Source organism: Lynx rufus, unplaced genomic scaffold (genome assembly GCF_022079265.1).
Source record: "Lynx rufus isolate CCGP_SWC_20201006 ecotype Redwood Valley unplaced genomic scaffold, mLynRuf1.p SCAF_4, whole genome shotgun sequence".
Classification (NCBI taxonomy): Eukaryota; Metazoa; Chordata; class Mammalia; order Carnivora; family Felidae; genus Lynx; species Lynx rufus.
The window spans coordinates 8007504-8150572 of NW_025814856.1; the positions used below are offsets into that span (position 1 = coordinate 8007504).

A 143069-nucleotide genomic window follows, 5' to 3' on the forward strand; every position below is an offset into this window, starting at 1 on the left:
TGGGGTGCCTGGTTGAACGTCCAACTTTGGCTCAGGTCATGATCTCACAGTCCGTGAGTTCGAGCCCCGCGTCGGGCTCTGTGCTGACAGCTCAGAGCCAGGAGCCTGCTTCGGATTCTGTGTCTTCCTCTCTCTCTGCCCCTCCCCGACTTATGCTCTGTCTCTCTCTCAAAAAATAAATACACATTAAAAAAAAAAAAAAAAGAATGACACCCACGTGGCACACAGGCACACACACAAACACACCCCGAGAGAGTAGGGGAAAGCTCAGGACTCACATGACAGGCATCCCTGGGGGAGGAAGGGCCTGCCTCGCAAGCAGCTTCAGAAAGCCAGGAAAGGAGCTGCCTGGTTCGGGCTTTCCCTGGGGGTGGGGTGGGGCGGGAGCAAAGATTCTGCACAGGCAGGCAGGGGGTTGTGCGATTTTGAGTCTGAAGTCAGCGCCAGAGAAGGGGGCTTCCAGACGTTCTCATCAGCTTTCCCGGTGGGGGGTGGGGGGAGCGGGGGCGGGGGGCACAGTTCAGAGGCCGGGGGCCGGTGTAAGCTGCCCGCAAACAACAAAAAAATGTCCAACTTCTCATTACCAGGCCAAATGTAGATAAGAAAAATATGCATTTGCAACGGCTGGGTTTGTTTTTTTTTTTTAAGTTTGTTCATTTATTTTGAGAGAGAGTGAGCATGAGTGCATGCAGGTGGGGGAAAGGGGGGAGGGAGAGATTGAGAGAGAGAGAGAGAGAGAGAGAGAGAGAGAGAGAATATCCTAAGCAGGCTCCACACTACCAGCACAGAGCCGGACGCAGGACTCGAACCCACGAACTGCGAGATCATAACCTGAGCCGACGTCAGACCCTTAACCCACGGAGGCACCCAGGCGCCCCCTGTGATGGCTGTTTTTATATAAGGAAACGCTAACCAAAAGTTCAAGAAATGATAAACACCGTGTGTTTGGGTGGGGCTGGTGTAACCGTGCTGGAGGGATCCAGGATCTATGGGCAGCAAGTTTTCTTAGGTTAGACTTTGCTATCTACAGATTTATTTAAAATAAACAGAGACATGTGGGGCTGCCTGGGCGGCTCGGTGGGTTAAGCATCTGACTCGGCTTCAGCTCAGGCCATGGTCTCACTGTTCATGATCTGTGCCGGAGGCGTGGAGCCTGCCTGGGATTCTCTTTCTCCCTCTGCCCCTCCCCCACGCTCGCTCGCTCTCCCTGTCTCTCAAAATAAATAAACTTTAAAAATTAAACAAAAACAATTTATAATGTTAAACTCTCTGCCCGAGAAGGAGCGCAAACCTCATTAACAACACACTGTATGTATAATCACGTGTCCAGATGCATGTGCAACCTTGTGCCCACCTCTACATACGAGGAAAAAATTCCCCTTTCTGGATATTCATCCTAACCCTAAATATTTAAAAAAAATTTTTTTTTAGTGTTTATTTATTTTTGAGAGAGAGAGAGAGAGAGAGACAGAGCGTGAGCTGGGGAGGGGCAGAGAGAGAGGGAGACGCAGAATCGGAAGCAGGCTCCTGGCTCTGAGCTGTCAGCACAGAGCCCGACGCGGGGCTCGAATTCACCAAACCATAACCTGAGCCGAGGTCAGCCGCTTAACCGACTGAGCCACCCATCCTAACTCTAAATAAAAGGAACCCACTCTCACCCTTGCTGGGGAGTCCAGGCTTTGGAAGTTATTCCCTGTGATCTTATTCGCTCCAAATAGTTTCCATTGTGTGACAGCTCCCCCCCCGAATGAGCCTCTACCCCTATGACCCACCAAAGAGCAAACTCACATTCGTTGGGTTACAGCATTACCGAGGAGAGGGCTAAAAACAAGCTGAGGGCAAGACATGAGCTGACACCCCTTAACCACCACCCCCTTAACACACACACACGCACACTCTCTCTCTCTCTCTCTATACACACACACACACACACACACATATATAGTTTGCAACTGTCTGAATGGTTTACAAGAAAAACACAGTCCTAATAATAGACCTCCAGGAACTCCAGGAACCTATAGACCCAATCTCCTGAAGCCCTAACGTCACCTTAACCTGCATAGGATAGAAAGCCTCATATAAGGTGCACATGCACCCCAATGTTTATAGCAACGCTTCCAACAATAGCCAGACGATGGAAAGAGCCTAAATGTCCATCAACTGATGAATGGATAAAGAAGATGTGGTTTATATATACAACGGAATACGACCTGGCAATGAGAAAGAATGAAATCTGGCCATTTGCAGCAACGTGGATGGAACTGGAAGGTACTATGCTGAGTGAAATAAGTCAGAGAAAGACGGGTATCGTATGTTTTCACTCATATGTGGATCTTGAGAAACTTAACAGAAGACCAGGGAGGACGGGAAGGGGGAAAAAATAGTTACAAACAGAGAGGGAGGCAAACCATAAGACACTCTTAAATGCAGAACACAAACTGAGGGTGGGGGCGGGGGAATGGGTGATGGGCACTTGAGGAGGGCACCTGTTGGCATGAGCACTGGGTGTTGTACGTAAGCCAATTTGACAATAAATTATATTTTTAAAAAACCTATGTAATCCGTCCCCGCTCACAACCCCAGTGTGGCTCTTTCTGCCCACAGGTCCTGTCCCCGCGCTATAATAAAACCACCTTTTTGCACCACAGAATGTCTCAAGAATTCTTTCTGGGCCATTGTGCTCAAAGATCCCACATCATCAACAATCTGCCCTGCCCCTATGTCACCCTCAGGATATCTCTGGGAATGGGTAGCAGATTCTGATGCGTTAGGGGTTTGAGTTTAGCTCCTTAAATGCATCGGCTTTTCAAAGTTTTATGTAAGCTTTGGCTGGTTTTCCTCGCATCGATTAAAGTAAGAATTCAGTTGCTTTGGCCTGTTGGTGTCAGTGTTCTCCAGGAACGCATACAAACAAAAACTGACCCAAGAATGAAAAATGACCCAAGAACTTAAACACATTCATCTCACACCGTGAGGTTGCCTTGAGTAAAACGGAACACAAATCCTACTTGGGTTTCCCGCAGTTTCCACCTTGCCTCACACCGTCTCTCTCCACCAGCTTACAGTTCAGGGGCCCAAGTGCCGGGGAGAAACCGGGGCCCAAGGGCTGCGCTGTTCCATCAATAAAGCAATCCAGGAAAGAAACTGGACTCAGCACGGACGAGCAGCCCGCGTCCCACAGGACACGAGGAAAGCCACCTTCAGAAGGTTCCCCGGTCTAGACTGTCCCGGTGGAGACAGAAGCCCTGGAGTGGGTCAGTCCCCGCGGAGGGAAGGGAGGGACACCCGAGCAGCCACAGGAATGCGCTCAGGGAGCCCTGCACACCCTCCCCTCCCCTCCCCTCCCGTCCCCTCCCCGGGGCAAAGGGAACCTCTCCCTGCCTCAGGGTTCCAGGCTCCCAAGTGAGGACACTCAGCAGGGTTCAGTTTAAGGTTCTGACCCAGATGACCTCCCCATTCACTGACTCGGTTCCAGGACACAGAACTGGACTTTCACAGACTTTCTCAATGTAAACAATTTGCACTCTGAGTACACCTACTCTGTGCACATGCAAAACTCCAGTGAATGCTTAGAAAAGGCCCCGGGGCGGGGGGGCGGGGCGCCTGGGTGGCTCAGTCGGTTGAGTGGCCGACTTTGGCTCAGATCGTGATCTCACAGTCCGTGAGTTCGAGCCCCGCATCGGGCTCTGTGCTGACAGCTCGGAGCCTGGAGCCTGCTTCAGATTCTGTGTCTCCCTCTCTCTCTGCCCCTCCCCTGCTTGTGCTCTGTCTCTCAAAAATGAATAAATAGAAAGAAAAAGAAAGAAAGAAAGAAAAGGCCCCAGGAGGAAAGAAAGAAAGAAAGAAAGAAAGAAAGAAAGAAAGAAAGAAAGAAAGAAAGAGGAAGAAAAAGAAAGAAAGAAAGAAAAGGCCCCAGGGAACAACAGTTATAACTTCAGAAAGAGTGTCACCTCCCCACCTGGTGTACTTCTATCCCCAGCTTTCCAGGGCTCTGTGCTTTCTCTCAGTAGAAAGGGGTACTTCTCAGGTGTGTGTGAGTAGGTAGGACACCTGCAGGAGAGGCCCCCCAGAAAGATCCGAGCCCCGAGGTGCTTTGCAGGTTCCAGGAGGGGATCTTACCTTAAAGACACTGACTGCATGCCTGTGACCCCAGTAGGGTGGCTCTAGACCACCACTGATATTTTTTTTCATGTTTATTTATTTTTGAGAGAGAGAGAGACAGAGAGAGAGAGAGAGAGAGAGACAGAGAGCACAAATGGGGTAGGAGCAGAGAGAGAGGGAGACACAGAATCCGAAAACAGGCTCCAGGCTCTGAGCTCTCAGCACAGAGCCTGACGCGGGGCTCGAACCCGTGAACCGTGAGATCATGACCTGAGCTGAAGTGGGATGCCCAACCAAGTGAGCCACCCAGGCGTGCCCCCCCCCACAGTGATATTTTAAGGGACACAAACCCAGTGTCCGAACACTCCAACAAAATCCCTCAAACCCAGTGATTACGTAAAAGGAGACAAGAAAATTGTAAGGTATTTTTCTAACAAGAAAACCCACAAGTGTCTCCCGTGTTCAGAAACTAATGATATTAATTCATTATTATTTGCACGGCAAGAAACTGTTCAACAGTCATTCTTGAACGCTCTGGTGTTGCCAGTCTAAACTCCCCGCCTAGGGGAAGGAAAAGAGAAAACCAGAAATTCTATTTTTATTTATTTATTATTTTTTTTAGAAAACAAGAAATTTTAACACATGCAATGTAATATACTACTTTCGGAAACTCTCCTCTTTCTTGCCTCCTTGGACCTATTTTATACTGTTTTGCAAGACCCGTTGATTAAATACATCGTACATGTATTGTCAAACAGAGACTTTAAAAGAGTGAATGTAATGTTTTCAATGGGACAGACCCAGGAAGGTGCGGGGCTGTGAAGACAGATGGCCCAGGAAAGTTTCAAAGGGTGTTCAAGGTTCCAAAAGATAGCTCAGCTCTGGAAAGATCCGGCCCGGAGGGGCACAAGGATTTCATACAGCTGTAATTCCAGGTGGATAGACTCTGCTTCCCCTCATGTAAAATATCCATAAACAATAAATAAACCTTTTTCTTTTAAATTTTTTTTTAATGTTTACTTATTTTTGAGACAGAGAGAGAGAGCATGAACAGGGAAGGGGCAGAGAGAGAGGGAGACAGAATCCGAAGCAGGCTCCAGGCTCTGAGCTGTCAGCACAGAGCCCCACGTAGGGCTTGAACCTGTCAACCGCGAGATCATGACCTGAGCCAAAGTCAGACGCTCAACCGACTAAGCCACCCAGGTGCCCCCCCTTAAAAAAAAAAAAAAGCTTATTTATTTATTTTTAGAGAAAGAGTGCGAGTGAGCACGGAGGGGCAGAGAGAGGAAGAGAGAAAATCCCAAGCAGGCTCCGCGCTGTCAGCGCAAAGCCCAACATGGGATTCGAACCTACAAACCATAAGATCATGACCTAAGCTGAAATCAAGAGCCAGTTAACCGACTGAGCCACCCAGGCGCCCCCCAAAATAAACCTTTTAAAAGAAGCCATCCACTCTGTGTGAAAACGATAAGCAATTAAAATACTGTTGTCTGTTTGAAATACACCACGGAGGACACATAGTTGATACTGAGGCTGTGAACTGGAGGGGGGAAGGCGGAGCCGGATTTGGGAAATTAAGCATTTGTTGCCAGTTCAAGGAAAGGACAGGCTGGGGCACAGGGTCGTGGATTTGAGACTCTGTTTCCCCAACATCTGGAACACTCCGGAGAAAACGGGTGCCCCTGGGGAGACAGGAAGGGCTGGGACCCCACAGACCACAGCACCTCCCGCGTACGAATCCCGGAGACGGAGTCACGACTGTCCCCTGACGACTCCCCCCCTCCCCCCGTGGTCACCGCACGGATCGGGAGAGACGCGGCCGCGCGCAGCGACGGGACAGGACGCCGCGGGGTCCCGGCTGCCCGCACAGCCCGCAGGCCGCGCGCGGAGGGGGACTGAGGTCGGAGCGGCGCCACCGGGGACTCGGGGGACTCGGGGGACTCGGGGACTCCGCCCCGTCCTGGCACACCCGGCCCCGCACACTCACCATCTCCCGGCCTCTCGGGTCGCCCGGCGTCGTCGTGCCCGCTGCTCCCGCGGCAGGTGCAGGTCACTGCGCGATTAACGCTGCAGCAGAGCCACCTGGGACCTTTTAAGCGCAGGTGAGAAGCGAGCCGGAGCCAGGCCTCGAGCTTCCAGGGGGCTGCGGGGCGTCGCCACACCCACCTGCCCCTGCCGCGGCCCTGATTGGACCGCTCGCAAGGACCCGCCCCTCCGCTCCTGAGTGACAACAGGGCAGCAGGTCCGCTTGCTTGCGAAAACCAGTCTTTTAGGTGGTCGGGAAGCTGTCCCCTCCTGGGACGTTTGCTTTTAAACAAAACTTGGTCCTGGCCCTAGGGGGACCGTGGCGTCTTCCTGCAGCTCCTTGTAAACGTGGGGACACAGGCGTCCAGAGTCCGTTCCGGTGGAGCGACTCCCTTGTTCAGAGGAAGAGGGGCCAGGCCAGGCGGGGTTTACACACAGGGTCTGAGGTCCTCCCTGGGTCGGGGCATTGGCATGAGGCTGCGAACCTATTCATGGACCTGTGACCCTTTCTTTACAAACATACTTTATTATTTTTATTTTATTTTATTTTTTGTTTATTTTTGAGAGAGCGGAAGTGGTGGAAGTGGGGAGAGAGAGAGAGACAGACAAACTCAGAATCCGAAGCAGGCTCCAAGCGCTGAGCTGTCAGCACAGAGCCCAACGTGGGGCTCGAACCCACCAGCGGTGAGATCACGACCTGAGCCTAATTAACCGACTGAGCCACCCAGGCGCCCCCAGAAGATTGCCATAGGCTCTATGGGTAAAGGGCTCTAGGGAGAGAGACACGAATGAAATAACTATTATTTGATGAATTCTGGAGCCATTTCTTTCCTCGTTTAAAACTAGTCAATTTGTAAGTGTTGTGTGAATAAGCAAGCCAGCAAATCTCATAAATATGCAACAGAGGAGATGGCTGTGGCTGAGGGGACTCGACCCATGACATCCGTTCTCCCACTGCTCCTGTCACCCTCACAGCTCCCAGCCCCCTGCCTGGTGTTGCCACGGAGAAATTAGCATGAAAATACAAGTCCACATGACACCATACTTGCCATACGCAAAACTTTATTTCGGCTGTTACCATGGAAAATGAAAAAAAGGCTCCTATATCCATCACCTAAAAAAAGAGCTTTCTCAGCAAGAAAAGTACAGTACACATGTATATGTACACATGTATAATGTATACATTATACATGTATAATGGAGTAAGGATATTCAGGAACTGCTGCACCCGACCAGTAGAAAATACCAACAAATACCAAATTATTTTTCAATGGTCCTTTCACACACAAACAAAACATTACAAAAAAATTAAACCGAATTACTCATGACCAATAGACTTCAATTCCCCTGTGGATCCAACAGGCTTCTACAGGGAAAGAAAAAATATGAGTGACTGATAAAAGGGGGGAAAAAAACTACCTATAATCTCAGGGGCTGTGGTGGAAAGACAACTCAGAATTCCCTCCTCTCCACATTCATTTCTGAGAGTAATTAGGAGAAAGGCACCCTGCGATGGTGTGCTTTAAGGAAGAGGCTCAGTAAACACAATGCACATGCAACTTTAATAACAAGTCTTCCGTGTGGAAAGTTTTCTGGAACTCTACAAAGGGATTCCTTCGCATCAAGCTTTGTCATGTTACTTACATGTCTATTTCTTTTCCGGAAGAATTTTCACATCTAAGGGCATGCGCCCGCTGAAGTCTTTCCTACACCGTTTGCAGGAGAGGTTTTTACCCGGTGAGTCCTTTCATGCCTTTGGTAGGACTAGGATGACAGAAGGCTCTCCTACATCCTGCACAGTCACGTGGTGTCGCTCCCGTGCTCACCCTCACAGGCGCTTTCAAGTTGGCACGAGAAATGATGGCTTTCCCACGTTCCGAAGGTTTGTCTCCAGTGTGAGTTCTTTCGTGTGCTTGTCACAAACTGTAATCCCTGTGTAGGCTTTGCCACGCTGCTCAGATTCGTAGGGTTTTCTCTCCAGTGTGAGTCCATGTATGCCTTGGACAGGAAACGTGAAGATGAAATGCTAACCCACTTGCCTGACACTGACATGATCCATTTCCAGTATGTATTCTCCAGTGTGTCTGAAAAACCGATGGATAGATGGGACTTCCCACATTCTTTTTTTTTTTTTTTTTCATTTTAAATGTTTATTTTTTTATTTTTTGAGAGGCGGGGAAGGGCCGAGAGCGGGGGGGACAGAGGGTCCGAAGCGGGCTCTGTTGCTCATAGCAGAGAGCCCAGTGTGGGGCTCAAACGTAGGAACCATGAAATCTTAACCTGAGCCAAAGTTGGATGTTGAAGCAACTGAGCCACCCAGGCGCCCCTGGGGAGAGAGAGTCTTAAGCAGGTTCTGTACTACCAGTGAAGAGCCTGACATGGGGCTCGACCTCACAACCATGAGATCATGACTTGATCCAAAATCAAGAGTCAGACACTTGACCAACCGGGCCACCCAGCCGCACCATTTCCTTCTTCTAAACTATCATCACATGAGACACTGCTTTCTCTTGTGAGTTAACTCACCTTAGTTTCTCCCCTGGCTTTTATACTGATCTTCAAAGTCACGATCTTCCCTTTTTTCCTCCGAAACGCAGAGCCAAACAACTCCAAAAGATTACAAATTCGAGAAAAATTATTAGATTCTCTCTCATCTGTTCGCTGTGACCATGCCTTGTTTAAAAAAACTTTTTAAGTTTATTTCTTTTGAGAAAGAGAGAGAGAGCGCGAGTGAGCACAGGTTGGGGAGTGGCAGAGAGAAGGAGAGACAGGATCCCAAGCAGGATGGGAGCCATCAGCAGAGCCTGAAGTGGGACTCAAACTCACGTGCTGTGAGATCATGACCCGAGCCGAGATCAAGAGTTAGACGCTTAACCAACTGAGCCACCCAGGCGCTGTCCCCCCGCCCGCTCCATGCCTCATTTAGTTACCAGCGTCCTCCCTTCCCGCATTCCACATCTTAGAGCAATGTGAAGGGAGAAACACCTGTCCGCGGATTGACAAGGTAAAGTTAAGTCGTCGCCTTTACCTACTCTGACCACCTTCCCGAAGGTTCCCCGCATCACATCTCTGTAGAGTTTCTTCTGTGAAGGATCCAGTAAAGCCCATTCCTCCAGGGTGAAGTTCACAGCCACATCTATACCGGCCAGTGGGACCTAACACATCCCACGTATGTGTTCAGTGGATGGGGGAGACCGACAGCACTGGGGAACTACCCTCCTCTTATAGGAAGGTTACATATGATTCTGTCTTCTCCAAACATTTATTTTAGGACTCGGTCATCAGAAACTTACTCTCTCTGCACACTTCCTCGAAACTGTGGCAGCATGACAAACACGTGGAAGTTGTGGGCCCACTTTCACTGTGATCACATTGCACCTTATGGAAGGTGGCAGAAGGCCAAGTCTGCAGGAGTTTTTCATAATAAAAACAGCGAAGAACTAACTTTTTTCTTCGAAGCCAACCACCAAACATGAGAGGCCGGGAGGCCTGTGGAAATCAAACTTTTAACAAAGCCCAGTTGGTCATATGATTCTAAAGTATTCCATGCCATTATAAGTCATCGGATTCAGCTGTCTGGATAGGAATATTCTTGAACTTGGGTGGCTCAGCCAGTGAAGCGTCCAACGTGGGCTCGGGTCATGATCTCACGGTTCACGGGTTGGAGCCCCGCATCGGGCTCTGTGCTGACAGCTCGGAGCCTGGAGCCTGCTTCGGATTCTGTGTCTCCCTCTTTCTCTGCCCCTCCCCTGCTCACACTCTGTCTCTCTCTCTGTCTCAAAAATAAATAAACATTTAAAAAAAAAAGAAAAAATAAAGAAAAATGACCTGAGAACTTAAACACATTCATCTCACACCGTGAGGTTGCCTTGAGTAAAACGGAACACAAATCCTACTTGGGTTTCCCGCAGTTTCCACCTTGCCTCACACCGTCTCTCTCCACCAGCTTACAGTTCAGGGGCCCAAGTGCAGGGGGAAACCGGGGCCCAAGGGCTGCGCTGTTCCATCAATAAAGGAATCCAGGAAAGAAACCGGACTCAGCACGGACGAGCAGCCCGCGTCCCACAGGACACGAGGAAAGCCACCTTCAGAAGGTTCCCCGGTCTAGACTGTCCCGGTGGAGACAGAAGCCCTGGAGTGGGTCAGTCCCCGCGGAGAGAAGGGAGGGACACCCGAGCAGCCACAGGAATGCGCTCCGGGAGCCCTGCACACCCTCCCCTCCCCTCCCCTCCCCAGGGCAAAGGGAACCTCTCCCTGCCTCAGGGTTCCAGGCTCCCGAGTGAGGACACTCAGCAGGGTTCAGTTTAAGGTTCTGACCCAGATGACCTCCCCATTCACTGACACGGTTCCAGGACACAGAACTGGACTTTCACAGACTTCTCGACGGACGTGATTTATACTGAGCGCACCTCCGCCAGGCGCGCAAGACCAGGCCTACGAACAGGCCCAAGGCAATGAGAGCTACAACTCCAGAAAGGCCTCGACTGCCTTGTCACCCCACCCACCCCGAGTGCCATCCCAGATTTCCACCAGCCTGCAGCTTCTCTCAGAATAAAGGGCTCTCTCTCTTTCTCAAAATAAATAAACGTTTAAAAAAAATCATTAAAAAAAAAAAAACACAAAAGAATGTTACTACCAATGCTGAGAGGAAAAAGGGGGAACGAGAATTTTTAACACAAGCAGGCGCCTCGGTCAGCTCACTGCGTAGAGCATACAACTTTTCATCTTGGGGGCCGTGAGTTCAAGCCCCACGTTGGGTGTAGAGCTTACATAAAAGAAATAAAATAAAGAAAGCCTTTTTTTTTTCCAACTAAAAAATAAATAATTAAATAAAATAATATTTTAAAAGAATTTATTTTATTTCTTTAAAGAATTTCTTTTTTTTTTTTAATTTTTTTTTTAACGTTTATTTATTTTTGAGACAGAGAGAGACAGAGCATGAACGGGGGAGGGGCAGAGAGAGAGGGAGACACAGAATCAGAAGCAGGCTCCAGGCTCTGAGCTGTCAGCACAGAGCCCGACGCGGGGCTCGAACTCACAGACCGTGAGATCATGACCTGAGCCGAAGTCGGACGCTTAACCGACCAAGCCACCCAGGCGCCCCTAAAGAATTTCTAATACAAGCAATGTAGTATTGGAATTTTTTTTTTCTGAAACACCCTTTCCTTACCTCCTCGTTAATATTCTATATTGTTTCAAGTTGTATTGATGAAATAAATTTTCATTCATTAAAAAACCGATACTAAAAATGAGTAAATTTTTTAAATTATTTTTTAATGTTTATCTACTTTTAAGAGAGGGAGAGAGAGAGTGTGTGTGTGCCCAAGTGGGGGAGGAACAGAGAGAGAGGGAGACACAGAATCCAAAGCAGGCTCCAGGCTCTGAGCTGTCAGTACAGAGCCTGACGCAGGGCTCAAACTCAGGAACCCCGAGATCATGACCTGAGCCGAAGTCGGACACTTAACCGACTGAGCCACCCAGGCGCCCAAAAATGAGTAAAATTTAAAGGTGACTAACTTAGTTTGGGGCACTCCCACTGTGGAACCCTGCTGACAAGGCAGATCATTCGGGAAAATTCTCCCAAGAAGGACCGCCACCCAAAGGACTTCCCACAGGATGTCCGTGCCCAGGAAAGATCCTGGGAGAAGTGCAAGAATTTTCCAAATGTAGTTCCAAGCAGTTATTCTCTGCTTTCTTCGGATGTAAATATCTACGGACAAAAATAAACCATTTAAAATGAGCCATCCATTCACTGTGGGAAAACGATGGACAATTAAAACTTTGGGACCGTTTGAATTGCACCACCGAGAACAAATAGTTGGTAATGATGGGAATCTGGCGTTTGGGCAGGCCGGGAGGTAACTGAAAGAGGCATTTACTGCCAGGCGTCGGAGAGCTTGGCTGGCGAAACAGGCTGGTGGATTTCAGACCCTGCTTCCCAAACATCTGGAACACTCAGGAGAAAATGGGCTCCCGGTGGGGACAAAGGAGGGACCGGGGACCCCACAGACCACAGCCCCTCCCACACACGAACGCAAAGGAGTCACGCTTGTCCCCTGGAGACTCTCCCCGTGAGACGAAGCGGGCGCAGAGCTGATCAAATGCTTCAGGGCCGAAATCGTGGCACGCAGGGACCGAGTGCGGCCCCCACGCCCCTCGCCGGAGGCGACCGAGGTCCCAGCGGCGCCATGGGGGACTCGGGTCCGCAGACTCCGGAGGTGACCACGGGGAGGATTCCGACCACGGCGGGTTGGCGCCTGTTTCGAGCGACACTTTCTACCCGGTCATCAGACTCCGCGGGCGCAACCACCATTTCTACGTTTCCTGGATCACCCAATGGCCTTCCTTCAACTCCCGCGGACACACGAATCACAGCGGAACACAAACAAGGCCACGGCAATGCGTCCCCTGAAAGAAGGGGACCTGGGCTACCCAGCGAGGCTGAAATAAGCAAGGACCTCTGCAGAGGCTACGGAGCGATGCCCCACCCACCGCACCGCCGCCGCCCCTGATTGGACAGTTCGTAAGGCCTCGCCCCTCCGCGCCTGGGTGACAGCCGGGCCGAGCGTTACGTGTCTGAGCCTAAGGCGGACTGGATCCCGCCGGGTCCAGAACAGTTGCCTTGTAACCAGTGCTGTCAGTCCACTCCTGGATCTCTGATCCTTCTTTACAAACACAGAACACTTAAAAGTCCCCTCTCCATACGCAATACTTAGTCGAGCTCTGAAACCGTGCCCCATAGCGTTCATGAGGTTGAAACTAGCGGGATGTTTAAGCTTGTTTTTCGGAGAACTCTGACCCCCCCCCCCACCCCCCAATCTCCTATTGTGTCTCCTCAGACCTTAGTAACAAATCCACTAGCTATCTCGGCAGAAGCCTGGATTCAAAGTCATCTGATATAGTTCCAGCCTGTGAATGTATCTTAGCCCAGCCTAAGACCCCGTCCAGTTGATACTGGCTCTCAGAGAATGCCCAAAGCCCTTTTCCTAGTCCTAAAATAACCTCTTCGCCTCAGGGGTGGAATTTTGTCTCCTTTTGGTGGTGTTTCCATCCTAACGTGAACAAGGGTTAAGTTCCGTATGTTTGCTCATCGCGCATGCTCCATCTTTCCTCAGGAGTAGTTAAGTTTTCCCCACCCTTTCCATCAAATTGTATGCAATCACAACCCTTCTGATTATAAAATACTTGTTCTCTCCTCCTTTGGGGAGATGAATTTGAGGCTAGTCTTCCGGAAGCATTTTTCCTTTGGCTGCCGATCAAATCTCTCCTTGCTGCAAACCTGATGTCTCTGTGATGGGTTTTGTTGTGCATCCGCATTCTTGGGTTTGTTTACAGCTCCATTTTGATCTTGATAATCTTGATTGTTGACCACTGGGGTCTGTCACGGTTTTGCCAAAAAGGTGCACAAACACAGATACCAGAGATGCATTTGGTGGGCATCCTTCCAGAACTTAGGTTCCGAAAAAGAGCGTTGGAACCAGAAGAAATCGGCACTTCATAAGAAAAATAACTTCTGGGTCATTAGAATGGTTAACTTCAGAAAATGTTTCCGACGTGAAAACTTTAGATCCCATGGAAAATATGTATGAGCAGGGACTCTTTCTCACCGGTGAGTCAATCATTCATTCCCTGTGGTCATGATCCATTTCTTTCTTGCGACTGCATGATTTAATCAATCCATGATGAGACTTGGGTATTTGTGCTAAATTGGCTATTTTTCAGTCCATACTGTCTGGCATAGGACGTATCTCGAAAAATTAGTTCTAAGACCATAGTCCCTGAGCATGACTTCATTGTCGAAGAGATCCTGACTTTGTCTCTTGCTTGGTTCGTGTTCTTTGGCAATTTACCTAAGCTTCTAAACCTCATCTGACTCATAAAAGAGATAACAAAGACCAGACAGTTTGCTAAGTAATGTGTGATTAGGAAAATATGCATTTTATGGGGTGCCTGGGTGGCTCAGTTGCTTGAGCATCCGGCTCTTGACTTGGGCTCAGGTCATGATCTCATGGTTGGTGGGTTCAAGCCCCGTGTCGGGCTCTGAGCTGGCAGTGCAGAGCCTGCTTGAGATTCTCTCCCCCTCTCTCTGCCCCTCCCCTGCTCACGTGCTTGCTCTCTCGAAATAAATAAACTTAAAAAAAAAAACCATACATTTTAAGTGAGGTACTTTCTGGAAAGCATCCAATAATACACTATACGAAATTATTTCAGTATCTAGGTAACAGGAAAAGCAAAATTGTTCCAGAGGATGGGAGCTGACCTCACACTGCCTCAAGGGCCTAGATAAACCCTGTGGAAGAGAAAAATGTCACACATGTCCATCACCAGACAAAGCTACTCTTTGACCAAGATAGATCAAGATAAACAGACATGCCTTCTGTAACTATGTGTCTATAAATGGTAACAGAGAACATTCCAAAGAATGAAAATGACCCAAATTCTCCTCTTCTAATGTAAACGGTGCTTCTCCCAAATTAGGTTTAGCATCAAAACCATTCTTTCTGCCTTATAGATAAAAACTATTATAATTGCCCATTATAGGATTAATCTCACTTCCTCAGGGCAACCCAATACAAAACCTTCCTTGAACAGCAATCATCGAACACAAAATCCAAGCAAGAAGTCCTTCTGAGTGTAGTTACTGATACACCCTACAGTGTTTTATGCTCTGGGTCACTCTTACAGCCAGAAATTATTTATATTACTAACTACAGATTTGATCATGGTGCTCTTTGGGAAGAGGGTGCTGGAAAAAAAAAATGACATCCGTTTTTGGTTTTATGAATGAATGAGAACCTAGTCTCATGACCAAAGTGACTATAAAAGAGAAAAAAATAAAATTTGCCTGAGGGGAAAAAATACCTGAACTTGGGCCCACAATACAGTTGAGTCAGAATGCATAATAAATGTAGAAAATGACAAAGTTTGATCTGAAAATCCTTAAATCAATGGGACCTTTTAATAAAATATTTCAAAGGAAAACTATAGAAGCATTCATTAGGGGGGAAAAATGCATGTACTTTTAATCACACAGAATTCAACTTAACTGAAAACCTACTGAGGGATTGATTACGCGAGCAGCGACACAAAACACCCGGAATCTGCCGGTAACGAGGAACGTGCCAGGTTTCAGAGGGAAGATCTGGGTCACAGCGGTCGCTGCACAGAGCAGAAGGATAAAGTCTCACGTAATTCTTTTGGACGGCACCCGTGTGGCCGTCATACTGCAATCAGGAACACGCAGACGGACACTCGCAGTAATAACACAACAGGTGTTTACTACACAAATTCGACCTTGTATGAACCGGATCTAGGGAAGAGGGGAGTAGAACACGCAACCCGTGATGGTAGAAATCTGTTTCCAGGTGGGCACATGACGGATCGCAGGAAATCTCGACTGTGCTGGCTCTTCAAAGTCGGACAGTGGAGACAACTGGAGAAGCCTACTGCTCGGGGTCAGATGGAAGTCTAGCAGTTGGTGGCGGGCTGGGAATACTGATGGGCATCACATAGAATGAGGAAAACAGGCTGGAAACAAGCGTCCGGAAAGCCCTATCCTTCTGTCTCCTACACAGATGACTCCAAAACCTGACTGAATCCTATTTCGCTTCTGCATTCCAAGTTTCGTGGATGTTAGTTAGGCTTTGGTAAGTTCTAACATGAAACCATAAAGGCCACAGATCCTAGAAAATACAGTTCGCGTTACTTACTCGGACACGGTCAAGGAGAGTCGTTCCCAGCTAGGTCTCTATTCGCAATGCATACTCTATAGTCCAAATTCCAAGAAGAAGGAGGGACAAAGATCAAAAGACAAAAGATGAAATTAGTACTTCACAGGAGACTGTACTCTATGAATAATTTTGCATACGTACAAATATATGGTGAATATTTATTAGCAAGGAGAACAGAGTAAGTCTCTTCAGGCCAACGAAAAGGTTTTTGATCAAAAAAGGTAAAGTGTAGGGGTGCCCGGCTGGCTCAGTCGGTAGAGCACGCGACTCGTGATCTCAGGGTTGTAAGTTCGAGTCCCACGCTGGATGTGGAGATTACTTACAAATAAAATCTTAGGGGCAGCCTGGCTGGCTCAGTTGGTGGGGCACGTGACTCTTGATCTCGTGGTCGTGAGTTTAAGCCCCACGTTGGGTGTGGAGCCCACTTTAAAAAAATTTTTTTTTTCAACGTTTATTTATTTTTGGGACAGAGAGAGACAGAGCATGAACGGGGGAGGGGCAGAGAGAGAGGGAGACAGAATCGGAAACAGGCTCCAGGCTCTGAGCCATCAGCCCAGAGCCTGACGCGGGGCTCGAACTCACAGACCGCGAGATCGTGACCTGGCTGAAGTCGGACGCTTAACCGACTGCGCCACCCAGGCGCCCCAAAAAATAAGAATAATAATTTAAAAATTTTTTTAATAAAAAATCTTTTTTTAAAAAAAAGGTAAAATATATACACAGAATGGGCAAGGCATATTTAGTAGGAAAGAACCAAGAAATACCAATGTGGAAATTAGAATGAGTCAGGAGGCCAGCAGGGGGAGCTCGAACAGTCTATCACTCACTGTCCCTTGCAGGCCCAACGGGAAGAGACACAACTGCCAAATACCTAGTACCTCAGCTACTACTTCTACTACCCCCAGAGGAAGATTTTCTACTCCCCTGGCAACAGCCCAGCCAACGGGACTCACAACTCAGCCAATAAAAGGCCACTATACTTCACCCTCCCAGCTTACTCCAATATCCTTTACAAGGGCACTTCCGGTTCCCCCATTTCCTCTGCGCTTTGTTCTCCAGACTTACCCATGGCTTTGCCGGAGCGTGCTTCTCCCGAGTTCTCTAGTCTCAGATAAATCCTTTCTTGCTGGTAAGATAGCTGGCCGTTTTATAGTCGAGGTTAATATTATCTGGTGTCAGAAGTCAGATCCTGAGACCGCCTCACCAATTCTGAGGCTGGTGAGCAAATATGCCAATACCCACAGAAACCACCGAGCCCACGGCTTTCTTGCTCCTCCTGGAGTTTGAAGCTATGCTTTCTCCTCGATTTCGAGCCCCAGCTTCCTGAGGTCTCCAGGCTTTCTTCAGGATGGGTTTAAAGGCTTTGTCCTTTCTGCAAGTGTCCCTTGGGCCTTCGGTTCCACTCGTGTTTGGAATTGGGACTGTTCCCATTAAGACTGTGTTAGCCTTTGGGCTGACTCACTTTCAGAACTAGACGGTCCCTCTTGAAACAGTGGCCTCAAGTCTAATTCTTTTGAAACTGGACTGTCCTATTGGAACTGTGCAGGCCTTTATACCGATTCCTCCTGGAAGTAGGCTTTTCCTGTTGAAACTATTTTTTTTTTTTTTCTTTCTGCTCTAAAGAAAAAAAACAACTCAGAAACGGGATCTCAGTCATCAAAGTGCCTTGAGGGTGCCCGGCCCTACTGGGGTCCCTCCTCATTTGCATTTCTAACAAAGTGGATGGACTCAATCTAAAGCAACTTAGGGGCGCCTGGGTGGCTCAGTCGGTCAGGCATCCGACTCAACTTTGGCTCAGGCATGATCTCAGTCAGGGTCATGAGATCGAGCCCCAAGTGGGGCTCCATGCTGGGCATGGTGCCTGCTTAAGATTCACTCCCTCTGTTCCTCCCCCCAACCGCACAAGGGCATTGTCAAAAACTAAAAAGGTAATTTAGAACTTCAATGGGCATTATGGGTAACCTTTGTTCTCCCCAAACTTGTTTCTCTCAAAATTAAATTGAAAAAACATAGCATATAGAAAACAAAACAAAACAAAACAACCCTATTTTAATCAGTACCTTTGGGCTTAGCCCTTTGTCAGGTTCCAAGCCAAGCACGGAGCCTCTCCCTCCCCCTCCACTCTCTCCCCTGCTCATGCTTTCACACACTCTCTCTCTCAAAAAAAAAAAAAAAAATTTCCAGTCTTTAAATGTTGACTCCACCAGGCTAGCACCGAACTCTATGTTTATCAACCAGGATCTTTCTCCTTTAGTTAAAAGGACCATGATGGAATGGGAAACTATGTCCCCTCCAGATTTATTTTATTTTTTATTTATTTCTTAATTTTTTTTAATGTTTATTTATTTTTGAGACAGAGAGAGACAAAGCATGAATGGGGGAGGGTCAGAGAGAGGGAGACACAGAATCTGAAACAGGCTCCAGGCTCTGAGCTGTCAGCAAGCACAGAGCCCGACGCGGGGCTCGAACTCACGGACCGCAAGATCATGACCTGAGCCGAAGTCGGCCGCTTAACCGACTAAGCCACCCAGGTGCCCCTGTCCCCTCCAGATTTAATCTGACAAATCAGCACACTTGCTACCTGCAAGGAAGACCATAACATTCTCAATGCTCAACTCCAACAACTGAAGGAACAAAACCAAAAACCTTCTAGTTTCTGCTATGGTTGCAAAGAGCCAGGTCACTGGAAAAAAGACTGTCACTAATCAAAGTGCTCCATGCACCCCTAGCCCGCCAGTCAGTCTTTCCAATGTCTTCCAAATTCCCAATGACCGGACTCTGAGAAGTTACCAAGGTTCTTTCCAATCACCTCTCCTAATCGCCTCGGAGGAACCACTCTCCCTACTGGGACCACGGAGCTACTCTTAGACTCTGCTGCTAGGAGGCAGCCCCGGCCTCAGAGCAAGAAAACAGCTTGAGTAGCATATCTAATAATGACCCCAACAGGTTCCCATCTCTGAACCTATTCCCTTTTCTCTAGGCCCTTTGAGAGATGCACACTCTTTTCTCCTGAGTTCCTTGTTCCCGTCTGTGCACTGTGCCAAGATTTCTCACAGAAGTATCGCCTGTAATTTCTTTCTCCCAAATGCAGAAATAATTCTAGAATTTGACTTCTAGTAATCGAAATAGCCAACCTGATGAGTTAGAAGATCTTTAAATGCCCATCAAAACCCCTCACTAGAATTAATCAATACCCTCTAAATAAAGAAGCCCTTTAAGAAGTGTCAAGCCCACAACAATCCCAAGGCCCACAACTTCATTGTCCCCTGTGTTAGTACTAACATCATTATCCTTCAGCCCTCCATGGTCCCTAACTCCCGTATATGTTCCTGACGGCCCTCCCCAACGAAAGCTAATTTTTCACTGGAATCCATCTGTGCAGGGTATTTTTAGTATTCCAGGTGATACAGAGAGCCAGTATCTTTTTTGCTCTTGAGAACTGAAATACATCCAGACAGTCATGCCTCAGGGTTTCACAGTCTCTCTTAACCTTTCATAAACCTTCTAGGCAGATTTGGAGGATATAAAGTTGTCTACAGGCTCTACTTTCTGACTAATGGAGACGGCTTAGCTTCTCTGCTCCCCTTTCACAGGACAAACAGCACTCCTTAAAACGTGTGGCCTTAAAGGGCTGCCTTGGTGCTCAGTTGGTTAAGTGCCCAACTCCTGATCCCAGCTTGTGAGTTCGAGCCCCGAATTGGGCTCCGTGCTGGGCATGAAGCCTACTTAAACAAAAACTTTTCGCCTTAAAGAAACATAAAGCCTCCCAGAAAACTTGCAGTTTGCTCATTCAAGTTTGATATTTAGGGATCTGATCTCAAAACGAGGACTACATTTGGACCCAGTCAAAAACCCTCATGACTGCCTAATGCTTGACAAATTACCTTTTGACTCCACATAGAAAAAGGTACAGGAAACTCCTCTAACGAATGCACATTTTTTGTGATTTACTGATGGTTCCTATTTAAAAGATGAAACAACTGTGCTGGGTATACTATTACAACACCTTTTGGGGGCACCTGGGTGGCTCAGTGGGTTAAGGGTCAGACTCTTGGTTTTGGCTCAGGTCATGATCTCAGAGTTTGTGGGATTGAGCCCCGCATCGGGTTCCGTGTTGGCAGCCCCAAGCCTGCTTGGGAGTCTCTCTCCCTCTCTTAATAGAAGAAAATAATCACTAAAGAAAGCAAACAAAACTTTTTTTTAAAAACTTTTTAATGTTTATTTTTGAGAGACAGACAGACAGAACGTGAGTAGGGGAGGGGCAGAGAGAGAGAGGGAAACACAGAATCTGAAACAGGCTCCAGGCTCTGAGCTGTCAGCACAGAGCCCGACATGGGGCTTGAACTCGTGAACTCATGAGCTGAGCCGAGGCCGGACACTTAACCAACTGAGCCACCCAGGCGCCCCACAGAACTCCTTTTGAAGCCACCGAGGAAGCACCTTTACCTTTGGCTATTCCAGCCAAATAGGCTGAGTTATAGAAGCCCTTACACGAGCTTGTACCTTATCCAAGGGTAAAAGCACATTTATACATAGTCAGTATGCCCTTGGGATAGCTCATGACCTTGCAATATTAGGGAGACGATGTGTCCCTACCTCCAATAAAAAACTAAAAATGTCTATACCCCAAATTTATTAGATGCCACATATTAGCCAGCTACTATGGCAATTATTAAGGTTCCCGGGCATTCCAGATTCAACTCCCTGGAGGCCAAAGGAAACCACCTTGCTAATACTGCCCCCCAAAAAATGCTGCTCTAGGAAAGCAATACTCAAACCTCCATCATGTTCCAAAGGGAGATTCTCCCAAATGATAATCAGAAAAGTTAAACAGAGACACCCAACATTGGCCCCAGGAAATTAAAAAAAAGAAAAAATCAGAAATCTAATAATTGTTGGTCTGATAAAAGAACTCTGGTTTGGGCCAAAAAAACACTCAGTCTTCCCAGAAATTCTAAAATCCCCACTACTTCCCGCTGCACGTGTATTAAACGATGGGTCTACTGACAAGATGAGAGCACTCATGAACAAATACCGGTGGGACAATGTTAATAGGACCATGAAAACTGCCTACCCCGCTTACCGGTATCGTTCAACGTATAACCCAGGGAAACCAGTTGGCGCAAATTTAGTTCATACAACTTTCCCGTAACATAGGTATAAATGCGCTTTAGGCATGGTTTGTGTACTTTCTCTCTCGTCTGAGACTCTCCCCTAGGGACAGGCCAATGCTTTCACCGTCACTGAAATTCTGTGACAGATGATCCTACCTGAGGAAGCCCTCTTGAACTTCACAGCAATCAGGGAACCAATTTTAACAGTCAGCTGCTTCCACAAGCGACAACTGTCGCGACGTTTACCATCCTCCATCTAGAGGGTTAGTGGAACACGCTAAGGACACTATTCAGACTCAGTAGGCATATCTGTAGACACCCTTCCAAATACCAGGGCTGATAACACTGCCAACAATAGTTGATAGGCTGATAGATCCACTCTCTGTGGAACTCACGGACTCTCACCCTTTGAATCGGTCACAGGACGTCCAATGCACTTGGCCCCTGCCTCCTCGGGCCCACAGCTGATAAAAAGAGATATACTTCCATGGTGAAAAGGCCTAATCGCTTTTATTAAAAAATAACCATGCCTTGGTAAGTACAATCTTTTTATGCCGCACTTCTGAGAGATGACAACCTTAAGCATTAAACCTTGCAATGCGGAGGTTCCGTGTGTTGGAGAAGATAACTCCAGACTCTTCAACCTTGTTGGAAAGGTCCTTTTCAGGAACTGCTAACCAACCCTTGGGTTGCCCAACTTCAGGAAGAGACTCTCAGATTCGCAGGATACCTGTCGAGAAAGCACCACACCCTGACTGGACCTGCTCGCTCCGTGGCGAACGGAAGGTAAGGATTTCCCAGAATTGAAGGGGCCAACATCTGACCACACAAACTTTCCCAAGAGATCCAGACTAGGCCAACACACCTTTTTCTCATTGTTGCTTCTTCTCCCCCTCTTGTGGAAACACAAAGCCCTTGCCTGCATTTCCCAAACCCTTGCACAAAGGGGGCAATCGCTTCTTTTGATTATGACCTTTCAGAAATAGCCTGACCGTGACCCTGTGAGAAACTGATTGTTCAATCCCTTTTTGTGAAGCGTTAGAAGGTTCAAAATTCAGGGGCGCCTGGGAGGCTCGGTCGGTTGAGCGTCTGGCTTCAGCTCAGGTCATGGCCTCACAGTTCCCGAGTTCGAGCCCCATGCCTGGCATGCTGCTGTCAGCACGGAGCCCGCTTTGGATCCTCTGTCTCCCTCTCCCTCTCTGCCCTTCCCCTGCCTGCGCTTTCTCTCTCAAAAATAAACATTAAAAGAATTAAAAAAAAAAAAAAAGAAGAAGATGATTCGAAATTCACAAGTCTTTCTTTCATCGGAAAGGGTAACTGACTGGATTCTCCTCCAAATTCACCATCTCTGAATTAGCGACCTTACAGGATGTAATCCATTTGGTCACCAACAGCTCTTTTGAGAGAACACTCTTTAAAAAGCCTTTGAAGGTTTGTTCTACGAAAAACTCATCAGCTGTTGCTTCATATTTATACCTGTACTGTATGTATCTTCCCAAATGCAGGTGGTTGATTATAACCACGTGTTTTTGCAATATTTTCTCATTCTTCGCCTATGGCTGCTTTGCGCAGCGACTTCCAAGAGGGATACCAGACTCGGAGGTCTGCATTCAGCGAGTGCACCTTCCTCCTCTAAGTTGGACCAACTTAGTTGTCCAACTAAGTTGGACAGTGCACCCAACTGGGGGCGCCTGGGTGGTTCAGTCGGTTGAGCGGCCGACTTCGGCTCAGGTCATGATCTCGCAGTTTGTGAGTTCGAGCCCCGCGTCGGGGTCTGTGCCGACAGCTCGGAGCCCGGAGCCTGCTTCGGATTCTGTGTCTCCCCCTCTCTCTGCCCCTCCCCCGCTCATGTTCTGTCTCTCCTTCAAAAATAAACATTAATTAAAAAAAAAATGTACCCAATAAGGTGATGCTGCCTCAACACTCCCGAGATGATCTCCAACACCTCTGACCTTGAGAAGACACAGACTTTGGTTGGGAAATGCCTAGGAGTTCTCCCTCTAACCCAGACTAGTTACTCAAATGTGGCTAACGGGGGCTCCAACGGCTCTGCGCTTTCTTTCTTTTTTTTTCAACGTTTTTTTTTTTATTTATTTTTGGGACAGAGAGAGACAGAGCATGAACGGAGGAGGAGGGGCAGAGAGAGAGGGAGACACAGAATCGGAAACAGGCTCCAGGCTCCGAGCCATCAGCCCAGAGCCTGACGCGGGGCTCGAACTCACAGACCGCGAGATCGTGACCTGGCTGAAGTCGGACGCTTAACCGACTGCGCCACCCAGGCGCCCCCTGCGCTTTCTTTCTAATGGAGGCCCTGAAAGAGAAAACCACTCAACGTGGAAAGCCTGACTCTTCAGCAGCAACGCGTTCAAAGAGAGATCTCGACCAAAGGAAGAAATGTAAAAGTTGACAAAAGGAAATCTGTTGAAAATGGAGTCAGGAGCTCAGCAGAAATTCCCAGCCCTATGGCTCCTCAGGTGCGCACTCAACGGGACGGGACGTACCCTGAAATACCACTTTGGCGACTACTTTATTACCTCTGCAGGAAAAGAAAGGGTTCCTCTTCACCCCACAACAGGCCGGCCAATGACACAGTCACGACTCGGCCAATGAAAAGCCACTGTATTTTGAACCCCCGGTGTGTTCCGATCAAACTTGTGTTCATAACAGCCCCTCCCAAGTCCCCCGCTTTCTTCTATAGGAGGAGCACTCCTCTCCTTTGTCCTCCGGTTGCCGATGGCCATGGCCATGGCCATGCATGGCTTCCTTGTCCGGAACTGCACTTCTCTATTGCTGCGAAACTCATTTTTGCTGAAGAATTGGCAGTTTAAGGATAACACGTCATTACTCAATAGCCCTATCCTTACAGAAAAATGAAAAAATTAAGTAAAAATTAAACCTACTTGCATGTTGGAAATAGACTTCGGTTCGTCCACGGATAAAAGTCGTCCAAATAGAAACACTAGCCTTTTACCAAGTGGAAAATTTTACCTGTTAAACTCAGAATCTGCTGCTTCGTGAGTACCTGTAATATTTTCCCACCTCAATGTTTACTTGCAAAACTGAAGTAGAAATCCAAACTACAGAGAATTACTTCAAGAATGAGCCACTGTAGGGGCGCCTGGGTGGCTCAGTCGGTTAAGCATCTGACTTCGGCTCAGGTCACGATCTCATGGTTTGTGAGTTCGAGCCCACTGTCAGTGCAGAGCTTGCTTGAGATTTTCTCTCTCCCTTCCCCTCACCCACTCTCACGCAAAATAAATAAACTTAAAAATAAAAAAACAAAAGGGGGGCCCCCTGGGTGGCTCAGTTGGTTGGGCGTCCGACTTTGGCTCAGGTCATGATCTCACAGTTTGTGAGTTCGAGCCCCGCATCAGGCTCTGTGCTGACAGCTCGGAGCCTGGAGCCTGCTTCGGATTCTGTAGCTCCCTCTCTCTCTCTCTCTCTCTCTCTGTCTCTCTCTCTCAAAAATAAATAAACGTTAAACAAAACAAAAACGAGCCATTGTACCTTTTCCACAAAATATGTAAATCACACCATCAGGCTACATGCCTTAAACTTATGCAGTAATATGTTAATTTTTACCAATAAAACTGGAGAAAAAAAAGCCACTGATGAAGACAATATTATGTATACTGTTAATAACGTTTCTTTCGTGTTGTGAATTTGGGGGAGTGTTATACACTAATTAATTTGCACCAGGCTTACCCATATTACTTACAAAAATAGGATTTCCTTCCAGTGCAGTTTTCAAAGGACTTTGAAAACATTTGTTAAAATCAGAAGGTGTTCCTTTATAAAGTATCTATCCATTATACATTCTCTTGTGGCTTTGTAAGGAGGTGGGGCAAGTGAATTTTCCTACAATGTTTACATTCAAGACTACCCTCTCCAGTGTGGGTTCTTCTGTGGCTTCTCACGGACATGCACGGATGGCCTTCCCACGTCCCTTACATTCATATGGTTTCTCCCCCGCGTGCACCCGTGCGTCCTCGAAAGACTGTGATAAAGGAAGGCTTTCGCCACTTTCCTTCCGTTCGGTTTCTCTCTAGTAGGAGTTCCGTGTATATGAAGGTAACAGCGAGTAGGACTGGACCATATTGTTTGTGCACAGAGCGTTTCTCTCCAGTGTGAGTGATCTCGTGTATTCAGAAAGAACTGGAACCGAAGTCTTTCCCACACTCCTTACACTCATACGGCTACGCTCCGCTATGAGTTCTCTCGTGGTTTCGTAGAGAACTGGAACGAGTAAAGGCTTTACCACAATGTTTACACTGATAGGGTTTCTCCCCTGTGTGAGTCCGTTCGTGTGTTCGCAACGAACTAGGACAATCGAAGGCCTTCCCACACTCCTTACATTTACAAGGTCCATCTCCGGTGTGCTTTATCATGTGCCTTTGAACGTTTGAGAGAGTGATGAAGGCTTTCCCACACTGCTTACATTCATACGGCTTCTCTCCACTATGGGTCCTTTCGTGCTTTTGCATAGAACTGAGATAAATGAAGGCTTTCCCACACTGCTTACATTCATACGGTTTCTCTCCACTGTGAGTTCTTTCGTGTTTTTGCATAGAACTGAGGTAAGTGAAGGCTTTCCCACACTGCTTACATTCATAGGGTTTCTCCCCGGTGTGACTTCTTTCGTGTTTCTGGAGGGAACAGGGAAAACTGAAGGCTTTGCCGCATTCCTTACATTCATGAGGTTTTTTCCTACTATGACTTCTTTCGTGGTTTTGAAGGGACATGGAGGAACTGAAGGCTTTGCCACATTCCTTACATCCGTATGGCTTTTCTCCACTGTGGATCTTCTCGTGACATCGAAAGTAATTGGGGCAGTCGAAGACCTTCCCGCACTCCTTACACTTGTAAGGTCCATCTCCGGTGGCCTTCATCACGTGTCTTTGAAATATCGCGAGAGGACTCACGGGAACGTTCTCACAGTCGTTACATTCACAGGGTTCCTCGCCCGTGTGACTTCTCTCGTGTTTTCGAAAATACTTGGGACAACTGAAGGACTTCCCACAGATTTTGCATTCATAGGACTTCTCCCCGCTGTGTCTCCTTTCATGGTTTCGAAAGTATACGGGGCAGCTGTAGGTTTTACCACATACCTTACATTCGTACGGCTTCTCGCCCCGGTGTCTCTTTTCGTGACTGCGGAAGGATCTAGGGCAGCTGAAGCCTTTACCGCACTGCTTACACTCGTAGGGTTTCTCCCCGGTGTGCGTTTTCTCATGTTTTCGAAAGTAATTTGGGCAACTAAAGGCTTTCCCACACTTCTTGCACTCGTAGGGCTTCTCTCCAGTGTGAGTTCTCTCGTGTATTCGGATGTAACTGGCGTAACTGAAGGCTTTCCCACATTGCTTACACTCGTACGGTTTCTCGCCGGTGTGAGTTCGCTCGTGAACCCGGCAGTAGCTGAGACAACTGAGGGCTTTCCCACAGTGCTTACACCTGTAGGGCTGCTCTCCGGTGTGCGTCCGCTCGTGTTTCTGGAAGTTGTGGCGATACCGGAACGTTTCTCCGCACTGTTTGCACGCGTAGGGCTTCTCGCCGGTGTGGATCCTCTCATGCTTGCGAATGGACTGGCAGTGTTTGAAGGCTTTCCCACAGTGCTGGCACTTGTAAGGTTTCTCGCCGGTGTGAGTCCTGACGTGTACGCGGATGGACTGGCGATGTTTGAAGGCCTTCCCACACTCCTTACACTTATAAGGCTTCTCTTCGTATTCCTGGTACTCGTACAGTTTGTGGCCAGTGTGGGAGAGCATGTGCCTGCTGAAGGATGAATGATGCCTGAACACCTGTCCACAGAAACTGCATTTACGGAGTTTGATTCCGGTAGAGATCTTCTTTATCTGCTTAGGACTTGGATTCCGGCGGCGGGGGTCTCCGCGCTGACTACCTTCCTTACTTTGACAGGGACTCTCTACCACGCGCCTGCCGGAGAAAGGAGAAGCAGGTTATTAACGGTTTATTAGGAATTTCGTATTCACTGTATTATTGCAATGAGACTTTTTTTTTTTCCGCCATTTTCCCAAAAACACCGTGTATGTGTTTCGTGCTGGTCGTCTGGAAGTGAACGGGTGCTAGGCATTCTGCGAGAGGACTCGATCGCAGCTCTTATCAAAAGGGATGGTCATCAACGGGGTTTCTGAAGACATTTTTCCATGTGTACTATTTTTCACACGTTGAACATCTAGGTCACATTTCAGCAAAAATTCTTGACGAAAATATCCGAAAAACGAACAGACTTGAAAACTGGTCTGATTTGTTTTATTTGCTTGTTTGTTTTAATTTCATGACAAAGATGCTCTCATGGGACACTCTTTTAATTTATTTATTTACTTCTAAGTAAACATTAAAAAGGTGGGGGGTGGGCACCTGGGTGGCTCAGTTGGGCGTCTGACTTCGGCTCAGGTCAAGGTCTCCCAGTTCATGAGCCTGCAGCTTGCTCCGGATTCTGTCTCCCTCTTTTTCTCTGCCCCTCCCCGCACCTCTCTCTCTCTCTCTCTCTCTCTCTCAAAAATAAACATTAAACAGTTTTTTTTTTAAATAACATAAAAGAGGGGCGCCTGAGTGGCTCAGTCGGTTAGGCGTCCGACTTCAGCTCAGGTCACGATCTCGCGGTCCGTGAGTTCGAGCCCCGCGTCGGGCTCTGGGCTGATGGCTCGGAGCCTGGAGCCTGCTTCCGATTCTGTGTCTCCCTCTCTCTCTGCCCCTCCCCCGTTCATGCTCTGTCTCTCTCTGTCTCAAAAATAAATAAAACGTTAAAAAAAATGTTAAAAAAAAATAACATAGAAGAGTTGCATGCTCTCTACTGAGTTGGCCAGGCACCCCCAGGGACACTGCTCTTATATGAGTGGGACTCACCTTCGATTTGTCTCATGTTCATACAGAGTTTTACTGTTACGATCTTCCCATTTGTCTCCTACAACGCAGACCAGGAAAAATCAATTATAAAAAAATACTAAAATTATTTTAGTTTCTACGTCCCTGATGAACCGTCACCATGGCTGCTTCATTTACCAACGTATTTGCTTTCCACACTTAACCTCTCGAAACAGCACCGATAAACAAGCAACACTGGCTCCCTAATTGATTAAGTGAATAAGAATATTGACCAAGCAAGTAAGAATATCGTCATCCCTACCTACTGAGGCCAGGTTCCTGAAGGTTTCCTGCATCACATCTCTGTAGAGTTTCTTCTGGGAAGGATTCAGAAGAGCCCACTCCTCCAGGGTGAAGTTCACAGTCACATCCTCAAAGGCCACTGAGTCCTAAAACATCCCATACATGTGTACAGGGGGATGGGTAAGACGGGCAGAACTGGCGATCTATACTCAATTCGTAAGAAATTCACATACGACCCTGACTTCTCAACATTTATTCGACGACTTGGTTCTCAGACTCCTCCTCTCTGGCCACACTCACGTCCTCATGAATTTAACAGCATCACGAACACACGGAATTTACTGCTACATTTTTACGGTGATCACTTCAAATCTTCATTGCTCTCTACTGTCAGGGAACAGAACACCTTGGAGAAACGCTACAGAATCGGAAGAAATATTTCCATCTTAAGACCATCAATTCTTTGTGAGAAAAACTTTCATCTCCTTAAATAACCACATCAGGTACTACTCCATGAAGCCTGGGGTCATAAGTGCACGACGTTTTATGAACAAAAACAGGAAAAAAAAAAAGGGAAGCTTTTTCTAGAAGAGTACAGTTCTCATTTGTGTAATATTTATCACGGAAATCAGTTTTGCCTTCCGTGCTCTGCCTCCTTTCACGGACCAGGATGATATTCAGAGGACTCAACTCAGATGGGAGGAAAAGACGTGACAACTTAGACATCCCCAAAATCCATATACTAACGAGTCTCAGAGTTGCCTCCCGTTAATCTTTAGGACACAAAGGCACACAGACCAGAAGAGATTTTCTGACAGAATCATAACTGACCAGGGCCTTGTGACCTTGAGGAACATGTTAAGGCCTGGAGTTTGCAAGGGACTTCGCTGAATTCCACACCAGTACTGAAGATGGATGTGTACGGGATATGAAACAGAGTCCAAAAATCTCATCAAATCCCCTTTTTCTGATTCCTGGTGCAACGGATACCCAACCAGCCATTTGAGAGGCTTTCCTCCCAACTTCTCTCATTTCCGAGTTCCTCTGTTGGGAAGGCAGGACAACAGTCTATCCAAGCACAGGAATCCCTCAACGGATTAATTCCCCTAAATGCTGGTCCGTGAAAGAGATCAGTAATTCAATGATGTCCATGTCTAGGGAACAGCGAAAACGTCCCACCCAGCAATTCTAATGCTAGAATGGCCGGATTCAGTAGAGTGACAGCAAATGAGGAACATTTCTCAGGGAGTAATGAGGTGCCTCATGACCAGTAATGAACTGGTCAGTCATAATTATTCTTTCCACCATGGAACTGCAGAGCACGTTCATAAAAAGTCCTGTTATCTAGTGTGCAGAAGAGAATGAACATTAGGAAGCCGGAGACTGCTTAGAAAGCCTTAGAGTGGCGCCTGTGTGGCTCAGTCAGTTAAGCACCTGACTTCAGCTCAGGTCATGATCTCCTGGTTTGTGAGTTCGAGCCCCGTGTCGGGCTCTGTGCTGACAGCTCAGAGCCCGGAGCCTGGAGCCTGCTTCGGATTCTGTGTGTTCCTCTCTCTCAAATTACAGAGATAAAAAGTAGTCATTTAAAGATATGTCCAGGGGCACCTGGGTGGCTCAGACAGTTAACTGTCTGACTCTTGATCTCAGCTAAGGTCTTGATCTCAGGGTGGTGAGTTTAAGCCCCAAGTGGGCGTAAAGCCTACTTTAAAAAAAAAAAAAAAAAGGGAAAAAGGTCCATAATATTCTATGCTTCTCAACAAGGCCCATCCTCAAGACAATCTATTTCACAAGAGTATAAGTGACCAGGACTGTCCCAAGGCCTATTCGACCTGGGAAGAGGGAAACAGCCAACTTAAGTCCCTTCTAGCCTTATCACCTCCAGAAGGTGGAGTGCTTCTGAGGATGATGAGGTTTTTTTCCCCCTCGTGACACCAAATATGTGATGTCTGTCCCAACACCACTTCTCCAATTCTATGTCACCAAACGGGTGTCTAACAGTTCAATTCACTTACAACACTAACACCCAGAGTCCACATCAGACTCCATAGGTGAAGAGTTCAGTCCCACACACTGCCCCTACTTCGGACGCTGGCTGTGACACTTCTGCTCGGCCGCCCACACATTTGGATCCCCTCCATGTGCCATCATGTACGGTAACTTACATGACACAGACAAGAGGTAGTGATGCCAAGTCAGGTGGTCATACGCCTAAGGGGAGTGGGTTTTGCAGAGCTGCCCCCTCCTCTCCGGACACGCCAACCTTCTAGCACCTGGATGTAGGTGTTCACCCACCTGGACACCCCCCGAATTGGGTCTTCAAGGGTTTTCGTGGAGATTTCATTTAATGGACACAATTTATGAAATTTCTGGCCACTGGTGATTAACTCACTCTCCATAGCCTGTCTTCTCTCTCCAGATGCTGGGAGCTGGGGCTCAAAGTCCCAAGCCCTTAATCAAGGCTTGGTGTTTATGGTGTGTTCAACCCTCACCCTGCTATGTAGTAGCAGTATATATTTATATTTACATTATATATATATACATATATATATACACATTATATATATATGTAATATATATAATATATACATAATATATGTATATTATATATAATATATATAATATATACATAATATATGTATATATACATATATATGTATATATGTATATGTATACATATACATATGTATATGTATACATATGTATACATAACATGTATATTATGTGTGTGTGTGTGTGTGTGTGTGTGTGTGTGTGTGTGTATATGTATAAAGGGGTGGCGCCTGAGTGGCTCAGTCTGTTGAGCATCTGACTTCAGCTCCGGTCATGATATCACAGTTCATGAGTTCGAGGCCTGCAGGGGGCTCTCTGCTGTCAGCACCGAGCCCACTGCAGATCCTCAGTCTCCCTCTCTCTCTCTGCTCCTCCCCCGCTCGCACTCTTCTCTTTCAAAAATAAACACTAAAAAAAAATGTTTTTAAAAGACACGATCGGGGCGCCTGGGTGGCTCAGTCGGTGAAGCGTCCGACTTCAGCTCAGGTCATGATCTCGCGGTCCGTGAGTTCAAGCCCCGCATCAGGCTCTGTGCTGACCGCTCAGAGCCTGGAGCCTGTTTCGGATTCTGTGTCTCCCTCTCTCTCTGACCCTCCCCCGTTCATGCTCTGTCTCTCTCTGTCTCAAAAATAAATAAATGTTAAAAAAAAATTTTTTTTTAATTAAAAACAAAAAAAGACATGATCACCCCCTTATCACTTAGGTAATTCCAAGGACTTCAAGAGGTTTTTGCTAGGAACTAAGAGACATACCTTTCCCACTGTAGCACAGTAGGTCAAACCCAAGTACATAGATAATAAGCTCCCTAAAGATGGAGACTAAATCATTGAAGAGGAGGATGCTTCCTTCCCCTGTGCCCACACCTACCTCTCTACACATCAACTGGGCTTTTATTTAATATACGTGCACTACCCTGAAAGAACTAAATGCTTTCTGGTAACATCAGGAAGAAAGCCAGGATGTCCCCTCTCCCCAGTCCTGGTCAACCTTGTACTAGAATTCTTAACTAATGCAGTTAAGACCCAAAAAGGAAAAAAAAAAAAAAAAAAAACAGTATGCAGGTTGGGAAGCTAGAAATAAAATGGTCTTTGCGGCAAAAGACAAGACTGTCTGTGGAGCAAATCGCATAGTCCCAAATGACAAGAAAATCCCTTCCAACTCCAGCTGACCCTTGAACAACTTGGGAGTTAGGGGCACCAAACCCTTGGGCAGTCAATTATCTGGGTACATCTTTTGGCCGCCTATAACTATGGACAGCCTACTGTTGACCGGGATCCTTAAGGACAACATAAAAGCCGATTAACACGTATTTTGTATGTTACGTGCCCTAGATTCTTCCAGTAAAGTAAGCTAAAGAAACATTAATGAAATTGTAAGGAAACGTTGATTGAAAAAAATCTACCCATAGGTAGGCCCAGCCAGGCTGGATCAGGCCCCGGGCGCGGTGGGTAATGGCTGCAGGCCTGGCCCCAGGATGGCCACGGTCCATCGCCTGGTAGCTCAGCTCGGCCAGGCCTCAGGGTGGTGACGGCAGCCTGGAGGCTGGTGGAGCTGCCTCGCCCGCTGGGAGCTGCACCCCAGGCCCACGCCCTTCAGCAGCTGTGGCCACACCTAAGCTCTCCCACCCCCAGGAGGACTGGGGTGCCGTCCCCGCTGGCCTGGGAGGGACCCGACGACCGTAGCTGTCCCAAATGCAGCGCCAGAGGCCAACCTGCTTGCATAGGACTCAGTGGGTGTGGCCTCCTTGTGCATCGCTGATGAGTTTCCCCACTTCAGCCCGGCCTCCTGAAGACCAGCACGAGACGCGCCACCTGACCACCCCGTCAGTACACGGGCGACCTGCAGCCCTGCCCCGTGCCAGCACCTCCACGGGTACTCAGGAGGCAGCAAGCACTACCTCTGGGCCCGTCACTTTTGATTCAGTCCAGGGAAGGCCGGCCGGGGGGTGGGGGCGGGGGTAGCTGTAAATAAATGCCTTGTCGGGGCGCCTGGGTGGCTCAGTCCGTTAAGCGTCTGACTTCAGCTCAGGTCATGATGTCATGGTCCATGAGTTCGAACCCCGTATCAGGCTCTGTGCTGACAGCTTGGGGGCCAGGAGCTTCCTTTGGATTCTGTGTCTCCCTCTTTCTCTCTGCCCCACCCCAGCTCACATCCTGTCTCTCTCAAAAATAAACAAACATTAAAAAAATTTTTAAATAAAAAATACCTTGTGGCTTTTGCTATCATCTCCTTAAAAATTTTTTTACACCCGCGTACTCACAGAGTTCAAACCTGTGTTAAAAGGTCAACTATACCGAGAGAGTAAGGAAAGCTGAAGGACAAAATGTCAATTTACAAAAGTCAATTACTACTTTTTTTTTTAAGTTTATTTACTTATTTTGAGAGAGAGAGAGAGAGAGAGAGCACAAGCACACGGGAGGGGCAGAGAGAGAGGATCGTAAGCAGGCTCCGCACTGTCAGCAAGGAGTCCGATGCAGGGCTTGAACCCACGAGCGGTGAGATCATGACCTGAGCTGAAATCAAGAGTCAGACACTGAATCGACTGAGCCAACCAGGCACCCTTCACTTTCTAAAGATCCACACAAGAATACAGAACTCATCTTTGAGAAAGGACTAAAGGCAATTCAATAGAAAATGTAGCCTTTAGAGTAAATAGTGCAGAAAGAACTAGACATCCATAAACATACACACAAAGAATCCGTACACAGATTTTACACCTCTCACAAAAATTAAACAATGGATCGTAGCCCTGCTACGGAGTGTGACAGGGCGCATGGGCTTGGACTATCCCAGGGACTTGGTGAGGGGGCGGGGGGTCCAAGCACCACGACGCTGTGACCAAAGCGCAGCAAAGCGAGCACACAGGGTCAGTGGTGATGTCGACCACCCACCCGACCAGTCTTGAAACAGGGACCAAGGAGTCTAATACGTGTGAGTCGGGGGCTGGCAGGAAGGTGGGTGGGGGTGGGGGGTGAAGGATCATAGATTTAGTGTAAAATGTTGAACTACAAAACTCCTAAAAGAGAACACAGGAGAAAAATCTAGGCGGCCCTGGGTTTGGTGATTGCTTTGGGGACGCAATGACGAAAGCAAGATCCAAGAAAGAAAAAATAAATATGTTTTCATCAAGATGAAGAACTCCTGCCCAGAGAAAGACAGTGTTAATTAAGGAGATGAAAAACAAGCCACAGACTGGCAGAAAATCTTTATAAATCACTTACCTGATAAAGGACTGGTATCTAAAATATCCAAAGAACTCTTAAAACCCGTAGAAGACGAACAACCCAATTAAAAATGGGAAATAGATCTGAACACGCAGGTCAAGGAACAAAAGCAATTTGAAAATGCTGGGTCTTTGGAAAATTGCAAATAAAAGTTATCACCAGCCTCTAGGTGTAAACCCTGACAATTGTTTTTTGGTTGGTTGGTTTGTTGTAATGCAAGGGCTGAATTAAGCTTTGATTGCTAAGGCATTCACTTCAAAGATGGCCATTTCAAATAAACACACAGCCAGCCTGCAGGAAGAATAAGGCCCCGGCCCCTCACTGAGCCATCTTTTTTGTTAAACATCTTGATTGATTTCAATAACTATCTGGGCCGCTTGTTTTTTCTCCTCCTCCACTTGAAATGCCCGCTCTTGTGTTTTAAACTCACCAAAGAGGGGTGCCCGGCTGGCACAGTCGGTTGGGTGGCCGACTTTGGCTCAGGTCATGATCTCACGGTCCGTGGGTTCGAGCCCCGAGTCGGGCTCTGTGCTGACAGTGCGGAGCCTGCTTGGAATTCTGTCTCCCTCTCTGCCCCTCTCCCGCTCAAGCTCTGTTTCTCTCAAAATAAATAAACTTAATAAAAAAAAATTTAATTTAAATTCACCAACAAAAGGCCTTAATTGACTATTAACATGCATAAGTGTCCTCCATACCTCAAGGCAAGGAGAGCTAAGGAGGGTGAAATTGCGATCACAAGGCTACTGTCATATCCCAAGGACAGGCTCTAGGCTAAAGGCATGAGGAAAACAGTCCCACATTTGAGCAGTCTGAGAGAACTCCGCCTGTGACCACAGAGTCAGTGACTCATGTCCGGACTATAAGCCCGAACCCAGAAGAGTAAAGCAGCCTTGCAACCAGAAACCAATGGCACCACTAGAGGAAAAAAAATGTAACAAAGGCCAATGGCCTCTGTGTCACTCTTCACACCTGACTCAATGGGATATGGGTCCGATTCCGGGCATGATGGTGCTTAAAAAAAAAAAAAAAAAAAAATGAAAGGACAGATATAAATGTCATCAACATCCGGGGTGCCTGGGTGGCTCGGTCAATTAAGCGTCCCACTTCGGCTCAGGTCATGATCTCACGGTGCGAGAGTTCGAGCCCCGCATCGGGCTCTGTGCTGACCGCTCAGAGCCCGGAGCCGGCTTGGGATTCTGTGTCTCCCTCTCTCTCTGCCCCTCCCCTGCTCACGCTCTGTCTCTCTCTCAAAAAATAAATGTTAAAAAATTTTTTCAGGGGCGCCTGGGTGGCGCAGTCGGTTAAGCGTCCGACTTCAGCCAGGTCACGATCTCGCAGTCTGTGAGTTCGAGCCCCGCGTCAGGCTCTGGGCTGATCGCTCGGAGCCTGGAGCCTGTTTCCGATTCTGTGTCTCCCTCTCTCTCTGCCCCTCCCCCATTCATGCTCTGTCTCTCTCTGTCCCAAAAATAAATAAAAACGTTGAAAAAAAATTAAAAAAAAAATTTTTTTTTCCAATAAATAAATGTCACCAACATCCGGTGTAAGCACCCAAGATCCCAGAGGACAAACACCTGCTCCTTGATAAATGCAAAAGCCCAAGGCACGTCCTGGGTGTTCCTCAAAGCTATCATGCCAGCATTCCAAGAGGTCTCCGGCTCTAGAGGGTTCGCCTAAGGGGTTTTCTCAAAGACCCTGTGCATATCACACTAGTGGAGGCAGACTTCAAGCCAGAAGTCTCTTGGGACTCCCTGGAAAGGAAAACTGCTAACTATGAGGGCTCATGGTGCCATCATCCAAAAGTGTCTGGTAACAGGGACACCTGGGTGGTTCAGTCGGTTAAGCGTCTGACTTCAGCTCAGGCCATGATCTCACGGTTCATGACTTCAGGCCCCGAGTCAGGCTCTGTGCTGACAGCTCAGAGCCTGGAGCCGGCTTCCGATTCTGTGTCTCCCACTCTCCTTGCCCCTCCCCCACTCAGATTGTTTGTGTGTGTGTGTGTGTGTGTGTGTGTGTGTGTGCGCGCGCACGCGCGCGCGCGCGCGCACGTGTCTCTCTCAAAAATAAATATGGGGCGCCTGGGTGGCGCAGTCGGTTAAGCGTCCGACTTCAGCCAGGTCACGATCTCGCGGTCCGTGAGTTCGAGCCCCGCGTCAGGCTCTGGGCTGATGGCTCAGAGCCTGGAGCCTGTTTCCGATTCTGTGTCTCCCTCTCTCTCTGCCCCTCCCCCGTTCATGCTCTGTCTCTCTCTGTCCCAAAAATAAATAAATGTTGAAAAAAAAATTTTTTTAATAAAAATAAATAAATAAATAAAAGTTTTTTTAATTAAACACACACACACACACACACACACACACACACACAAAGTATACCTTAACTAAAAAATCAAACCTTCCTTGAAGATTTTATGCAGGAAGGAGAGAGGGGAATCAATTGGCTAATTGCGGGTTTTTGATGGTTTGGAACAGGCTCTGAATTGTTACTCACAGCTGCCAAATACATCAACCGGCTGGTATCTCTCAAGACCCTACAATCCATTAAGTTTCTTAAAGATCCATCCAGGCCTCTATGCTTGTTTCCACCCAGATACCACAGACCCTAAGCTCCCTCAACTTTCCCCTGAACAGGGCAGAACCAAGAAATACAGCCCCTGCCACCAGTGGAATCCCCGGAGAGGATTACCAGGGCCTCTAACGAGGAGGAAGAGGGAACTGGGAAGGTAAAGGCTCCCAGAGCTACCAACTTATACTAGGACCTCCTTACAGACTTGGAGATTTGCTGCCTGGCTCTATGCCCATCGTGACATCACAGCGATCACAGCTAAGGCTCCCGGGGAATGGAAAACATTAAGATGAGCCCATCTCCTGCTAGGCGAAACTGGGAAGGTCCAATGGGTTTACTAATTCCTCGACCCCAACCCTTCTTTTCCTACCTTGAAGAGGCCCCCATTTGACCCACGCCCAGAGAAGGATTCCTTGCAGGGCGCTCCCCCTAATCACAGCATGGCACTACCACATCTTGATTGGAACGGTCAAAACCATCCAAAAGGCAAGAAACTCCTAGGAAAAAGCTTGTGTTTCCTTTCTCGGTCCCCTGAAGATGTAAATCTTACCATGCCTTTGAAATGTAAACACCCCAGCAGGTAACTAAAACTGCCCGCAACAGCTGGCCGACAGAAGGAACAAAGAGAGGCTACACGAATTAGGCTTTTCATCGGGTATGTTAAACTACGTGGGAGGCACCGTCGAATCAGTGATGATAAACTCTCAGGTCATAAGTTATGGGCGAATGTTATTAAAAGAAGCGTTCTAGAAATCGCACGAAATTCCCGAGACTCCCCTATGTCCTGGTATAACGTTATCACTTGTAATTCTAGTTATTATCTTGGAATGTTACGTGCCGCAGAAATAAACAAACTGTCCTGGCAACGGCCTCACGATGAACTCTCATCGGATCTTTAACCATGGCCATTTTTAAGTCCTTTGTCACTCAATAGACAGGTGTTTTACTCTGATGCTCTTGCGAGTGATATTCAGAGATATTCGTGGAGATATTCTCAGAGATATTCGTGGAGAGGGCTATAAGAAGCCCTCTCGAATTCAGGTTTCTGATAACTTACAGATCATTCCACTGAACTGGGTAAGAATTTACAGTGCTCTCAGGAAAAACCACATCCATAAAACTGCTAACCAAAGATCAAGAGAAAGGATTAATTACATAGGACTGAGTGAACTGATAAGGATAATTTTTATGACTTTTTGCTTAAAATTTTCGGACTCTTTAATCTTTTGCTTCCTAGATCTAAGAAAACCCTTTCTCTTAAGCTAGCTATGACTTACACCAATTTATGATAAAGTATACCTTTGTGAACAAAGGTGAAACTATCACTTTTCCTCCCTACCTGATCTCTCCAGAATTCAGAAACTTTTAATGAGTATTCGCAGTCGCATAATAATACAGTTACATAAAATCAGTAAGAATCTAGTCTCCTTGCAAAAGGACACAATTGAAAACATTAGTTGTATTACCAAGGCTTTGACTGAAATGTTATGTTTAACAGAGACACACGTAGATTCAAATATGAACAGACAGCTTTTTAAGGAACTAAGGCTGACTTTACGGAGCCAATAAAGCCCCGTGGAAAAATCAAGCCTGATACCTAGTTAATAGGGCTCCCAGCAGCCTTACCAGGTGACTAGGGAAGGTCACTTTCTGTAGGTGCAGGAACCTCAGGATATTTTGAGGACCCCGAGAACAGAGGAATTAAACCCAAACCAGTAGGTGTTGCAGGCAAAGTCTGATGGTTAAGTCCTTGGCTTGGCTTCCTAGCCACAAGAAATTTTTAAAAGTCCAACCTGGGGCGCCTGAGTGGCTCAGTCGGTTAGGCGTCAGCTCAGGTCATGATCTCACAGTCTGAGTTCAAGCCCCGTGTCGGGCTCTGTGCCGATAGCTCAGAGCCTGGAGCCTGCTTCAGATTCTGTGTCTTCCCCTCTCTCTGCCCCTCCCCTGCTCATGCTCTGTCTCTCTCTGTCTCAAAAATAAATAGAAACATTAAAAAAAAAAAAAGTCCAACCTGAGATTCCTTATGAAAAGTTCCAACAAAGCAGACTATGTGGTCAATCACTATTCTTACTGCACTTATGTAAATTACCAGGCCAAATTTATTAAAACTAGACTCAATTTGCAAACCAATTCGTTTTACTATGGTTATCTTAGATAGAAATGGGGGTGGCTATACAGAGAAAAATTAAGTCCTTCATACACCTTTATAAATATTAGATTCTAGCGGCACCATGAGATCAGGACCTGAGCCCAAGTAGGATGTTTACAACCCGCTGAGCCACCCAGGCGCCCCTCACGGATTTAGTTTTATTGCGGGACTCTTCAAATTTGGGACAACGGTTATGGACTGGACTTCAGACTACTGCCCGTTCAACTATCACAGGATTTGCTACCATAATCCGACCTACTTTCTGGGTTTGGACAAACCCTACTCCTGGACTTTCAGCAGATTAACTAACCAGGCAGTTGATGTCCTCACCATCGGACTCTGATTCGTCTGCATCACAAGGGTGGATTGTAGTGTAAACCCTGACAGTTTCGGGTTGTTTTTTTTTTTCCTTTTTTGCGACGCATGGGGCCTGACTTAAGCTTTGCTTGCTGAGGCTTTCACTTCAAAGAGGCATTCGCTTCAAAGACAGTATCTAGAATAAACACATTGCCCGCCACGTGACTAGATAAAGAGCCAAACCACCTCCTTTGTTTTGGAGATCTTGGTTGATTCTAACTGACCACTCGGACCATTTGTTGTGTCTCTTGTGATTTAAACGTCTGCTCTTAAGTTTTAAATCCACCCATAATGAGTGTGAGCCAGTAAAATCACAGACCCCCACCCTTACCTCAATAAAATAAGAACCCAAGCCTGGGTGTTGTCTCTCTCTACCGAGGACGTGTGTGACACAGGACACGTGTGTGACCCCCAGTGCGCTGTATAATTTCCAGCTCTTTTGGTTATAAATTTCCTCCCCCCCCCCCAAGTTTCCTGGTGGTTACTGCTGAAAGGGAGTCTTACAGTCATCCACAAGAGCCAGTCCAACCACAACCGGTACTAAGACCCAGCACAAAACGTAGGCGAATGGAGAGCCTGGCTGGCTCAGTGGGTAAAGCACTTAACTCGATCTTGAGATCAACTTGTGAGTTCCAGCCCAACTAGTTTACTTGAACAAACACACCAAATACAGGCAAATGGAGAAACAATCACTGGTAAATCCACAGGATGAAAGAGTCTTCAGTTACAAAAAAAACAAAGGAGATTCCCAAGCCAAAACCACATGGAGAAAAGTTAAAATCCTATTCCTAAGTGAAAGAAGCCACTATGACAACACTGTCTGGCTCCAAGCATAGGACATTCTGGAAAAGATAAACGTAAAAGACAGTAGAAGATCCTCGGTTGCTAGGGAATGAACAAGGGGGGCGCGAGCACGTGAGATGTTCAGGACAATGACAATATTCTGTACGACGCAGAAATGATGAAGACATGTGTTTTCATATTAGCGGAAGACCTGACATTGTGTAAGAGTCAACCCTACTGTAAACTACTCCAAAGTTGGCTCATCAAAATAACAAATGCACCAGAGTAATAGGAGATAAAAAAAAATATATAGGACAGGGGCGCCCGGCTGGCTTAGCTGGAGAAGTGTGCAACTCTTGATCTCAGGGTCGTGAGTTCGAGCCCCTCGTAGGGTGTAGAGATTCCTAAAAAAAAGAAACAAACCTTAAAAAAAAAAAAACCCACCTCTGCTAAAAACTATATGTATATATTTATATATCATGATATATAAATATATGACAGTGTGCAGACAGAGGGGTTATGTGGGAAATCTCTGCACTTTACGATCAAGTTTTCTGTACAATGTAAATGCTCTTTAAAAAGACAAGTCTAGGGGCACCTGCGTAGCTCAGTCAGCTAAGCATCTTGGTTTCCGCTCGGGTCATTATGTCATGGTTCATGAGTTCAAGCCCAGCATCTGGGTCTGCACTGACAGGGCAGAGCCTGCCTAGGATTCTCTCTCTCCCACTTTCTCTCTGCTCCTCCCCCACTTGTGCTCTCACCACTCTCTCTCTCTCTCTCTCTCTCTCTCTCTCTCTCTCAAAATAAACACGTAAAAAACTAAAATCAGAAAGGAAAGTCTCCAAGGCAAAAAAAAAAAAAAACCAAAGATGATGAACACGGATGCGTTCATATTCATCCCTGATGCTAGAAAACAGAACATCTTTAATTAATCCGAACTTATTTCAATAACCCACTATGCTGCTCCTGGAGGCCTGCAGCCTGAGACTTAGACGAGAAACTTCCACTCCATGCCTTGTTCCACAGCCCGGCTTTACAAATTCTGAGAAGGGGGGCACCTGGGTGGCTCAGTCCACTGAGCGTGGGACTTCGGCCCAGGTCATGATCCCCAGGTTTGGGAGTTCAAGCCCCGCCTTGGACTCTGTGCTGACAGCTCAGAGCCTGGAGCCTGCTTTAGAGTCTGTGTGTGTGTCTCACTCTCTCTCTCTCAAAAATAAACATTAAAAATTTTTTTTTCAATTCTGGGAAGGTATGAAAAGCAACGTGAGTTCCACCATGAATGGAAGTGATGCCGTGAGGTTGTCTTGAGTAAAACCGAACACAAATCCTACATGCACTTCCCGCGTTTTCCACCTTGCCTCACACCGTCTCTCTCCACCAGCTTACAGTTCAGGGGCCCAAGTGCTGAAGGAAACCGGGGCCCAAGGGCTGCGCTATTCCATCAATAAAGCAATCCAGGAAAGAAACCGGACTCAGCAGGGATGAGAAGCCGTGTCCCACAGGACACGAGGAAAGCCACCTTTAGAAGGTTCCCCGGTCTAGACTGTCCCGGTGGAGACAGAAGCCCTGGAGTGGGTCAGTCCCCGCGGAGGGAAGGGAGGGACACCCGAGCAGCCACAGGAATGCGCTCCGGGAGCCCTGCACACCCTCCCCTCCCCTCCCCTCCCCTCCCCTCCCCTCCCCTCCCCAGGGCAAAGGGAACCTCTCCCTGCCTCAGGGTTCCAGGCTCCCAAGTGAGGACACTCAGCAGGGTTCAGTTTAAGGTTCTGACCCAGATGACCTCCCCATTCACTGACACGGTTCCAGGACACAGAACTGGACTTTCACAGACTTCTCGACGGACGTGATTTATACTGAGCGCACCTCCGCCCGGCGCGCAAGACCAGGCCTACGAACAGGCCCAAGGCAATGAGAGCTACAACTCCAGAAAGGCCTCGACTGCCTTGTCACCCCACCCACCCCGAGTGCCATCCCAGATTTCCACCAGCCTGCAGCTTCTCTCAGAATAAAGGGCTCCTTCCACAGTGGCAGTGAGCAAATAGGACACCTGCAGAGAGAGGGACCCCAAGGACAACTGGGGGCTTTCAAGTACTTGCTTTTGCAGGTTTAAGGGGGTCTTAGCTTAAGGTGCTCGTGGCTGGCTCAGTCTGGCTCAGTTGATAGTCTGTGACCTTTGATCTTGGGGTCATAAGTTCGAGCCCCACGTTGGTTAGTTTACTTACAAAAAAAAAAAAGAAAAAAAGATTAAGAAAGAAAGGAAGGAAGGATCTAACAAGGGGGTCTTAACTTAGAGACCCTGACCTCAGGCTTCTGCTTCCCCTTGGAGTTGGGTTGGACACCACTGACATTTTATTTATTTTTTTTAATGTTTATTAATTTTTGAGAGACAGAGCGTGAGTGGGGGAGAGGAAGAGAGAGAGGGAGACACAGACTCCGAAGCAGGCTCCGGGCTCTGAACTGTCCCCACAGAGCCCGACTCAGGGCTCTAACTCCCGGACTGTGAGATCATGACCTGAGCCGAAGTCGCATGCTCAACAGACTGAGCCACCCAGGCGCCCCTGACACCACCGACGTTTTAAATCACACAAAAGCACAGTTCGAAGAGGCCAGCAAAAATCACTCAAACCCAGTGTTTACGCGGAAAAGAGAGAAGAAAATTGGAAGGCACTCTGCTAGGTCAGCAAGAACCCCCACAAGTAATTATTGCATTCCTGGAGGGGGGAAAAGGTGTTAATTATTATTTCCACGGCAAGTAATTGCCTTTATACACTCTTAATCCTACCTGATTAAGAAGCAGGGGCGCCTGGGTGGCGCAGACCGTTAAGCATTCAGCTTCGACTCAGGTCATGATCCTGCATTTGGGGGGTTCCAGCCCGGTGTCAGACTCTGTGCCAACAACTCAGAGCCTGGAGCCTGCTCTGGATTCTTGTGGCTCCCTCTCTCTCTGCCCCTCCCCCACTCACGCTCATTCTCTCTCTCTCTCTCTCTCTCTCTCTCTCTCTCGTGCTCGCTCGCTCTCTCTCTAAAAAACAAATAAACATTTAAAAAAGGAAAAGAATCACAGTTCTGGTCTGCGTATCCACGCCCTGGAAATCCATTTGAACTCACCCCAAATAAAAGAACAAACCTCAGACTCTTACTAGCTGCGCTGGGAGGAAAAAAAGGGAAACAACAATTTTTAAGCCGTGCAACTGTAGTACTGGACTATTTTTCTGAAATTACCTCTTTCTCGCCTCTTTGGAAATACTTCACACCGAGTTTCAAGCTCTGCTGATTACATGAATTTTCAGACACTGAAAAACTAAGACTAAAATAAAGTGAAAAAAAAAATCTTCTAAAAGCAACTTACTCAGAGAGGGGCAGCGCTGACCTGGAACTGTGCTCACAGCACAGAACACTCGGGAAAGTTTCAAAGAGGAACCGCCACCCAAAGGACTTCCCATAGGATGTCTGTGCCCAGGAAAGATCCTGGGGGGGGGGGGGGAGGCACAAGGATTTCATACAAAGTAGTTCCAGGTGATTATTCTCGGCGTTTCTCTCAAGTCAAATATCCACACAGAAGACTAGCCTTTTAAAAAACAGCTATGCACGGACTGTGGCTAAATAATGAGCTAAAATGCTGGGTGTTTGAAATGCACCCATAGAACCAATGATTGATAATGATGCTGTGAATTGGCAAAGGGAAGCTGGCGTTAGGGAAGGCGGGAAGGAACTAGAAATGTAGGTATTCACTGCCTGCCCCAGGGAGAGCTAGGCTGGGGGCGTGTAGCGGGGACAGAGTCACAGACTTCAGACCGTGCTTCCCAAACATCTGGAACGCTCAGGAGAAAATGAGCCCGCCCTGGGGAAAAGGAGGGACTGGGGACCCCACAGGTCACAGCTCCTCCCACGCACAAACGCGAAGGAGTCACGATTGTCCCCCTGACGACCCTCCCCGTGGTCACCACACAATCGGAGGAGACGCGGCTGCGGGTGCAAAGCTGCCCAGGGTCTCCGGGGCCGAAGTCGCCGTGCACAGGACGGGGCAGCCCGGACGCCAGGGTCCCCGCTACCGGCCCAGCACCCAAGCCGAAGGGGACCCAGGCGCCGCCGGCCAACTCGGGTCCGCAGACTCGGGAGATGACCGCGGGGGTCCCGCCACAGCCGGTTCCGGCCGGTTCCAACCGGCCCCTCAGCGCCCGGCTCTGGACCCCAGGAGGCACGCTCACCATTTCTAGGTTTCCTGGGTCCCCCGGCGGCCGTCCTTAGAGCACTGCCCACGGTGTAGCTCACAGCGCGAAATAACGGCGGCTTGAGCAACGTGGCACCTTTAAATCCAGGCGACCCGCGATCCCCAGGGAGGCTGAAAAGCGCAGGGACGTCCGGGGTGGTTGCGGAGCGGCGCCCCACCCACCGCGCCGCCGCCGCCCCTGATTGGACAGTGCTCAAGGCCTCGCCCCCTCACGCCTGAGTGACAGCGGGCGCCGGAGGTTAGGTGTCGGAGCCTAACACCGGCCAGGAGGCGCCCTATCCAGGAACTTGTGCGTGAAAGCGTAGTGCTGCCTGTCCGCTCCCAGAACTCTGACACTTCTTTGCAAACACAGACACTTAAAAAAAATCACGTCTCCAAGGGCGCCAGGGCGGCTCAGTTGGTTAAGCGCGCGACTTCAGCTCCGGTGGTGATCTCACGATTGGTGGGTTCCAACCCCACCTAGGACTTTGCGCCGACAGCGTGGAACCTGCTTTGGATTCTCCGTCTCCCTCTCTCTGCCCCTCTGCTGCTCGTGCTCGCTCCTTCTCTCTCAAAAATAAGTGAACAATTAAAAAAAATTATTTAAAGTCACCTCTCCAGACACAGTAATTAATCTAGCTACATTTCGGTCTTTGGCTGTTGCAAAATGGAAGTATGACACAGTACTTTTGTCAAAAAGGTGCACAGGCAGATAGCAGGGATGCATTAGGCGGGCATCCTTCCAGAACTTAGGTCAGATTCAGAAAAACGTCACTGGAACCAAAAACAAACCATCACTTCAGATGAAAACTGGCTTCTGGGTTTAGAATGGTTAAATTTAGAAAATGTTTCTGACATGAAAAATTGGGATCGCATGGAAATCGTAAGAAGGGACTCTTTCTTACTGGTGATTCAGACACACCCGCCCCCCGCCGTCATGATCCGTCCCTTTCTAGTGATCACATGATTTAATCCGTCTATAATCCATCTATAATGATATTTATCAGAAAACTGGGTTTCGTCAGAATAGCAATCCCACTGATTGATGAATCTAGGATACCAGAGAGTAACCATCGTTCTGACAATGATGCAATCACTCTGTGACAGGCATCCTCTCCAATACAGCATGCAAAACTACCATTTCTTTTCTTTATTCTTTTTTATTTTTCTTTATTTATTTTTTAATTTTACATCCAAATTAGTTAGCATGTAGCGCAACAATGATTTCAGGGGTAGATTCCTTAATGCCCCTGACCCATTCAGCCCATCCCCACTCTCACACCCCTTCCAGTAACCCTCTGTTTGTTCTCCATATTTAAAAGTCTCTTATGTTTTGTCCCCCTCCCTGTTTTTATATTATTGTTGCTTCCCTTCCCTTACGGTCATCTGTTTTGTATCTTAGATTTTACACGTGAGTGAAGTCATATGATATTTGTCTTTCTCTCACTAATTTCGCTTAGCATAATACCTTCTGGTTCCATCCACGTAGTTGCAAATGGCAAGCTTTCATTCTTTTTGATTGCCAAGTAATATTCCATTGTATATGTATATATCACATCTTTATCCATTCATCCATCAATGGACATTTGGGCTCTTTCCATACTTTGGCTATTGTTGAGAGTGCTGCTATAAACACTGGGGTGCATGTGCCCCTTCAAAACAGCATACCTGTATCCCTTGGATAAATGCCTAGTAGTGCAATTGCTGGGTCATAGGGTAGTTCTATTTTTAATTTTTTTGAGGAACCTCCATACTGTTTTCCAGAGTGGCTGCACCAGCTTGCATTCCCACAAGCAGTGCCAAAGGGATCCTCTTTCTCTGCATCTTTGCCAACGTCTGTTGTGGCCTGAATGGTAGCCATTCTCACAGGCATGAGGTGGTATCTCATTGTGGTTTTGATTTGTATTTCCCTGATGATAAGTGGTGTTGGGCATTTTTTCATGTGCCGGTTGGCCATCTGGATGACTTCTTTGGAGAAGTGTCTATTCATGTCTTTTGCCCATTTCTTCGCTGGATTAGTTGTTTTTTGGGTGTTGAGTTTGAGAAGTTCTTTATAGATTTTGGATACTAACCCTTGATCTGATACACCGTTTGCAAATATCTTCTCCCATTCTGTCGGTTACCTTTTAGTTTTGCTGATTGGTTCCTTTGCTGTGCAGAAGCTTTTTATTTTGATGAGGTCCCGGTAGTTCATTTTTGCTTTTGTTTCCCTTGCCTCCGAAGACGTGTTGAGTAAGAAGTTGCTGCAGCCAAGGTCAAAGAGGTTTTTGTCTGCTTTCTCCTCTTAAGATTTTGATGGCTTCCTGTCTTACGTTTAGGTCTCAAGGGCCCTTTAATCACTGTGGTTGGCATACTATCAGACATGCTATCTTGAGGTTGTGTTTGGTAAGAGCGGGTAGTTGTTGCTGGTGTGGAATCATGGCAAACATGAGGGCCAGAATGTACTTAGGGTGCTGGTGCATCCAGCCCCCTGCACTGAGGAAAGCCCCTGAAATCTCAAGACCCATCCTATAAGATGTCCTCTTAACCCATCAAGAGCCCTCCTTACAGGACTCAAGGATTCCTTTGTACATATGGAGATATTTTCCCCATGACCTTGAACTATATACCCCTCATGAAATGCATTACCCAAGGTTCAAGAAGCTGTTCTCAGCTCTGAATGAAAGACAAGGGAACAACTGATCCTTCTTGTGGTGGAAAACATGAACTCTCTTCAAATGGAAAAATGTCAAGATATAGGTTGCGCTTTTTTTTTTTAATTGTTTCTTCATGGTCTGATTGGAATATTGACATGGTGTTTGAGGTAGGAGTGGGAGGGAGAATCAATTAAATGGTTCCACCTGATGGGGAAGGCATGAATTACCAAAACCAAGTAATCACAGCATTTACTTCGTGAAGGTTTCAAAGTACAAGAAAGTACCACCCGAACAAGAAATCAAAATAGTCATCACAGAATGTTATTATTTTTTAAACGTGTATCTATTTTTCAGAGAGAGAGAAAGCGTGAACAAGCTGGGGAGGGGCAGAGAGAGAGGGGGACAGAGGATCTGAAGTGTTCTCCAAGCTGACGGGAGAGAGCCCGATGCAGGGCTCGAATGCACAAACATCGAACATCGAGATCATGACCTGAGTTAAAGTCAGACACTTAACTGACTGAGCCACCCACGCACTCCCAAAGAATCTTATTAAAAGCATCACTTCGGGGCACCTGGGTAGCTCAGTGAGTTAAGTGCCCGACTTTGGCTCAGGTCATGATCTTGCAGTTCATGAGTTCGAGCCCCATGTCAGTCTCTCTGCTGAGGGCTCAGAGCCTGAGACTGCTTCAGATTCTCTCTCTGCCTCTCTCTGCTCCTCCCCTGCACATGTGCTCACGCTGTCTGTCAAAATAAATAAATAAATAAACGTCCAAAAAGAAATAAATAAAACCATGACCTCTCAGTAGTTTTATAGGCCAGATGCAATCTTACATTTCCAAGGACGTCGATTCATCTGCAGTGTAAAATGTCATAGATTCCACTGAGAGAAGTTTTGCTTGTTAAGTCTTCATAGAGATGATGAGGACAATCACAATGAGAATAGTAACAGGAATGTTAACACTAATAAAAAAATTTTGTTTTAATTTTTTTTAATGTTTATTTTTTGAGAGACAGAGTACGAGCAGGGGAGGGGCAGAGAGAGAGGGAGACACAGAACCGGAAGCAGGCTCCAGGCTCTGAGCCGTCAGCACAGAGCCGGACGCGGGGCTCGAACTCACGGACCGTGAGATCATGCCCTGAGCTGAAGTTGGCCACTTACCCTCCTGAGCCACCCAGGTCCCCCAGGAATGTTAGCACTAATAGTAGACACTGTCAGGAGGCTTGCTGAGGGGGAGGCACCCCGCTCAGCACCGTAGGTGGATCGGCTCGTTACTCTTCACCTTCACAGATTTCCTGACGTGGAAGTAATAACGTGATCCCATTTCCTAAGAGGAAACTGAGAGGCAGCAAAGAGCCCCGTCTCATGTCACACAGGCTGTCAGTTAAGGGCGCTCGGATTCGGCACCAGCCTGTCCGACTCAGACCAAGCTTTGCCACTGAACACACGTCACCTGTTGTTACGAACTCGGGACAGATAGTTGAACACCTAGGGTGGACTCCTTTGTGCCACTCGGACACATCTTTGTTCTTCCCCTCTACCCTTATTAAGATCCCCGGGGTTGGAATCCGTCCCTCTTGCCCCCCGGTTGACATCTGAAGAGGGTGCCGAGTAGTGTTCGTCACCTTTGGTCCAGCTCCGATGGACACTTGCAGACACACTGGGTGCCAGGCAGGCCTAGGACTCATTCAAGATGGTTGGGAGCAGAGCTCGATGAACCATTCCTCCCACTGAAAGGAGGAACGGAACCAAACCAAATCCAAAGATGTTGATCCACACCCCAGTTACTTATCATTGCTTTCGTCTCTAACCTCATGTCAGAAATCACAGCGACCAATATGGAGAATACAGGACGGAAGAAGCAAGTGTCGTCAGTGGAGATGACGGTATCGTTTACTTAGCAAACTAAAGGGGAAGTGACTGGAAAACCGCCACCACCGACGAAGGCGTCGTTTTGCTGCACGTTGTGGAAATACATACCGTATACACAACAGAAATGATTGGACTAAAATCACGTCTTGCAAAATATATCTAAGATTTGCAGGGGCGCCTGGCCGGGGGGCGGCTCAGTGGGGTTAAGCATCCGACTTTCAGCTCAGGTCACGATCTCACAGTTCGCGGGTTCGAGCCCCGCATCAGGCTCCGTGCCGACAGCTCAGAGCCCAGAGACTCCTTTGGATTCTGTGTCTCCCTCCTTTGTCCCTCCCCCCATCACGTTCTGTCTCCTTCTCAAAAATAAATAAACATTAAAAAAAAATTTTTTTTTAATTTTTTTGGAGGTCACAGTCTAACACCACGTGTGGGATCTATGTGGACAGAAGTCGAGTGTCTCCTGATGAAGTGACAGAAGCATGGCCTCCGTCGTAATATCATCGACTTTGGTGCATGGAGGACGCCTGAACTCAGTGATGCAGTTCTCTCTACCTACAGCCACAAAAGTTAAAGAAGTTTCCAGTCGAATTAGCCTCAGGATCTTCTTTTCTGTCCTGTAATAAAATAATTCTAAATTATATGTCGGCGAATAAAGCCAAGGGGTAATCAGGAAATCAGCGCAAGTAAAGAAGGAAATTCGGGGCGCCTGGGTGGCGCAGTCGGTTAAGCGTCCGACTTCGGCTCAGGTCACGATCTCGCGGTCCGTCAGTTCGAGACCCGCGTCGGGCTCTGGGCTGATGGCTCAGAGCCTGGAGCCTGCTTCCGATTCTGTGTCTCCCTCTCTCTCTGCCCCTCCCCCGTTCATGCTCTGTCTCTCTCTGTCCCAAAAATAAATAAATGTTGAAAAAAAAAAAAAAGAAGGAAATTCAACTTCCAACAGATGCACCAATGACAAAACTAACAAGAAATGACCATCTAATGGTCTGTGGCCACCCTAGGCACTGATCGGCTGTTTGTCATGGGACAGGGAGATGATTCTGCCGCTCGGGGATATTTGGCAATATCCGGAGACATTTTTGGTTGTCGTGACTCAAACAGGTGGTAGCCCTGCAGCAGACATCTAGGGATCCTCTAAGACACAACACCGTGTTCCCTCTGACGAAGAACATCACCTGATCAAAAATATCAGTCGTGTCAATGTTGAGAAACTGTGGAATAGTCAGATGGTCCCTTGGAAGTCTAGAAACAGACAGAAGGATGTAACAAAATAGGTGATAAGCTGTGCTAGGCTATAACTCTCCTATCTGCTATATCCAAATAAATTCTGTATGGATTAAAGAGTTAAAGGTTTAAAAAAGATAAAGCAAAAAACTAAAAAGAAAAATCATAGAGTATTTTTGTATAGTTAGGCAGTGGAAGTCTTGGCATACAAAGGAAAAAAATGTAAATCAAACATAAATACATTTTTTTAAATTTTTTTAATGTTTATTCAGTTTTGAGAGAGAGCAAGCAGGGGTGGGGCAGAGGGAGAGAGGGAGACACAGAATCCGAAGCAGGCTCCAGGCTCCGAGCTGTTAGCCCAGAGCCCGACGCGGGGCCTGAACTCACGGACTGCGAGATCATGACCCGAGCTGAAGTCAGACATCCAACTGACTGAGCCACCCAGGCGCCCCTAAAAAATAAATACATTTTTTAATGTTTATTTATTTTTGAGAGAGAGAGAGAGAGAGCATGTGCCAGCTGGAGCTGGGGAGGTGCAGAGAGGAAGAAGGAGATAGGATCCGAATCGGGATCAGAAGCAGGCTCTGAGCTGACAGCAGAGAGCCCATTGTGGGGCTTAAACTCATGAACCGTGAGGTGATGACCTGTGCCGAAGTCGGATGCTCAACCAACAGAGCCACCCAGGTGCCTCAAAGATAAATACACGGAGGGCCGCCTGGGTGGCTCAGTTGGTTGAGCGGCCCACTTTGGCACAGGTCATGATCTTGCAGTTCATGAGTTCGAGCCCCACGTTGGGCTCTGTGCTGACAGCTTGGAGCCTGGAGCCTGCTTTGGATTCTGTGCCTCCCTCTCTCTCTCTCTGCCCCTCCCCCTCTCATGCTCTGTCTCACTCTTTCTCTCAAAAACTAAATAAACATTAAAGTTTGGGGGGAGAAAAAGATAAATACATTTGAAGAAAAGATAAATCCATTTGAAAACTGAAAAATGTAAATGCATCATTGATAATAAAAGATATAGAAATACCAATAATATAGGGTAAAAGGTAATATTATTAAGAGTTTAAATTGTTTTTATACATCAAAAACAAAATATAAATGTTTCAATAAAGACATTCAAGGGTCATTCACAAATCTTACAAAATTATAAACTATACATGCCTAATAAAGTTATGAAAATAGATTAGCTCATTAGGCCCAAGGTATGTAGTAGAAATAGAGGTACTTTTTAATGAGTAAAATATTTATCAAGGCATATTCTGATGGGAAAATCAAGTGGGTGCTTCTTGATCTGTTCCCCACCAAAAGCGTCACCCCGAAAGTAACACTTTATCCATAGAGGAACTGCAGAGATAAGTTTTATCATCAAAGACCTGAGAGATACAGGGGTGCTTTTTTAATTAACCTCCTCTTTTTTTCTTTAACGTTTATTTATTTTTGAGAGAGAGATAGAGAGAGCATGCAACAGTGGGGGGGGCAGAGAAAAGGGGTACAGAGGACCCAAAGCAGGCTCTGCACTGACAGCGGTGAGCCCAACGCAGGGCTCAAACCCACAAACTGCAAGATCGTGACCTGAGCGGAAGTTGGATGCTTAACCCACTGAGCCACCCAGGCGCTCAACTTCCTTCTTTAATCTGTATGTTCGTTACAAGACTATGGAGAGTGAGTTTAGAATATCACAAACTTCAATAGGTAGGAATGTCAATCATAGCTGTTTTCCAAACGCAGTATCATTCCTATGAACAAGCTTTGTGGGATCAGGTATGCAACTTCTGCTCTCTGCCCTTCTGCCTGTGTTGTGCATCACATTTGATTTTCCATTTCTTGGCAGTCACAACAGCAGATGTTCATCGTCTCGTCCACCATGCTTATCAATGCTGGGTCAACAATGCTTATCTTCGTCAAAAATCAGGTGTTGGGGTACAATCCTGTGAATGTGCACAGCCCGCGCATGTTTGTGCATTTTCTGGGGTTTCAGTCGCCTGAGAACAGGATGAAATACCACCTGTAATGTGGAATCAAGTTACTGCCTTCCATAAGGTTGTTATTAAAATCAATGGAGGGGCGCGTGGGTGGTTCAGTCGGTTGAGCGTCTGACTGCAGCTCAGGTCATGATCTCACGAGAGTTTGAGCCCCGCGTCGGGCTCTGTGCTGACGGCTTGGAGCCTGGAGCCTCCTTCGGGGTCTGTGTCTCCCTCTCTCTCTGCCCCTCCCCCACTCACACTCTGTCTCTCTCTCCTTCAAAAATAAATAAACATTAAAAATATTTTTTTAGGGGCGCCTGCGTGGCGCAGTCGGTTAAGCGTCCGACTTCAGCCAGGTCACGATCTCGCGGTCAGTGAGTTCGAGCCCCGCGTCGGGCTCTGGGCTGATGGCTCAGAGCCTGGAGCCTGTTTCCGATTCTGTGTCTACCTCTCTCTCTGCCCCTCCCCCGTTCATGCTCTGTCTCTCTCTGTCCCAAAAATAAATAAACGTTGAAAAAAAAATTTTTTTTAAATCAATGGAAATGTTTAGATTTGGAGCCATTTGAGCCCGCTACTCAGAGTCATTTACTCGGTGACACATAACATGACCAGTTTTAAGTGGTGTTCTGCCCAGAACAGAAAAAGTCCTGCCTCATGTCCACATAGTGGTGCAACTGCCTTTCTACTTGGATCTTATTGCCCAGAACTGATGATGTATTACACGGAACTGATGCTTATGGAAACTCAAAGGGAAGAATCACAATGCCGAACCCCTAAAACTTTACCGTGTGGTCATACCTTCTCTGGAAAACTTCTCTCCATTTGAAAAACAGCCTTGACTTTCCTCTGAATCCTGGTAGAGACTGTGACCACCATCAATCATATTAAAAAAAAAAAAAAACCCTTTAACATCCAGCATTTACTGGGCGTCATCTAAGTCACCGAGCCATAAAACTGCATAAGAATAGCAGCATGACATTTAAAACGGGGGAAAATATATATGACGGGGCCTGAGCATGTTTGGGAACGCAAGTCCTTTTTAAAAAGAATTTTTTTATAAGGTATAATTTATAAGGTATGATTGACATACAACATTATATTAGTGTTGAGGAGGAAAAATGTCCTTCCATCGTTCAAGGTTCTGGCAGCTGGTCTAAGAATGAAATTGATCTGAAACAGATCAACAGGAGAAAAAAAAAAGTCTTGTTAGGTTTTACAAGAAAATCGAGACCTAAAAAAATGACCAAGGCAGCAAGTTTTTACACGTTTTAGACAAAGACAGTAAGTCTGTGAGGAATTGACAAGACAAAGAACTCTTTGTGCAAGAGCTTCAATTAGTAAGGAATTCTAAACAGAATTTGGCCGCGGTAGTAAATCAGTAAGAAGTAACAAGGTTTGTTTAGACAGCCTTCTTGGCTCCAAATTCCCTATTTCTGGTGTTAAGGATGTCTCTTTACCTCTTAGTGCAGGGAGGGTACCTTTCACATGGAGGATTTACTTCCTGCTTTCTGGAGACAAAGGGGGGGGGGTCAGACTGTGCTTTTTGCACTCGCTTCCTGCCCTTAGCCTCTATGTTAGTTATAATTATTTGTTACCAGTATATATTGTGAAATGATCGCCAGAGTTGGCATAGTTAACATCCCTCACCACATAGTCACAAAATATTTTTTCTTGTGATGAGTACTTTGAAGATTTACTTTTAACAACTTTAAAATGTTCCGTACTGGGGTGCTTGGGTGGCTCAGTCGGTTAAGAGTCTGACTTTGCTCTCAGGTCATGATCTCACAGTTTGTGGGTTCGAGCCCTGAGTCGGGCTCTGGGCTGACAGCTCGGAGCCGGGAGCCTGCTTTGGATTCTGTGTCTCTCCCTCTCTGCCCCCCGTCCCCGCTTGTGCTCTCTCTCTCTCTCTCAAAAATAAATAAACATTAAAATGTGCAGTACAAAAACAAAATAAGATATGCAGTACAGTATTATTAACTATAGTCACTATGTTGTACATTATATCCTCATGACTTATTTACTTTATAACTAGAAGTTTGTACCTTTTTACCCCCTTTACCCATTTCTCCTGCCCCCCACCCCCAGTCCCTTGCCACCACCAATGTTTATTCCGTAGCTTTGAGCTCAATTTTTGTTGTTGGTTTATTTTCGGGGTTTTTGGATTCCATATATAAGTGCAATCATATGGTATTTGACTTCCTTTGTCTTATTTTATTTATATTTGTGCCAGTCTCAGCTTATTAATAGTAATGCTTTGGGCTATAAATGCCTGGGGCACTCACTTAGGCTCCCGTGAGCTTCCCACCTGCCCCTTTCCGAACCAAGATTATGACTGGACCAAATCTTGTGGTTCTTATTGTAACCGCAAGATGCCCTTCAGCAACATTCATTTGGAAACTTTGAAAAAATAAAGGTTTATTATTATTTTTTAATGTTTATTTTTTTTTAATTTTTTTTTTCAACGTTTATTTATTTTTGGGACAGAGAGAGACAGAGCATGAACGGGGGAGGGGCAGAGAGAGGGAGACACAGAATCGGAAACAGGCTCCAGGCTCTGAGCCATCAGCCCAGAGCCTGACGCGGGGCTCGAACTCACGGACCGCGAGATCGTGACCTGGCTGAAGCCGGACGCTTAACCGACTGCGCCACCCAGGCGCCCCAATGTTTATTTATTTTTGAGAGAGAGATCATGAGCAGGGGAGGGGCAGAGAGAGAGGGAGACAATCCGAAGCAGGCTCCAGTCTCTGAGCTGTCAGCACAGAGCCCGACATGGGGCTCGAACTCACAAACTGCAAGATCGTGACCTGAGCCAAAGTCGGACGCTCAACCTACTGAACCACCCAGGTGCCTCAGAGGTTTATTACTTATAAGACCTGGAACTTAACACAGCACACCAGGGACCACAGAGCAAGATCACCAATAGAGAGAGACAGAGACAGAGACAGAGAGAGAACACAAGGCAGGGATTCTGCTTTTATCAGAGTGAGGGTGGGGACCTAGGGTTTCTCCGGCTCACTCGTTGTTGAATCGAAAACAAAAGAGCAAGAATTTAAAGTTCAGGAAAACAAAAGACAAGTGCCCCAAATAGTCGGGTTACTGAAATCAACCAAGATCTCTAAAACAAAGGCATGCTGGTGGGGGGGAGGTGGCCTGGTTCTTGACCTAGTCCTGTGGCCGGCAATGTGTATTATCTGAGATACCGTCTTTGAAGTGGATGCCTCTTTGAAGTGAATGCCTTGTCAATCAAAACCTAAATCAGGCACTTGCATTACAAAAAAGAAAAAGAAAAGCGAAAACCTGTCAGGGATTACACTACAATCCACCCTGTGACACACAGGTATCAGATTCAATGGTGAGGACATCAGCTGCTGGTATAGCTGACGGGCTAAAAAGTCAGGGTTAGGGCATGTTGTAACCCAGACAGTACACATCTAAATAGGATTATAGTAGCAGATCCTATGATAGTTATACAGACAATAGTCTGAAGTCCAGTCCATAGTCATCGTCCCAAACTTGAAGGGTCCGACAGTAAAACTAAGTCTGAGATCTTGGGGGTCCCAGGAATCTATGCAAAGACTTCCATCATATTAGGGAATATTTTAACATCTTGGGCCACCTGGAGTATTGTAGGTTTGAACCTATCCCGAGTTGGTAGATAGCTCATAACTCATTGATGCAGCCTCTTAGTCCTAAGAATGGATCGGTTCAGTTGAGTTGTGTCTCATTTCAGGAGGGGGTGATGCAGGTGGGCCCCCAAAGTTAGACCTATATGGTGCAGGTAGTTACATCGGGTTAGTAAGAGGTACTTTATGGAACCAAAGGAAAAACAATGGTTAATGATTAATTTGCTAACATGTCTCACAGAACTCTGAGAAATGTTGTACTAAGGTTTATTCTAAAGAACCTAACTCCGGAATAGCCAGATGGAACATGCAAAGCGCAAGGTATGAAGAAAGGGATGTGAAATTTACATGCCTTACTTTCTCCTCCAATCTCCACACGTTCACCCACCGAAAAGCTCTCCCAAACCCTGTCCTTTTGAGTTTTTACAAAGCCCTCATTACACAGGCAGCACTGATTAAATCTCTGGCCTTGGGCTATGGATTCAACCTCCCCTGGAGGTCGGGGGCTGGGACTGAAAGTTACAACTTTTTAATCACGGGATTGGTTCCCCTGGCAACCAGACCCCATTCTTAGGTAACCTGAGGGCTTCTCCAAAGTTACCTCATTAACATCACAAGAGGCACCTTTATTGCTTTTATCGAAGGAAATTCCAAGGGATTTTAGGAGCTCCAGTGCTCGGAACCAAAGACCAAATATATATTTCTTTTCATAAGTCACAATATCACAAGTGTGTATTCTCAAGAGCACTCATCCGGGCTTAGTGACCTTTAACACCAGGGCAAGGTGTTTCTCGAATTTCTCCATTATAAATTTCACTCTCGTTCCCATTTCATACTGTATTCTTTGCAAGGTATCCATTATACAGAGACCCTACATTTCAGGAGTAGGAGTTATACCTCATCTTCTTACATTCTTTTTTTTTTTTTAACATTTATTCATTTTTGAGAGACAGAGAGGGACCGAGCACGAATGGGGGAAGGGCAGAGAGAGGGAGACACAGAATCTGAATCAGGTTCCAGGCTCTGAGCTGTCAGCACACAGCCCCATGGAGAGGGGGTGGGGGATGGGGAGCTCGAACTCAGGAACCGCGACATCGTGACCTGAGCTGAAGTCGGCCACTTAACCAGCTGAGCCACCCAGCTGCCCCTGGCAGTTGCTCTTTGAAACTTTCCCTGGTGTTCTGTCCAGTCAGCGAAGCCCTAACCTGAGTTATAAGTTTAATTAACTTCAGGGGCGCCTGGGTAGCTCAGTCGGTTGAGCCTTGGACTCTTTTGATTTCGGCCGGTCATGATCCCAGGGTGGGGGTTGGAGCCCCACCATATAGGCTCCTCGCTGATCATGGAGCCTGCTTTAAGATTCTTTCTTTCTCCCTCTGCCCCTCTCCCACTCTTGCATGCTCTCTCTAAAATAAAAAATGTTTGAATTATTTTTTAAAAAGATGTATTAACTTTTGTCTCAGCTTTTTAATAAATATTTATTTAATCACGGCTTGAAACACAACGTAAAATATTTCCAAAGAGGTAAGGAGGTGAATTTCAGGAAAAAAAAAATTCAAAATTGCACCGCATGTATGTTATTTGTTTCCCTTTAGTCTTCCTTTGATCGTGTTAGTAAGATTCTGAGGTCTGGTTTTTTTTTTAAGTTTATTAATTTATTTTGAGAGAGAGAGAGAGAGCAGGGGAAGGGAAGAGAGAGAGAGAAAATCCCAAGCAGGCTACGAGATATCAGAGCATAGCCCAATGCAGGGCTGGATCTCACGAACTGCACGATCATGACCAGAGCTGAAATCAAGAGTTGGACGCTTAACCGACCTAACCACCCAGGTGCCCCCTGAGGTCTGTTCTTTTATTTTGGGTGAGTTCAAAAGGGTTTACACAGTTCAGACGTACAGACCTAAGTGTTCAAGTATGATTAACAGTCTATAGAAATTTCCCCCAGTGGGAATAATAATGTAACTTTTTCTTCCTTCAGGATACAATAGATACTTGGGGGTTTTCTTGTTGAGCTAGCAAAGTGCCTTACAATTTTCTTCCCTTCTTTCACCTTAAATTTTGCTGGATTGTTCAAACACTGGGTTTGTGTCATTTAAAATAACACGCATCATGGGACTCTTGATCTCGGAGATGTGAGTTCCGGCCCCATGTTGGTTGCAGAGAGTACTTAAAATCTCAAGGCATCTGGGTCGTTCAGTTGGTTAAGCATTCAACTCTGGATTTTGGCTCAGGTCATGATCTCACAGTTGTGAGCTGGAGCCCTGTGTCTGGGCTTAAGATTCTCTCTCTCTCTCTCCCCCTCTGCCCCTCCTCAACTTGCACACATGCTCTGTCTCTAAAAAAAAAAGAATAATAATAATAATTAATTAAAATAAAGTCTCAAAAAATAAAATAAAATGAAATAAGACTCATGGTTCAAAGCAACTCTAGTTGGGGGGTGGAGGCAGAGGTCTCAGGGCTCTAAGCTAAGGCCTTCCTTGAGCCTGCAGAGGTAAGTATTTGAAGGCCCAGTTATTCTTTGTTCCTGGGGGGCCTCCCCCTGCAGGTGTCTTAACCTGCTCACACCCACCTGAGAAGGAGCCCTTTATGCTGAGAAGCTATTGAGCCCAGGGGGGCTGGAGATACACCTGTAGGGGTAGGGTGGAGGTGGGTGGACCCCTATGCCTTTTCTAAAGTTGCAACTGAGGTTCCCTTAAGTCTTTTTTTTTTTTTTTTAATGTTTATTTTTGAAGGAGAGACAGAGCATCAGCGGGGGAGGGGCAGAGAGAGAGAGAAACACAGAATCCGAGGCAGGCTCCAGGCTCCCAGCTGTCAGCACACAGCCCGACACGGGCTGCAACCCATGAATCATGAGATCATGACCTGCGCTGAAGTCAGACACCCAACCGACTGAGCCACCCAGGCGCCCCTGAGGTTCCTTAAGTCTTAAAACTCCCACAGGTTGGTTTTCCGTCCACAGTGTAGGGGAACTCAGAGTACAATTTGTTTACATGGAGAAGTCTGAAAGTCGAGAGCTCTGTGTCCTGGAACCGTGTCAGTGAATGGGGACCGTGTCAGTGAATGGAGAGGTCATCTGGGTCAGAACCTTAAACTGAACCCTGCTGAGTGTCCTCACTCGGGAACCTGGAACCCTGAGGCAGGGAGAGGTTCCCTTTGCCCCGGGGAGGGGAGGGGAGGGGAGGGGAGGGTGTGCAGGGCTCCCGGAGCGCATTCCTGTGGCTGCTCGGGTGTCCCTCCCTTCCCTCCGCAGGGACTGACCCACTCCAGGGCTTCTGTCTCCACCGGGACAGTCTAGACCGGGGAACCTTCTGAAGGTGGCTTTCCTCGTGTCCTGTGGGACGCGGGCTGCTCGTCCCTGCTGAGTCCAGTTTCTTTCCTGGATTCCTTTATTGATGGAACAGCGCAGCCCTTGGGCCCCGGTTTCCTTCAGCACTTGGGCTCCTAAACTGTAAGCTGGTGGAGAGATACGGTGTGAGGCAAGCTAGAAAATTATGGAACGAAATAGATTTTGTGTTCTGTTTAGCCAAGAGAACCTTGAGATGTGAGATGAATGTGTTTAAGTTCTCGAGTACACTATTCCATTCTTGGGTCAGTTTTTGTTTCTATGTGTCCCTAGTCCTTAGAGAACACTGACATTCAACAGGAGAAAAGCAACAGAATTCCTATTTTAATTGATGTGAGGAAAACTACCCAAGGCTTATGCAAATTTATTAAAATGCAATACATTTAAGGAGCTAAACTCAAGCCCCTAACACACTGTAGTATGCTACTTGTCCCCTGAGTGTCATAGAGGGGAAGGACAAACTGTGATGCCCCCATGTCATCTGTCCGAAAGAGATTTTTTTTATGGTTTACATTTTGGTGACATTTGGTGTTTAAAGGAATTAAATCTGAGAATGGCTTCCTGAAGACAGAGTTAAATTAAAGAATAGTAAATAGCAAAATACGGCATAAGCTTTTTTATTTTTTAATATAATTTATTGTCAAATTGGCTAACATACAGTGTGGTTTTGTGTTTTTTTTTTTAATATAATTTATTGGGTATCTTTATTTTAAATACATCCATAAGATAGAACAGTCTTAAGAAAATCACTGTGGGGCGCCTGGGTGGCTCGGTCAGTTGAGCGTCCGACTTCGGCTCAGGTCATGATCTCGCGGTCCGTGGGTTCAAGCCCCGCATCGGGCTCTGTGCTGACAGCTCGGAGCCCGGAGCCTGTTTCGGATTCTGTGTCTCCCTCTCTCTCTGACCCTCCCCTGTTCATGCTCCGTCTCTCTCTGTCTCAAAAATGAATAAACATTAAAAAAAAAAATTAAAAAAAAAAATCACTGTGGAGATTTAGGAGTTAAGATGGCAAAGTAGTAGGGGGACCCTGGGCTTGCCCGGTCCCTCGAACACAGCTAGATAAACATCAAATCATTTTGAACACTTAGGAAATCAATCTGAGGATTAAGGGGGAAATCTGCACAATTTGAGGGAGAGAACTTGGCAGGTGTGGAGATGTGACCTGGGGGGAGAGCAAAGCCCCATTGCTGAGGAGGGGAGGGAGCCCTTTTTGTGGGGAAAGGACAGAGAGGGAGAGAGCAGCGCATTTGGTTTGCATGAGAAAAATACTCAAAGGAACTGACTGTCGCCAAGTTTTTACACACAATGGCGCTCCGATTCTGAAGTTTTTGGAAGTCTGTGCCATTGGCCAGAGTCAACCTGGGAGGGCAGCAGTGCTCCTGGGGAGAAGGAGGGTGGAGACCCAGGAGTGGACAGCATGGGGATCCCCTGGGGCGCCCTGGGAGAGAATGTTCCCCTTCCTGGAGTGCATGCGGAAGAGGGTATGTTGCCTCTCCGAGGACAAAAGACCCAGCGGGCACCACTGAGTGGCCATTCAACAGCGGAGGACAGGGACCTCCCGAAGCTTGGGACACAAGACGGGAGACTGTTCTTTTCTGGGAGGGCTTCCTGAACAGCATAGGGGGCAAGCTCCCCTGTCCAGGGGAGGAGAGAGCCGGTGGCGCCTTCTCCCCCCAGCCCAGCAGCACGGTGGGACCTCAGTGAGTAACACAGCGCCCCCAGTGGCGGCTGGAGCTACTTACACCAACCCCTGCCTGGGCCCTGCTGCTTTATCTCCGCAAAGGCAGGTCTCGCTGCGACCCAGCACAGCGGGGCCTCTCCAGAAGAGGACCGACACAGGGCCCCCCCACCACGCCCCATGTTTTTTGTTTGTTTGTTTTCTCCTTTCCTTTTCTCGTTTTTTGGGGTCAGGCCTTTTTTTTCTTCCTTTCTTCTACTTTGGAATCGGGCTTATAGTTTTGCCTGTTTAAAAACACATTTTTTTTTTAATGTTTATTTTTGAGGCAGAGACAGCACGCGAGCGGGGGAGGGGCAGCGAGAGAGGGAGACACAGAATCTGAAACAAGCTCCAGGCTCTGAGCCATCAGCCCAGAGCCCGACGCGGGGCTCAAACTCACGGACCGCGAGATCATGACCTGAGCTGAAGTCGGACGCTTAACCGACTGAGCCACCCAGGTGCCCCTGACCCCTTCTTAATATAGCATTACTCTCAGGAGCAGGAAACATAACAAGGGCTCATAGCACACAAAAGATAGAAACCCAGACAAAATGACAAGGTGGAGGAATTCTCCCCAAAGAAGGATCGAGGAGAAATCACTGCCAGGAATTTACTCAAAACGTAAGTGATTTAGCTGAACAAGAATTTAGAACAAAAGTCTTAAGAATACTACCTGGGCATTAAACACACACACACACACACACACACACACACACACACACACACAGAAGACACAGGAGAACCCCTTGCCACAGGGATAAAAGACCTAAAATCTAGTCAGGCCAGAATAAAAAATGCTATAACTGAGATGCAAAACCAAGTGGATGTAATCACGAGGAGGGAAGCAGAGGAGCAATAGTGATATAGAAGATAAAATATGGAAAATAATGAAGCTGCAAAGAAAAAGGAAAGAAAACTATTAGATCATGAATCTGGACCTAGGGAAGTAGCTACTCCATAAAGTGCAATAATACCCATATCATAGGCATCCCAGAAAAAGAAGAGCGGGAAAAGGGGGCAGAAGGTTTATTTGAACAAATTATAGCTTAGAACGTCCCTAATCTGGAGAAGGAAACAGGCATTCAAGTCCAAGAGACACAGAGAACTCCCCTCAAAATCAACAAAAACAGATCAACACCAAGACATCTCATAGTGCAACTTGCAACATACAAACACAAAGAGAGAATTCTCAAAGTAGCTAGGGACAAAAGATCCGCTACAAGGGTAGACACGTAGGGTTAGCAACATACCTGCCCACAGAAACTTGGTAGGCCAGAAGGGAGTGGAATGATATATTCAACGTGCTGAATGGGAAAAATATGCAGCCAAGAACACATTATCCAGCAAGGCCGTCATTCAGAATAGAAGGAGAGGAACGCTTGGGTGGCTCAGTCCGTGAAGCGTCTGACTCTTGATTTCAGCTCAGATCAAGATCTCACGGTTTGTGGGATTGAGTCCCGTGTGAGGCTCTGCGCTGACAGCATGGAGCCTGCTTAGGATTCTCTCTCTCCTCCTTTCTCCCCTCCTTCCCTGCTTATGTGCTCGCTCTCTCTCTCTCTCTCTCTCTCAAAATAACTAAATAAACATAAAAAAAAAGAATTAGAAGGAGAGATAAAGAGTTTCCAAGTCAAGGAAAAACTAAGGAAATTCATGCACACTAAACCCACTCTGCAAAAAATATTAAAGGGGACCCTTTTGAGCAGGAAAGAGAGACCAAAAGCAACAAAGACTAGAGAGGAACAAAGACTATCAGCAACTTAACAGGTAATACAGTGGCACTAAATTCATATCTATCAGTAATTACTCTGAATGCGAATGGACTAAATGCTCAGTAAAAAGACACAGGGTATCAGAATGGATCAAAAACAAAAACAAAAACAAGACCTCTTGCTATGCTGCTTACAAGAGACTCATTTTAGACACAGACTGAAAGTGAGGGGGCGGAGAACCATCTATCATGCTAATGGACATCAAAAGAAAACTGGAATAGCCATACTTGTATCAGACAAACTAGATTTTACAATGAAGACTATAGCAAGAGATGAAGAAGGGCACTATATCATCATAAAAGGGCTCTATTCACCAAGAACTAACAATTGTAAATATTAATGCCCCCAACTTGGAAGCAGCCAAGTATATAAATCAATTAACAACAAACATAAATTCATTGATAATAATATAATAATAATAGGGGATTTTTAACACCCCACTTACAGCAATGGACAGATCATCTAAGCAGAATTTCAATAAGGAAACAATGCCTTTGAATGTCACTGGACCAGATGGAGTTAACAGATATATTCAGAACATTTCATCCTAAAACAGCAGAATACACATTCTTTTCAAGTGCACATGGAACATTCTCCAGAATAGATCATATACTGGGTCACAAATCAGCCCTCAACCAGTACAAAAAGAGTGAGATCATACCATGTATATTTTCAGACCACAACGTGATGAAACTTGAAATCAACCACAAGAAATAATTTGGAAAGACCACAAATACATGGAGATTAAAGAACATCGTACTAAAGAATGAATGGGTTAACAAGGAAATTAAAGAAGAAATTTATTATTTTTTCTTTTTTTATATGAGTCATTTTTTAAATGTTTGTTTATTTTTGAGAGAGACAGAGAGTGAGTGGGGGAGGGGTAGAGAGAGAGGGAGACACAGAATCTAAAGCAGACTCCAGGCTCTGAGCTGTCAGCACAGAGCCCGATGTGGGGCTCAAACTCACGAACCGTGAGATCATGACCTGAGCCAAAGTCAGACACTTAACTGACTGAGCCACCCAGGCACCCCTTGAAGAAGAAATTTTAAAAATACACGGAAGCAAACAAAAATGAAAACACAACAGTCCAAAACCTTTGGGATGCAACAAAGACAGTCGTAAGAGGGAAGTATATTGCAATAAAGGCCTCCTTCAAGAAGTGAGAAAAGTCTCAAATACATCTCAAAAAGCCAGAAAAAGAACAGCCAATAAAGCCTAAAGCCAGCAAAAAAAGGGGACATAATAAAGATTAGAGCAGAAATAAACAGTATAGAAACAAAACAAAACAAGAAACAGTCAAAAAGGGGCACCTGGGTGGCTCAGTCGGTTAAACGTCTGACTCTTGACTTTGCCTCAAGTCGTGATCTTATGATTTCGTGAGACTGAGCCCTGTGTCCAGCTCTGCGTAGTGTGGAGCTTGCTTAGGATTCCTTCCCTCCCTCCCTCCCTCTCTCTCTCTCTCTCCCTCTCTCCTCTCTGCCCTTCCCCTCCCCATGTTCTCTCAAATAAACTATAAAAAAAAAAAAAGAACAAAATTTGCACCTATTTTAATATCCATGGTGGCATTCCACCAGCACTTGTGATGGAGAACATGGAAACACTGCTGGTCTCTGTCCTTAACCAGGTCAGCAGGTCTTTGACCAAAGACAGGGCCCAGTGGGCAGCAGGATTAATCATACACCAGAAAATCATGCTAGAGGAGGTCCTGGCCAAGAGTCCGCCTTATGTTCACATTTTTACAGACCTTGAGGCCATTTATTGCCGATGATCCAGCTGCCTGGCACCAAGAAAAATGCCTTAGCTGAGGTCATCCCTTGCCTCATAATGACTCAGATACAAAAGAGGACCACATATGTCTCTGCACATAATAAAAATCAAACTGGACAGACTCGTTTCAATCCTCAGGCTAATTCGTTACTTCAATTTTTGGAAACACATACTGATACTTTAGTTCCGCTCTGGAGCAAAGAAAACAAACAGGGGCTTTGGGAAGTAGCCTTTGCAATATCAAATTAGTGAGGTGCTCCTTACGTTCCCAAGGGAGTATGGGAATGGCTTATTTGAATAATTCTATGGACAGACATGGTGATGATACCCACTATGGGACTAAGACTGAAATACTAGTCTGTGAAAGTATACACCATACTACATTGGATAATTTTACATCATATACAACATCATACATCAGATGTAAACAATACTTTTTTTTTAATGTTTATATTTATTTTTGAGACAGAGAGAGACAGCTTGAGCAAGGGAGGGGCAGAGAGAGAGAGACACAGAATCTGAAGCAGGCTCCAGGCTCTGAGCTGTCAGCACAGAGCCCGACGCAGGGCTCGAACTCACAAACTGCAAGATCATGATGTGAGCCAAAGTCGGACGCTCAACCAACTGGGTCACCCAGGCGCCCCAGAAATACTTTCTATTAATATACGTGGAAAAAAAAGCCACAACAAAATTTTAGTGAACTGAATCCAGCAATATATAAAATGACCTAAGCCTGATGACCACTTGGGATTCAAACCATGGAAGCAATACTGGTTTTGCATCTGAAAATGAATTAATGTAACAAACCACTAACAGAATAAATGCCCCCAAACTACAGAATCATCTCAATAAACACAGACAAGCATTTGACAAAGTTCAACACACCTAAGAACAACATTCAATAAACTATGATAAACTACCTCAATAAACTACCTAAGTGTAAAATAGGTAACCATTGAAAAACCCAGAGCTAACAAATTCTTGATGGTGAAAGAATAAAGGCTTTCTAAGATCCAGAAAAAAAACCAAAAATAAAAACAAAGTTAAACAAAACAAAACAAAAAACCACCACCACCACCAACAAAGTATGCTCTCACCAGTTCTTTCAATGTGGTAACTGAGGTGTCACAAGGGCCATTAGGCAAGAATCAAAAATAAAAGCATTCCAAGTTTCAGAGTCCATTGATGCATGCTTTCCCAGGCAGACATACGAAATCACAGACTTTGTTGTGGCACATTTTTTTTTTAATTTTTTTTAACGTTTATTTATTTTTGAGACAGAGCGAGACAGAGCATGAACAGGGGAGGGGCAGAGAGAAAGGGAGACACAGAATCCGAAACGGGCTCCAGGCTCCGAGCTGTCAGCACAGAGCCCTGCGTGGGACTCGAACTCATGAACCCCAAGATCATGACCTGAGCCGAAGTCGGACGCTCAACGGACTGAGCCACCCAGGCTCCCCTGTTGTGGCACATTTTTATGGACACGCAGACACTCAAGTTCACAAACCCTCAGAGATAATGGCCCAGGGAAGCCCTGCCCATTGCCCCCCCCCCCCCCCGGCCCCCACACTCCCCTGTAGTTTTCTCTCCCTCCTTAGCTCTAAGAACCACCTAATCAATTGCAGCTCTTACTTCTGTCTTGTTTCTGGTCTCCTAGAATGTCAACGTCAAGGGGACAAGGATATTTGATCCTTGTCAGTCACTGCAGCACCTGCTAGAGAGCCTGTTACGCAGGAGGAGGTCAAGAAGCGTTGACTAACTGGCTTCGCAGACACACACCGACCTCCCCCCAGGAACCGTGCCGGCCTGGCTTCGTCTTAAAAGAGTGAATTGCTCTCACCCCCTTCCCACGTGACAATCCCAAGCCAATCCCCAAGGGAGGATCCACGTGCCCCTCCTGATGGCCACGTGACTTCACACTCCGTGAGCAGGAACCATCCGATAAGCCCATCTCTTTAAAAAACAAAACAAAACAAAACAAAAAACACAACTCGAAACCTCGAGAGGGGAGTCGGGGCCCATGGCAGCTGGAGCTGTCGTGTGCCAGCCCCTCGTACAGCTATAACTGCATCCCTTTCTACGCTTCACAACGTGACACCGTGCTCGTTTTGCTCTTCTATCCTGGATTCACCGAGGGGCGCACGGGGTGGCATGTCCTCCATCAGCTGCCACGTCCTCTGCTGAGTTCTCCTGGGTCTGGTATCCATGTCCCCCTGAGGTATCCATCCCACCCCTGCACAGAGGTCAGGCTGGTCGGCCACCGAGTCCCGTCCTCATAGAGGCCTTGATGGCTGCCCCTCCCCGGAAAACGTCTGCTGGGCGGGGGGAGTGACGGGGGTGGGGGTGGGGAGGAGTATGGCAGCCCGGGGACCTGAGTCCCCAGGCCTCCCGGCCGCAGAGATCACTTTGTGGACTCAGGAAAGCACTGGAAGCTGTTGAAAGAGCGCGTCGAGATGTGCCACGGCCCATCTCTGCCTCTTCCCTTCAAGAATCAGGCGGCGTGGCCTCTGGCAGAGGGGGGCATCGCCTCCCACGCCTGCGCACTCGGGCAAGGACGGACTCCCCGCGGTTCCCGCCGCTCTCTGTGGGGTGGGGCCCGCGCGGCAGTCTGGCGGCCATCTTTGAAGAGGGCGTCCCGGGCCCGTGGGGGTCGGCGGTTTCCGCTGGAGACCTCCGTTTCCCAAAGGCCTCAGGACTGGAACTCTGTAGGGGGCGTCCTGGTCCAGAAAAGGGTTGGCTGTGGCCTTGAGGGATAGGCTCCAAATTCGCCGAGGTGAGGGAACGGAGCAGAGTTAGCGCGTGGGCAGCTGACACCTCCGGGCGGACTGTGCCACAGAACCCCAGGAGGGAGAACGTCGCGGGGAACAGCCCCCGGCACCTGAGATTCTCCTGGGCCTAGGCTAGAACGAGGCAGGCTTTTTTTTTCCCTTTGTAATGTTTATTTATATTTTGAGAGAGAGAGAGAGAGAGAGAGAGAGAGAGCGAGCGAGCGAGCATGAGTTGGGGACGGGCAGAGGGAGAGGCAAACAGAATCCGGAGCAGGCTCCAGGCTCCGAGCTGTCAGCACAGAGCCCCATGCGGTGCTCGAACTCACCAATCGGAAGATCATGACCCCAGGGGAAGTTGGAAGCTTAACTGACTGAACCACCCGGCGGACCCCAGGCTTTTTTTTTTTTTTTTTTTTTTTTTTTTTTTTTTCAACGTTTATTTATTTTTGGGACAGAGAGAGACAGAGCATGAACGGGGGAGGGGCAGAGAGAGAGGGAGACACAGAATCGGAAACAGGCTCCAGGCTCTGAGCCATCAGCCCAGAGCCTGACGCGGGGCTCGAACTCACGGACCGCGAGATCGTGACCTGGCTGAAGTCGGACGCTTAACCGACTGCGCCACCCAGGCGCCCCGCCCCCAGGCTTTTTTGAGATCACTGGGGGGTTTTGAGATTTGTGAAATTGTGCTGTCAGCACAGAGCCCGACGCGGGGCTCGAACTCACAGACCGTGAGATCATGACCTGAGCCGAAGTCGGACGCCTAACCGACTGAGCCACCCAGGTGCCCCGGGTAGGTATTGCATTTAAACTTGTAGGGCGCCTGGGTGGCTCCATTGGTTAAACATCCAACTCTTGCCTTCCACTCGTGTCATGATCTCATGGTTTACGGGATCCGGCTGGGTAGGGCTCGGGGCGGAGACTGTGGAGCCTGTTTGGGATTCTCCTCCCCCTCGCTCTCTGCCCCTCCCCCACTGGCGCTCTATCTCGAAATAAACTTTTTAAAGAAGTGATATAAAATAAAATAAGATAAATAAAATAAAATAAAATATAAAATAAAATAAAATAATAAAAATAAATAAAAGTTCCTCAGCAGGCAGAACAGTGTAGGCAAGAGATGGGAAACTTCACATCTGAAAATGGCCTCAAGACCTGCTCTCAGAAGACATGATGCTGATAATCAAGCATTCGATTAGGATAAACCCAGACAGTTCCCACCAGGATCTGTTAGAGGCATCTTTGTTGCGGATGGCAGCATTCCCAGGATAGGACCTGAGATTCCTGCTGTTCAAAGTGGCACCAGGAACCCTATCATTTTTTATGTGAATGACAGGAGGGTAAGTGAAGTCCTGAAGGTGTTGTCTAACTTCAGACCAGGTTCCAAGTCTATGGTGGCTTAGGTCCTCCCTCCTCACTTCTCAGAATTCTTCCTAGGAAGGACCCCAAGGTGGAGGAAGAATCGCGCACAGAAATGAAACTTAGGGTTTTAACATCCTCCTAGCACGCGAAAACATTTGTACTGTTTTCTATGAATTACTTTTAGTATATGCACCTATAATTTGAGTAGTCGTGTATTTTCATAAATGTATAGTTGTGACACTCGCAAGATGGAGAATACTCCATCATCCCCAAAGAACAATCTGTGGTGCCTGTTTGGACTGACCCCTTACCCACCGATCTGTTTTAGGTTCCCACACTTTTGCTTTTTCCGGAACATGTGGAATGCCATGTTACCTTATGAGTCCTGTTGAAAGGACTCTGAGGGCACATTTGTAAAGGTGCACAATCGTATAAACTTTGCCGTGCTCTCCCGAGTTTAAAACTTGACACTGCCCAGGGCACATATTATGCCTTCAAAACGGAGAGATTCCACTATTATGAGCTATGTGAATTGGAGTAAGATCCCCTGCTTGTGTGATGGAAGGAATAATGAGGTCAGAGATCAAATGAGGTAGGACTACTAATAAAATTACATCATCTCTACAATACTAAGAAAACAAATTGCCACCTAAGAAAAAAGAAACCAGATATGGATTTCCTTAGCTGTTTTATGAAAGAAAAGCTGCCGCTTTTTACCTTGTCTTCCATGATATCTCCTAGAAGTGTAAACAGGCAGAAGTGATCCGTGACAATGACAAAAGTGGCCTTGTACACCCTTAAACAAAAACCATCAAGATGCTATCTTTATAAAAAGGCACAGAAAATCCCCACTTTGAGGAGGTCAAATATACCTCCTTTGCCACTACCTTGGGATGCTACTTAAAATGATACAGCTCAAGGCACTTGGGTGGCCGAGTCAGAAGAACAAGCGACTCTTGATCTCAGGGTTGTGAGTTTGAGCCCCATGTTGGGTGTAGAGATTACTTTAAGTAAACTTTAAAAAATAACAATGAGGGGTGCCTAGATGGTTCAGTGGGTTAAGTGTTCGACTTCAGCTTAGGTCATGATCTCGCAGTTCGTGGGTTCCAGCCCCACGTTGGGCTCTGTGCTGACAGCTCAGAGCCTGGAGCCTGCTTCGGATTCTGTGTCTCTCTCTGTCTGTCTCTCTCTCTCCCCCCCTCCCTTATTCACGCTCGGTCTCTGTCTCTCAAAAATGAATAAATGTTAAAAAAATGAATAAAAATGAAACAAAAAACAATGAAATGATACAGTTCCCCTATCACTCTACTCACAGGAAAACTCATGATGGGCTATAGCTCCGCAGATGACAGAACCTCCTCAGACTGGAACTTGGCACGGGGCACAAAGTGTGCCACTCAGTCTGATCAGCCAGAAAATACGTGCCAAATCATTAAGGGAGTTTCAATTCCTTTCATCTGATGTCAAATAGAAACATAAATAAACATAAACATAACGGTCAGTCTCACGTCCCAACACCCACGCGTGTGCTCATAATCAAATAGCACATGCCCTACAACTTATAACCAGGGCCAAAACAAAGATGAAACTGGTCTAGATCTTTCCTGTGTGGGGAATCCCTGCCCTTCATCCCAGGAGTGCGGGACTTCTGGTGTTATTGGCCATTACTTCCATCCACACACCAGCAGCTGCTCCATATTTAGGATGTGTTAGATGGTGGTAAAACGATCACATGCTCACTCATTGTGGCCCCCACCCTCCACAGAGAAGACATACAACCCACTCCCTACCTCCTTGTCACGGGCCTTCATTTCTTTTCCTTCAGAACATTTATTTTCTAATTAAAAACCGAAGCTTTCTCAGCTAACCATCTTCTTGTCTCACAAAAACATAAGCACCAAGAACATAGGAACTTGTTTCTTTCATGCCTATGTTATCTACGGCCTCGAGTGGCTTAAATATTTGTGCTGAATTGTATTTTCAGCCTACGCTTCCTGACATGGTGTTGAAAAATGAACATCAAGAGCATTGTCTCTGAGCAAGAAGGGCTTCACTGAGGGGCGCCTGGGTGGCTCGGTTGGGCATCTGACTTCGGCTCAGGTCATGATCTCACGGTTCGTGGGTTCGAGCCCCACGTCGGGCTCTGTGCTGACAGCTCAGCGCCTGGAGCCTGCTTCGGATTCTGTGTCTCCCTCTCTCTCTCTGCACCTCCCCAGCTCACGCTCTGTCTCTCAAAAATGAATAAACATTAAAAAAAAAAAAAGAAGGGCTTCACTGGAAGAGGGATCTTGACTGTCACTTTTGGAGTTTGTGCTCTTCGACAATTTCCCTAAATTTGTAAGCATTACTCCTAAAAGAAATAATAAGTCTTACATATTTTGCTAAAGAGTATGTGATTTGAAATATATATACTTTAAGTGAGGTGGTTTACGGAAGTGTCCGATACACTGTAGGGAATATTTCAGTATTTAAATAACAAGAAAGGTAAGGTGTTCCAGATGACTGAGAGCTGGCCTAGTACTCCATGCAAGGCCTAGACCGTTGAAAAGTATCTCATATGTCCATCATCAGACACAGGTACCTTGTAACCATTTTCGATCAACATAAAACAAAAGTATCCTACAACCAAATCCCTAACATGACAATAGAGAACAGATCCCAAAGAAATAACCAAAATGACCTTCTATTCACTAATACGATTTCTGCTTCTTACAAATTAGGTTTACCATCAAGCCATTCTTTCTGCCTTCTATGTAAGAATTACTATGATTATTTATGATTGAATTAAGTTCATGCTCTCAAAGCCCCAATACAGAAAAACGTCTTCCTTTCTTAAACAGCAATCAAATAATCAAACCACAAGTCAAATTCCAATGAGAATTCCTTTTAATCAAGTGTGCTGATACTGTTGTTACCCAGCACGGTTATTTATGGCTTATGGTCATACTTATTTCTAGATTTCATATACTCTTGTCTTTGACTATAGATGCGATACTAGTGGTCTTGGGCAAAATGCAACTGAAAACGACGTAAGTTTGTGGTTTTATGAACAAATGAAAAACTAGTTTTATCATAAAAATTCTAAGTATAAAAGAATTTTTAAATATTTTCCTAAGAAAAATGTACTCAAATTTATATGCACACAATAATATTGACTTAAAAAAAATTTTTTTTTTAATTTATTTTTGACAGAGACAGAGTGCGAGCATGAGCAGGGGAGGGGCAGAGACAGAGGGAGACACAGAATCCGAATGCAGGCTCCAGGCTCTGAGCTGTCAGCACAGAGCCTGACGTGGGGCTCGAGCTCACGAACTGTGAGATCATGACCTGGGCGGAAGTCGGACACCTAACCGACTGTGCCACCCAGGCGCCTCAATAATATTGACTTATATGATGATTAAGTGGAGAAAATTACAAAAGTTGATCTGAAAATCCATAATTACAAAATATTTGAGGGGCGCCTGAGCCTGGGTGGCTCAGTTGGTTAAGCGTCTGACTTCGGCTCAGGTCACCATCTTGTGGTTCGTGGGTTGAGCCCAGGTGGGGCTCTGTGCTGAGAGCCGAGAACCTGAGGCCTGTTTCAGATTCGGTGTCTCCCTCTCTCTCTGCCCCTCCCCCACTCATGCTCTGTTTCTCTCTCAAAATAAATAAAAAACAAAGTTTTTTTAAATAAACAATAAGACATTTCAGTATATCCTCTAGCATCATACCACATATTAGCATACAAGTGCTTGTTAAAATTAACCAAGTATTTCTAAGAAAAAACTATAAATGAATTCATCAGAGGAAGAAATACACACATTTTCAATCACATACCAAGATGACTAACAATATATCGAGGGATTATGCTCAACTATGAATTACGTGAAACACCCAGAAACAATCTGCCTGATAGGAGGAAGGTGCTGATTCTCACACGGAAGGACTGGCCCTCAGCAGTCACTGCACAAGGCCATGTAGTTTTGCTGGACTGGCCCACTACAGCTGTCACAGGGGAAACACACACAGTCAACCGTGGTATTAACAGAAAAGGGTGTTTACTATACACATTAGACCTTATATGAGTAAAATGTAGGAAAGAAGGGGGTGGCACTTCAGAGAACATTCTCAACCACGACAGCCTAAATTTGTGGATACCTGAGAGCTTGCTGGAAATTTTAACCCCTGCCGGGTCTCTGATGTAGAACTTTGGACACAACTGTAGAAGCCTACTGCTGGGATCAAATGGAAGTCAAGCACTTGGTGGTGGTTTTGAGATTATTCTGGATTCTCAGGGAAAAAAGGAAAAAAAGAATGAGGAAAACAGGCTGGAAGCAGGTGTCCATGAAGTCCTATGCTTCTACCTGCGTCTATACAGGTGGCTGAAAAACGTGCCTAACCCTATTTCACTTCTGTGTTCCAAGTTTCATGTAGGTTAGGCTTTAGTGAATTCTAACACGGATACATAAATGCAACAGATACTGGAAAACATACTTCACATTACTGACTTTGACATTAATAGCATCAAGGAGGGTCATCTCCAACTCTAGATTTATTATTGTTCTACCTCACACAGACCTTTATTCTTAATGTAACTCTATACTCCAAATCCCAGCCACAAGCAATGACAAATTCACGTGACTGTATGATGAACTTTGCATATTGACAACTATATGGTAAGTTGGTAAGGAAAGGAAAGGAAAGTTGGTAAGGAAAACAGAAAGAGACTCTTTAGGTCAATGAAAGGGGAACTCTGTGTTAATAAAGAAATGTAGAAATATAGAAATAATGGCTAAAGCATATTGAGTACATGCCCCACAGGAGGACTCTAGGGAAAAGGAAGAAAGTGTTATTTTTCAATGTTCCTTTCCTTACAGAACTTAAAAATCATATAAAAATTAAACCTACTTGCATATTAGAAATATACTTCAATAACCCACGGAGCCAACAGACTTCAAAATAAGAACACAATAATATTACTCGGGAAAAAAATTACTTACTAAACTTAGGAACGCTTGCTTAAAGAGTACCTACTTAATTATCTCACTTCAATATCTGCTTTCAAAGGTAAGTAGAAATCCACAGTGCAGAGAATCACTTTACAAATGAATCCTTTGGGCGCCTGAGTGGCTCAGTTAGTTAAGCATCCAACTTGATTTTGACTCAGGTCATGACCTCATGGTTGTGAGATCGACCCTCACATCCATCCACGCTGGGCATGTAGCCTCCTTAAAATTCTCTCTCCCTCTCCCTCTGCCCCTCCCCCACCACATGGGTGCACGCTCTCTCTCAAGAGAATGAATCCTTGATAAAGACCATACAGTATAACGATTATAACATTTCTTTCATGTTGTGAATTTTCAGAAGTATTATACATGAAGGTTCAAAGAGCTTACCCATATTACTTGAGTATGATTTCTTTCCCATATAACTTTCATACCACCTTGAAAATATCTGCAAAAATTACAAAGTTTTTATGTTTTAGTTATACAGGATGAATCTGGGGAATGAGATGTTTAGTGATGGCGGGCAAGTGAAGGTTTCCCACATTGTTTATTACCAATAGAATTCTCTCCACTGTGACTTTTGGTAAGTTCTGAAGGAAACAGGACAACTGAAGGCTTTCTTGCGTTCTGTACATTTCTACAATTCCTCTCCAGTGTGCATTCTTACGTGTCCATGAAAGATTATGCAACAAATCGTTTGCTTTCTCACATTCCTTATTTTCATAGGAAAATAGGAAAAAGCTTTACCACATACATTTCTCTCATGTATGAGTTCTTTCATGATTTCGTAAGGAATTTGTAAGACTGAAGGTTTTACTACAAGTTTTACATTGATAAGGTTTCTCTCCAGTGTGAGTTCTTTCATGTGTTCGTAACGAACTGGGAGAAATAAATGCTTTTTTACATTTCTTACATTTATAAGGCCCATCTCCAGTGTGGATTACCATGTGCGATCGAACACCTGAGCGAAAAATGAAGCCTTTCCCACATTCCTTACATTCATAGGGTTTTTCTCCAGTGTGAGTTCTTTCATGTTTTTGAACATAATAGTGACTGCTGAAGGCCTTACCACATAGTTTACATTCATAGCGTTTATCATCAGTATGAGATCTCTCATGTTTGCGTAAGTTACTGGAGTACCTGAAGACTTTACCACATTTTGCACATTCATAGGGCTTTTCTGCGCTATGCGTCTTTTCGTGTATCCGAAAGGACTGGGGACAACTGAAAGCTCTTCCACACTGCTTACATTCATATGGTTTTACTCCAGTGTGAGTTCTTTCATGAATTCGAAAATAATTGGGACAACTAAAAGCTTTCCCACATTCCTTACACTTATAAGGTTTCTCCCCCGTATGAGTTCTTTCATGATTTCGAAGGGAACTGGGATAACGAAAAGCCTTACCACATTCCTTACATTCGTGAGGCTTCGTTGCAGTATGAATTCTTCTGTGTTTTCCAAGGGACCTGGGAGAGCTGAAAGCTTTACCACATTCCTTACATTCATACGGCTTTACTCCACTGTGTGTCATTTCATGACTACGACAGTTTTTGGGACACCTGAAGGCTTTCCCACACTCCTTACATTTATAAAGTCCATCTCCATCGTGCTTGATCACGGGTGTTCGAAATTTGGTGAGAGAATGCAAGGCTTTCCCACCTTCTTTACGTTCATAGAGTTTCTCCCCATTATGACTTCTCTCATGCTTATGTAAATTACTTGAGTAACTGAAGGTTTTACCACATTTTGTACATTCCTTGGGCTTTTTTGCACTGTGTATCCTTTCGTGTATTCGAAAGGACCTGACACAACTGAAAGCTTTTCCACATTGCTTACATTCACTAGATTTCTCTCCGATATGAGTCCTTTCGTGTTTACGTAAGTTACTTGAATAACTAAAGGTTTTACCGCATTCTGTACATTTGTAGGGCTTTTCCCCACTGTGTGCCCTTTGATGAATTTGAAAGTAATTGCGACAAATGAAAGACTTCCCACAGTGCTTACATTCATAGGGTCTCTGTCCAGCGTGTGACCTTTCGTGCATTCGAATGGATTGGCGATGCTTGAAGGATTTCCCACACCGCTTACATTTATAAGGCTTCTCTTCACCTTCTTGATACTCATATAGTTTGTGTCCAGCGTGAGATCTCAGGTGCTTGTTAAAAGATGAATGATGCATGAACACCTGTCCACACAAAGGCCATTTACCTAGTTTTATTCCAGTAGGAGTTCTCTTCTTCGGATTCTGATTTGGAATCTGGCCGAAGATTCCTTCATACTGGCTACATTCTTTACATTTACAGAGTCTTCCTACCATTTGACTGCTGTAAAAAACGAGAAGCATATTACTAATAGCTTGGTTATTAATGAGCTTATGTTTATTAATAACTATGACAGTGACTTGTTACCATCAAGGAAAATGTAGGTTTTCTGCAGATTTTGATTGTTTGAAAGCGAACATACCAAAAGCTCTGCAACAGGGCTCCACCTTAGCTGTTATCAAAACAGTAATACTCATAAATGGTATTTCTATATGCTGTTTCCAGGCGTACCATCGTTCAAAACCTGTGCATCTCGGCCACATGTGGGAAAAAACTACTGATGAAAATAGCCTGTGGATCAATGGATTTAAATAAATCCAGGCTAATTTATTTGTTTGGTTTTAAAATTTTACGGGGGCACCTGGCTGGCTTAGTTGGTAGAGCATCTGACTCTTGATCTCGGGGTCACGAGTTCGAGCCCCACACCGGGTGTAGCGATCATGTAAATAAATAAAACTTAAAAATAAAATTTCATCACATCTCTAGATTCTCTTGTTTTCCCACGTGAATGCTACTCACATTAGATGTGTCCCATGATTCTCATCCCGATCTTCGCTGTCATAGACTTCCCATTTTTCTTCTGAAATACATACTAGGAAAAAGCATTATAAATTATAAAAATTTATAGAAGAATTGCTAGATTCTAGGTCCATGATAAGTTATGATCATGGCAGGTTTATTAACAAAAACATTCCCTTTCCATTTTTTCCCTTAAAATAGCACTGAGGAGCAAGTTACACTGGATCTCTAATTGACTTAGTAAGCAAGAAATGTTGTCGTCCCTACCTATTGAGGCCAGGTTCCTGAAGGTTTCCTGCATCACATCTCTGTAGAGTTTCTTCTGGGATGGATCCAGGAGGGCCCACTCCTCCATGGTGAACTTCACAGTCACATCCTCAAAGGCCACCGAGTCCTAAATAATCCCATATATGTACATACGATGGATGAGACAGACCCCTGAAGACCTACACTCAATTCATAAGAAGTTCCATATGACTCCCAGAGCCTAAGTGACCGGGGGGGACAAAGGTATTTCTTTCCTTTCTGCTCCAAAGGTGGGGCAGATGATAGGGTTCTCTCACTCCTGATACCAAATATGTGGTACCTGTTCCAAAGCCACTTCTCCAATTCTATGTCACTAAAAAGGTGTCCAATTCTAACACAAACTACCCAGAGTTTAAGTCAGACTCATAGTTTAAAAAGCAGTCCCACACACTGTCCCTATTTGAGACACAAGCTATAAATGGGGAGCCCAGTTTACTATTTCTACAGGAAACTACAAATTCACAGATTCCCTCCACACTCTGCCCTGTTTGGTAATTTACTGAAGTGATTTTCAGGAGCTTAGCAACATGCTTTATTTACCATTACCAGTTTACTATAAATCATACAAATAAGGAACAGGCAAAAGGTGCAATACATAGGACAAGTTAAGGCAATGGTAAGGGGAACGGAGATGGGGGGTGGGGCATCCAAAGCACTCACCCCCACTATGGACATGCCAACCTTCCAGCACCTGGATTGATTCACCAACACAGAAACCGTCAGAATCCTGTCTTTAAGAATTTTGATGGAGGTTTCATTACATGGATTCAATTTATTAAATCACTGGACACTGGTAATTAACTCAGCCTCTAGCCCCTATCCTATACCCAGAAGCTGGGACCTGCAGCCCAACTTTCTAAAGTTTTAATCAAAGTTGGCTATTTCAGGTGTCCAAAACCCCACCATAAAACCTCACTAAACAAAACACATTCTGGGGCGCCTGGGTGGCTCAGTCAGTTGAGCGCCAGACTTCGGCTCAGGTCATGATCTCGCGGTCCGTGAGTTCGAGCCCCGCATCGGGCTCTGTGCTGACAGCTCAGAGCCTGGAGCCTGTTTCGGATTCTGTGTCTCCCTCTCTCTCTCTCTCTCTCTGACCCTCCCCCGTTCATGCTCTGTCTCTCTCTGTCTCAAAAATAAATAAACATTAAAAAAAAAAAATAAAAAAAATATGTAAGCGTACCACCTTAAAAGAACTACGTGCTTTCCGGTAACCTCAGAACAAAGGCAAGAATGTCCTCCCTCACTACATTTAGACAATCTTGTACTGGGATCCTTAGCTCATGCATTCAGACAAGGGGAATAAAAGGTAAATAACAAAAAATAATAGGCATACATTTGGAGAAGCAAGAAATAAAACTGTCTTTGTGTCATATGACAAGATTGTCAATTGAGAAAATGTCAAAAAATTCCAAATAACAAAGAAAACCCCATGAACTGAGAAGAGAAAAACTAAAAGATAAAAAGTTAGTATAGAAAAGGCAACTGCTTTTCTGTAGATCTACACAAATACAGTGAACACATCTTTGACAAAGAACCAAAGTTGACTCCATGGGAAACAGTCTTTTCAACAAATAATGTCCAAAAAACTGGACATGTGCATACAAAAAAACAAATCTACAAACTGTACACCTTTCACAAAAATTAACTCAAATTTGATCACAGATTTTAGGGTATATTGTAGAATTTTAACACTCCTAAAAGATTAAGATAGAAAATCCTGGTGATGTAGTATTTGGTGATTAATTTTTAAGAAAACAAGAGCAGGGGCACCTGGCTGGCTTAGTCCGTGGAGTATGCAACTCTTGATCTCAGGGTAGTGAGTTTGAGCCTCATGTTGGGTGTAGAGATTATTTAAAAAAGAAAAAAAAGCAAGATTTAAGAAAGAAGAAAATACCTTGGACTTCATTACAATGAAAAGCTACTTAGTGAAGCAAGTTAACAGAATGAAAACACAAGCAATAATCTGGCAGAAAATCTTTGGAAGTCACTTATCTGATAAGGGACTGGCATCAAACACTAACATTAAAAACACTTAGAGCTGGGGCCCCTGGGTGGCTCAGTCGGTTGAGCATCCAACTTTGGCTCAGGTCATGATCTCACGTTCCGTGAGTTCGAACCCCGCGTCGGGCTCTGTGCTGACGGCTCAGAGCCTGGAGCCTGCTTCGGATTCTGTCTCCCTCTCTCTCTGACCCTCCTCCGTTCATGCTCTGTCTCTCTCTGTCTCAAAAATAAATAAACATTAAAAAAAAAAAACACTTAGAACACCAAACAATTGGAAAAATGGAAAGCAACAGGTGACCTCATTCATTGCTGGTGGAAACAGAAAATGATATACCTACTTTGGAAGAAAGGCAATTTCTTAACACTAAGGCCACATTTACCCGACTATGTAGCAATTATACACTTCAAATATACATAAAGGAGCTGAAAACTTAGGTTCATAAAAACCCTACATGTAAATGTTTATAGGAGCTTTATGCATACTTGTCATGACTTACATGGAACCAAGATAATTTCAATAGGTGAACTGATAGAAAATATCACTGATGCATCCACAGGATGAAATATTCTTCAGTGATGAAAGAAATGAGCTCATCAAGCCAAAAGACATGAGGAAAATTTTAAATCATATTTCTTTTTTTTTTTAAGTTTATTCAGTTTTGAGAGAGAGACAGAGACAGAGCGTGAGCAGGGGAGGGGCAGAGAGGGAGACACAGACTCTGAAGCAGGCTCCAGGCTCTGTTCTGTTAGCACAGAGCCCAATGTGAGGCTCAAACCCACGAACTGTGAGATCATGACCTGGGCTGAAGCTGGACGCTTAACCGACTGAGCCACCCAGATGCCCCTTAAGTCATATTTCTAAGTGCAGGAAAACCATATGACAAGGCTACACACTGAATGATTCCAAGGGAATGACATTTCAGAAAAGAGAAAATTAAAAGTCATTAAAAGATCTCTGGTTACCAGGATATGGGGTGGGAGGGAGGGATGAATGATGAGGTAAGGAATAGGAGATTTTCAGAAGAGTGAAAGTATTCTATATGATACAGAAATGATGGAGACACATCATTTCACATTAGCTAAAGACCTGAGACTATATGACACAGCGTCAACCTTAATTGTAAAATAAGGACTTTCATGCATCAAAGTTGGTTCAACAAATGGAACAAGGGTATTACAACAATACAAGATATAAAATATAGGAAAAACCTTGTCAAGGCAGAGGGATTATGTGGGAAGCCTCTGTATTTTCTGATTAAATTTTCTGTTAAAATTCTCTTAAAGTTAAAAAAGTCTACTAGGAAAAGAAAAAGACAGACACATTAATATTCACACCTGATAACTGATCCATGAGAAGCATAGACCATCTTTCATTGAATGAATTTCAACTTATTTCAGTAAGCCATTATGGTGCTCTATGAAGCCTGCACCGAGACTTGGAAGGGAGGAGAAACAACTTCCACTGAATGCCTTGTTAGAGCACCCAGCACAGTATACTTTGAGAAATGAAATGTCTGTCTTTGTTACTGTCAGTAACTAGATAAGTGTCCTGGCAAGGTCTTGTATTCTGGCCTTAGTATATGTAGGGACAAGTGTTACTTTGATTTACACTGGGGATGGGGGAGGCATAAGATTCCTAGAATCTTTTCACCTCAAAGGGGCAACTCAGAGAATCACTCAAGACTAGTCAACAGATGAAGATAATGTCTTGTTGCCTGGTGCTAAAATGACTACTGGATGTGTGGTCAGTAGTAATGACCACTGGGTCCAGTTATTAGTGAGACATCCCAATTAAGACATAAAAAGCAACAACTCTGGGGCGCCTGGGTGGCTCAGTTGGTTGAGTGTCCAGCTTCGGCCCAGGTCATGATCTCACGGTTTGTGAGTTCAAGCCCCGTGTTGGACTCTGTGCTGACAGTGCGGAGCCTACTTGGGATTTTCTCTCTCTCTCTCTCTCTCTCTAAATTAATTAGTTAATTAAAAAAAAAAGGAGCAATTCTGCCTATGCTCCACCATGTACAAATGTGGTGATGTCATACCTAAAGTCTACGGACTACCATTGCTTTTCACTCAGGTACTCCTATGGAGCATCTCGGGGAGGCCAGGGGCCTGGGAAAGGGAGGGGTTTATTTCAGTACTAAGACATCTTGCAAGAGATGGAGCAGAGAATAGGTCACCCCCTCCCGCAGGCGGCTATCTCATAGGTCCAAGGTTTGCCCCATAATGTCTCAAGCTGGTAACAGAGCAGGCCTTTTCCAAGGCCATCATGGGTAATTCCAGGAGGCATGAAAGGAGGCCAATGAATCATCTACAGTGAAGAAGTCTCTGTGGGCACGACCAGGAGTGCCAGTTCAGTGGCAATTTGAAAACCTCCAGCCTTTTGAGGTACAGGTGCCCATTTGTAAATAACAGCATAAATGGGTTCAAGTAAAATTTGTAAACAAGGAATATGTTACTTCCGGAACAACAAAAGAACATCGTTGAGGTTGGGGGTATTGCTAGGGAGAACAGCTATTTCCTCATGATGTTAGAGAAGGAGCAGGTGTCAGATGATCAAACAAGTTCCGGTACAATAACATGGTTGACCGGGCCTCACATTTTATGCATGACAATGTCCCATCCAAATTTTGCTAGCTCCTTTTCTCAATATTTGTCTGTCTAGTATGTTCTCAGAGGAGGAGGAGGAGTTCATTAATATAACGTGACACCTGTGTTCTTGTAGAAACAAGGATGCAGTTCAGATCTTGCCTACAATTGTGTGGGAACACAAAGCTGTTGAAGATCCATGAGGATAACCCAGTAAAGGTATATTATGTCCCTTCAAAGTGAAGGCAACTGCTCTTGAGATAAACACTGAACAGAACAGACCCAGCCAAATCTGTGACAGCAAGTTTACCCAGTTGGTGATTGGTTGAGTCAGTAATTTCCATAAAGTTGGAGACTGGATATAGACCTCTGTTGGGCGTGACCACATTTACGAGGTTACAGTAATCCACTGTGAGGTGTCATTCATTCATTCCAGATAAGTATAGGTCAAATTCAGCTGTTCAAAGGAGAAGCACTGGGAATAATCAGCCCCTCGCTAAACAGGTTTTATATGTGGTTTCATTCCTTCAAGGGCCTGAGCAATTTATGTTGAGCCATATTAACTACTCAATTTAGAGGGCACAGTCCGTGAGGTCCCATTTTGTCAAGATAATTTATAAGTGCCAATGGCTTTATTTAATTTTAATTTATGAATCATTGGTTCGGAGCTTCCTAGATCACTCTGGGTCTTTTAGAACAACCAGGGCTGTGTCCATGGAGGATTTCCACAAGACCATAGTTCTGACGGTCAAGAAGAAACAGCTGTGCTGTTTTTTCCCCTATATCCTATTCAGTGACTGCCATGAGACCATCAGGGGTACCCTGCTTAAACGGGAGTGGGATCCCAGGTATAGCTATAATTTGAGACCTAGTATGGACTGACTGCTTAAAAGTTCTTGAGTTAGTGCATTACATTAGATAGCAAAATTGATCCAGAACTTATGTTATAGAGGCTGAAAAGCCAAGCAGTGAATTCTTACCTGTTCTGTTGTATAAATTCTTTTTGTACATTTTGGATTTCCAATTCAGTCAAATTGTGGTCCTTTGTTTCAGTACTTTATCTATTAGTCCCTTCCTCGAGCATCCCTCTTTTGTTTTCTTTGTCCCTGGATATACTTTGGCAGAGGGGGTGCCTTTCTACCCTGGTGTTTATAAACGGTTTCCTCCTGAGAGTCTCAAATCAGTGCCATCAGGGTTAGGAGCCTTCCCCATGATAACTGGTTGCTTTCGTGGGTTTAAGGACAAGGAGCTTAAGTCAGCTTTGAACCAATTCCATTGCTGTGTCAAAGGGTGCCATGGATGCTGTCCTCTCAAATCCGCAGTCAGGATATTTCTTGCAGAAGAAGCAGGGGCAGGAGCAGCAGAGGTACTCAAAGGTCCCATTCAACCATCTGGTATTCGGAGTGTGGACTCAGCCCACCACTTACTGGCTGCCTTTCACCCTTTCTTCTTTCTCTTTCCAAATGTCTGCTCTCCCAGGAGTAAACGCTGAATGAGGCCACCTCTTTCCACAGGGTATACAGGGGCCAACCCAGCCTCTGTCACAGCTTCACTCTAACACAGGGAGAGAAACCAGCAAAGACATTGACCCAGGACCACTTTAAGGAGGGTCCCAATCCGACAGTCCTGCTCCCAAAAGCCTAGAAATTCTCACAACTGCCAACTCTGGTTGGCTCAGTCTAGAACTGAGGCTTGCCGGGTCACTGACGCAGCACAGGACAGCACAGGTCACAGCACGAGCTCACCAGCCCCCGGCAGTACATGCCACCATCAGGGAGCAACTTACAGCAAGAGAGGACAGACCCATGGAATGGTGGTCACATGTGGACACGCTGCTCACGGTGCCAACTGTTATGGTACCTGCCGAGAAGTGGTTCAGAAATTGAGGCGAATGGCGATGCAGCCCCAACAACACTGTACACAGACACCCAGACAGTCGGAAAAGGCTTAGGACTCACATAACAGAGCTCTCAGGGCAAGGCTGCCTGCTAAGGCAGCTCTGAAATGGCTTCAGGAGAACAGAAATGAGCCTGGCCGGGTAAGGAGTCCATTGGGGTTGGGGAGCGGGCGGGGGCAAGAGTTCTGCACACAGGCGGGGCTTTTCTGGTTGGAACCTCCTACCTGTTCTAGAGGAGAGACCACCCAGGCTTTCCCATCAGCTCATCCAGCGGGGAGCACAAGGAGCAAGGGAGGTGGGAGTGGAGAGGGCAGGGAGAGGCTTAAGCTGTCAGAACTAAAATATCCAAAAATGCAAAGTCTGACTGCTCATTACAAGGACAAACACAGGTTAAGAAAAATATGCATTCGCAATTGCTTGTTGAATATAAAGAAACCCTAACACGAGGCCCAAGAAATGATTAAAACTGTGTATTTGGGGGTGGCTGGGCTTCACAGTGTTGGAAGGAACTAGGATTTGTTCACAGTGATTTTCTTAAGTCACACTTCCCTATCTTACAAATTTACTTAAAAAAATATAGAGAAATTTACGTATATTACACTCATAGTCTTCATTTCATTTTAACTTTTATACACAGGAAACCATTTGACAATATAACTAAACACTAAAGTTTACAAAAGTGTAAACCATACAAAATGAAAACTTTCAAACGCCTAACTGGAAGGACACAGAGTATCAGTCTGTCCTTCCCCCCTGTATCACACTCCGGGTATTTTCCAGGAGTAAGTAGCTTATTACAATATTTTAGGAATTTGAGCTTAGCTCCTTCAATGCACTGGATTTTCAAATATTTACATAAACTTTGGGTAGTTTTCCTCACATCAATTGAAATAGAAATTCATTTGCTTTAGCCTGTTAAATGTCAATGTTCTTTCGGGAAAAGTGCATTCACTAACTGATCCAAAAATGAAAGATGACCTTCAGGAGCATCTGGGTGGCTCAGTCAGTGAAGCGTCCAACTGTAGCTCAGGTCATGATCTCACGGTTCGTGAGTTCCAGCCCCGCGTCAGGCTCTTTGCTGTCAGTGCAGAGCCCGCTTCAGATCCTCTGCCCCTCCCGTGCGTGCTTTTTTCTATCCCTCAAAAATAAACATTAAAAAAATGTTTAGGGGGCGCCTGGGTGGCGCAGTCGGTTAAGCGTCCGACTTCAGCCAGGTCACGATCTCGCGGTCCGTGAGTTCGAGCCCCGCGTCGGGCTCTGGGCTGATGGCTCAGAGCCTGGAGCCTGTTTCCGATTCTGTGTCTCCCTCTCTCTCTGCCCCTCCCCCGTTCATGCTCTGTCTCTCTCTGTCGCAAAAATAAATAAACGTTGAAAAAAAAATTAAAAAAAAAAATGTTTAAATGACCTTAAGAAAACTTAACTGAATGCCTCTCACATGTTGAGGTTCTCTTGCCTAAACAGAGCAGATTCTACTTAGTTCCACAATTTTCTTGCTTTCCTCACGTTACCTCTCAATCAACTTAAGAGTTTCTGAGCCCAAGTGCCAAAGGAAACCAGAGCCAAAGGGCTGTACTGTTCAAGCAGCAAAGGAACCCAAAGGAAAGAAAAATCAGAATCAGCTCTTATGAGCAGCCTGCTTCCCACAGGATAGAAGGAAAGCCACATTCGGGAGGTTTCACATTCTAGGGGCCCCTGTTTGGCTCAGTGGGTACAGCAGGTGTCTCTTGAGCTTGGGCTCATGAGTTCAAGCCTCACTTACTTAAAAAAAAAAAAAAAAGTTTCCATTCTAGACTCCCCTGGTGGAGACAGAAGTCCTGAGGTGGGTCAGTCTGTGGAAAGGACACCTGAGCAGCCACGGGAATGAACTCGGAAGCCCCACACACTCGCAGGGGAGGTACTGCTCCAGGAGGAAAAATTGGGCACCATGAACTTCCTTTTGCAGCCTCAAGGGGGAGCCAACGCTTAGACAGACCATCCTGAAGCCTCTGCCTGCCACTGGCATTGCTCTGCACCACCAGAGATCAGAGACATTTTATTATTTTATTTATTTTACTTTATTTTACTTTATTTTACTTTATTTTACTTTATTTTACTTTATTTTATTTTATTTTATTTTATTTTATTTTATTTTATTTTTTATTTATTCGCACCACCAGAGATATTTTAAATGACATCAACCCAGTGTTGGAACAATCCAGCAAATCACTCAAACCCAGTGTTTATGTGGAAAGGAGAGGGAAAAAAAAAAACCAAAACTGTAAGGCCCTTAATAAACTGGCTCAACAAGAAACCTCCCAAGTATGAACCGCATTCACAAAAACTAAAAAAATAATAAGACGTTAATTATTTCCATGAGAACAAACTGCTTTACAAGCTATGAATCATAGTTGAACACCACAGGTCTGCAAGTCTAAGCCTTGGAAATTCATCCCAACTCGTCCAAATCAAAGAACAGACCTCAGAATATCAGTAGCACACTCAAGGGACAGAAAAAGTAAAATAATAATAATAATAATAATACCTGAGGTGTAATCCCAGAAATTTTTTTTTTTTTCTGAAATTCACTCCTTTCTTGACTCTTTGGAAATACTTCACAACTGCTTTTCGCGTTGTATGGATTAAATACGTTTTTATTCACTGAAAAACTTGAGACTAAAATTAATTTTTTTTTAATGTTTTTAAAATGTTTATTTATTTTTGAGACAGAGAGAGACAGAGCATGAATGGGGGAGGGTCAGAGAGAGAGGGAGACACAGAATCCGAAGCAGGCTCCAGGCTCTGAGCTGTCAGCACAGAGCCCGACACGGGGCTTGAACTCACGGACCGTGAGATCGTGACCTGAGCCGAAGTCGGCCGCTTAACCGACGACTGAGCCACCCAGGCGCCCCAAGACTAAAATTAATTGAAGAAATGTTTCAAATGTGACAAACCAAGGGAGGGAGGGGCTGTGCTGTCGGCACATCACCCAGTAAAGTTTCAAAGAGGAACCGCCACCCAGAGGACTTCCCATAGGATGTCTGTGCCCAGGAAAGATCCTGGGGGGAGAGACACAAGGATTTCATACCACGTTGTACCGGGCAGTTATTCGCTACTTTTCTATTCCGTAAAATATCCAGGAACAAAAAACTACACCCTTTTAAAAGAGCCATCCACTGACAGCGGGAAAATGATCAACAAATTAAGTATCGGGTCTGTTTAAAACTTTTTTTTTTTAACATTTTATTTATTTTTGAGACAGAGAGAGAGAGAGAGAGAGAGAGAGAGAGAGAGAGAGAGAATGTACAGGGGAGGGTCAGAGAAAGAGGGAGACAGAGAACCCGAAACAGGCTCCAAGTTCTGAGCTATCAGCACAGAGCCCGACGCGGGGCTCGAACCCACGGACCGCGAGATCATGACCTGAGCCGAAGTCGGACGCTCAACAGACTGCGCCACCCAGGCGCCCCTCGGGTCTGTTTGTTTAAAAGGCACCATAGAGAACGAATAGTTCATAATGACGCTGTGAACTGGAGGAGTGATGCGGGCCAGGAGGGATTTGGAAGTTAATTTAGGCAACGAATGCCAGTCCTAGGGAGGGCTGGGCGCGGCGGGGGGCGGGGGGTGGGTGGGGCGACGGTGCCGCGACAGGCTCGTGGATTTCACGGTTTCCCCAAATTTTGGAAAACTCAGGAGAAAGCCGGTCCCCTCTGAAGAGAAAGGAGGGAATGGAGACCCCAAAGGCCATACTTAGCATCTCCCGCGCACGGACACCAGAGAGCCGGTCACGACTGCCCCCTGTCACCACGGTCACCGCACCATCTGGAGAGACGCGGAGCTGCGGGCGCGGAGCTGTCCGGAGGCTCGAAGGCCGAAGCTGCCGCGCACAGGGACCGCACAGGTCGTCGGGGTGCCGGCGGCCGGCCCAGCCCCCGGCCACGCGCGGACGGGACTGAGGTCCGAGCGGCGCCACCAACGGGTGCGCACGGTTCAGAGTCGTCCGCGAGGAGGCCAGTTCACGCCACGGCCAGCTCCGGCCAGTTCCACCCAGCACTCCGCCCCCGTCTCCGGAAGCCCGGGCCTGCCCACTCACCATTTCTAGCTTTCCTGTGTCTCCCGGCGTCCTACCTACGATTTCCGAGGAAGGTCCAGGGCTCAGCAAGACAGAACCCGAGGCACAGCGACGTGGAGGACTTCAGCGCAGGCGACCCGCGATCCAAACAATGGCGGGAGCCAGAAGCCTCCGGCGGCGCGCCTGCGGAGCGTCGCCCCACCCCCTTGCCCTGACGTCTCCCCTGATTGGACAGGTTGCAAGGCCCACCCACTCCCTCCCGAGTGACAGCAGGCCAGAGGTAAGGGGTCCGTGGAACGCCAGCTGCTGGGAGCCGCTCCCGGAACTGTGACCCTTCTTTGCAAGTACAGACCCTTAAAAGTCACCTGGCTCCATTTTGATCGTTGACTATTGACAGCGTTGGGGCTTCCACCCGATGCTTCCCCATGCTTATTTCATAGTTTAAAAAGCCTATTGCCTTCCAAGCCTATTGGCTGGGATGGAAAATTGGAGCCCCAGTCTCAGCTGGGGGCAGGGACTCTTCGAAAGACCAACCACAGTTGTAAGAGTCATTGACTAAATTCTCAAGTGTACGTTTTACACTGAAAGAAAATTTATTTTTAGGTCATCGTTTGAATGTATACTTAGAGAACCTTGATATATAAAAGGCTAGAATACCCCTATAAGGTAGTTCGATTACTGTTTTAACTGATATAACAAGAAACAAGAAAAAGTTATGTAAACATGGGACGTTCTTGGAAAGTATTGATATGCTTAAGAGATTGGATTGCAAAACTCTTTTTTTAATTTAAAAAGTGCTTATTTTAATTTTTTTAATGCTTATTTATTTTTGAGAGAGAGAGACAGAGTGTGAGCAGGGGAGGGGCGGAGAGAGAAGGAGACACAGAATCGGAAGCAGACTTCAGGCTCTGAGCTGTCAGCACAGATCCAGACGTGGGGCTTGTACTCACTAACCGCCAGACCATGACCTGAGCTGAAGCGGGAAGCTTAACCGACTGAGCCACCCAGGCGCCCCTAGAAAGCAAAACTCTTAATGCATATATCCACTTATTTGAACAACCTTAGGGTGAGCATTTCTTTTTTGAAAGTAATTTTATTTTTACATACACCAAATACTTAAAATGTGCATGTTTGTCATTGTCCAGACAATAAAATTGGATGTGAGAATGAAAAAAATAAATAAAAATTTAAAAAAATCATTTTATGTTATTTTTTATCATGATAAATGTACTCTTTTATCCCTATCCCTTATTTACCCCATTCCTCCACCCACCTCACCTCTGATAATTATCAATTTATTCTTTATACTTAAGAGTCTGTTTCTTGGTTTGCTTCTCTCTCTCTCTCTCTCTCTCTCCCCTCTGCTTGTTTTGTCTGTAAATTCCACATATGAATGAAATCATATGGTATTCGTCTTTCTCTGACTGACTTATTTCACTTAGCATTATACTCTCGAGCTCCACCCATGTTGTTGCAAATGGCAATGTTTCATTCTTTTTTAATGGCTGAGTAATACTCCATTATAGATATAGATAGATATCACTTTTTGTTTACCCATTCATCTATCAATGGCTGCTTGGGCTAGTTCCATAGTTTTGCTATTTGAATAATGCTGCATAAAGATAGGGGTGCTTTTACTCATTTGAATTAGTGTTTTTGTATTTTGGGGGGTGAATACCCAATAGTGTGATTCCTGGGTCATAGGGTAGTTCTATATTTAATTTTTTGAGGAACCTCCATACTGCTTTCTCCAGTCGCTGCACCAGTTTGCATTCCTACCAACACTCAAGAGGGTTCCTTTTTCTCCAAATTCTTCCCAACACTTGCTGTTTCTTGCGTTTTTGATTTTAGCCATTCTTTTTTTTTTTTAACATTTATTTATTTAAAAAAAATTTTTTTTCAACATTTATTTATTTTTGGGACAGAGAGAGACAGAGCATGAACGGGGGAGGGGCAGAGAGAGAGGGAGACACAGAATCGGAAGCAGGCTCCAGGCTCTGAGCCATCAGCCCAGAGCCCGACGCGGGGCTCAAACTCACGGAGCGCGAGATCGTGACCTGAGCTGAAGTCGGAGGCTCAACCGACTGAGCCACCCAGGCGCCCCTGATTTTAGCCATTCTGACAGGTGTGAGGTGATATCTCATTGTAGTTTTGATTTGCATTTCCCTGATGATGAATGATGTTGAGCATCTTTTCATGTGTCTGTTGGCCACCTGAACGTCTTCTTAGGAGAAATGCCTGTTCATGTCTTTTGCTCATTTTTAATTGCATTATTTTGGGGGTATTGAGCTGTGTCAGTTCTTTATGTATTTTGCATACTAAAACTTTACCAGATATGTTGTCTACAAATCCCTTCTACTCAGTAGGCTGCCTTTTAATTCTGTTGTTTCTTTTGCTGTGCAGAAATTTTATTTTGTTGTAGTCCCAATAGCTTATTTTTGCTTTTATTCCCCTTGCCTCAGGAGACAAAACTAGAAATATGTTGCTATGGCTGATGTCAGAGAGATTACTGCTTATGCTCTCTTCAAGGATGTTTTTGGTTTCAGGTCTCACATTTAGGTCTTTAATACATTTTGAGCTTGTTTTTGTGTTTGGTGAAAGGAAGTGGTCCAGTTTCATTCTTTTGCATGTGGCTGTCCAGTTTTCCCAACACTTTCCCAACATTTGTTGAAGAGTTGAACAACTTTATTTAGATCCAATTCACATACTATAACCATAGACCCCTTTAATTTTTACATCTCACCAGTTTCCAGTACCTACATAGATGCATGAAATCATCACCACAGTTCATTTCAGGACATATTTATCTCTTAAAAAGAAAACTCTATACCCTTTACTTATCACTGTCCTATCTTCCTACTTAGCTCCTTCAAGTGCCAGCCCTAGACAACCATTAACTTATTTCCTGTCTATGTAAAATTCCATATTTGTTGACTTTCATAGGAATGGGATTATATAATATGTCGTCATTGTGTTTGACTTCAATCACTTGATATAATTTTCTCAGGGAATGCCGTGTTGCAGAATGTATCAATACTTCATTCTTTTTAAAAGTTGAGATACAATTGGGGCGCCTGGGTGGCTCAGTCAGTTAAGCGTCCAACTTCAGCTCAGGTCATGATCTCGTGGTCCATGAGTTTGAGCCCCACATCGGGCTTTGTGCTGACAGCTCAGAGGCTGAAGCCTGCTTCAGATTCTGTGTCTCCTTCTCCCTCTGCCCCTCCCCGCTCACACTCTGTCCCTCTCTCTCTCTCAAACATAAACATCAAAAAAAATTTTTAATTGAGATACAATTGACTTATTATATTAGTGCCAGGCATACAACACAGTGATTTAATATTTGTATATATTAAGAAATGACCGGGGCGCCTGGGTGGCGCAGTCGGTTAAGCGTCCGACTTCAGCCAGGTCACGATCTCGCGGTCCGGGAGTTCGAGCCCCGCGTCAGGCTCTGGGCTGATGGCTCAGAGCCTGGAGCCTGTTTCTGATTCTGTGTCTCCCTCTCTCTCTGCCCCTCCCCCGTTCATGCTCTGTCTCTCTCTGTCCCAAAAATAAATAAACGTTGAAAAAAAAAAAATTAAAAAAAAAAAAAGAAATGACCACTACCAAAAAGTATAGTTAACATTCATCATCATGTGTGTAGTTACAATTATTTTCCTGCAATGAGAACATTTAAGATCTACTCTCTCACCAAATTTTAAATTTTTTTTTCAACGTTTACTTTATTTTTGGGACAGAGAGAGACAGAGCATGAACGGGGGAGGGGCAGAGAGAGAGGGAGACACAGAATCGGAAACAGGCTCCAGGCTCTGAGCCATCAGCCCAGAGCCTGACGCGGGACTCGAACTCACGGACCGCGAGATCGTGACCTGGCTGAAGTCGGACGCTTAACCGACTGCGTCACCCAGGCGCCCCAAGTTTTAAATATATAATACAGTACTATGAACTATATTATAGTCACCATGCTGTACATTACATCCCCATGACTTATTTATTTTATAACAGGAAGTTTGTACCTTTTGACCACCTTCCCCCATTCTGTGTGCTCTTGGCCATTTGTAAATCTTTCTTGGAAAATATCTATGCACGTCCCTTGACTTTTCATTTTTAAAATTTTTTAGAGATTTTCATTCTTTTTTTTTTAAATGTGTTTAAGTTTATTTATTTATTTATTTATTTATTTTGAGAGAGACAGAGACCGCTTAAGTGGGGGAGGGACAAAGAGAGAGGGAGAGAGAGAGAATCCCAAGCAGGCTCCCCATTGTCAGCACAGAGCCTGATGCAGGGCTCAAGCCCAAGAAATCATGAGATCAAGACTGAGCCACCCAGGCTCCCCAGAGTTTATTTCTATGTAATCTCTACACCCAACATGGGGCTCAAATTCATGACCCTGAGATCAAGAGTTGCATGCTGTACCGATTGAGCCAGCCAGGTGTTCCTACATCCCTTGACTTTTTAAATGTAGATTATTTGAATTGTAGGATTTCTTTATGTATTCTTTTTTACTTTCAACATTTTATTTATGGGGGCGCCCGGGTGGCTCAGTCGGTTAAGTGTGCAACTCTTGATTTCAGCTCAGGTCATAACCTCACAGTCATGAGATTAAGCCCCATCTCGGGTCCTGCACTGGGTTGAAGCCTGCTTCAGATTCTCTCTCTCCCCCCCTCTTCTGCTTGTGTTCTCTCTCAAATATTTTTAATGTAGATTTTACTGCAATTTTTTTTTTAATTTTTTTTCAACGTTTATTTATTTTTTTGGGACAGAGAGAGACAGAGCATGAACGGGGGAGGGGCAGAGAGAGAGGGAGACACAGAATCGGAAACAGGCTCCAGGCTCTGAGCCGTCAGCCCAGAGCCCGACGCGGGGCTCGAACTCACGGACCTCGAGATCGTGACCTGGCTGAAGTCGGACGCTTAACTGACTGCGCCACCCAGGCGCCCCAGCAATTTTATTTTTTAATGTTTATTTTTTATTTTGAGAGAGAGAGAGAGAGAGTGCGTGCGTGAGTAGGGGGAAGAGGCAGAGAGAGAGGAGAGAGAGAGAATCCCAAGCAAGCTTTGTGCCATCAGCATAGAGCCCTACTCAGGGCTAGATCCCATGAACCTCAAGATCATGATCTGAGCCGAAACCAACAACAGTTGGACGCTTAACCGACTGAGCCACCAAGGCACCCCTATATATTCTTAATACGAGCACTTTTCAGTTATATTATTTGCAAAAATTTCTTCCTGTGGATTCTGTGTTTAGTTACATTTTATCCATTACAAATTTTTTTAAATGTTTATTTAGTTTTTGAGAGAGAGACAGACAGAGTGTGAACAGAGGAAGGGCAGAAAGAGAGGAGACACAGAATCTAAAGCAGGCTCCAGGCTCTGAGCCGTCAGCACAGAGCCCCATGTGGGGCTCAAACTCACAAACTGTGCATGACCTGAGTGGAAGTCAGATGCTTCACCTCCCGAGCCACCCAGGCACCCCATTTTTTTTATCCATTTTTAAGTAGTTTACTAGCGTGAACTACCCTGTGAAACCAGTCTCCAGAACTTGCAAATCATCTCGCAAAACTGAAACTGTATACATAGTAAACAACAAATCCCCATTGTCCTGTGCCCCAAACCCCTGACAGCTACCATACTTTGCTCCAACTCTATGAATTTTATTAGACACTTCATCTAAGTGGAATAATACAGTTTTTCTTTTTTTTTGACTGGCATGTTTCGCCTAGCATAATGTCCTCAAGGTTCACCCATGCTGTAGCATGTGTCAGAATTTCATTTCTTTAAAAAAATTTTTTTTTAACATTTATTCATTTTTGAGAGACAGAGCAGGTGTGGGGGAGGGGCAGAGAAAGAAGAGACACAGAACCCGAAGCAGCTTCCAGGCTCTGAGCTGTCAGCACAGCTCTGAGCATCCATCGTCGCAGGGCTTGAACTCACAGACTGCAAGATCGTGACCTGAGCCAAAGTCGGATGCTTAACCGACTGAGCCACCCAGGGGCCCCCATTTCTTTTTAAAGCTGAATAATATTCTGCTTGTATGTGTCTACCAAATTTTGTTGATCCATTCGTCTGTTGATGGACGCTTGGGTTTCTTCCACCTTAAGGCCACTGTAAATCATGCTCCTGTGAACACAGATGAACAAATATCTGTTTGAGTCCATATTTTGAATTCTTTTGGTTATCCACTCAAAGTGGAATTGTTGGATCATACAATAACACTCTGTAATTTTTTAAAAACTACCATACTGTTTTCCACAATGGCGGCATGCATTTATATTCCTACCAGAAGTGCATAAGTAGATGGGGTGCATGGGTGGTTCAGTTGGTTAGGCGTTGGACTTCAGCTCAGGTTGTGACCTCCTGGGTCACAAGTTTGAGCCCCACATAGGGCTCTTTGCTGAAGGCTCGGAGCCTAGAGTCTGCTTCAGTTTCTGTGTCTCCCTCTCTCTCTGCCCCTCCCTCACTTTCTTGTTTTCTCTCTCTCTCTCCGTCCCTCTCTCTCTCTCAAAACTAAACATTAAAAAAAAAAAAAAAGAAAATGAGGAGAACACTTCACACTCATTTTGTGAACCCACAAACCTGATCCAGCAATATGTAAAATTCTGTACCATGACCAAGTAGGATATATTCCAGGGATGAAAGCTTGGGTTAATATCTCAAAATCCATTAGTGTAATAATGATATCAATAGAGTAAAATGCAAAATGGCAAGATCTCATTAGCCTCAGAGAAAATAAGTGGCAAAATGCAATATGCTTTTATGATTAAAGCACTCAGCATACCAGGAATAGAAGGAAATTAACTAGCCTCGTTATGAACATCTGTGAAAACCCCAAACTAAAATTATTTTTAGTGGTGAAAGACTGGATGCTTTCCCCTGAAGTAAGGAACAAAACAAGGATATCTGTTCTTGCCACTTATATTTGGGGGTGTACTGGCCATATTAGCCAAAGCTGTTATCCATAAAAAGACAAAACGCATTAAGATTGGTTAGGAAGATGTAATGGCACCTCTACCTCCCACTGAGATACCTTATCTTTAGAAAACTCTAAAAATAAAAAAAAAAAACATTAAAAAATACTCTTAAAACTGATCACTGAGTTCAGCAAATTGCTTGGATACAAGATCAATATGTAAAAATCAATTGTAGTGTTATACACTTGTAAAGAACAATCTGATAATGAAATTAGGAAAGGCATTTACAATGAAATCAAAAGGAATAAAATATTTAGGGATAATTTAGCAAAAGAAGTACACAGCGAATACTCAAAAAGCTATAAAACGTGGGGGAAAGACATTAATAAACGTGTAAATAAATGGGAAAGTGGATCAGAACACTTAACATTTTGAAATGGCACTCGCCCCCAAAATGGTCTAGAGACTCAACACCATACCTGTCACGATCCCACTTCATTCCTTTATATAAATTGGCAACCTGGTTTTTAAAATTATATGGAGTTGCAAGGGAACCAGAATAACCAAAGCAGTCTCGAGAAAGAAAAGCAAAATGGTAGGGCTAACATTTCTTAAGGTCACAACTTTGAGATATGCAGTAGTAATCAAGAGAGTGTGATACTGACATAAGGGTAGACCTGTATAGATCTGTGGAATAGATTTAGATTTGAGAAATAAACCTATACATCTATAGTCACCTGATTTCTTGTGGGGGGGGGTGGTGGAAGCCAAGAACAGGGCAAGAATAGTCTTCTCATAAATTTGTGCTAAGCCAACTGGATAGCCATAAGCAAAAGAAGGAGGTTTTATTCTTACAGGATGTCACATACAATACTTTACCAGAAAGGATAAAGACCTAAATGAAAACGATAACACACTTACATAAAATAGGAAACCATTCTAGACTTGTATTTGGCAAAGAATTCATAGACAAGACGCCGAGGGCAAGAATGGAAAAAAACAATAGACTTCATCAAATTTGGACTTCATCAAATTAGTGACTTTTGTCCTTAAATGACACTATCAGGAAAAGGAAAATACTCTTTGAAACCCTTATTGTACTATTGCTGAGAATATAAAATCGTGTTGATGGTATATAAAACAACATGACAATTCCTCAAAAAACTACAAACTGAATTATCCTCTGATCTACCAATTCTATTTTGGGAATTGAAGAAGCAGCAACTCAAACAGTCTTACTCAGGTCATTGACCTGAGTCACATGCGTCTATGCCCCCTGGAGTTGCTTGGGACCACGATTATATGTTGTTGTTGTTTAATTTTTTTTTAATTTTTTTTAAATGTTTTATTTATTTTTGAGACAGGGAGAGACAGAGCATGAACAGGGGAGGGGCAGAGAGAGGGAGACACAGAATCTGAAACAGGCTCCAGGCTCTGAGCAGTCAGCACAGAGCCCAACGCGGGGCTCGAACTCACAGACCTCGAGATCATGACCTGAGCCGAAGTCAGCCACTTAACCGACTGAGCCACCCAGGCGCCCCTGTTTAATTTTTTTTAACGTTTATTTATTTTTGAGAGTGAGACAGAGCATGAGTGGGGGAGGGGAGGGGTAGAGAGAGAGGCAGACACAGAATCTGAGGCAGGCTCCAGGCTCTGAGCTGTCAGCACAGAACCTGACATGGGGCTCAAACCCATGGACTGTGAGATCATGACCTGAGCTGAAGTCAGACGCTTAACGACTGAGCCACCCAGGCGTCCCAGGATCACCATTATATGCTATACGACACAAACCAACATCACTCAAACTCAGTGTTTGCACAAAATCACTCAAACTCCGTGTTTATGTGGTAAGGAGGGAAGAAACTGTAATGCATATTTACTAGTTCAAGCAGAAAATCCCAAATATCTATTCCTTTGGGGGGAAAGAAAGATGTCAACTAATTATTGTTTTCATGGCAAGACATTGTTTTGCAAATAATCAGTCCTGCTTGGATACTTCCTCTCTGCCAGTCTAAGCAGATTTGAAATCACCCAAAATTAATGAGCAGGCCTCAGAAACTTACAACGCACTCCCAGGGGAAGAAAAACTGAAATCAAAATTATTAACAAATGGGATATAATACTGGAATATCTGATTTTTTTCCTGAAACTTACCACTTTCTTACCTCCTTGGAAATATTTGGTACTTTCTTTCAAGCTCTACTAATTAAATAAATTTTACCCTATTGGAAAAAGAAATAAACGAGTACATCGTTTTAAGGTGCCCAAACCCAGCACGGGTCAGTGCCAACAGGACAGATCACCCAGAAATTTTCAAAGGGGAAACTCTACTAAAAGCCTTCACATAGGACGTTTGTGCCCCTTAGCGGAGAGGCACGTGGGTTTTATACAGGATATTCCAGGTTGTTTTTCTGTGCAATTAAAACTTTGAGTCTGTTTGAAATACACCGTGGAGGACAAATAGTTGAAAATAATGTGAATCGGAGAGAGGAAGATGGCATTTGGTAATGAAGGAGTGATCTCAAAATTTAGGCATTTATTCCAGTTCTGAGATGGACTTCCCAATGTCACGGTAATTCTCACTACTGAGCTATATGCCTAAAATAGAAATTTTATAGAATGTGTATGCTACCACAATTAAAAGTACAAATTAAAAAAAATTTTTAATGTTTATTTATTTTTGAGAGAGAGAGAGCAAGAGTGGGGGAGGAGCAGAGAGCGAGGGAGACACAGAATCCGAAGCAGGCTCGTCAGCACAGAGCCTGACGTGGGTCTTGACCTCATGAGCGGTGAGATCGTGACCTGAGCCGAAGTTGGTCGCTTAACTGACTGAGGCACCCAGGCGCCCCTAAAAGTATAAATTTTAAAGCAAAAAAACTCAAACGCTTGAGAAGGCATGGAGTTCTCTAGCTGAAGTACCACATACACGCAGGTGGAGAAGGGACGGGTAGAAGCCTCAATGTTGTCAACGGTTAAAGATCATGGAACCAGTCTTTATTGCATACGGTGAGGTCGTTTTTTAAATATTTATCTATTTTGGGAGAGAGCTAGTGGGAGGAGGAGAGAGAGAGGGAGAAAGAGAAAATCCCCAAATCCACACTGTCAGTGCGGTGCCACAGAGCTGACACCGATCTCAAACTCAGGAACCTCGAGATCATGACCTGAGCCAAGATCAAGAGTCTGATGCTTAACCGACTGAGCCACTAAGGCGCCCCGTGAGGTCATTTTTATTATGTTATTTGATTTGATTTTTTCCCCCGTGAGGTCATTTTTAAAGTGTTTTTGTAAACAAGGGTCACAGGTCCATGAGTGGTTTCGCGGCCTCATGCCAATGCCCCCGACCCAGGGAGGACCTCAGACCCTGTGTGTAAACCCCGCCTGGCCTGGCCCCTCTTCCTCTGAACAAGGGAGTCGCTCCACCGGAACGGACTCTGGACGCCTGTGTCCCCACGTTTACAAGGAGCTGCAGGAAGACGCCACGGTCCCCCTAGGGCCAGGACCAAGTTTTGTTTAAAAGCAAACGTCCCAGGAGAGGACAGCTTCCCGACCACCTAAAAGACTGGTTTTCGCAAGCAAGCGGACCTGCTGCCCTGTTGTCACTCAGGAGCGGAGGGGCGGGTCCTTGCGAGCGGTCCAATCAGGGCCGCGGCAGGGGCAGGTGGGTGTGGCGACGCCCCGCAGCCCCCTGGAAGCTCGAGGCCTGGCTCCGGCTCGCTTCTCACCTGCGCTTAAAAGGTCCCAGGTGGCTCTGCTGCAGCGTTAGTCGCGCAGTGACCTGCACCTGCCGCGGGAGCAGCGGGCACGACGACGCCGGGCGACCCGAGAGGCCGGGAGATGGTGAGTGTGCGGGGCCGGGTGTGCCAGGACGGGGCGGAGTCCCCGAGTCCCCCGAGTCCCCCGAGTCCCCGGTGGCGCCGCTCCGACCTCAGTCCCCCTCCGCGCGCGGCCTGCGGGCTGTGCGGGCAGCCGGGACCCCGCGGCGTCCTGTCCCGTCGCTGCGCGCGGCCGCGTCTCTCCCGATCCGTGCGGTGACCACGGGGGGAGGGGGGGAGTCGTCAGGGGACAGTCGTGACTCCGTCTCCGGGATTCGTACGCGGGAGGTGCTGTGGTCTGTGGGGTCCCAGCCCTTCCTGTCTCCCCAGGGGCACCCGTTTTCTCCGGAGTGTTCCAGATGTTGGGGAAACAGAGTCTCAAATCCACGACCCTTTCCCCAGCCTAGCTCTTTCTAAGGCCAGCAATAAATCCCTGACTTTCCAGATCCTACCCCGCCTCCCCAGACGCCAACTTCCCCTCTCCAGTTCACAGCATCAGTATCAACTATGTGTCCTCCGGGGTGCATTTCAAACTGACGCAGCGTACACATTATATGGATGGGCCATTTGAAACGCTTGTGATTTTTCTCTGGATGTTTTTACACGAGAGGGAAGCAGACAGTAAGCACCTGGAGCTACGTTTTAGGAACTCCTGTGCCCCTCCCCCCAGGACCTTTCCTGGGCACAGGCTCGTTGCGAGAACTCCTTTGGGTGGGCGTTCCTCTCTGAGACTTTCCTGGGTGATCTGCCCTGTGAGCACTGCCCATCCCTAGGTTTGTCACCTGGATAACACTCAGTCACTTTTTTTTGGTGTCCAGTTTTCAATTAAATGTAAAATGTATTTAAGTGATAGATTGAGAAAGACCATATTAAATATTTCCAAAGAGGGAAGACAAAGGTGAATTTCAGCTGTATATACATATGTATATACATATATATACACGTATATATATGTATATATATATATATATATGTATACAATTTTAGTATCACATCGCATGTGTTGACATTTCTTGTTTCTCGTTTTTCTTCCCGAGACGTTGCAGTAATATTCTGAGGTCTGTTTTGTTGCCGTTTTTAAAAAAATTTTTTAAATGTTTATTTCTGAGACAGAGCATGAGTGGGGGAGGGGCACAGAGAGAGGGAGACACAGAATCCCAAGCAGGCTCCAGGCTCTGAGCTGTCAGCACAGAGCCCGACGCGGGGCTCGAACTCACAAACCGTGAGATCATGGCCTGAGCCGAAGTCGGGGTCGCTCAACCACTGTTGAGCTGAGCCACCCAGGTGCCCCACTGTTGTTTTTTGTTGTTGTTGTTTTGTTTTTTGGTGAGGGGGAAGGAGAGCAATTTCAACTATAATTCCAGCACTTTGAGCATTCAAGTCCGATTGTTTATAGGACAATTTCTTGCCATGGAAGTAATTTTTACTATCCTTATTTTATGAAAGTAATAAATACTTATGGATTTTCTTGTTGAACTAGAAAAATGCCTTACAAGTTTCTCCATCTTTTCTACATAAAATTGGGTTTGTGTGATCTTCCTAGATTCTTCATATACTGGGTTTGTGTCATTAAAAATACTACTATAGTCCAAAGCAATGTGACAGAAGCCTATGGCTGGCGACCTAAGCTAGGCTCCCCGCCCCCTTCCTCACAGAGTCTGCAAAGGGAAATACCTTCAAGGCCCAGCTGGTTCTTCCTGAGGAGCCTCTGCAGGTGTTTTTACCTGCTCACACCCACCTCAGAAGGAGGCTTGTCTTTCTTTTTTAAATGTTTATTTATTTTTGAGAGAGAGAGAGAGAGAGACAGTGCAAGTGGGGAAGAACAGAGAGAGAGGGAGACACAGAATCCGAAGCAGGCTCCAGGCTCTAGGCTCTGAGCTGTCAGCACAGAGCCCGATGCGGGGCTCAAACCCTTGAACTGTGAGATCGTGACCTGAGCTGAAGTCGGATGCTCAACGTACTGAGCCACCCAGGTGCCCCCAGAAGGAGCCTTTGTATGGAGAGAAGCTACAGAGCCTGGAAAGCTGGGGATGCTTGTGCACAAAGGGGTGGGGAGGAGATGCCGTTTCTAGGTAAGTGTGGATCCCTTGGTCCTGTGTCTAGACCCAGGTTGGAGTTTTGCATCCACATGTAAGTGCACGGAGTGTCATTTGTTTGTATTGAGAAAGCCTGTGAAAGTCAGGAGGTCTGTGTCCGGGCTAGGGCTCGTGAATTTGGGAGTTCATTTGGGTAACAACCTACAAGTGAATCCTGCTGAGAGTTTCCTCACTTGGAGAACAGCAGCCTTAGGGAGAGAGGGGTTCCACTAGGCCCCGGGGGAGGGAGGGAGTTCAGGGGTCCCAGGGTTCATTCCTGTGACTGCTCAGGTATCCTTCCTCCCCCCACCCCACTCCCTACCTTAGCAGGGATCTTCCAACTCCGGGGATTCTGTCTCCACTGGAAGTGTCTGGAGTGTGTTTAAAACTCTCTGACTGTGACTTTCCTTCTGTCCTGTGAGGAGCTGGCTGCTTGTCTGTGCTGAGCTCAATATTTATGTTTCTTTTCTCCGGATTCCGTTAATGGATTGAGTATTGCAGTCCTTTGCTTCTAGTTTCCCTCAGCACTTTAATTTTGCTGCCTGTGGGAGAAATAACATTTTTTTTTTTTTGGTTAGTTTCTTGGGCTTGAAAATGTAAGTTGATTGAGAGAGATGATGGCAGTAAGACAGGAAAACTGCAGAACTAAATAGAACTTTTTGTTCCTTTTAGGCAAAGGTTTGAGATGCATGTGCTTGAGCTTTCCGGTACAATTTTTCATTTTTACATCAGTGTTTACGCATGTCCTTAGGGGACAGTGGCATTTAAAAGGGTAAAGGGGATGCCTGGGTGGCTCAGACTCTTGTTCGGCTCAGGTCATGATCTCACAGTTCATGCCATCGAGCCCTAGGTCATTGGGCTCTGCCCTGACAGCACAGAGCCTGCTTGGGATCATCTCTCTCTCTCTCTCTGCCCCTCTTCCCACTTGCATGCGCTATCTGTCTGTCTCTGTCCCCCTCTCGGTCTCCAAATAAATAAATAAAAGGGTAGGGGCACCTGGGTGGCGCAGTCGGTTAAGCGTCCGACTTCAGCCAGGTCACGATCTCGCGGTCCGTGAAGTTCGAGTCCCGCGTCCGGCTCTGAGCCTGGAGCCTGTTTCCGATTCTGTGTCTCCCTCTCTCTCTGCCCCTCCCCCGTTCATGCTCTGTCTCTCTCTGTCCCAAAAAAAATAAACAAACGTTGAAAAAAAAATTTTTTTTAATAAATAAAAGGGTAAAGAAAGTGAATTCTTATTTTAATTGATGTGAGGAAAACTGCTTATAGCTTATGTAAGTCTTTGAAAATCCAATGCATTTAAGGACCTAAATTCCAACCCCTATCGCATTAGAATATACTACTTATTCCTGGAAATAACCCCAGTGTTGAACTAAGGGAAGGACAAACTATGATGCCACATGTCCTTCTACTTAGAGATTTAGGGTTGCCTGGGTGGCTCAGATGGTTAAGCGTCCCACTCTCGATTTTGGCTCAGGTCATGATCTCCGGTTTGTGAGTTTGAGCCCTGAATCAGGCTCTGTGCTGACAGCGAGGAGCCTGCTTGAGATTCTCTCTCTCTCTCTCTCTCTCTCTCTCTCTCTCTCTCTCTCTCTCTCTCTCCCCCTCTCTCCCTCCCTCTCAAAATAAACACTTAAAAGAATTAAAAAGAAAAAGATTTGAAAATATTCCTTTTTTTATGGTTTCACTTTTGTAACTGTGCTTAAAGGAATTCAATCTGGGGCACCTGGCTGGCTCAGCTGGTGGAGCGTGCGACTCTCGATCTCAAGGTTGTGGGTTCGAGCCCTATGTTGGGTATAGAGATTACTTAAAAATAAAACCTTTAAAAAAAAAAAGGGAATTAAATCTTAGAATGGTTTCCTATGTACAAAAGTTAAAATTGAATAAAGACTGCTAACTAGTAAAACACAGTGTCTACCAACTTCTATTTTAAGTATATCCGTGAGATAGAAAGTTTAACATAAGAAAACTCACTGTCCAAACATCCTGCTCCCCTCCAGTGCTGTGACTCCAGCCATCTCCAAATACACGCTGTCGATCATTTCATGAACTTCCTGTTGGTGTTAGTTTTTTATATAGAAATAAGCCACTTTTATATAGAAATAAGTAGAAATATTCTTTTTTTTTTCAATGTTTATTTATTTTTGGGACAGAGAGAGAGACAGAGCATGAACGGGGGAGGCGCAGAGAGAGAGGCAGACACAGAATCGGAAGCAGGCTCCAGGCTCTGAGCCATCAGCCCAGAGCCCGACGCGGGGCTCGAACTCACGGACCGCGAGATCGTGACCTGGCTGAAGTCGGACGCTTAACCGACTGCGCCACCCAGGCGCCCCAGTAGAAATATTCTTCTTACCCATGTGTGTCCTTATAATCAGCCAGACTCCACATCTTTTCATGTTTGCTGACCGCTTACTCCTCACCACCCCCTCCCTTTCCCTTATCTCCACCACCTGGACAAAGCGACAAGAAAGTCCAGAGGCTCAGGGTGCCTGGGTGGCTCGGTCAGTTGGGCGTCGGACTTCAGCTCAGGTCACGACCTCACGGCTCGTGGGTTCGAGCCCCGTGTTGGGCTCTGTGCTGACAGTTCGGAGCCTGGAGCCTGCTTCGGATTCTGTGTCTCCCTCTGTCTCTGTCCCTCCCCTGCTCATGCTCTGTCTCTCTTTCTCTCTCTCTCACTCTCAAAAATAAATGCACATTAAAGAAAAGTCCAGAGGCTCCCTTATATGGCACTGGCCTCAGATTCCGAGCACACGAGTCCCTGTGTGCAAAACTCTTGCCCTGGCCCCACCCCCGACAAATATTCTTTGCTTGACCAAAGTTGTGTCAGGCTCCTAAACCTTCTCGTAGGTCTATCTGGGTAGCTCCCTGTAAAATTCAGTTTTGGCAAGAACCCTGCTAGGTCAGCTGAACCAGAATCCTCCCCACCCCCTCCATGTCTGACCACCCTTGATAGCTGATCAAGTTCCTCCCCCCCCCTCACCCCTTATCCCCCAGTTGAAAGTGATCACCCTGGCCTGTCTTCAGTAAGAATCCTGTTAGGTCGTTTCAGCCAGAACCCTCTTACCCCTGATTTTTCTGAGTCCTTTTCCATCCACTGACCTCCACCCTGTTCTCTGGCCATGAACTCCCACCTGCCCATGCTGTGTCCAGAGTTGAACCCCATCTCGTTTCTCATCCCCTGTGAAAATCCCATCACAGGTGTCTCTACACCCGTCACGATGGTTCTGAATGAAACCATCTTAAACTCATCTGCACTCCCATCTTTGACAAGTGCCACTGAATGTTTTTTCACTAACCCCCCAGCCACAATGAAACCCCATTCCGGGCTCCTTTCCTTGCTTTCTGAAGCCAGTTCAGAGCTGCTTGAGAGACTGACCCTGCCCTCCCCTCCCCTGGATCTCAATTATGTGAGTCATGTGAGGCCTAAGCCTTTTCCTACCCTCCTGGTGTATGGGGGCGGGCCTCAGTCTTAATGCAGGAACCGCGTATCTGCATGTGACCAGGACAGGTGGCCATGAGCAGCATGTCCAGACAAAACCAGTGCCCGTGGGTCTGTAGTCTCTTACTCTGACTTGCTCACCTGCTCTGCTCCATGACAGTGGCATGTCCTGTGGGCTGCTAGGTCCTGGGGAGCTCATGTTATATGCTGTGCTGCCCTGTCTTGGGGCAAGCCTACCAACCCGAAGTTCTCGATTCAACCGACCAGAGTTCTAGGATTCCTAGGCCTTTCAGAGCAAAATTGGGGCCTCCTTACAGTGGTCCTGGGTTAATGTGTTTGCAGAGATTTATCTGTGCGTCAGAACGAAGCTGTGATAGAGGCAGCGTTGGCCCTGAGATATCCCCGGGGGTGGGGGTGGGAGAGAGGACTATGCAAGAGGAGGCCATATCAAGAGGTCACTCCTGAAACAGCTCCCATTTAAAAAGAGGAAGAGGTGGGTGCCTGGGTGGCTCAGTCGGTTCAGTGGTCCGACTCTTGACTTCAGCTCAGGTCATGATTTCACAGTTATGGGGTTGAGCCCTGAGTCGGTCTCTGAACGTGGAGCCTGCTTTGGATTCTCTGTCTGTCTGTCTGTCTCTCTGTTCATTCTTGCACTCTCTCAATAAATAAACTTGAAAAAGAGGAGAAGAGAGGAGAAAGGCAGTCATTAGAATGTGGGGTAAGTCCTGACGCCAGAGGAGTCACCAGGATCTTAAACGCCTCTGCTGCTGCCTCCCTGTCCGTATTGCAGCAATGACTGTGACCCCCAAGGTTCTAGAGGACAATACCCCCGGCCTCACTGCGGCACAGCAAAGGTATCAGCTGAAACTGACTTAGGTCCGGGATCTTTAACACCTATACGCCAACAAGTCGTCACAGGGGAGTTTCCTGATGGCACTGATTTGAGGCTCTCTGGAGGAAAAAAATATACAAACATCAGGGTAGTCTCTTTCTCTGCCCTTCCCCCACTCGCACTCAAAAATACAAAACATTTAAAAAAATTTTTAATTAACTAAAAATTAAAAAATAAATATCAGGGTAGAGAGGACCCTCCTTTCCCTGAAGTTCATCCAGTGACCAAAAAATCCCCAAAAAGCAAAATCGGGAAGGACAGGTGGGAAGGAACAAAAGAGAAAAATACGAAAAGGTCCACAATTTTACCAAATTGGAAATCCAAAATACGCTAAAGGAAGAATTTACACAACAAAAAAATCGCAGGGCACTATATAAACCCTTTAAAAGACACAGGGTTTGGGGGCCTCTACAACACAGATTCCGAATTAATTTTGCCAACTGCTTCGATGCATTAATTCCGAAACCTTCATGCAAATGATACTAAGGCTCAAATTCTATCCCAGAAAATTTAAGCAAGTTACCCCTGATAATGTAGGGGAGTTCCTGAGTATAAAATAGGGGACAAATAGATATGTCTCACCTTAACCCTTTCCTCAGTTTCTTGCCAGGTACATAGTTCTGGAAGAGGCGACTTTTCTAACTTCACTATGATGTTAGCTGTGCATTTGTCATATATGGCTTTTATGCTCTTGAGGTACATTCTTTTTTTTTTTTTTAAGTTTCTTTATTTATTTTGAGATAGAGATCATGTGCAAGTGGGGTAGGGGCAGAGAGACAGAGTTGGAGAGAGAGAATCCCAAGCAGGCCCATGCAGGACCTGATCTCACGACCCTGAGATCCAACTGAGCCACCTAGGTGCCCCGAGGTACATTCTTTCTCTACCTAATTTGTTCTATTTCATCATTAAAGGATGTTGGATGTTGTCAAATGCCTCCCCTGCACCTGCTGAGATGATCATATGACTTTTATCTTTCATCTTGTTAATTGGGTATAGCACAGGTATTGATTTGCATATGTTGAACCATCCTTGCATACCAGGGATAAATTCACTTGATCAAGTTGTATAAGCCTTTTAGTGTGCTGTTGAATTTAATGTAGTCACCCAACTAGCTGAGCCACCCAGGCGCCCCTTAATTTTCTTTCCTTGGAGTGTCCTCGTCTGACTTTGTTATCTATGTAATGCTGGCCTCAGACACCTGGGTGGCTCAGTTGGCTAAGCATTGATGGTACAGAGCCTGCTTGTGATTCTCTCTTTCCCTCTGTCTCTGCCCCTCCCCCTCTCACACTATCGCTGTCTTTCTCAAAATAAATACACTTTTAAAAACTTTAATAGGGGAGCCTGGGTGGCTCTGTCAGTTAAGTGTCCGACTTAGGCTCAGGTTATGATCTCACAGTTCGTGAGTTCGAGCCCTCCATCAGGCTCTGTGCTGACAGCTGGGAGCCTGGAGCCTGCTTAGGATTCTATGTCTCCCTCTCTCTCTGCCTCTCCCCCACTCATGCTCTGTCTACCCTTTCTCTCCAAAATAAATAAACATTAAAAAAATTTTTTTAAAAACTTTAATAACGGGCACCTGGGTGGCTCAGTCGGTTAAGCATCCGACTTCAGCTCAGGTCATGATCTCGCAGTTCACGAGTTTGAGCCCCACATTGGGCTCTGTGCTGACAGCTCAGAGCCTGGAGCCTGCTTCGGATTCTGTGTTTCTGTCTCTCTCTCTGCCCCTCTCCTGCTCACACTGTCTTGCTCTTTGTCAAAAATAAAATTTTAAAAATATATTTTAAAAAAACTTTAAAAAATATAATGCTGGCCTCATAAAATGATTTTGGAAGTATTTCCTCCTTTCTAATTTGTTGCAAGAGTTTGAGAAGAGTTAGTATGAATTTTTAACTTTTTTTTTGAGAGAGAGACAGAGCGTTTGTAAGGGAGGGACAGGGAGAGAAGGAGACACAGAATCTGAAGCAGGCTCCAGGCTCTGAGCTGTCAACACAGAGCCTGACGTGGGGCTCAAACTCTCCAACCGCCAGATCACGACCTGAGCCAAAGTTGGATGCTTAACCAACTGAGCCACCCAGGTGCCCCAGGAATTTTTTAAGTGTTGGGTAGAATTCACCAGTGAGGCTATCTGGTCCTGGGCTTTTCTTTGTTGGGAGTTTTTTTTGATTCCTGATTCGATTTCCTTACTCCTTACTGAGTTTTGATTTTCTGTTTCACGATTCAGTCTTAGTAAGTTGTATGTTTAAAGGAATTTATACTTGTAGGTTATCAAATTTGTTAACATATATTTATTCATAGTAGTCTCTTACAATACTTTGAATTTCAGTGCTATCAGTTATAATTTCTTTTTACTTTCTGATTTTATTAATCTTTTCTTCATTTAGCTAAAGGTTTGTCAGCTTGGTTTATCTCTTTCTTTCTTTCTTTCTTTTTTTAAAGTTTTATTTATTTTTGAGACAGGGAGAGACAGAGCATGAACAGGGGAGGGGCAGAGAGAGGGAGACACAGAATCTGAAACAGGCTCCAGTCTCTGAGCTGTCAGCACAGAGCTGGACGCGGGGCTCGAACTCACAGACCGCAAGATCATGACCTGAGCTGAAGTCGGCCGCTCAACCGACTGAGCCACCCAGGCGCCCCATTCTTTATTTTTTTTAAGTTTATTTATTTATTTTGAAAGAGAGAGAGAATGAGCAGGGGACGGGCAGAGCGAGAGGGGGACCGAAGGTCTGAAGCAGGCTATGCACTGACAGCAGCGAGCCCGATGCGAGACTTGAAATCACAAACCGTGAGATCATGACCTGAGCCGAAGTCGGACGCTCAACTGACTGAGCCACCCAGGTGCCTCTCCAGCCATTATTTCTTTTTTTTTTTAATTTTTTTAAACGTTTATTTATTTTTGAGACAGAGAGAGACACAGCATGAACGGGGGAGGGTCAGAGAGAGAGGGAGACACAGAATCCGAAACAGGCTCCAGGCTCTGAGCCCTCAGCACAGAGCCCGACGTGGGGCTTGAACTCACGAACCGCGAGATCATGACCTGAGCCGAAGTCGGACACTTAACCGACCGAGCCACCCGGGCGCCCCGAGCCATTATTTCTTTAAGCGTTCTGCCACTCTCTCTTCTTCTGGAATTTCCATTATGTGTGTATTGTTTATTTTACAGGTGTCCCCTAAGTCTCATAACCTTTCTTCACTCCTTTTTGTTCATTTTTCTTTTCTTCTCCTTCATCTGTATGATTTCTAATGACTGGTCTTCAAGTTCACAGATTCTTTCATCGTATTCATCAAGTCAGCTCTTGAGCCTCTCTATTTGCATTTCTTTTTTCATCTCACTTTTCCTTGTGCTGGAATTTCCATTTGGGTTCTTTATGATTTCTACTCTCTGCCATACTTCTTGCTTTGTTCATGTATTGTTTTCTTGGAGTTGTCTGTAGAGGCCGCTTTTGGACAACAGGCTTGTGCAATGGAAACATGATCAAGGCAGAAGAGCCCAAAGTGACCCCAACCCCCCTGGCTGAATACAGCCGGGCCCATCAGGCCACCCGTCTCAAAATATCCATAGTCCCTGACTGACCCATGGGCTACTTAGCTCTAGGCACAGTCACCAAAGAAGGGAAAATTCCATATGTCACTATACCCCCTTACCTTCCCTCTCTAACAACAGCCCCCGTTCACAGCCTCCTTTGCTGTCCTGCCTGCTGCTCCCTTGCAGTGTATTCGATAAACTTCTTCATTCTGCCTCGGGTGAATCCTTTCAACTGTCCGCACCACTGGCTTCCACCCGATTGTCACCCCACGCTTGGGGGTCCCCATCTGATCGAGAGAGACACCACAGTGTCTATCTGGGCTCTTGTGAAGCTTTCTGAGCTTTCTTGGAACAATTATATCAGGCAACTTGCAGATCTCTATTTCTATTGGATAGGTTACTAGAAAATTGTTGTGTTCCTTTGTTGGCATCATTTTTCCTTTGTGTGTGTGTGTGTGTGTGTGTGTGTGTGTGTGTGTGTGTGTGTTCGTTCCTTGAATTCCTTGAAGTCTCACGTTGGTGTCTTTGCATGTGAGGAAGTAGCCACTTTCTCCAGTCTTTACTAACTCACTTTGGGAGAGAAACACCGTCACCAGTCAGCCCAGCTAGGGATTCTGAGGCTCTCTCGGATCTTTTCTACTGATGTACCTGCTTCATACCTCCAGCCCCCTCATTAGGGGTAATTCTGAAGATTAGCCACCTTCTTTTGATCCCTCAAAGCCAGGCCAGGTGCTGAGAGCTTCCTTTTTGTTTCCCCTAGGGTGGTACCCTGAAGTGCTCAAGTTTGTGCATTCTTTTCTCTTTTTTTCAAAGATTTTTTTTTTTTAATTTAAACGATCTCTGTACCCAATGTGGGGCTCGAAGTCACAATCCTGAGATCAAGAACTGCATGCTCTACCAACTGAGCCAGCCAGGTGCTCCTGTGCACCTTTTTGTAATCCCACTGAGTTGAGCCCTCTGAATGCATGTGCTTACAAGACATTAAGAGGCTTGTACTCACTGTCTGGGCTACAAGGGAGCGGATCATATGGGTGGGAGTGAGGTGTATGGAGTATTGAGCGTGCTCATGGGCCATTTGGGAGTGTCCACAGGCATTGCCTCCGAAGTGGCTGAAATGCAAGCGCCCAGATCGAATATGCAAGCACTTAGTAGGATCTGCAGCCATTTGTTGAGTCCCAAGCTCTGGTTGCCTTAGGTCTTTCCAAGTCCTTCCCTGCTCCCAGCCTTCCAGCCACTCAGCTGTGTTGATATCTTCAGTATTTTCGGTGAGACAGGAAAGTGGTGAGCCTTCTGAACAGCATCCCACACCACCGGGGGAATCCAAGTGCTCTCTTATAACGTTTCACTTTCCCCATGGGGGGAATTATGGGCCAACACCGTCTCTCTTGGGAAGGAGCTGTGCTGCCTTTGGGGAGAAGGTGACACAGGTAAAATAAAACCACTCTTCTTACCTCCTCATGGGGTCTATTCTCAGAGTTTTTGCTCCTTTGGGGTGCGTGAACTGGACCACTGGAAATTTCCACAGAGGTACTCTCATCATTGGGTGGCTTTCAAAATTGGTGCCTGGTGGGGATATGACAGTAGAAAACTTCTATTCCACCATCTTGCTGACCTCTCTTATTGACCCATATGATATTTGGCTGTGTGGAGATTTCCCAACCATTGTTCTGTTATTGATTTCCAAGTTAATATAATTTTGGTTTACAAGCATAATTTTCTTTTTCTTTCTCTCTCTCTCTTTCTCTCTCTCTCTTTCTTTTCCTTTCTTTCTTTCTTTCTTTTCTTTTTTCTTCCTTCCTTCCTTCCTTCCTTCCTTCCTTCCTTCCTTCCTTCCTTCCTTCCTCTCTGAGTTTGTTAGGGTGTGTTTTATGGCCCAGAATGTGGTCTGGTTTGGTGGACGGTCTACATGAACCTCAGAAGAATGTTTGGATGAGGTGTTGCATAAGTTTCAATGAAAACCACTTGCCTGATGGTGTTAACAGTGTCCTTCATGATCTCTGCCTGTTGGACCTGCTAACTACTGATGGGGGCTGGTGTTGGAATCTCTGTAGTAACAGGTTCAATTATTTCTTCTTAGAGTTCTTTCAGTTTTTGCCTCGTGTGTTTTGCCCCACTGTTACACACATACCCTTGAAGGAGTGCTGTGTCTTCTTGGAGACTTGACCCCTTTATCATTATGTAATGCTCCAAAGGTAATATACCTATACCAGCTTTCTTGTGTTCAGTGTTGGCATGCCATGGTATATCTTTTCCCATCTCTTACTTTTAATCTACATGAATCTTTGTATGTAAAGTGTGACCCTTGTAGACAACATGTAATTGTTATTTTATTATCCACTGAGACAGTTTTTGTCTTTCCCTTGTATTTAGACCACTAATGTTAAGAAGATTGTTTGATTAAAATCTAGGGGCACTGGGATGTCTCAGCTGATGGAGCATCCGACTTTGGCTCAGGTTATGATCTCGCGGTTCACGAGTTCAAGCCCCGCGTCGGGCTCTGCCCTGACAGCTCAGGGCCTGGAGCCTGCTTCGGATTCTGTGTCTCCTTCTGTCTCTGCCCCTCCCTCACCCGTGCTCTCTTTGTCTCTCAAAAATAAATAAGCATTAAAAAAACCTATATAGGGGCGTCTGGGTGGCTCAGTAGGTTAAGTGGCCGACTTCGGCTCAGGTCATGATCTCGCGGTCCCTGAGTTTGAGCCCCGCGTCGGGCTCTGTGTTGACAGCTCAGAGCCTGGAGCCTGTTTGAGATTCTGTGTCTCCCTCTCTCTGACCCTCCCCCGTTCATGCTCTGTCTCTCTCTGTCTCAAAAATAAATAAACGTTAAAAAAATTAAAAAAATAAAAAAACCTATATATTTTATTGTTTCCCATTTGCTGCCTTTGTTCTTTCTTTGTTTTCTACTTTTTTCTTCCTTCTCTGCCTTTTATTGAACATTTTACCACATTTCATTTCTTCCACTCTCCCAGCATATCATTATACCTTTTTTAGTTGTTAGGCTCGAGTTTTGACATATATTTACAGCTAACCCAAGCCCTGTCTGAAGCAACACTATACCTCTCTCTGGATGAGGAAGTACCTCATAACAGAGTATTTCCAATTCTTCCCTCCCTGTCCCTTGTGACATTGCTGTCATTCATTTTTGTTTATGAGGTCTATGCACTGAAAATATTGCTATTACGGCTTTGAACAAAGTGTTATTTGTCAGATTAAATACAAATAGCAAAAGCACGTCCTTGAATTTTACCTTCACTGATTTCTTCTCTAACATTCTCCCTTTCTTTATTATTACCTTCTTCCCGATGAGTTTCTTTTTTCTTAATTTTTAAAATGTTTATTTATTTTTGAGAAAGAGTGCAAGCAGGGGAGGGACAGAGAGAAAGGGAGACACAAAACCCAAAGCAGACTGCAGGCTCTGAGCTGTCAGCGCAGAGCTGGACAGGGGGCTCAAACCCACGGACCGTGAGACCAGGACCTGAGCTGAAGTTGGACGCTTAACCGACTGAGCCACCCAGGTGCCCCCTGACGAGTTTCTCTTAACATTCCTTGGGAAGCAGGTTTTACTGATGACAAACTCCCTCACGTTTCGTTTGTCTCAGAAAACCTTTTTTTCTCAGTCATGTTTTTTAAGTTTATTTATTTATTTTGAAGGAGAGAGAGCAAGCATGTGTGCATCATGAGCGGGGGAGGGGTAGAGAGTGAGAGAGAGAGAGAGAGAGAGAGAGAGAGAGAGAGAGAAAATCCCAAGCAGGCTCCATGCTGTCAGTACACAGCCTGATGTGGGGCTTGAACCCACGCATTGCGAGATCATGACCTGGGCTGACACCAAGAGTCAGACGCTGAACCGACTGAGCCACCCAGGCACCCGTTTCCCTCACTTTTGAAGGATAATTTTGTTTGACACAGAATTGTAGCTGGGTATTTTTTTTTCTTTCAACGCTTTCTATTTAACAAAACTCTTTTCCTACTTGCATGGTTTCCGAAAAGAAGTCAGATTTAATTCTTTTCTTTCTTTCTATATAATGAAGGTTTTCTCCCCCTAGTTTCTTTCAAGATTTTCTCTTTGCCTTTTCCCCTCAACTTTGAATATGACATTTCTAGGTGTGCATTTCTAGGTTTTTATCCTCTTTGGTGATCCCTGGGCTTCCTGGATCTGTAGTTTGGTGTCTAACATTAATTTGGGTACTATTGTTTGACTTCTGGCCCCTGTTCCTTTCTGGTTTTCTTCTCCTTCATGTATTCTAATTATGTTTATGTTACACCTTGTATAATTGTCCCAAATTTCTTAGATTTGTTTTGCCTTTTTCGTTTATTCTCTTTGCATTTCAGTTTTGGAAATTCTATTGACATTTCTTCAAGCCCACTGAATCCTTCCTCACATACTTCCACTGTATTTGAAAGGCCCCCAAAAGAATTCTTCATTTTTCTTCTATTGTTTTGGTGGGTTTTTTTCATTTCATGCATATTTCTTTTGGTTCTTAGTTTTCATCTCTGAGTAGAGTATCTACGGGGCCCCTGGGTGACCCATTTGGTTGAGTGTCCGACTTTGGTTCAGGTCATGATCTTGTGGTTTGTGAGTTTGGGCGCCCATCAGGCTCGGTGCCGACAGCTTGGAGCCTGCAGCCTGTTTCGAATTCTGTGTCTACCTCTCTCTCTGCCCCTCCCCTGCTCATGCTCTGTCTCTCAATACTAAACGTTAAAAAAATTTCTTTAAAATTTTTTAAGAATAAAAACAAAAAAGATTACTTATCTGTTTTTGCATGTTATCCACTGTTTCTTATTAAAACACTTAGCATATTTTTTGTTAATTTTTTAAGAAAATTTTTAACGTTTATTCATTTTTAAGAGACAGAGCGTGAGCTGGGGAGAGGCAGGGAGAGAAGGAGTCACAGGATCTGAAGCAGGCTCCAGGCTCTGAGCTGTCAGCACAGAGCCTGATGCAGGGCTCGAACTCATGAACCATGAGTTCATGGTCTGGGCCGAAGTCAGACACTTAACCTACTGAGCCACCCAGGCACCCCTGATTTTTTTAATTAATTAATTTTTTAATTTAAATTTTTCATGTTTATTTTTGAGAGAGAGAGACAGAGCATGAGCAGGGGAGAGGCAGAGAGAGAGAGGGAGACACAGAATCCGAAGCAGGCTCCAGGCTCTGAACTGTCAGCACAGAACCTGATGCAGGGCTCAAACTCATGAGCTGTGAGATCATGACTTGAGCCAAAGCCAGATGCTTAACCAACGGAGCCACCCAGGCGCCCCTTCATTTATTTTTTGAGAGACAGAGATAGCAGGGGAGGGGCAGAGAGAAAGAGAGGGAGAGAGAGAATCCCAAGTAGGCTCTACCCTGTCAGCACAGGGCCCGATGCAGGCCTCGAACTCACGAACCATGAAATCATGACCTGAGCCAAAACCAAGAGTCGGAGGCTTAACCGATTGAACCACCCAGTCACCCCAAAAGTGCTTAGCATATTGATCATGGTTGCTTTATGTCTCTGGTCTAATAATTGTAGCATATCTGCTACATCTGAGTCGAGTTCTTTCACTTGTACAATCTCCTCAAACTGTGTATTTTAATAATGTTGTTGCTGTTGTTGAATGCCAGGCACGGTGTACTGTGAAAAAGGAACTGGGGTAAATAGGCCTTTGGTGTAACAGTTTGTGTTTATCTGAGTAGGGTTTAGGTTGTGTTTACTCTGTTGTAGCTGCCAAAGGCTAAAATGCTCTCAGGTGCCCTTTTGTCACCCATGTTATCTTTGGGGGTACTATAGAGACTTCTTTAAGTTCTGAAATGTACAGTTCTTTGTTTATTCCACGGTTGTTAAATGGGAGTTTTCTGATGGAATGTCTTGGGTGGAGAGAAGTGTTCTATAGTCTTGATGTCACTATTTTAATGATCACGTCTCTGGGCTGTGACCTTTGGTATAATAAGAAAAATGTCTGGGGCACCTGGGGTGGCTTAGTTAGTTAAGATCTTGATCTCAGCTCGGATCTTAGAACGTTCAGCCCCGCCCCCAACCTGTAGGGAGTGGGGAGGAGCTACAGTTTGAGTGATTCACCAACCACCAATGATTTCATCCGACGTGCCTAGCTAGCTACGCACGGAAACTTCACCCAAACCCTTAAACCTCAGGATTCAGAGAGATGCTAAGCTGGTGAAGACACCAATGTGCTGGGAGGGTGCTGTATCCGGAGAAGGCACGGGAGTTCCCTACCTTCCCCCACCTACTTCGTCCTGCACACCCCTTCCATTGGGCTGTTCCTGACTTGTAGCTTTTATAATAAATCAGGAATAAAAAATAAAGAGCTTCTGTGAGTTCCGGTAGTGTTTCTGCTGAATTAACAAACATGGGAGTGCACCTAGAGAACCTCCCCGGTCGGGGCCTCCCCTTTGCAGCTGGCGGCTGATGCGGCGGCCCTTTTGTGGGCTGTGCCCTTAAACCGTAGAGTCTGAAACGAACTCTGGTTAGCGTTAGAACTGCATTGAACTGTAGGCCACCCAGCTGGTGTTGGAGAGTTGGGGAAATAGTTTTGGAAAACACACCACACGTTGGCTGTGAGCGGTGAAAAATGACCAGTGAACCTCACAAGTCTATCTCCGTTCCCTACACCCTCACCTTAGGTCAGGCAGAAAGGCTGGGGAGAACTGGAGTTAGTTATTTCCCTCTCTGCCCCCCAGGTGATTCTTGAAAAACCAGTCTTTGGAGGACAGGTCTTGTTAAGAACAGACCATTGTAGGAATGTATCAAAATGGCTATTATTTTTGGAGAAGGCAGTTTGTACTGTGACCTCAATTCTTTGATAGATCATTGATTTTTTTTTTTTTAAGCTTACTTGCTTTTACCTGGTAAATATAGAAATGTCACCTTCTGAACTTCTTACGTGCCAGAGAAGAAACCAGACGTCTCTGACTCCACTTTTAAATATTTGACTGCTGATATACATTGGGAAAATCCAGTATTATTCTGGAGTAGAGAAAACCCACTTCTTTTCTCCTATGTGTCTCCTTTATGTTTCCTGAGAACACTTTACTTCCAACGGTTCTGGTCACCAAACGTGTGACGCAGCTGGGGGTCCTGTAACTTCACTCAGTCCTGACACGATCCACCTGTAGGTAGTGTAGATCCCACAGGTTAAGTGCTCAGTCCCACAGGACCTCTCCCATCCCAGTTCAGATGCCGGTCACATGAAGGAAGTCCCAACAAGGTTACTCACAACTTCTGTCCTGCTACAAATCAGAGGTTCTCACAATCCCCTGCTTGGATTCAATTAATTTGTTAGAGCAACTTCCAGAAGTCAGGGAAAACTTACTTACACTTAACCAGTTTATTAAAGGATATGATAAGAGATGCAAATGAATGGCCAGGTGAAGAGATAGGTAGGGAGAGTACTTGGAGGGCCCCTACGGAGTTGGGGTCCCCCACCCCCAAAGTCTCCAAACCCCATATTACTGGGATTTTATGGAGGCTTACTAATGTAGGCATGATCAATTATTAACTCCATTTCCAGCTTCTCCCCCCTCTCTGGGGGGTGGGGGCTGGGCTAAAAATTCCAAGCCCCTAATCGTGGCTTGGACTTTCTGGCGACCAACCCCCACCCAGGAGCCCACCCAGAGTTGCCTCATTAGAACAAAAGTTTCTCCCAGTGCTGGTATCACTTAGAAATTTACATAGTTTCGGGGCACCCAGGTGGCTCAGTCGGTTGGGCATCTGACTCCGGCTCAGGTCATGATCTCGTGTTCCATGAGTTCGAGCCCCGCATCAGGCTCTGTGCGGACAGCTCAGAGCCTGGAGTCTGCTTCAGATTCTGTGTCTCCTTCTCTGCCCCTCCCCCACTCACACCCTGTCTCTCTCTCTCTCTCTCTCTCTCTCTCTCACAAAACATAAACATCAAAAAAAAATTTTTTTAAAGAAATTTACATAGTTTCAAGAGCCCTGTGTCAGGGACAGAATTAAAGGCCACATATTAAGCCAAGACTGGCTTTTAGTGCTCTTATCCCTAGGAATTTACAAGTGCCAGTCACCTGGGGCAGAGATATTTCCCATTATCTGACAGATGACTTTTAACATTTTATATCCCTCCCTCTACCCTTTGGGCTCCACATCTGTATAAGGTGATAAGAAAGCCTGGGTGCTCAGCTTTGGCCCTGGCAAGAGAGTCAATTACATAAGGCCCTGCCCATGAGCACAAACTCTCACCCTAGCCACCCTCCAACCAACCTGAATAAAACCCAGGCCAGTCTCCTTCCCTTGCTTTCTCAAGGCATTTCTCGCCTGCTTGAGAAGGCCTGCCTGGCCCTCCCTGGAAACTTCCATTATGAAAGTTAATAAACCTTTTCACACGTTTCTGGTAGGTGCGTTTTAGTCTCTGCTACTCAACCAAACCTTGGTGAGGGGGATGGGAGGGTGGTGGGGATCCTCCTGTCTCTACAGGTTATAGAAGAGGTGACCTGGCATCATCTATATATATGATATATATATATATATATATATATGATATATATATAGTTAGTATATTTGTTCTATTAATGCATACTCGTTGATCTTTTCATATCATACCTTTGTTTTGTTTTAAGCAGGTGTTTTTTTTATTAAAAAAATTTTTAATGTTTATTTGTTTGAGAGAGAGGCAGAGACAGAGCATGAGCAGGGGAGGGGCATCGAGAGAGGGAGTCACAGAATTGGAAGCAGGCTCCAGGCTCTGAGCTGTCAGCACAGAGCCCGACAGAGAGCTCGAACTCACAAACGGTGAGATCATTACCTGAGCCGAAGTCAGACGCTCAATCAACTGAGCCACCCAGGCGCCCCTCAAAGCAGGTTTTTTTTTTTTAAGTTTATCTACTTATTTATGAGAGAGAGAGAGTGCGAGCGAGCAGCTCACACGTGCGCAAGCAGGGGAGGGGTAGAGAGAGAGAGAGAATCGCAAGCAGGCTCCTCAATGGCAGTGTGGGGCTCGAACCCAGAAGTGGTGAGATCATGACCTGAGCCCAAATCAAGACCTGGCGCCAGCCAGGTGCCTCCCCCTTTGATTTTTAAAGTACGTATGATGAGTTTGTGTAACTCGTTCTTTCTAAATAGACAGTTGGCTTGTTACCAATTTTTTTCTGCCACACCTGAGAATGAAAACTCACACTGCCCCATTACATAAGAAACAAACTTACAAATTGTTCTTTTTCGACCTTAATAACTTCTTAAAGTCTTTGATCATCCAACATACTGAGAAAAGAACGTACAAAATGTTTTGTGGTAGGATTTGCTAGTAATACACACATCCTTGGAAGCATCACGAAGATTCCTAACTGTGGGCCGCAGTGAGAGTCTCATGTTGGTTCCCTCCCGGGCTCACCACCGTCCTGCCCCCTAGGTGACCCCGTCCCGACGCTTTGTTCATCCTTTAGACCTTTACCGTCTATTCTTTGCCATCAAGCAGTGTTCTTTCGGTTTTCCTTCTTCCGTCTTTGAACAGGGAAGTATCAACGGAATTACACTGGAAGGTTTTCTCACATGCGAGCACCTGAGGCTTCGGGCCTGGTCTGGGACTGTGGGGCTCAAACCTCCCACCAAGCTCAGTGGCCCCAAGGCTTCGAGAGTCTTTGAAGACCAAAGGAGTGGGGGTTGGGGGCGCGGTGGGCAGACGACTCCCTGCTGGAAAATGATCAAAGACCAACATGGAACCGGACTCCTGCTTACGAATGGTGAGGTCACTTGCGTGTGCGCTCGTGAGGAAGGGTCACGGTTCCGTGAGTGGCCTGGCGGCCTCGCGCTTCCCAGCAATGGCCTTGGAGACAACAGGCGGCAGCCCCCTGCCCAAGCAAGGTCGGCTCAAAGACGTGACCTCCGGCCCGCTGTCGCTCAGGCGGGAGGGGGCGGGGCCGTGCGAGCCGTCCAATCAGGGGAGCCGCCGGAGCCGTACGTGCGGGCGACGCGCCGTGGACGCCGTGGACGGCGAGGGCTGTGTGCGGTGGCTGCTGTGCGTCCGAGCCTCGCACCCGCTGGCGCCGTCCTTAAGGGCTTCGGGAGGTTTCGCCGCGTCCTGGGTCGCCGCGACCTGCGCTGGCCGCGGCAGCCGGATGGTGGGCGACCCGGCACCCCGGAAACCGAGCGATGGTGAGTGTGCGGGGCCGGGAGTCGGGAACCGGGGGCGGCGGGACCTGGGCTCGCGGCCGTGACCCCCGGAGTGTGCGGACCCGAGCCCGCTGCCGGCGCGGCACGCAGCGCGGGGCCGGGCGGCAGCCGGGACCCGGGCGTCCTGTCCCGTCGCTGTGCGCGGCCGCGCCTCCCGTAGACTGGGCGATGACCACCGGAGGGTCATCGGGGGACGGTCACGCCTCGGTCTCCGGGGTCCGTGCGCGGGAGGAGCTGTGGTCTGTGGGGTCCCCAGTCCCTCTCTCCCGGGAGGGAGGGGGGGTACCCGTTTTCCCCTCACTTTTCCAGATGTCGGGGGAGTGGGGTCTCAAAGCCACGACCCTGTGCCCCGAGGCTAGCTCTTCGTAAGACTGGAAATAAATGCCTCAATTTCCAGATCCTTCCCTGCATTCCGAAACGCCATCTTCCCTCTCCAGTTCACAGCATCATTATTAACTGTTTGTTCTCCGTGATGCATTGCAAATTACGCAGTATTTTATCGTTTATCTACAGAGCCGCGAATGGCTCTTTTTAAAGACTTTTTTTTTTTTTTTTTTTGCCTGTGAATATTACATAGCATGAAATTCCTTTGCCTCTCCTCCCAGTATCTTTCCTGAGCACAGACATCCTATGGGAAGTCCTTTGGGTGGCGGTTCCTCTTTGGAAACTTCCCTGGGTGCTGTGTCCTGTCAGGATTGCCTCACCTGAGTTTGTGACTGTATTCAACTTCTTTAAGCCTGCGTTTTCTAATAAGATGTATTTAATCCATAGATCTTGAAAGTATAAAATTCTACAAAGAGGCAAGAAAGGGGTGAAGTTCAGGGGGGGGGAACATTTCCTTGTTTCATCTATTAAAATTTTTGTTTCCTTTTTTTCTTCCCATGAGCAGGTGTAGTAACACTCAGAGAGTTGTCCTTTTGGGTGATTTCAAATGCAATATCAGGACTTAGACGTGTACCACCTCGAAAGGTGTTCAACAATTATTGTTTCCAAACAGTTTCTTGCCATGGAAATAATAATTAACTGACATATTTATGGTTTTTGAAAGGAGTAGATATTTGTGTTGTGTGTGTGTGTTGTTGAACTAAAAAAATGCCTTACAATTTGCTTCCCTCCCTTACACATACATAAACGCTGGATATGAGCGATTTTTTTTCACAGTAGGCTTATCGCTTTTAAAATGTTACTGGTGGTTCAGAGCAAGTTGGTAGGAAGCAGAAGCCTGAGGTCAGTGTTTCTAAGGTAAGGCTCCCCCCTTGGGGCACCTGGGTGGCTCAGTCGGTTAAGCGTCCGACTTCAGCTCAGGTCACGATCTCGCGGTTTGTGGGTTCGAGCCCCGCGTCGGGCTCTGTGCTGACAGCCCGGAGCCTGGAGCCTGCTTTGGATTCTGTGTCTCCCTCTCTCTCTGCCCTTCCTCTGCTCACTCTGCCTGTCTGTCTCTCTCAAAAACAAACATTAAAAAAAATTATGGCAAGGCCCCCCACCTTGAGCCTAGAAAGGGAAATACTTGAAGGCCCAGTTGGTTCTTCCTGGAGAGCCTCCCCCAGCAGGTGCCCTACCTGTTCAGACACCCCAGAAGGAGCTGAGAGAATCTGCAGAACCAAGGAAAGCTGGGGGTGCTTGTGTACATGGGGGATGGGGTTAGGGAACAGGGCAGTGTTTCTCCTTCTGAGGTTGTAATCGTGGTTTCCTTGGACTTCTTTTCCTTCCTTCCTTCCTTCCTCCCTCCCTCCCTCCCTCCCTCCCTCCCTCCCTCCCTCCCTCCCTCCCTCAGACTGTGCAAGTGGGGGAGGTCCAGAGAGAGGGAGAGAGAAGGAATCCCAAGCAGGCTCCACACTGTCAGCACAGAGCCTGACATGGGGCTCGAACCCACGAACCGTGAGATCATGGCGTGAGCCAAAACCAAGAGTCGGGCACTTAACCTACTGAGTCACCCGGGCGCCCCCCTCCTTGGGCCTGTTTCTAGACACAGGCTTGAGCTTTGCGTCTGCAGTGTAGGCGCACTCGGAGTAATTTGTCTACATTGACAAAGTCCGGGAAGGTCAGGAGATCTGCCTTCTGGACAAAGAGTTTGTGAATTTGGAAGTTCTTTTGAGTCAGATCCTTAAGTCACATCTGGCCAGTGGTTTCCTGACTTGCAAGAATTGAACCCTGAAAGACGAATGTTTCTATTATGCCCTGAGAGAGGTGTATGTGTAGCTCCCACCCTTCATTCCTGTCACTTCATTCCTGTGGCTGCTCAGGTGTTGCCCCCACCCCCACACCTCCATCACCAGGAACTGGGCGGGGGGGCTGTATCCCAACAGGTGCTGTCTGGACCACAGACTGGGAATGGGAGTTTTCCTTCTGAACCGTGCAGAAGCAGGCTGCTTATCTCACCTGATTCAAATATTTGCATTTTTTTTAACGTTTATTTATTTTTGAGAGAGAGACAGAGCAAAAGCAGGGGAGGGGCAGAGAGACAGACACAGAATCCGAAGCAGGCTCCAGGCTCTGAGCTGTCAGCACAGAGCCCGATGTGGGGCTTGAACCCACTAACCGTGAGATATATGAATATATGGAGTTTTTATATATATATATATATATATATATATATATATATATATATATATATATATTTAGATCTTTTTTTAAATGTTTATTTTTGAGAGAGACAGAACATGAGCAGGGGAGTGGGGGCATAGAGAGAGGGAGACATAGAATCCAAAGCAGGTTCCAGGCTCTGCACCGTCAGCATGGAGCCTGATGCGGGGCTCGAACTCCCGAACCGCAAGATCATGACCTGAGCCGAAGTCGGATGCTTAACCGACTGAGCCACCCAGGCGCCCCTGCATTTCTTTTCTCATATAAGTTTATATATTGCATATTGCAGCTTTTAACTCCATGTAGTTTCCTTTAGCCATTAGTGATCCTGTTTTGTTTGCGAGAGCAATGAATTTTTAGTTCTTGGACTTTGAAAATGTAGGTTGATTTAAAGATACAATGGGGGGCGCCTGGGTGGCGCAGTCGGTTAAGTGTCCGACTTCAGCCAGGTCACGATCTCGCGGTCTGTGAGTTCGAGCCCCGCGTCAGGCTCTGGGCGGATGGCTCGGAGCCTGGAGCCTGTTTCTGATTCTGTGTCTCCCTCTCTCTCTGCCCCTCCCCCGTTCATGCTCTGTCTCTCTCTGTCCCAAAAATAAATAAAAACGTTGAAAAAAAAAAAATTTAAAGATACAATGGGAGGGGGCGCCTGGGTGGCTCAGTCAGTTGAGCATTCAACTTCGGCTCAGGTCATGATCTCACAGCTCGTGAGTTCGAGCCCCACGTCGGGCTCTGTGCTGACAGCTCAGAGTCTGGAGCCTGTTTCGGATTCTGTGTCTCCCTCTCTCTCTCTCTCTCTCTGCCCCTCCCCCATTCACACTGTCTCTCTCAAAAAAATAAACATTAAAAAAATAAATAAATAAAGATACAATGGGAGTAAGGCAAGGAATTATGAAACCAAACAGAGTATCTGTTCCTTTTTAGGCAAAAGAGTCTCAAGATGTGAGATGGGTGTATTTGAGGTCCTCAGGTAGATTTTATGTTTTAGGTCAGCTTTTTATTCGTATGCCCCCAGAGAGCTTTGGAAATTTGAATTCTGTAATATTGTTAAAGTTTAAGGGAAATGAATTCCTATTTTAATTGATATGAGGAAAACTACTCAAAAGTTGCATCAATCTTTGATAATCCTAATACATTTAATGGGTGAGGACTAAATCCCTAGTATATTATAATATGCTACTTAATCTTAAAAATACTTTTTAAGTTTATTTATTTTGAGAGAGCAAACACACAAATGGGAGGGGCGGGGGAGGGGGGAGAGAGAATTAGAGCGTGAGAGAGAATCGAAAGCAGCCTCTGAGCCCAATTCAGGACTCGAACTCACAAACAGTGAGATCGTGACCTGAGCTGAATTTGAGTCAGACGCTTAACTGACTGAGCCACCCAAGCATCCCCCCCACCTCCCCCCCCAAAGTTTTTTTTTTTTTAATTTTAAAGAGCAAAACAAGTTCATTCAAAGTAAAGGCTGTTAGAAAAATATGGGGCACCTGACTGGCTCTGTTGATGCATCACGTGATTCTTGATCTCGGGGTTATGAGTTAGAGCCCCATGTTGGGTGTAGAAATTACTTAAAATCTTAAAAAATAAAAATAAAATTACAGTAAAAAAATGTGGTTTATATATATGACTTTTATTTCATTTTAGTTTTTAGTTTTCATTTTTCAGAGAGCCAGAGACTGCATTAGTGGCGGAGGGGCGGAGAGCTAGGGAGAGAGAGAAAATCCCAACCAGGCTCTGCACTGACAGTGTGCAGAGCCCGAAGTGGGGCCTGAACCCACGAACCTTGAGATCATGACCTGAGCCAAAACCAAGAGTCAGACACTTACCCAACTGAGCCGCCCAGGCGTCCCAGTGACTATTTACTTCAGATAATGTATGCATGGGGGGCGCCTGGGTGGCTCAGTTGGTTGACTGACTGACTTCAGCTCAGGTCATGATCTCACGGTTTGTGAGTTCGAGCCCCACATCAGGCTCTCTGCTGGCCGTGTAGAGCCTGCTTCAGATTCTCTGTCTCCCTGTCTCTCTCTCTCTGCCCCTCACTGCACTCTCTCTCTCTCTCTCTCAAAAATAAGTAAACATTAGGGGCGCCTGGGTGGCGCAGTCGGTTAGGCGTCCGACTTCGGCTCAGGTCACGATCTCGCGCTCCGTGAGTTCGAGCCCCGGGTCGGGCTCTGGGCTGATGGCTCAGAGCCTGGAGCCTGCTTCCGATTCTGTGTCTCCCTCTCTCTCTGCCCCTCCCCCGTTCATGCTCTGTCTCTCTCTGTCCCAAAAATAAATAAACGTTAAAAAAAAAAAATAAAAAAAAAATAAGTAAACTTTAAAAAAAACAAAACAAAAAACCTTTAGCTAATGGATGCATGGGTTCGTAAAAATGCGGTCCACTCCAGAGCTCTGGCTTCAGCCACCCCCAGAAATAAGCGGTGATCATTTTTGGAGCATCCTGTCCGTGTTTCTTTACATGAAAACAAACACTTGCACATTCACGTTTTTCTTCCCCACGTTTTCCTCCTTGTAATGAGCAGTAAGATTGCACATCTTTGGGTGTTTGGCTGCTCACGGTTCAAGCCTCCTCCTTCCCTCTTTCTCTTATGCCCCCAACTTGGTCAAGCTGATGAGAAAGTCTGGGGGGTGTCTCTAGAGATGGCAAGAGATTCCAATCACGGAGGCCCCCACCCCTGTGCGAGAATTCTTGCCGCGGCCCCACCTCCCAGCTCCGGGGAACACCAAACCAGATTCTTTCCATTGGTTTCTTTCCACCGTTTCAGAGCTGCTTGAGGGGCCAGCCCTGCCGTCCCCAGAGCCTTGGTTATGTGATTTGTAAGCCTTTTTCTCCCATCTTGATGCATGTATGCGTGTACACGGGAACCACATCTCTGCAGGCGACCGTAAGTTTTGTCACCGTGAGCCATGTCCAGACGTGACCCCCATGCTGCGGGCCTGCTTCTCTTGCTCTGACTTGCTCACCAGCTCTGCTGCCCGAAGGCGGCGTGTGCTGTGGGCGCTGGGTGCCGGGGAGCTCGCGCTGTGACCCGTGCTGCCCTGTGGTGTGTTGGTGACCCTCCACAGCCTCAGCTCTGCGTTCAGCCCACCAGAGGTGGCCGTTCACAGGATCCCTAAGTGTTTGGGAGCAGGGGTGTAGGATTGAGGCCCTCCTTGAAGTGGTCCTGTTCCACGTATTTGCTGGTTTGGATCTGTGTTGGGGGGAAGCTGTGACAGAGGCTGGGTTGGCCTCACATGCCTGGGTGGGGGGCAGAGGGACTATACCCTGTGCAAAAGGAAGGCCCATTGCGTGGTCAGTCCTGAAACAACAGTTAATTAGAGAAAGAGAAGAAAGGGTGAAAGGCAGCCAGTAGATGGGGGCCTGAGTCCACGCTCCTTGACCCCAGAGGACTCACCAGGACCTTTAAGCACCTCTGCTGCTTCTGCCCCTGCCTCTACTGCAGCCAAGATCCTGAGCCTCCAGGTAGAGGGCACGACACTCAGGTGCCCCTGTGGCACAGCAAAGGGATTGGTTCCACTTGATTTAAGTCCGGGGCCCTTAAACCCTGTAGGGCAGCCAGTGGTCACGGGAGAGGCTCCTAACCCTGATGGCACTGTTCTCAGGCTCTCTGGAGGAAACGGTGTGTAAATACCAGGACAGAGAGGCCGCCCCCTCCCTCGAAGTATAGCCTGTGATGGGAGAAAACAAGACAGGAGGGAAGCAAAAGAAAAAAGTGTTGAAGCTGATGCAGGCAGCCGGGGACTGAGAACCCAGAGGGGTTTCCGCTGGACCAGCCGAGAGGCTCCCTGGCTGTGCGCAGGATAGAAATCAAATGCCAGCCAGCAGGAAGTGAGAGAGAGTTTATTGAAGATAGAGCAGATTCAGATGGAGCACTTAGGAGGCTCAGAAAGGAGAAGGAGAAGGAGTCTCATCTTTGCTTAGGGCCTGGGGTTTCTGTTGAGGGCGGTGGTCTGGTGTACGTGTCCTCTCAGGTGTCGGGGAACTCGTCCAACGAGGGCGAGTGCTCCCGTGTCCTCCGTAAGTCACTTACACCCCGGAGCCAGGGGTCTCAGCATCATCTGGAGTCCGTGTTCCTGGAAAACGTATATGATGACGCCCCCTGCTGACTCCTTAGATGTTACGTATTTTGCTGGAAAACGCCAAAGATACCATTAATTCCTTGACCTTTACAAGGAGAGCACACGTTTTGGGCACCTGGGTGGCTCAATCGGTTAGGCGTCCAGCTTCGGCTCAGGTCATGATCTCGCGGTGCGTGGGTTCGAGCCCCGCGTCGGGCTCTGTGCTGACAGCTCGGAGCCTGGAGCCTCCCTCAGATTCTGCGTCTCCCCTCTCTTTCTGTCCCTCCCTCTCTCTCTCCCCCCCCCTTTCCTCTCTCTCTCAAATAAGTAAACATTACAAAAATTATTAAAAAGAACAACAAAGACAGCATATGTTAAGGTACATGTAAGGCAGGGATGCGGGCCCTAGCAAGAATAGGAGCAGGAAAAGGAGCAGAGAAGAAAAAGAAAACAGCCTTTTTCCCATGGGGTCCCTTCAGTTGCCCTGTCTCAAAACCCAGCTCTGCAGTTTTACCAGTTGGAAATTCAACATCTGCGAGAAGAATTTACACAACAAAAAAAGATAAAAGTACCCTCCTTGCTGCTTCCGGCCTCCACAGCACAGGTTCCGGATGCATCTTGACGGCTGCCCTAACGCGCTAACTTAGGAACCTCAGGCACATGATCAGTACTAGGGCTCACCTTGCAGTTACACCCGGGGACCCCACTAAACTTAAGCAGGGTACCCCTGATCATCTTAAGGGAGTTGCTGACTATGACAGGACAGCTAAGCAAGTCTCCTCTTAACCATGAGAACCATGGTCTTACCTGATTTCCCATGGTCTTAGCGCCCGTTGTTCTTAAATATCCCGCACTGAGCGGAGCAGGTCTGAACCCAGTGTCTCCTAAATTAAATTGAAATTTTGTGTTTGGCACTTATGGGACCCCACAGATCTTACTGCACCCCTCCCCACCCCGTTAAATTACTTAATCTGACCCACTGTAAACTAAAAAGGGCCTTGAAGGATTGGAAACCATTGGTTAGAAACCACTTAATTTAATGAAAAAGTAATTATTCCCCCTGGTTCTCCTTTTAACAGCCTTATTTGACCTATTCTTAAATCTGCAAGCAATGAATGCCCCCTCAGAATGAATTAGTGCAAACTCGTTCCCAGTCCCCGTTACGGAAATGACTGACTCCCTTCAGCGACAGATCAGTGTCGTGCAGTCACAGGTTTGGCCAAGTCTGTTTTGTTCGGGGGCTGTTTCAACAGTCTGCCGGGTGCAGTTGGCCGTCAAGTAGTGTAATACCAACGACATCCTCCTCTGAAGTCATTTGGGACTTCAAAACTTTTGACAAGAAGAGCTCATGAAAAGGGGACGTGCCATCACCGTATATATGATGTGAGGCTTTCGCACCTTGTCTAAGTTCTTTAAAAGAATTCTTGGTAAAGAGGTAACTGTTGTTCAGATTCTTTTGGTGTTGTGGAGGCAACATATTCCTTGTTTAAAATTTTACTTGAACCCGTTTTTGCTGTTACTTGTAAAATGGCCCATCCTGAATAGGCACCCCTTACAACAAAACAGGAAGATTCTGGACGCCGGTCAAATTGCTGTGCAGCAGACACACCTGTTAGTGCCCTCGAGCGGTTTCACAGCAGAGGCTTCAGTGACTTCCTCTCGTGCCTCCTGGAGTTCCCTGCTACGGCCTCAAGTTGTCCCTAGGTTTTTGATGCGTGAGATGGCCTTAGGCCCCAAACTGTGTGCCATCAGTCTTGGCACTGAGCAGCAGTGGCGTCCCCTGTGTTTACAGACTCTTGGGTGATTGTCCAAGAGATGCCCCTCTGTGGTCAAAGAATTCTGGGACTCTCTCGCCTCACAGATACCCACAACATATAAGTCAAGGTAATATGTCTCCGCGTCTACTAAGGCGTCTGTGTAGGGCCTCGCCTGTCCACATCGGCTCCTTATCCACATCAGAGTTCCAGACGCTCCTGCTGGTAACGAAGGCACTCGTTTCACTGCTCAGAGCACACAGTGGCTAGCTCTCACGAAGACACTGAGTGGAAATTTCTGGTCGCGCGCGTCTCGGGGTTTAGGCCTCATAGAGTGCTATTGTAGGTTATTGGAATAAATTCAAAGGAGTTGAATGAACAGTGGCTTCTTTCAGTCATCGGGGGTGAATAGCGCATCTGTCTTCCTCTTTTTTTTCCCCCCCCCGATAGACTTTTTTTTTTTTACAGCAATTTTAGGTTTACAGAAAACTTCACCAGGATGTACAGAGTTCCCACATAACCCCCCTGCCTTCATACAGCTTGCCCTATTTTTTTTATATTTCACATCAGTGTGGTACATTTGTTACATTCGATGAGCCAGTATTAATGCATCGAAGTCCTTGCTTTACAATAGCTGGACACTTTGGGGCGCCTGGGTGGCTCAGTTGGTTAAGCATCCGACTCTTGGTTTCGGCTCAGGTCATGATTTCATGGTTCGTGGGTTCAAGCCCCCCATCGGGCTCTGTGCTGACGGCACGGAGCCTGCTTGGGGTTCTGTCTCCCCCTCTCTCTGCCCTTCCCTTGCTCGCTCTCTCTCTCTTTCAAAACATTGCAATAACTAGACTCTTTGCGTTACACAGTCTTAGGGCTTTGGCAACGTGAGCTGATGTGTGCCGATCGTTTCTGTATCATGTAGTGTATTTTCAGTGCCCTAAACGTCCTTTGTCGTCCATCTGTTTATTCATTCCTTCTTCCCACCCCCAAATCCCTGGCAACCGCAGCTTGTTCACCGCCTCCCGCTTTTGTTCCTTCCAGAACTTTGCTGTCCGGAACTGTGCTTGGAATCATCCAGTCTGTAGCCTTACCGTATTCTCTGCTTTCCCCTAGCAATGTGACTTTGAGGTTATTCCATGTCCTTTGGCTGGATACCTCATTTCCGGTTATCCCCGAGTATTTCATCATATGGATGTTCCATTGGTTAATTTTCCATTCATCTGTTGGAGGGTATCTTGGTTACCTGTAAGTCTTGGCGGCTGTGAATAAAGCTCTTACAAATATTCAGGTGCTGGGTTTTTCTTTTTAAGTTTTTTTTTCAGTGTTTATTTTCGGGAGATAGAGTGGGGGAGTGGCAGAGAGAGGAGGAGACAAAGAATCCAAAGCAGGCTCCAGGCTCTGAGCCTGTCAGCACAGAGCCCGATGTGGGGCTCGAACCCACGAAGCGTGGGATCGTGACCTGGGCTGAAGTCAGACGCTCAACCCACTGAGCCACCGAGGCACCCCTAAAGTTTTTTTTTTAATATTTGCTTATTTTTGAGAGAGAGAGAGAGAGAAAGGGGGCATGTAAGAGCAGGGGAAGGGCAGAGAGAGGGGGGGAGAGAATCCCAACCAGGCTCTGCCCTGTCAGCGCAGAGCCCAGTGCAGGACTCGATCCCATGAACTGTGAGATCGTGACCTGAGCCAAAATCAAGAGTTGGATGTTTAACCTACTGAGCCACCCAGACGCCCCTGATGTGCACGTTTTTTTATGAATGAGTTTTCAACTCATTTGGGGTAATGGGAAGGATGGTGATTGCTGGATAGTATGGTAAAAAAAAAAAAAAAACAGGTTTATTTTTTTAAGAAACTGCCTGTCTTCCAGAATAGGGATACATTTGCCACTCCCATCAGCAATGAATGAGGGTGGAATGAATGACTAAATGATTTTCTCTCACATCTTTACTACTGTTTGTTTTTTTTTTTCAAGGTCTTGAATTTTAGTTATTGTAGTAAGTATCTGGCGGTATCTCATTTTTTTTTTGATGTTTATTTTCTCTGTTTTTAATGTTTACTTATTCTTGAGAGAGAGCACGCAAGTGGGGGAGAGGCAGAGAGGGAGACACAGAAACTGAAGTAGGTTCCAGGCTCTGAGCTGTCAGCACAGAGCCTGATGCGGGGCTTGAACCCACAAACCACGAGATCGTGACCTGAGCTGAAGTCGGATGCTTAACTGACTGAGCCACCCAGGCGCCCGTAATGTTTATTTATTTTTGAGTGAGGAAGCATGAGCAGGGGAGGGACAGAGCGGGGGCAGGGGGGACAGAGGGTCGGAAGTGGGCTCTGTGCTGACAGCAGAGAGCCTGATGCAGGACTTGAACCCACGAACCGTGAGCTCATGACCTGAGCTGAAATCAAATGCTTAACCTGTTGAGCCACCAAGGCTCCCCTATATCTCATTCTTTTATTTGCAATTTCTTTTTTTTTTTTTTTAATTTTTGTTTATTTTTGACAAAGACCACAATCAGGGGAGGGGCAGAGAGAGAGACACAGAATCTGAAGCAGGTTCCAGGCTCTGAACTGTCAGCACAGAGCCCGACGCAGGGCTCAAACTCACGAACCATGAGCTCACGACCTGAAGTCAGACACTCAGCAGAATGAGCCCCCCCGGCGCCCCTTCTCAATTTCTTCTGACATGGTGTTGAGCATCTTTTTATATACTTAATTAGCATTTATGTATTTTCTTTGGTGAGGTGTGTGTTCAGATCTTTTGTTGCCCATTTTTAATTGAGTTGCTTGTCTTACTGACTTTTAAGAGTTCTTTGGACATTTCGGACACCGGCCCTTTAGCAGAGAAGTGTTTTGTAAAGATTTTCTCTCAGTCTGTGGTTTCTGTTTTCCATCTCTTTAACTGTCTTTCACAGAGTGGGTTTTCATTTTAATAAAGCCAAACTTGGTATCTTTTACTTTCATGGATCCTGATTTGGTGTTGGATCTAAAAATAATAATTACCAAACCCTAGGTCTCCTAAATTTTCTCCTATGCTATCTCCTGGGAATTTTTTAGTCTCGGTTTTCTATAAGATCTATGAATCCATTTTGCGTTAATTTTTGTGAAAGGTGCAAGCTCTGTGTCTAGATTTTTTTCACGTGGATTCTACCTTTCCTGGCACTTTTTGTTGAAAAGACTGTGTTTTATGGGGCTCCTGGGTGGCTCAGTTGGCTAAGCGTCCAACTTCGCTCAGGTCATGATCTCACGGTTTGTGGGTTTGAGCCCCGCCTCAGGCTCCATGCTGACAGCCTGGAGCCTCCTTCAGATTCTGTGTCTCCCTCTCTCTCTCCCCCTCACCTGCTCACACTCTGTCTCTCTCTCAAAAAAAAAAAAACCAAAAAAAAAAAAAACTGTGTTTTCGCTATTGAATTGCCTTTGTCTTTTGTCAAGGATCAGTTGACTGTACTTCCTTGAATCTATAGGAAAGCATGAACTTTTTTTGTTTTCTCATTTTATTTAGAGAGAGCACAAGTGAGGGAGAGGCACAGAGAGGGAGAGAGAATCTTAAGCGGAGCCTAACACAGGGCCAGAGTCCACACCCTGGGATCGTGACCTGAGCTGAAATCCAGAGTCAGACACTTAATTGACTGAGCCGCCCAGGCCGCCCAACTTTTGCTTTTGTATATGAATCATTTATCCTTCAACTCTACTCTCTTATTAGTTCAAAGGGCTTTGTTATTGTAGATTCTTTTGACATTTGCTCCTCTCGTCTGACATTAGTCCTGTCATCTGTGACAAAGATAGTTTTATTTTTTTTTTTTAATGTTTATTTATTTTGAGAGAGAGGGTTACCTGGGTGGCACAGTCAGTTAAGCACCCGACTTCAGCTCAGGTCATGATCTCCCGGGTTCGGGCCCTGCGTCGGGCTCTGTGCTGACAGCTCAAGAGCCTGGAGCCTGCTTCAGATTCTGTGTCTCCCGCTCTCTCGGTCCCTCCCCTGCTCGCACTCAGTGTGTGTGTCTCTCTCTCTCAAAAATAAACATTAAAAAAAAATTTTTTTTAAACTCTTTAAGAAAAAAAAATTAAAGTGATTATTGATAGGGGGGTGCCTGGGTGCCTCAGTCGGTTAAGCGTCTGACTCTTCATTTTGGCTCAGTTCATGATCTCGTGGTTTGTGAGTTTGAGCCCCTCGTCGGGCTCCATGCTGATGGTTTGGAGCCTGCTCGGGATTCTCTCTCTCTCCCTCGCTCTCTCTCTCTCTGTCCCTCCCCCATGCGCACTTGCCCCCCCCCCCCACACACACTTAAAAAAATAAAGTGACTATTGATATCATTGGATTAATATATACCATAGTTATCTATCAGATGAAGTTTTTTTTTTTTCAGGTGAAGAATTTTTAAAATTTACTCCTTCTGAAATGCCCTCCCTTTCTTCATCATTTTCCTGCTTTTTGAAGAAGTTTCTTTCACATTTTTTTTTTTTTTTTTTTTGCAAAGCAGGTATACTGGTGGAAAATTCCCTCCATTTCTGTTTGTCTCAGAAAGTCTTTATTTCTCCCTCACCCTTGAAGAATAATTTTGTTCGACACAGAATTCTGGGCACATCGTTTTTCTCTGTCAACCCTTTAAAATATTTCATTCCACTCTCTTCTTGCTTGCATGGTTTTTTTTTGGGGGGGGGGATGAGTATAAATTAATTCTTTGTTTCTCTATATCTGAGGTGTGTTTTTCCCTCTGGTTTCTTTCAAGGTGAAATGTCTTCGTATGCTATGGGATTTTTTGTTTTATTTGTTTGAAGGCAGACCTCCTGTGCTGAGAAGGAACTGAGGCAAATAGGCCTTTCAAAAAATAAATAAAAGGAGGCCTTTAGTGTGATGTTTTAAGTTTATCTGGCTAAGGGTTTGTGAGAAATAAGGCCACCGACCCGATCAGAGGAGGGACGCGGAGACTCGGAGCACAGCGGATCGAGGTTTTCTTCGACCTTCTTGCAGGAGCGGGTGTCTTGATGGACAGGCATGCTCCGGGCAGTTACAGCAGACAGTTTGTCTCCAGGGTGCGTGTCCCTCCCCTGATTCTTCACTGGCTGAAGCGAGAGCCTTACCCGGACGTCGCCTGTGCCCACGTGAGGCAGAAAGTAGTCTGATTGGGGGACAGCCGGGTGACTCAGTCGGTTGAGCGTCCGACTCTTGATTTCAGTTCGGGTCATGATCTCCTGGTTCGTGGGATCGGCCCCCGCGTCGGGCTCTGCGCTGACAGCATGGAGCCTGCTGGGGATTCTCTCTCTCTCTCTCTCTCTCTGTCTCTCTGTCTCTCTGTCTCTCTCTGGCCCTCCCCCACTTTCTCTTTTGCGCGCACGCTCTCTCTCTCTCTCTCTCAAAATAAATAAACATTAAAAAAAAAAAGTAGTCTGGGGCGCCTGGATGGCTCAGGCAGTTGGGCAGCTGACTCCAGGTCATGATCTCACGGTCTGTGGGTTCAAGCCCCGTGTCGGGCTAAATGCTGACCGCCTGGAGCCTGCTTCAGATCCTGTGTCTCCCTCTCTCTCTGCCCCTACCCCCACTCTCTCTCAAAAATCAATGAACATTAAACAACAACAAAAAAATTTTTATAGTAGTCTAATTGGAACAAATGTACGTTTCCTGAGGTGATGCGGAGACTTTCAGTCCCCCCTTTGTTCTTTGGCTCATGCTCATTTCAGAGCCCACCAAAATAAGCCTGCAAAATAGAGCGGGGAAGAAAAACCAGGAAGTGAAATGTCCAAGGATTCGGGACTCCATTATGGGGGGGGGGGTCATATATATTTCCAGTAGGTTGTAAACATGTCAACTAGACAGCACAGCTTTTATTTTGGTATTTCTGAAGGTGGATCCTCTCCCTTACTTCTCACAGGCTTAGTCTCTATTATGATTTGTTGTACCTGTGGCAGAAACTAAAACTTCTCGGGCGTCCTTTCTTTTGTCACCCCTGTCATCTGTGGGGTTCTCCAGAAGCTTCTCAAATAAGGGCTGGAATGTGCAGCTCTTTTCTGCGTATTAGTAAACAGGAGCCCGGCAGCGGTAAGTGTGGGCGGAGGGGAAAGCATTCTGCAGTCATAGGATTTAGTCTCAGTCTTTCCCCCCGGGCTGTCCTCTTCTTCCTCATAGATACAGGGAAGATATTTGGTCTTTGTCCGTGGTTCCTGGCCAAGATCTCCCGAGCCTTTGGAATTTCCTGAGTGATAAGGGTGATGGAGCAGTCTTCTGTTCTAGGAGCCCGCCCAGAAATGCCTCAGATGGCTTCAGGATGGGGATTGGACACCAGAAACACGAGGCCTTGATTGGAGGCTTAGAATGTTCAGCTCCACTTCCCAGGCTCTGGAGAGGGAAGAGGGGCTGGAGATTGAGTTCATCACCAAAGGCTTTGAGTTCATCACTTGTGCCTACATAATGAAACTTCTGTCAGAAGCCTCAAAGGGGGCGATGCCCCTGGGTGGCTCAGTGGGTTAAGCGTCCGACTTTAGCGCAGGTCATGATCTCATGGCTCATGGGTTCGAGCCCCATGTCGGGTTCTGGCCTGACAGCTTGGAGCCTGGAGCCTGCTTGGGATTCTGTGTCTCCCTCTCTCTCTCTGCCCCTCTCCCACTTGCTCATGCTCTCTCTCAATGAACATTAAAAAATTTAAAAATTTTAAAAAAAAAGAAAAGGTACACTGGTGTATCTGTTGGAATACATTTTGCTTAATTATTCTATTGATAAATCCTTCACATCTTTCCATACCAGGACACGTCACCCTTTGCTTTTAAACGGTGACTGTGTGGGGCACCCGGGTGGCTCAGTCTGTTAAATGTCCAACTTCGGCTCAGGTCATGATCTCACGGTTTGTGGGTTCAAGCCCCACGTGGGGCTCTGTGCTGACAGCTCAGAACCTAGAACCTGCTTCACATTCTGTCTCCTCCTCTCTCTGCCCCTGCCCCACTCATGCTCTGTCTCTCTCTCAAAAAATAAATATTAAAATAAGTAAAAGGTAAGTATATAACCAATTCTTTCTCTTTTTTTAAATTGTTTTTAGTGTTTATTCATTTTTGAGAGAGAGGCACAGAGCGTGCGCTGGGGAGGAGCACAGAGAAGGAGACACAGAATCCGAAGCAGGCTCCAAGCTGTCAGCAATAGAGCCCGACGCGGGGCTCGAACCCACGAACCGTGAGATCACGACCTGAGCTGATGTCGGACGCTTAACCCACTGAGCCAGGCGCCCCACCAATTCTTTCAAAATAGACCCTTGTTACCAGTTTTTGCTGCCAAAAATCTGTGAACTAGTACTCAGATTTCCACCTTACAGGGTAAAAAAAAAAAGAAAAAACCTACTTCTCCGAACTTAATTCTTTAAATTTTTATCATTAAATATATTCAGAAGATAATGTGCCTGATGCCTTATCAGAAGACTTTGTGGTAATAACAGTATAAACATGTTTGTGATCATTAAGATTTATAAGTGGGCATTGAACAGTTGTCAGCCTCCCAATGTTCCTGACCTGACTCCTCTCCATCCGACACCACATGTGACCTCTGTCTGGATTCTTTATTCTTCAAAACCTTTACCATCTGTTCCCCCACCCCCCGCCCCCACTAAACAGTGTTCTTTTAGTTTTAACTTTAAAAAATATTTTTAATATTTATTTTTGAGAGAGACATTTTTTCGCATATGGTCTTTCATCTTCTGTTAAATATGTTTTGATGATTTTCTCATTTTTTAAACTATATGTTGAGTCTTACTCTGCACACTAAACTCTTTAATGTTGCATGTATTACAGATATTTTCTTATATCTTGTGTTTTTTGATTTCCTTAGTTTATATATGATTTGTTCAGTCTCTCGTTTAGACCTTTTTAAATTTTTTTTAATGTTTATTTATTTTTGAGAGAGAGGGAGAGAGTACAAGCAGAGACAGAGGGAGCCACAGAATCTGAAGCAGGCTCCAGGCTCCGAGCTGTCAGCACAGAGCCCGAGGCGGGGCTCGAACTCACGGACCGTGAGATCATGACTCGAGCCGAAGTCAGACACTTAGCCACCCAGGTGCCCCCGTCTCGTTTGAGATGTTACTCTTTCCCTTATCTGAGAAAATTCTCCCTATTTTTGGATCAATAAAGTATTTATCTATGGCTTCTACAAGTGCCTTGGTTTTATCTTTCACATTTAAGTCTACAGTGAATTGGCTATTTTCCACGGGATAGGAGGGAATATAATGCGCTTTTCCAGTTAGGTGACAGTTTGTCTTTGCCCCATGTATTAAAGGGCTTCAGATGTCTGCCAGTGCTCCACAGTGCCTGATCCGCCCTTGACCAGCTTTCGACATTTAATGCTGGTCCATGGAAGACACTTTTCCTTTCCCTCGGTCTGTTTTTCTCTCTGCTAATGCTATGTTGTCTGGAATACTGTGATTTGAAAATCTTTGATGTATATTCGGCAAGCCGCCACTTTGTTCTTTGGAAGACCTTGACCATTTTTGGACATTTGTTTTTCCTTTTAGGTTTGGAGGTCTAATAAAAAGTCTGTTTTGGGGATTGTTGGAATTTAATAAAGACATTTTGGGAGAGGAAACATCTTAAGAAGTGGAGTTATTTCTAAGAACATGTATCATATTTTCACTTTTTTTCATTCTTCTTTGTTCAAGAAAAATGTAAATCTTTTTCCATTAGGATTATTAAATATCATTCATTAGTCTTGTTTAGTGTTCAGTTAAATTTGTCCTGGAGGGGGATGCCCCACTGGCTCAGTCAGTAGAGCCTGTGATGCTTTTTTTTTAAATTTATTTTTAATGTTTATTTATTTTTGAGAGAGAGAAAGAGAAAGTGAGCAGGGGAGGGACAGACAGGTAGACACAGAATCCAAAGCAGGCTCCAGGCTCTGAGCTGTCAGCACAGAGCCCCATGCAAGGCTTGAACCCACAAGCTGTGAGATCATGACCTGAGCCAAAGTCGGACACCCAACCGACTGAGCCACTCAGGCGCCCCTGGTGCCTGTGACTCTTGATCTCTGGGTCATGAGTTGGAGCCCCCTGTTGGGTGTAGAGATGGCTTAAAAATACACACACACACACACACACACACACCTTAAAAAATATAAATAAGTTTGTTTTGGAGGAAACCACATGCAAGCTTCAAGGAGATGTTCTCTCCTACTGTAATCCATAGGATGGGCTCACTTCCCCAAGCAACAAGTTGTAACAACACATGTAAAATACTGTCTTCCAGGGAAGCTCATTCGGGACTCCGTGCCTAGATCACATAGGCACCCTCTACTGCGCATAACAAAAGTTTGGACTCTCAGAACGAACACAAGAGTTTGGGATACATCATGATCTTTGCCTAAACAGTTTGGGCACACTGAGTCACTGTCATCAGGTTGGGGAGGTCCCTCCTATATCTTGGCTCCCAGATACCAATGAAGGAAGGACTGACACCGCGAGCAGGCATTTGTAAGGATCCGCCGTCTCAGACCTGCTAATAACGTTAACTCTCTTCCACATGCGAGGTACTAGGACACTTTTATGAGCCAGCGCTGCAGAGTAATTGGAGCCACTCCAAGTAATTGAGCCAATCCAAGTAGTTCCTTTTACTCCGTGGATCTCGCAAGAAGTGTGGATTTCCTGTTCTTTTCTTAACCAGATGGGTGAAATCTACCATCCAAATTACCGTATGGGAGCCATTTCTCTATCACCTGCACGTAGACCTCAGTGAGTTAATGATCTTGTTCAGAGACCAGCATTTAGGGGAATCGTGTAGCTGAGGGATATCTATGCCCAGAGGTCAGGCTGGCATGCCCCTGGGCCCCACACGAGGGGTCAGAAGTACAGGAAATGGAAGGGCAGCCTCTAGGGCAACTGGTTGAATATCACTGCCTCGTGAGATCAGAGAAGGGAACCTCTGTGTTCTTTTGGGAGAAAACACTGACGGGGCTCCTGGGTGGCTCAGATGGGTAAGCGTCTGACTCTTGGTTTCGGCTCAAGTCATGATCTCATGGTTCGTGAGTTTGAGCCCCGCGTCAGACTCTGCACTGACCGCATGGAGCCTACTTGAAATTCTGTCTCTCCCTGTCTCTCTCTGCCCCTTCCCTGCTCATGCTCTCTCTCAATGTAAATAAATTTATTTAAAAAAAACAAACACTGCTGAACCTTTTGTGTGTTTCATAATGATGAGTGCATTGACCGTCAAACCACTGTGGCTTTCAAGTGAACTTTCTCCCAGATTGCAGTGTTTATCCAGTTCCTCAAGCTCAGCAGGGCCTGAGGTACGCTGTTACGGTTCTGCCGAGCATCCTGTCATCTCAGCGTGTGTGCATACACATGCTTAAAAGTTGGCGAGAAGCGGCCCCGAGGCCCTTGCGTAGAGAGGTTTTGTGGGGTTCGGAGTTGTGATGCCTTCTTTTTCATAAATAAGCTGTAACATCTGAATGACATCCTCGCCCCGTGAAATGGGACGGATAGGAGGGAATGAGTGAATCTCTGACAGATATTTTTATAGACAGATGAAAACGAACACTTCTCTGCCAGAATATTTTCATTCAGCCAGCTGCGACAGACTATTCCTGATGGCCTGGAGTACTTGGGGACAATATGGCTAGCTGGTCCTAGTTACCAATTGGATTCCCACAGACCTTCTGGCCTTTCGTGGTTGGCAGTGGAAATAGAAGCAGAAGCTCTCAGGGCGCCTGAGTGGCTCAGTCGGTTAAGCATCCGATGTCGGCTCAGGTCATGATCTCACGGTTCAGGGGTTCGAGCCCCACGTCGGGCTCTGTGCTGACAGCTCGGAGCCTGGAGCCTGCTTCGGATTCTGTGTCTCTCTCTGCCTCTCCCCCGCAGGTCCTCTCTCTCTCTCTCTCTCTCTCAAAAATAAACATAAGGGGTGCCTAGGTGGCGCAGTCGGTTAAGCGTCCGACTTCAGCCAGGTCACGATCTCGCGGTCCGTGAGTTCGAGCCCCACGTCAGGCTCTGGGCTGATGGCTCAGAGCCTGGAGCCTGTTTCCGATTCTGTGTCTCCCTCTCTCTCTGCCCCTCCCCCGTTCATGCTCTGTCTCTCTCTGTCCCAAAAATAAATACACGTTGAAAAATAAATAAATAAACATTAAATTTTTTTTTTTTAAAGAAGCAAAACTCTCAATGTTTCACTGTGTTTTTATTCATTAAAACTTGACGTGGCTGTGCCCCTCTGCTTCATGGAGTGCTGTGTGACATGGTGGGTAATAAAGAAGGAGGCGAGCTTTTTCTCACAAGGAATTGGTGGCCTTACAATGGAAATGTTTCTTTCATTTGCATAGTATTTCCTTTCCCAACTTGCTTGGGACTCTACCATTAGAAAGCAATGAGACTGGAAGTGAACGTAGTAAACGTAGTAAAAGTGGGAATAATTTTTTTTAAAAAAAGTTTTATCTATTTATTTTGAGAGAGGAGCATGAGCCCACGAGCAAGGGAGCAAGCAGGCTGTGCGCGGACGCGGTGCTCGATCTCAGGAACCGCGAGATCCTGACCTGAGCCGAAATCAAGAGTCGACGCTTCGCCGACTGAGCCACCCAGGCACCCCCAAAGTAGAGAGAATTTCCATGTATTCATGACACTACCAAATTTTTGAGGAGATGATTGTGTAGAGAGAGTGGGAATTCTGATGACCGAGTCATAGAGTATTTTGAGGTCACAGAATCATGTGAACTTCTTATGAATTGACTATAGATTCCTAGTGCTGTCTCATCCACCCTCCTCCACACGTATGTGGGATGTTTTAGGACGCAGTGGCCTTTGAGGATGTGGCTGTAAACTTCACCCTGGAGGAATGGGCTCTGTTGGATCCTTCCCAGAAGAAACTCTACAGAGATGTGATGCGGGAAACCTTGAGGAACCTGGCCTCAGTAGGTAAGGATGACGGCTCACTTTCCCCCCCGTCAGTTAGAGGACGCGTGTTCCTTGCCCATCAGTGCTCTTTGGTTTGGAACGGGGCAAAGGAGTCCTTTGGCAAATCAGGCATGGGCAGAGCTCATCGTGGACTTGTAATAATTCTTCTATAATTTATTGGTTTTTTTTTTCTGGGTTTGCATTGTAGGGAAAAAGTGGAAAGACCATAACATTGATGATCAGTACAAAAACCAGGGAAGAAATCTAAGGTAACTTGCACTCACGGTGGAAAGGAGCATCCAAAGGAATCTTTGTATGTTGCAACAATTGAAAAGCAAGCAGACATGGGGCGCCTGGGTGGCTCAGTTGGTTAAGCATCCGACCTCAGCTCAGGTCACGATCTCGTGGTTCGTGGGTTTGAGCCCCACGTCAGGCTCTGTGCTGTTAGCCTGGAGCCTGCTCTTGATTCTGGGTCTGCCTCTCTTTCTGTGCCTCCCCTGCTCGCACTCTCTCTCTGTCTCTCTCAAAAACAAACATTAAAAAAAAAAAGCAAGCAGACACAAGACAGCCCAGCTTCAGATGTAGGTTTTCCTAGAAAATTTTCACCAAAGTGTTTTCTTAAATGTGACAGCTGTTCAGTGTTTGCAAAAGAGTTCGTTTGTAAATAGTATTCAGAAACTCCATATATGACTCTCACTACTTTCACGTAAGAGTTTTGGTCGAGCAGAATATTTCAAACAGTTCAGACAAGACAGAAAAACCTACCCTTTTCCTATGAATTGTAACAATGTAATCCTAGTATTTACTAATAGGTAGGAAGTCACAAATCAATAATACACTTCTGGATTTTTTTTTTTTTTCAGGAGTCCTATGGTAGAGAGGCTCCATCAGAGTAAAGAAGGTGGTCAGTGTGGAGGAAACTTCAGCCTTATTCCGCATCTTAATCTGAACAAGAAAACTTCTACCGAGGTAAAACCGTGGGAGTGCAGCGCGTGTGGAAAAGTTTTTATGCGCCATTCATCCCTTAATAGGCATAAGAGATCTCACACTTCGCCAAAGCCATACAAGTATCAGGAGTATGGAAAAAAGCCTTATAAATGTAAAGAGTGTGGAAAAGCTTTCAGTTATCTCCAGCCTTTTCAAAAACATGAAAGAAACCACAGCGTAGAGAAATCTTACAAATGTAAGGAATGTGGGAAATCCTTTCGATATCGCCAGTCCGTTCGAAAACACGAAAGGACTCACACCGGAGAGAAACCCTATCAGTGTAAACAGTGTGGAAAGGCCTTTAGATATCATCAGACCTTTCAGACACATGAAAGGACGCACACGGGAGAGCAGCCCTATCAGTGCAAGCAGTGCGGGAAAGCCCTCAGCTGTCCCAGCTCCTTTCGAAGTCATGAAAGGACTCACACGGGAGAGAAACCTTACGAATGTAAAAAGTGTAGTAAAGCCTTCAGTTGTCCCAGCTCTCTTCGAAAACATGAGAGAACTCACACCGGAGAGAAACCCTATGACTGTAAGGAATGCGGGAAAGCCTTCATTTCTCTCGGGAGCTTTCAAAGACACATGATCACACACACTGGAGTCGGACCTTATAAATGTAAGGAGTGCGGGAAGGCATTCAGCTGTCCCAGTTCGTATCGAATACATGAAAGATCTCACACCGGAGAGAAACCCTACGAATGTAAGCAGTGTGGTAGAGCCTTTAGTTGTTCCAGTTCCTTCCGAACACACGAAAGAACTCACACTGGAGAGAAACCCTATCAGTGTAAAGAATGCGGAAAAGCCTTCCATTGGCTCACCACGTTTCAGGTGCATGTGAGAACTCACACTGGAGAGAAGCCCTATATATGTAAGCTGTGCGGGAAAGCCCTCAGTTGTCCCACGTCCTTCCGAAGACACGAAAGGACTCACACCGCGGAGAAGCCCTATGAATGTAAACAGTGTGGGAAGACCTTCAGCTCTCCTCTAGGTTTGCAAATACACGGGAGAACTCACACTGGCGAGAAACCCTATAAATGCGAGGAATGTGGGAAGGCCTTCGTCTCCCTCACCAGTTTTCGCAGACATATGATGACACACACTGGAGACGGACCTTATAAATGTAAGGAATGTGGGAAAGCCTTCAATTGTCCCAGCTCCTTCCGGATACACGAAAGAACTCACACGGGAGAGAAACCCTATGAATGTAAAATATGCAGTAAAGCCTTCAGTTGTTCGAGTTATGTTCAGGTACATGAAAGAACTCACACGGGAGAGAAACCCTATGAATGTAAGGAATGCGGGAAAGCCTTCATTTATCGTACAACCTTTCGAGGACACATGAGAGTGCACACGGGAGAGAAACCTTATAAATGTAAAGAATGTGGGAAAGCCTTCAGTCGACCCAGTTCGTTTAGAAGCCATGAAAGAATTCACACTGGAGAGAAACTTCTTGAGTGTAAACACTGTGGGAAAGCCTTCAATTGGCCCACATCCTTACACAAACATGTGATGAGAATGCACACAAGATAGGTAAATTGTTAACTGAAAAGTACAGGAGAGCGTTCAGTCTTAACAAACGCAGAGTCATGTAAAAACACCACTGGAGAAAAATGACATAAATGTAAGAAATATGGGAAAGTCTGACGCACATTCAAAGACGGTACTCCGGAGAATTCACAACATGAAAGAAATGCTTCAGAAGTTGGAGATAATGAATTTTGTTCTGAAACTCAGTCTCTGGACTCTAGCTTCTGGTTGTTGCTTTTCAGCTGAACGTTGAGTTGAGACAATTCTGTGAGCATTGTTTAAGCAATAGTACGGAAGCTTAGTAAGTAGTCTTTTTCCTTAAATCAGTTTGGAAAAGTTTTGTCTTTCCATTTTCAATCTGTTGGATCTATGGGTGAGTTACGGTGTATTTGTAATATGTAAGTATTAATTTTTATATAATTTTTTAACTGTTCTGAATGTGAAGGGGCCATGGTATAATGACATTTTGGTATTTGTTGGGATTTTCTTATTGACCTCCCGTCACAGGTACTGGATATTCCTTGTCTATTATAAATATTCCTCCTTTCATATGTGAAATGGTTTCTGGTTTTTTTTTTTTTTAATCCAAAGAGTCTTTTCTTTCCTGGTTAATAAATTGTAGGCATCAATTTGTAAGTATGCAGAGTTTATCATAGGGTATAATCTCATTGGAATTGCTGTTTACATCTTTTCCCTTGACTCTGTCATTTCTTCCGACTGTGATTTGGAGATTATACTTTAAGAGACCAAAAAAAAAAAAAAAATGTAGCATTGGAGATAGCACTCCTGGAATGCGTTAGGTCAACATGGGTAATGTTGTGACCTAATTTTCTAGAATCTGCTCTCTTTATAGTTTCATGTTAGAATTCACCGGTAGCCTCACTTGCATGAGAGTCGGAAGGCAGAAAGGAAGAAGGCCTTAGTTTTTGGAATCACGGTACAGACAGTGATCGATACCATGGGAATTTTGCCTACACCTTCCAGCCCATTTTGCTGATTCTTTGCCCTGCCCGTCAAGAGTATCTTCAGTACCACCGCCAGCTACTTGACTTCCATTTTCTCAGAGCTGTAGCTTTCCACAGATGCCGCCACGAGGTCTACGACCTGGCAAAGGTTGATGCCGCTTGGATTTTCCCGCAAGCCATCATGTGTCCACCAGACCATCATGGTTGAGAATGTTCTTTAGAGCGCTGACTTCCCTCTTCTCTGGACTGTATTTGTATAGGGTCTAATTTGTGTAGTAAACCCCTCGTTCTGTTAATACTCCTAATTACTGTGTGTTCCCGATTTCACCAGTACGGCTACAACATGCAGCCAAGAGGAACCCCATGGTAACCTATTCCTCTACCGCATTGTACAGTGACTTCTGTGAAAATAAGCCTTTTCGTGTGAAAATAAGCACCTTCTCCTTATCAGGCAGATTGTGGGTGTTTCTGATTACTCACATCTGAACATAAGTCTTCGGTATATTTTCAATTATGTTTTTATGTGATTTAAAACATTTCCTAAAGCTCAAACCACTGTTTCTGTCCATGGTCCTTAAAATTTTTTATTAACCGTTGGATATTAACAAATGTTATCTTCTCCATTTCCTGACAGGATATATTAAAACGTCCCATTGCAATTGTGGCTTTTCAAGTCAACCTGTAATTTTGTCAGCATTATGCATTCCGAGGGTCATCGTGTGCAGACGAGTTCAGATATTTTTTCCTCCAATTTTGTTTTTTATTCTGTAGTCATAATTTTTGTAATTAAATTTCTCGTCCTCCGTTATTGATTCCAAAAATGTGCATCATGGTTTTGTCAGTGCCTTCTTGCCAAAGACCGCCAGGGTGACATCTGTGGTCAAAGAGAGAGAGGTGGAATGAATTGTAGTGATAAAGATGGCCACAAACCACAAATAACAACGGGATTATGTTGGGGCGCCTGGCTGGTTCAGTCAGCGGAGCGCGCGACTCTTGGTCTCGGGGTCGTGAGCTCGAGCCTCACGTTAGGTGTAGAGATTGCTTTAAAAAAAAAGAAAATCTTCTAAAAAAAACGGTGGAGTCAATCAATGCGAAGGTGCTCAAATGGTCTAGAATTTGGACTTGTGAAACTCTTACAGAAATTAATACAATTAAAAGCAGATATTTTTACAGGGGAGTTGAGAACAAAGCACACCCACAGACCGAGGGAAGGCCCTTGCCCAGAAAAGGCCTTCATGCTGGGCTGAAGAGGCAGTCTTTTCTTTGCGTGGAGCCAGTCTGCACAGAGGTGATGTGGGTGTTTTGTCAAATGCCCAAGTTTCCACAAGAGATGATGAGGCATACAAAGAAACTTGGAAACCTGGCCCACTAAAATCAAACCCTCAATCTCCAGAAACCAAGCCTAACAAAACACAGGCCTCAGACTTTAGTAGACAAAGAATTTAAAATAATACGCCTAAAGAGCTTAAAAGGAAAATAAAGTCCAAAGAACAATGGATGAAGAAATTGAGAATATCAAAGAGAAATCATTTTTTAAAAACCTGGAGCCCAGGGCACCTGGGGGACTCTGTCGGTTGAGCATCCAACTTCACCTCAGAGTCCCGCATCGGGCTCACTGCTGTCAGCATGCAGCTTGCTTCGGATGCTTTGTCCCCCTCTCTTTGTCCCCTGCTCACGCTCTCTCAAAAAATAAGCCTTGGGGCGCTTGGGTGGCTCAGTCATTTAAGCATCCGACTTCAGCTCAGGTCACGATCTCACAGTTTGTGAGTTCGAGCCCCACCTCGGGCTCGCTGCTGTCAGCACAGCTCCCAGAGCCTGCTTCGGATCCTCTGACCCCCCCGCCCGCCCCCCCCGCCCCCCGCCTCTGCCACTCCCCTGCTTGTACTCTGTCTCTTAAAAGTAAACATTAAAAAATAAATAAACCTTTAAGAAAAAATAAAATAAAATTCTGGAGCTGAAATCTACAAGAACTGAGTTGAAAGAATTCACCAGAGGG

General features: G+C 45.9%; 3 protein-coding genes and 1 non-coding gene across 8 annotated transcripts; 2 read left to right on the top strand and 2 right to left on the bottom strand.

Moving 5' to 3' along the window:
* Window positions 1-24409: 24409 nt before the first annotated feature.
* On the bottom strand, window positions 24410-44029 carry LOC124524214 (zinc finger protein 709-like). Its single transcript, XM_047096310.1, has 4 exons — window positions 43930-44029; window positions 28119-28245; window positions 27839-27896; window positions 24410-26905 (listed from the first exon to the last, which is right to left on the bottom strand). The coding sequence occupies exons 1-4, from the start codon at window positions 43930-43932 to the stop codon at window positions 25168-25170; spliced, it is 1926 nt and encodes a 641-aa protein (XP_046952266.1). The 5' UTR covers window positions 43933-44029; the 3' UTR covers window positions 24410-25167.
* A 27550-nt stretch (window positions 44030-71579) lies between these two features.
* On the bottom strand, window positions 71580-86739 carry LOC124524434 (zinc finger protein 709-like). Of its 5 annotated transcripts, none has more exons than XM_047096712.1 (5): window positions 86641-86739; window positions 76052-76178; window positions 75785-75857; window positions 75153-75268; window positions 71580-73391 (listed from the first exon to the last, which is right to left on the bottom strand). In XM_047096712.1, the coding sequence occupies exons 1-5, from the start codon at window positions 86641-86643 to the stop codon at window positions 73372-73374; spliced, it is 339 nt and encodes a 112-aa protein (XP_046952668.1). In that variant the 5' UTR covers window positions 86644-86739; the 3' UTR covers window positions 71580-73371. The 5 variants fall into 5 exon arrangements, with proteins under 5 accessions (XP_046952668.1, XP_046952667.1, XP_046952666.1 ...); XM_047096711.1 differs by having other exon boundaries at window positions 74361-75268; XM_047096710.1 differs by having other exon boundaries at window positions 74349-75268.
* A 14395-nt stretch (window positions 86740-101134) lies between these two features.
* TRNAE-CUC (transfer RNA glutamic acid (anticodon CUC)) lies at window positions 101135-101207 on the top strand. Its single transcript has one exon. It is a non-coding gene; the product is annotated as a tRNA-Glu (tRNA).
* A 15820-nt stretch (window positions 101208-117027) lies between these two features.
* Window positions 117028-140111, top strand: LOC124522878 (zinc finger protein 791-like). The gene is made up of 7 exons (XM_047094548.1): window positions 117028-117361; window positions 123403-123422; window positions 123511-123579; window positions 123932-124042; window positions 137489-137615; window positions 137803-137863; window positions 138458-140111. Exons 1-7 carry the CDS (start codon window positions 117028-117030, stop codon window positions 140109-140111), a joined length of 2376 nt encoding a protein of 791 aa, XP_046950504.1.
* Window positions 140112-143069: the final 2958 nt, after the last annotated feature.

Bases quoted from the DNA above. Each gene is read 5' to 3' on its own strand.
- LOC124522878 (XM_047094548.1), top strand. From the start codon at position 117,028: ATGGCCTTGGAGACAACAGGCGGCAGCCCCCTGCCCAAGCAAGGTCGG. The intron at 123,423-123,510 runs GTAGAGGGCACG...TAAACCCTGTAG, and splicing joins CCAAGATCCTGAGCCTCCAG to GGCAGCCAGTGGTCACGGGA. The intron at 123,580-123,931 runs GTGTGTAAATAC...GTGTCCTCTCAG, and splicing joins CAGGCTCTCTGGAGGAAACG to GTGTCGGGGAACTCGTCCAA.
- LOC124524434 (XM_047096708.1), bottom strand. The intron at 75,858-76,051 runs GTAGGGACGACA...GCTTTTTCCTAG, and splicing joins CAGGAACCTGGCCTCAATAG to TATGTATTTCAGAAGAAAAA. The intron at 75,269-75,784 runs GTGAGTAGCATT...CGTTTTTTACAG, and splicing joins AATCATGGGACACATCTAAT to CAGTCAAATGGTAGGAAGAC.
- LOC124524214 (XM_047096310.1), bottom strand. The intron at 27,897-28,118 runs GTAGGGATGACG...TCTGCGTTGTAG, and splicing joins CAGGAACCTGGCCTCAGTAG to GAGACAAATGGGAAGATCGT. The intron at 26,906-27,838 runs GTGAGTCCCACT...TTTCTCCGGCAG, and splicing joins GAACATGAGACAAATCGAAG to GCGCGTGGTAGAGAGTCCCT.